Source organism: Antechinus flavipes, chromosome 4 (assembly GCF_016432865.1).
Source record: "Antechinus flavipes isolate AdamAnt ecotype Samford, QLD, Australia chromosome 4, AdamAnt_v2, whole genome shotgun sequence".
NCBI lineage: Eukaryota > Metazoa > Chordata > Mammalia > Dasyuromorphia > Dasyuridae > Antechinus > Antechinus flavipes.
Genome location: NC_067401.1, coordinates 481,369,271 through 481,506,920, shown reverse-complemented (window position 1 = coordinate 481,506,920; position 137,650 = coordinate 481,369,271). Strand labels below are relative to the sequence as shown.

The window sequence follows — 137,650 nt, the reverse complement described above, 5'->3', positions numbered from 1 at the left end:
GGGAATCAGAAGGGAATAAATCAATCTGAAAATTTCTTAAAGGGACCACAACCCATTTCACTAACACATTGTTGGTGGCGCTGTAAACAGATCCAACCATTCTGGAGAGCGATTTGGAACGATGCCCAAAAAGTTATCAAACTGTGTACACCCTTTGATCCTGCAGTCTTTCTACTGGGCTTATACCCCAAAGAGATACTAAAGAAGGGAAAGGGACCTGCATGTGCCAAAATGTTTGTGGCAGCCCTGTTTGTAGTGCCTAGAAACTGGAAACTGAGTGGATGCCCATCAATTGGAGAATGGTTGAGTAAATTGTGGTATATGAATGTTATGGAATATTATTGTTCTATAAGAAATGACCAGCAGGAGGATTTCAGAGAAGCTTGGAGAGACTGACAGGAACAGATGCTGAGTGAAATGAGCAGGACCAGGAGATCATTGTACACAACAACAAGATTATATGATGATCAATTCTGTGTATGTGGCTCTTCAACAATGAGATGATTGAAACCAGTTCCAATGATCTTGTGATAGAGAGAGCCATCTACCCCTAGAGAGAGGACTGTGGGAACTGAGTGTGGTTCACCACATAGCATTCTCACTCTTTTTTGTTGTTTGCTTGCATTTTCTTTTCTTTTTCTTTTTTTTCTTTTTTGATCTGTTTTTTTTTCTTGTGCAGCATGATAATTGTATAAATGTGTGTACATATATTGGATTGAACATATATTTTAACATGTTTAACATGTTGGATTACTTGCCATCTAGGGGAGAATGTGGTGGGAAGGAGGGGAAAATTTGGATGCAAGGTTTTGCAAGGGTTAATGTTGAAAAATTATCTATGCATATTGGAAATAAAAGGCTTTAAATAAAAAAAAGAAAGATGGTCATCTACCCGAGAGCCAGGGTAGTTTCAGAAAGGGCTGAGGAACAGTCAACATGTTCAGACAAAATATCAGGAACAAAACCAAGATCTGTATACAATGTTTGCCAATTCAACCAATTCCTCTACTGTCACTCGCGAGGGCCTGTGAAAGACCATGGCAAAAGTGGGGTCAGAATTCCTTGCATCATATGCCAGTTTCACGAGAGCATGCTCCCCTGAACCCTGGATGATGCTCTTGTGGTCGCCCAGGTACCAGCAGACTGACGCGAGGCTGGGTTCTTGCTCCCGTGCTCTTTAGCACGTGGTTTTCTTCAACGAGGACAAAAAACAGCACCAGAATGAAGCCTGCAGACAGTAAGTGATCTACCTGGAGAAGAGCGCAAGCCAAGACCGAAGTGGAAGGAGAGTCGGCGGTGGGGCCGAGGTGCGAGAAAGCGTGGACTGCTTCTCTGCTGCCTGGGCTCATTTTGGCCCGACGGTTAACGAGAAAGCAGAGGCTCCCCACCAGCCGGCACCGTGCCACGTGGAACCATCGTTTCCAGCAAATGGAAAAAGCGTGAGTGCCCTGGCTGAGTTCCCGTGCCTTGGCAGTCTGTGGTCCGGGGACGCCCACATAGATGATGAGGTGGACACACACAGTGCCAGAGCTCGCTCCGAAGGAAAGTGCGTGAGAAAAAGAAAAAAGGCCGACGACCAACCTGAGGGTCTGCAGAGCTGGGGCACTGACTGCGCCGTGCCAGGGTGGCGTCCCTTCCATCGGAGGAAAGTTCCGAGGATTACCCGGCAAGCTCAGACCCTGCACCCTGAAGTCCTTTCTCGAGCCGAACTGCCAGCATTGAAACCTGCTGCAGAGAGCCGACGCCGGGGGCTGGCCCCACTGCTCAGATGCCCGAGCTGTTCTCAGCCGCCATGCCCGTGTGGGCCCGGCGCCCTTGGGATTCCCCAGTGGGTGTGAGCCTGTCAGTGACCCTCAGCCGGGTGTGGAACACGGTGGGAGCAGAAGGCCGCCCCCTTCCCTTCTAAGCGAGAGCACGGCCACCGGAGCAAACACTGCAGAGCGCGGGGCTGCCGAGAGAAAGGAACGAGCCTGGAGCTGGGCCGGAAGGCGGGGCTGCAGCTGAGAGCAGGAGAGGGTCCGGGCAGAAGCAGCCAGAGGGCCCGGGGCTCATGGGAAGGCTTGAGGGCGGGCAGGCTTCCAGGGGCATTTGCAGAGTCCGGGGGAAGTCAGACTGCCGGCGGCGGCTCTCAGGAGTCCTGGGGAGGCAGGAGGCTCGGGGGGAGCTGACGAGGGCCATGCTGGGGGACATCCTGCCCGCTTGTGGCACAGGGCTGGGGCTCAAAAGAGAGATGGATGGATTTGAACTTCATCTGCTTAGATAAGGGGAAGATTGAATCCAGGGAAGCTGATGAGGTCACCAAGTGAGAGACAGAGAATAGAAAAGAGGGCTCAGGATGGGCTGACCCCCCTCCCAGTTAGTCCCTCTGAGGAGATTGAGGAGCCATCTGCGGGGGGGGGGGGGGCACAGGAGAGTTGCTGTGTTCTCCCTTTGCACCTCCTTCCTCTGCTGCGGACAGAGGCACTGCAAGCGTTTATCACACACCTGCAGCATACAGAGGGCTGGCGTCGGGAGGAGGGAGCCGAGTCAGCCAGCTGGCAGGTGCCCTCCAGACTTGGCTGTCCCACGCTGACCACTCCTCGCTGACTCCATCAGCAAGGGTGGCGGGGGTCCGGCTCTGCCCAAGAGGCTCGGGCTCAGCCCCTGATCAGAGCTCTCCGTGTCCCAGGTGCTCAGGGAGGTGTCTGCCTTTGACGTTGTCTACACGTCGCTGGTCATCTCCCACTCCGGGCGCATGGTGTTTGTGGGCACCTCGACGGGCACCGTCCGATCCATGAAGTACCCCCTGCCCGTGAACAAGGAGTTCAACGAGTACCAGGCACATGCTGGGCCTGTCACCAAGGTGAGAAGGGCCCTCGGCCTCCCCTTTCCTCCACTCTCCTGGGCATCTCCTGCCCCCTCCCTCCTTGGCCAACTTCCCATGAAAAAAGCTCCAGGGAGTTGGGATTTAGACAGTTGTTCCAGAGTTTTTTAATGACAAATGTTGAGAGGTTTCAAGGCTCCCCAAAGGGCTGGCACCTGCTCCCTGGCGACAGAGACTCCCTCCTGGGGCAGCCCTGCCTCTGCCAGTGGGCTTGGAGAGGCCTGGGTGGGAAGGCAGGGCAGAGTCAGCACTCCCAGGGGCACAGCCGGGGGACGGGCACAGTCGGGGATGGGCACAGCCGGGGGACGGGCACAGCCAGGGGAAGGGGCACAGCCAGGGGACAGGCACAGCGGGGGAAGGGGCACAGCCGGGGGACGGACACAGCCGGGGGAAGGGGCACAGCCGGGGGACAGGCACAGTCGGGGATGGGCACAGCCAGGGGATGGGGCACAGCCGGGGGATGGGGCACAGCCAGGGGATGGACACAGCCTTTCATGGCACTGGGCCAATGGCCTGGGCAGCTGTGGGCCGGGAGTCATCCCCCTCCGGATGCTGGTCCTTAGAGCTTCTCGGCCTAAGTGAAGCCTACAGCCAGTCGGGAGGGCCCCATGAGCGCCTTTGTGCAGAAGCCGACAGAGGCACGGAGAGCCCCGTCTGCCCTGTCCGTGACTGGGCTCTGGACAGCCCCCACTGTAGCCCTCACGGCCCCTTCGTTCCCACTCCTTCCCTCCGTAGATGACCATTACGTTCGACGACCAGTTTCTGCTGACGAGCTCTGACGATGGCTGCCTCATCACCTGGAAGGTCTTCGACAAGGACGGCCGGGGCGTCAAGAGGGAGCGGGAAGTGGGCTTTGCTGAGGAGGTGCTGGTCACCAAGACAGACATGGAAGAGAAGGTGAGGGCTGGCCCTGAGCCTGTCCGTGGTGCCCCATCCCCGGGAGCTGGGCCCCCGCCGCAGCCTCCACGTTGGGGGGCACAGAGCCAACGCAGCCGCTCTGTGGGCACCGGGCTCAGGCGGGCATCCTGGAGCCAGAGAGGCTGGCTTGGGAGAGCCAGCGGCCCAGGGGGAGTGGAACATTTACCCCAAGCCCACAAATCCGGGCAAGTTCACTGGTTGGTGGTTTGTTTAGATTTATGAACATGACGTTATATATGTGAGTGTGTGTGAGTGTGTATGTGAGTGTGAGTGTGAGAGAGTGTGTGAGTGGGTATGTGTGTGAGTGTGAGAGTATGTGTGTGAGTATATGTGTGTGTAAGTGTGTATGTGTGTGTGAGTGTGAGATAGAGATATGTGTGTATGTATGTGTGTGAGTGAGTGTGAGAGTATGTGTGTGAGTATATGTGTGTGTAAGTGTGTATGTGTGTGTGAGTGTGAGATAGAGATATGTGTGTATGTATGTGTGTGAGTGAGTGTGAGAGTATGTGTGAGTGGGTGGGTGTGAGAGAGTGTGTGAATGTGTATGTGAGTGTGTGTGTGTGTGTGTGTGTGTGAGAGAGAGAGTGTGTGTGAGTGGGTGTGTGAGTGTGAGTGGGTGGGTGTGAGAGTGTGTGAGTGTATGTGTGTGTAAGTGTGTATGTGTGTGTGAGTGGGTGTGTGAGTGTGAGATAGAGATATGTGTGTGAGTATGTATGTGTGTGTGTGAGTGTGAGAGTATGTGTGAGTGGGTGTGTGAGTGTCAGAGAGTGTGTGAGTGGGTATGTGAGTGTGTATGTGTGAGTGTGTGTGTGTGGAGTGTCTTTGGAAGAGCCTGAGCGCCTCTTCTGAAAGTTCCAAGATCCTCAGGGGCCAGAGAGAAGTGAAAATGGAGGAGGCTGAACGTGGCCTGTGAAGGTCAGGGACATTAAAATAAAGCGAATGGGCGCTCTGAGGCAGACAAGAGGGGAGGGGGGGGCTGCCCCCACAGACAGGCCTCAGGCCCGGCCCAAGCCTGCGCTCCTCCCCCACAGGCCCAGATCATGCTGGAGCTGAAGACTCGCGTGGAAGAGCTCAAGATGGAGAACGAGTACCAGCTCCGGCTGAAGGACATGAATTACACAGAGAAGATCAAGGAGCTGACGGACAAGTTCATCCAGGAGATGGAGTCCCTGAAGACAAAGAACCAGGTCTGTCTGCGCTTGGGGCAGTCATGGCGGCCATCCAGCCTCCCTGGGCAGGGAAAGCCTCTGTCCTCGAGCCGGGTGGGGACGGAGGAGGGGCTGGAACATGAGGGCATCGAGAGCCGCCCTGTACGCTGACTCTGCAGCAGGCTGGGTGCTGATTAATCACTTACTCTGTGCCAGGCGGGGGGCCGGAGGGCGGGGGCCGGGCTCTCGGGAGCAGCACCTTGCCGCCTGCGCCCCCACACTGCGGAGCCCTTTCCAGCAACCGCAGGGTCCTCACAAGCAGCCTGGGGGGGGGACCAGCCCCCTAACACAAGCCGCGGAGCAGACACGGGCCATGGAGAGCAGAGTGAAGATGCTGCCGGTCGGGCTCTGGATCCTGGCCACAGGCCATCGAGTGGCGGATTATGAGGGGCCTGGGAGGGCCGGCTCCCGGCAAAAGTTCCATGATCCTGCAGAGAAGGGCTGCGAACTAGCCTCCCTGATGACCAGAGAGGAACAGAAAAGGAGGCTTTCAAATACAAGACTCAAGAAGCAGGGAAGAAAAATCAGGCCAAAGGCTGACAGTGAGACTTAAGGAAAGGTGCTCCCTGTAACCTGTGAGAAGGTTCTCACTATGGGGGCAGCGAGGGGTAGACACAGAGGGCACAGGTGTGAGTCAGATGTGGTGGAATGAGATCTAAAAAAATAAAATTAAGGGGGGAAAACCAAGAATGCTCTGAGAGGAGTGGGAGGGAAAGTTCAGATGGATAAATTGTCTATGTAAAAGAAACGTAAAAGCTTTTATGTGGAGGGGAAGATGAGGGAGTTGGGAGAACCTTTTTCTCATCAGAATTGGCTCAAAAAAAGGAATAAACCCAACCAGTTAAGCATAGAAATCTATCTTTTTGTTGGAGTTCAGTCATTTTCAGTCACGCCCAACTCTTTGTGACCCTCTCTGGGGTTTTCTTAGCAAAAATCCTGGAGTGGTTTGCTGTAATGTCCGGGCTGGCTTTCTGGAGGTCCTCCAACTGGGCCTTGGTCTCAGCAGGACAGACACCATGAGAAGGGATAAGAATAGAGTGCAAAGTCTCTCTTGTCTCTTACACAGTCTGAGCCAGTCTCCTTCAGCAGTCTCCCAGTCTGCCCGTCTCCACCAGTCTCCCCCTTAGGCAGGAGAGCCGCCATGAGGATGGTCAAAGATAGACTGTCTCTCTTCCAGTCCTTCTCAGCTCTTCTGTACCTTATTGTAATTACATCATTACAGCACACTGAGCATGTGTGAACTAGAGAACCATCATCTCATCAATTCCCGACTTAACACCTTGTTTCACGTATGCTCCTCCAGAGCTCCAGCCCTCTACAGTTTGCCATTTCCAATTCCAGGTCATTTTACAGATAAGGAAATTGAGGCAGATGTGATTAAGTGACTTGGCCGGCATCATAGTCAGGGTCTGAGTCTATATGTGAACTCAGAAAGAGGGGTCTTCCTGACTCCAGGCACAGCGCTCTACCCACGCTCTGCCCAAAATCTATCTTACCCTTCAGGAAAGTAGAAGGAAAAGAGGATTGGGCAGCAAGGAGATTAAGGAAGGTGGTAGTCAGAAGCAAAATACATTTAAAAATGGACGTAGTGAAAGGAAAGGGAAATGGGGTGGCGGGGAAAGTGGGAGGGAAAGAGAGAAAAAGAAAGAGGGAGGGAAAGAAAAAGAAGAAAAGAGGGAGAGGAGGAGAAAAAGGGAGAGAGGTGAAAGAGAAGGAAAGAAGGAGAGAGACAAGAGGGGGAAAGAGAGGAAAGGAGGAGAGAGAGAGGAAAAGAGAGAAAGCAGGATAAACCGGGGGAAATAGGACAAAAGGAAATTGAGAACATTTTCTCAATTGAGAACAATTATAGCAAGTTTCTCTGATAAAGGCTTCATTTCTCAAATGTTTAGGAAACTGAGTCAAATTTATAAGAATACGAGACATTCTCTAGTTGATAAATGGTAAAAGGATATGAACAAGCAGTTTTTGAACAAAGTAATCAAAGCTCTTTATACTCATATAAAAAAGTGCTCTGAATCACTTGATTAGAGAAATACAAATTAAAACAATACCAAGATACCAAATGAAAAGGAAAAAGACAAATGTTGGAGGGGATGTGGGAAAATTGACCCTAATGCATTGTTGCTGGAGTTGTGCACTAATGCAACCATTCTGTAAAATAATTTGGATCTATGCCCAAAGGGTTATAAAACTCTGCATATCTTTTGACCCAATTGCTACTAGGGCTGTATCCCAAAGTGATTAAAAGAAAAAGAAAAAAGAAAAAGGGGGCCCGTTATGTACAGAAATAGTTATAGAAGCAAAGAATTGGAAATGGAGGGGATGTTCATCAGTGGGAGAAGGGGTAGCTGAACAAGTTTGCTACATTGCGACGGAGTACTATTCTGTTATAATAAATGATGATCAGGATGCTCTTGGAAAAACCCATAAAGACTTGTATGAGCTGATGTAGAGTGAAGTGAGCAGAACCAGAAGATCATTGTAGATGGGTGTGAGATAATGCCGGTACCTTGGGTGTGATAAACAGCTGGGAATGACTTGGTTATTCTCAGCTTTACAGTGATCCAAGGCAGTTCCGAAGGACTCGCCTCCAGTGAAAGAACTGATGGAGTCAGAATGCAGATCCAAGCAGACGCTTTGTACTTTCTTAATTTTCTTGTTAGGTTTTGGGGGTTTGGGGCTTTGGTTTGGTTTGTAGTTTTTTGATCTGTGTTTTCTTTTACAACATGACTAATACGGAAATATATTTTGCATGACTTCACACGTATAATCTATATCAAATTGCTTGCCCTCCCAAAGTTTTGGGGGGAGCAGAAGGGAGGAAGAGAGCAGATGGGACTCAAATTTTAAAAGCAAGTGTTTAAAATTTTGTCACATGCAATTGAGAAAAGAAAAAAAGAATAAAACAACAATAATAATAATGGTACCCACATCTCAGGCTTGCTGGACCAGTGTGCTCTAGAAAAGTGAGCCTTGTTACTGCCCAGAGCCGGCAGAGCCTTCTCTCCATGATTGTCCCCAGGGAAGGCTGGGTGGTCTTCAAGAGAAATTGACCTCCAAATTGACCAGCCCTTGGGGACTGGGGGAAGTTCCAGAGAAATAGGTAAAAACAGGAAGGAGATCCCCAAACTTTGCTTGGGTTTCAGGTTCTGAGAACGGAGAAGGAGAAGCAAGAGGCCTCCCACAATACCTATGTAGAGGATCTCTTGGAGAAGCAGAGCCGGGAACTACAGGACATTGGTGAGGGGGTGGCACCTTGGGGTCACGAGGAGGGCCTCCCCCTGCGCTGGGACAGAGGGTTTACCCGGGCTCTGTGGGGAGGGTCCCCAGCAGCCTCGACTCCCCCTCCCTCCCACCACCCCCTCCCCATAGCCCAGGCTCACAGAGTCACCCTGGTGGCGTGACCTTTGCTCCTAGCAGCCTCCTCTCAGACTCTGGCCCCTCGCTTAGCTGTCGGTTTGGGTCTGGGTCTCACTGCCTCCCCATCTCCCCGCCACTCTCTCTCTCTGTCTCCCTGTCTCTCTCTGTGTGTCTCTCTGTTTCACACACACACACACACACACACACACACACACTCACACATACTCTCTCTCACACACTCACACTCACACACACTCACACACACACACACATACTCTCTCTCACACTCACACACACACACACTCACACACACACACACTCACACACACACTCTCACACACACACACACTCACACACACACATCCCTCATCAGTTGCCTCCAGGGGCTAACAGTTTAGAAGTAGAAGTGAACAGAGAGGGCAGACACTAAAACTTGCCCCGAGAGGATGGGAGTCCCCTTTCCTCACCTGCCTCTGGGGGGGGGAGGGAGGGGAGGGAGAGCCTGTGGGTCTCTTGGGGCTGCCCCTTGCACAGAGGTGCCCATCAGGCTCTCCCCCCAGCTTGTGCCAGCTCAGCCCCTGGCAGCCTTCCCCGGGGATGCCTCTCGTGCCCTTCACTTCAGCTCAGAAGGGCTTCCTGCTTCCCTCCACAAACTCCCTGAAGTTCAGGTCGGGGGCAGGATTAGACCTGACAGCCTGGCTCCTGCACAGGGGGCCACAGCCAGGGCCTCGTGCTTCATTTCTTAGAAACTTTGGACTCAGAAAGGCGTGGGCTCAGCGGGTATACAGCCGATTCTGGTGTGGGAAGTGTGGCTGGGGGAGCAGGCAGCTGCCTCCTTTAGGAGGTAGGGGGGACTCTCAAACGAGGCAGTTCCCCGAGGAACCTTGTATGAGACGTGGCTGACAGAGCTCCTGAGCCTGCTTGTGGCTGTTGCCCTGGGAGACCCCGGGGTGGGAGGGAGTCCCTTCAGCTCTGGTCAGGTCAGCTGAGGGCCCCGCCAGCCCGCGTCCTGCCCGTCCCACCGGCTTAGGTATCTGTTGTCTCCTTGAGGACAGACCCTCTCCATGTTTCCTCGGGCCTTAGCCCAGCGTGTACGCATACAGCAGGTGCTTCATAAATGCTTGTTGACTAACTCCATCTCAGTCCCCTTGTTTCTTTGAAATATCCAGAGGCCTTGATCAGTTCAGCAAGCATTAAACACTATGTGTCGAGGGCTGTGCTAATGCTGGGGATGGAAAGCTAAATATGAAGCGATTTCCATTTTGTCCCATCGAGAGACCTGTGAGGTCTACCTTGCCTCCCTGCATTGGGGTCCCCGGGTCCCCACTTTGGGATCTGAGGTTGTGACTTCTGACCGCGGCCTTTGTAGGTTCTAGCTCCTGTGACCTTTGAGGTGCCTCAGCTCCTCTTCCTCTTGTTCCACTGGTGCAGGAAGACCCAGTGTGGTGCCGTATTCAGTGTTGCTCCTCCTCCATCCTTCCTATGCAAGCTTTTTGGATTCCATTTGCAAGACAGCATAGAGATGTCCCTGCTGTCCTCGTTGGGGGCACTCCATGGCTCGGCAGTGTCCGGCGTGTTTGTACCTGGTGCTGGAGTAAGGGCCGTTGTCAGCTCTTGCCTTGCCTGGGACGGGCAGCTATGAAGGGAACCGTGCCATGGAGTCACCCATCCCTTGCACATCAGCTCTGGTGACACGTCCTAGGTTCCTCTCAGCAGGGACAGCACAATGGTAGGAGTCATTGGCTTTGACAGGAGACTCGGAACTGCCACATCCCCGTTCACTGGCCAGGTGGTCCTTACTGTGAACTCAGTCAGCTCTGCTCCCTTGCATGAGATGCGTGGACAAGTCCAAGCCGGGAGGTCTCCCGGGAGGCCGTCTGTCCTCATGGGGCTGCCAGCCTTGTCTCACCCTGTTCTCTTGCCCCTTTGCTCATGCATGGCACCTGAGGTGCTGACCCAGATCCAGCTGCATCTAGGGAACAAAGATTCATTTTTATTTTATTTGCTTTTCTTTTTTAATAATAACTTTTAATTTTCAAAATAAATGCAAAGATAGTTTTCAACATTTACCCCTGAAAAGCCTTGTGTTCCAAATTTTTCTCCCTTCCTTCGCCCGCTCCTAGACAGCAAGTACCAATATATGTTAAACATTTAATCATCCATCTGTATCTCCACATTTATCTTGCTTTATTAAATCAAGTCAAAAAGGAAAAAAATGAGAAAGAAAAAAAAAGCAAGCAAACAAGAGAAAAGATGAAAATACTACTTGTGATCCCCACTCAGTCTCTACATTCCTCTTTCTGACTCGCTCCATCACAAGTCTATTGGAATTGGCCACATTGATGAAAAGAGCCGAGTCCATCAGAATCAATCATCATATCATCTTGTTGCCGTGTACAATGTTCTCGTGGTTCTGCTCACTTCACTCGGCATCAGTTCCTGTCAGTCTCTCCAGGCCTCTCTGAAATCCTCCTGCTGGTCATTTCTTATAGAATAATAATATTCCATTACATTCATAACTTATTCAGCCATTCTCCCACTGATGGGCATCCACTCAGTTTCCACTTCTTTGCCACTGCAAAAAGGGCTGCTACAAACATTTTTGCCCATGTGGGTCCCTTTCCCTTCTTTATGATCTCTTTGGGATACAGACCAAGTAGAAACACTGCTGGATTAAAGGATGTGCACAGTTTGATAACTCTTTGGGCATCGTTCCAAATCGCCTCCAGAATGGCTGGAGCAGTTCACAACTCCACCAGTAATATTTTCGTGCCCAGATTTCCCACATCCCCTCCAACGTTTATCTTTTCCCGTTAACCAATCTGAAAAGCGTGAAGGTGGTACCTCAGAGTCGTCTTAATTTGCATTGCTCTAATAGTGATTTAGAACATTTTTTCATATTACTAGAAATGGCTTTAATTTCTTTGTCTGAAAATTGTCAGTTCATATCCTTTGCCCATTTATTAATTAGAGAATGGCTGGTATTCTTATAAATTTGCATCCCATTCTCTATACATTTTAGAAATAAGGCCTTGATTAGAAAGATCCAGTTTTCTGCTTCTCTATTAATCTTGGCTGCATTGGTTTTGTTTGTGAAAAAGGTTTTTAATATAATTTACTCTAATCAAAATTATCCATTTTTCCTTTCATAATGTTCTCTAGTTCTTTGGCCATAAATTCCTTCCTTCTCCACAGATCCGAGGCAGACTATCCCAGATTCATTTTTTCAAAATCTTCTTGTGGAGCCTTCTTCCTCTTCCTCTCCCCTGAGGGTCCACTTGATGACCCTCTTCCAGACACGCCCCAACCCTGGAATTCTAAGTTCCCACTTATTTCCAACCTCTCTCTCCTCCCTAATCTCCAGCTAAAGGCAGTTGGCGGGTCCTGGGCTCCTCGCCACCCTTTCTCCTTGGACGTTCTGCTGTCCCTTAGACACCTGTGGATGTGCCTTCTCCCTGGGGAGGGCACGGCACCCCTCGGTTCAGCCTGGAGCCGGTGCTTTGCATCAGTGCATGTGGCGGCCAGCGGTGGCCCCCCTCCCTCGCTCTCGGGCTCCCCTTGGGGAGGAGGCGGGCTGGGGGGCAGCGAGCCCAGGCCTGCAGAAGCTCACTTCTCAGAGGCTCCCATCCTCCTTCCTAGAGTGTTGTAACAATCAGAAGCTGCTGCTGGAGTACGAGAAGTACCAGGAGCTGCAGCTCAAGTCCCAGCGGATGCAGGAGGAGTACGAGAAACAGCTCCGCGACAACGAGGAGACCAAGAGCCAGGCCCTGGAGGAGCTCACCGAGTACTACGAGGCCAAGCTCCACGAGAAAGCCAGCCTGCTGGAAGAGGTGCCCGCCCAGCCTGTCCACCCCGGGGCCAGCGGGGGCGGGGACTCTAGGGACCCCACGTGGGGCCAGCGGGGGCGGGGACTCTAGGGACCCCACGCGGGGCCAGCGGGGGCGGGGACTCTAGGGACCCCACGCGGGGCCAGCGGGGGCGGGGACTCTAGGGACCCCACGCGGGGCCAGCGGGGGCGGGGACTCTAGGGACCCCACGCGGGGCCAGCGGGGGCGGGAACTCTAGGGACCCCACGTGGGGCCAGCGGGGGCGGGGACTGTAGGGACCCCACAAGGGGCCAGCGGGGGCGGGGACTCTAGGGATCCCACGCGGGGCCAGCGGGGGCGGGGACTCTAGGGACCCCACGCGGGGCCAGCGGGGGCGGGAACTCTAGGGACCCCACGCGGGACGAGCCGAGGCAGGGGGTGGGGAATCCTGGTGGCCCCCTTCCCCTTCAGATCAGCCCAGTAGGCTTTGTGTCAGGTCTCTATGAACCTGAAGAACTCAGTGGGCCTTAGGGAGCAGAGGGCCTGAGCCCCCATTCCACAGCATCTCTGGTAACACGCTGGCACCGCTGAAGCTCCCCGCCTCCCCCACGGGTCCTTAGCCCGTCCCGAGGCGCACACGGAGGGAGGAGGCCCTCAGCCTGGACACGCGCACACGGAGGGAGCCGGGCCCGGGAGCTGACCCCTGCGCCCTCCCCCGCCGTCCCTGAGCCAGGCCCAAGATGACGCCCGGCAGCAAATGCGAGAGTTTGAAGAGACCAAGAAGCAGATCGAGGAAGATGAAGATCGGGAGATTCAGGACATCAAAACTAAGTACGAGAAAAGACTCCGAGAGGAAAAGGAAGCTAACTTACGCCTCAAAGGAGAAACGGGCATCATGCGCAAGAAGGTGAGGGCCCCCTGCGGGCGGAGGGGGAACGGCGAGAGGAAGGGGGAGAGGACGGCGGGAGGGCGGAGAGCTGCTCCGGGCATGAGCGGGGCGAGGACGGCCGGCCGCGGGGGGACGAGAGGGGACGAGAGCTTTGGGAGGACCACCCCCTCTGCCCCCACCCCTGGGAGGACCCCGGAAGGCTTCCCCACCCGCTCCTTCAACAAACGTGACCCGGGGGTCTGTGCGTGGAAGCACCAAGCAAAGGCAAACCTAAATTTCCCCACCGCGAGGTTCCGCCCCCGAGCGGGGCACACGCACAGGCATATACACACGCGCGCGCACAGCCCTCTCTCGTGCTCCCTGCCCAGCTCACCAAGCCTCTCTCCTCCCCCGCCCCTCTTTGGCCTGGATTTCCAGGCCCTTTGTTTTGCCCTTCCCCCTCCAGCTTGTCCCTGTCCCTCCTGAAAGCCGGGGCCCAGCGCCAAAATCCAGGGCCTCGAGGTGGTCTGGCCCTGGCTGCGCTCGGTCTAGATCCGCCCCCTGCCCGGGGCCAGCCTGACTGATGGGTCCCTCAGTGCCACTGAGGCAGGCCACAGTCCTCTGGGCCTCGGGAGTGGTCCCCGATTGCTGCTCCACAGCTTGGTAATGAGCGTGGCGGGACTGGTCCTGGAGCAGCAGGCCCCTCGTCCCCAGCCTCTGGGAGGTCAGCTCCTCCGGGGACCCTGTCTTTCCTCAAACTCCCCTCGTGCTCCTGTCAGAGTTCGCCCCAGGGAGCATGAGGCTCCGGGATCATCCCTCTGGAGGGAGGCACCAGGGAGGCCGGCTGCTGGCCGCCAAGGGGCGCGGGTCACCCACTCTGCGCGGGGGGCGGGTTCCAGTTCAGCAGCCTGCAGAAGGAGATCGAGGAGCGGAGCACGGACATCGAGGCCCTGAAGGGGGAGCAGACGAAACTCCAAGGGGTCATCAAGGCTCTGGAGAAGGATATTCAAGGCCTCAAGCGGGAGATCCAGGAGAGAGACGAGACCATTCAGGACAAGGTGACAGGCTGACCCCCAGGACATGGCCCCAGATACAGCCTGGCAAAGGGGGCTGAGTGGGAGCTGCCTCTGCCGGGAGTCATTGTGGCCATGGCGTCACTGCTGCAGGCAGGAGCAGCTCCCCCGATGTCCACACCGCCTGCCTCGCTCAGGGCGGCTCCCCCCAGCGTCCACACCGCCTGCCCCATCAGAGCGGCCCCCGCCCCCCGCCGGCCTTCTCCGCTCAGGGTGTCCCCCAGTTTCATGGGTCCAGCCAGCTTGGGGAGGGGGTTGGTCTCTCCCCTCTGCCATCTCCCCAAATCCTGAAGTGTGTCCCTGTGACCCCCTTGCCTCTTCTTAGGAGAAGAGAATCTATGACCTGAAGAAAAAGAACCAGGAGCTGGAAAAATTCAAGTTTGTGCTGGACTACAAGATTAAGGAACTGAAGAAGCAGATCGAGCCTCGGGAGAACGAGATCAAAGCCATGAAGGAGCAGATCCAGGAGGTGGGCAGCTCTTCCCCCTCGCCAGCCCCCGCCCCGCCCTCTCAGCAGCCCCGCCCCTCTCCGCTCCACTCGCTCCTCTCCTGCCCCTCCCCCGCTCCCTTCTCCACCCCCTCCCTCGGCCAGGGCCAGGTGCAGGCAGGCAGGAGCTGGGAACAGGGAGATGGGAGAGGGAAGGGGAAGGGGAAGGGGAAGGGGAAGGCGCTCTGCCCTCAGCAAAGCGGCCCCTCACACTGGGGAGAGCAGGGGCGGCACTGTGGCTGGAGGGTCCCCGGGATTTCCTTCAGGTACAGCCGGGGCCCATGGGTGACCAGACAGTCTGGGAGAAGGGGCTTTGTTCCAGATTGGAACCCTGGACATCCAGAGCCTTTGTAGGAAGGGCCTGGAGAGGTTAAGTCCGAAGCAGTGACTGGGGGTCCCGTCTGAGGGGCCACGTGGGACACGCCTCCCTCCTCTCCACACAGCCCCCAGACCCACCGGGCTGGTCAGTGCAATGAGTCTTTCAGGAAAGGTTTTCAGCCCCGGTGGTGGCCACGTGATGGTTCCAGACCCACTGCGATGCCCCAGCATTCCCACTCCTGCCCAACCATGGCCTGAGTGACCTTGGACACAGTCACTCACTCCCTGGCCCAGACTCTGGCCTCTGCCATTTAAGGAGGGCCATCTGCCATCTCCCCACAGCCCAGCAGGTCCCCACATGTTCCTGGGGGCCCTTCTCTTCTGCAGGGCGGCTGCAAGCCCCCTCTGCACTCTCTCCAGACTGAAGACAAGGTTCCAGAGGCCAGAACTTTCGCAGAATGGTCCTCTGAGCTTGCAGGCCACTCAGACCCTTACATCTTTCTCAAGACACTAGGCATCCAACCAAGCTTCCCCCATCCTGCAGTTGGGGAACTAATGTTTTATTCCCAGGACTTTGGTTCTTATTTTATAAAACTTTGGACTTGCCGCTTCCTGAGGGCCAGCCCAAGGCTTAAGCCTCTGGGGATCCTTTGGGAGCCAGCCCACCCTGTTTGGGTACAGTCCCGAGAGCCCCCGGCCCTGTCTGGATCCCAGGCACAGACACAAACGTAAGCAGCCCTGGCCGAGCCCGGACTCCCGGGTTTGCTGGAATGCTCTGGAAGCAGCATGGTGCTTTCCCTGCTGCAGGCCCCTTCTGGAGGCCAGGCGTGTAGGAGGACCCCCTGGGGAGGGGCGCTGCTGCCCAGAGTCCTGCATGTGCTGCCCGAGAGCCATCCCTGCCATCCTAGGCTTGTAGACTTCCAAGGGAGGCGAGCTCGGCCCTTCTGAGGCAGCCCCTCCTCCTGCTGCCCCGACCCTGGAGGTCTTTTTCTCTGGTCCTGGTTCTGTCCTGGGACCAAATAGAACAAGTCCTGTTTGTTGCCTGAGTGACAGTCCTTGTGGTCGCATGGATCCTACTTTGTAAGGATGGCAGAGCACCTTACAGACAGGACTGCATTTGGTCCCCCCAGCAGCCCTGGGGGCAGGGACTGTTCTCATGCTCTTCCCAGACAAGGATGAAGAAACAGAGGCCGACAAGGGAAGCGTCTGGCCTAAGATCACCTAGATAGTAAACGTCTGAAGCTAGACTTGAACTCAGGTCTTCTGCCTCCAGATGTTCCCCGCTGCCGCTTGGACTCCAGAGGAGCGGTGACCGGGACAGAGTGCAGAGGGCTGCAGCCATACCCAAACGCAAGATGCATTTTCTCCTGTCGCATTTTGTGGTCTTAGATTGGGCCAGGCCCTGCCACCAGCCTGTGCCGTTCCTCCTGATCATTTCCAGCTGATCCTGCGAGTCGTTGGCTTGGGCCCGGTTATTCCTGTGGTTTCCTGCCCCAGGACTGTGGGGAGGGGGCCACCTGGGCCTCAGTGATCCAGTGATAAAGAGCCGCCCTGGCGGCCGAGTCCTGGAGCCTCCACAGCCCACCCGCTCTCCATCCGGCTCAGTGCATCTGCCCCATCCCCACCCACAGCTTTGTGCCAGCCATGCCCCCAGCATCGTCCTCATCTGCTGGCCTGGCACTGCCATAAAATGGGAAATGAGGCCGAAGGCAGCCAGCCCTCAGTAATCAGCCCTTTCTGGGTGCTTAACCAACTGGCTCTAGAGGAAACTTCTAGAATGTTTTGAGGAATCAAAGTTAAATTCACTGGCTTAGAGCTTACACATTCTGGTATTGACTGGACTTGCAGTCAAGAAGGCCCAAGTTCAAATTCTGCCTTAGACACTTAGTAGCCGTGTGACTCAAGCAAATTGCTACCCCAGCCTCAGTTTCCTCATCTGCAAAATGGAGACAATAGGAGCACCAATCTCGAAGACTGATGAAATAGGATGTATAAAGTGCTTTGCAAATTTATGATTAGTATTTTCCTTTTTAAAAAAATCCAAACAGATTTTGTGATTCCCATTTTCACAATCCCTCCCATAGCATAGTCAATAATGGGCCAGTTCTTTTGGCATCCAGTAAGTCTTTCGCTGGTCCAGGGGTCTTAGATTGAGCCAGCGCAGCTGAGCTGGGCTCACTCAGCTTGGGAACCTGTCCTGTTATTTGGCGTGCCGAGGTCCTTGTTCTTGTCCCCTTGTCCTGGGGGGGAAGGCTCCCTCCAGCAACCCCAGAGCTCATCCTGCCTGCTTTTGAAGGCCTTGTCCAGGCCCACTCTGCCCTCCTCCACAACCACGGGCTGAAGCTCTTCCAGACCTGGGTGCGGATTGTGCCTCTCTGACTCCTGCTGCTCTGGTCTTCTGGGGCCACGAAAAGCAAATATAACCTGTCTTCTCAGAGCCCTCTGGATACTTGAAGAGACTATAGCCACAGTGTCCGACCAGATGATTCTCTTTTTCTAACCCTGGTTCTTTGAGATGATCATCCTTTGGCCAGGGAGCTCCTGGGGGATTCTTTCCTATGCCCCCCCCTCCACCTCAGGTAAAGGGAGCAGAGCCAGGAGGATTTATACTGAGAGAACACCACCAGAAAACAACTTGGGAAGACTTAGGAACCTGGTGAAGATAATCAACAAATAGCCCTATTTCTGCAGGACCTGTGATGAAGCATTTTACTTAGCTCTGGGCAGAGGGGCAAAAAGAGACAGACCTGTTTGGACATGGCTTCCCTGGAAATGTGTTTGGTTTGACTATGCAAATTTGTTATAAGGGATTTTTTTTCTGGTTTTTATGAGGGAGAGAAGAAAGTTCAGAAAAAATACACAAGCAGGACAGCTTTGGAAATTCATCAAGCATTTATTAAACACTTATTGTGTACCAGACACTGTGCTAAGCACTGAAGTTAAAAACACCGTCCCTGCCCTCACAGAGCTCACCACCTAGTAGGAAGGACAACATGCAAACAGTTGGGAGCTATGGGATGGATCTATACCATCACTTTTATTTCTCATAGCTAGAACAGTGCCGGGCACACAGTAGGGGCTTGATAAATGTTTCCTAATTTGCACTGTTTGTAACTGGATAGTTCCAGTGGTGACAAGCAATGGAGGAGCATCTGAGGGCAGTGGGTTCCACACGTGCATCTGGCTTTCTCCTTCCTTCCTCCTCTGCAGATGGAGGCAGAGCTAGAGCGATTCCACAAACAGAACACACAACTGGAACTGAACATCACGGAGCTGTGGCAGAAGCTCAAAGCTACGGACCAGGAGATGCGCCGGGAGCGGCAGAAGGTAAATCTGCTTGGCTCCCGTGGGCCGGAGCCCTGGGAGTGTCCAGGAGAACCTTCTGGAGCAGCAGAGCTGTCCTGGTGTGGGCAGGTGCAGGGAGGGGTGGGGAGCTGGGGGAGAGGGAAGGGATCATGGCCTGGGCGTCTGACAGAGTCTGGTGCTGTTTGCTTTGGAGCAGGGCAGTCCGAGCCAGCGGGGCAGGGGCTCCATCCACGGGTTCTGATGAGGAGGGGGCACCCAAGCGCTTCTCTGTCCCAGAAGATCAAACAGGCTGCTGGGCTCCCTCTCGGGGCCTGCCGGGATGCCTTGTTGGCATCAGACTGTGGCTGGGAGACGGCCTCTCAGCTGGCAACTTGGCACTCTGGGAGGTCTCCCCGTGTCAGGCTCCAAGCCAGCAGAGGCAGAGGATCCTTAGCCCTTGGTCTCTGCCCTTTGGCCCCTGCCCCTTGGCCCTGGCCCCCTGCTAAGCAGGAGCTCTGTGCATTCAGGAGCGGGACATGGAGGCCCTGGTCAAGCGGTTTAAGATCGACCTGCACAACTGTGTGGGCTTCATCCAGGAGCCTCGGCAGCTGAAGGAAAAGATCCGCGCGCTCTTCGACAAGTACGTCCAGCAGGCTGACATGGTGAGTGGGAGCCCTCCCCGCCTGCCCCGCGCCCCGCGGCGCAGCCCCGCCCACCCGGCCTGCTCCTCCCGCCCCCCCAGGTGGAGATCGTGGGCGTGGACACAGACCTGCAGCTGGAGTACATCCGGCAGAGGGAGCACCTGGAGAGGAACCTGGCCACGCTCAAGAAGAAGGTGGTCAAGGAGAACGAGCTGCACCGCTCCGACAATGTGCGCATCATGCAGGTAGCCCCGCCCTCGGACCCGGGCCGGCGCTCGGGACGCCTCCGGGGGCGGGGAGGGGCCGGCCGAAAGTCTGAGTCCCCCAGCCTGCATCCACCCCCCGCCCCCGGGCCGGACAGATGCCCGCCGGCTGCTCCGGCCTCAGCCCCTGGGCCCCCCGCGCCCCGACCCCCTGCCCCCAGGCTCACCCATCGCCTCTCCGGCCCTTCCACTTCTGCCGAGGGAAAAGCCCGCCAGATGTTCCGTCACGCTCCGCCTTGGGAATGCCTCCGGTCCCAGCTGGAGGCCCGGGGAGGCCCCGCTGCAGGGGCTGGGGGAGGGCACCCCCCACCTGGGCGCACGGCCTGGGGCCTGGGCGCGTGCGCCGCCCGACGGGGGCTCACGCCGCGCTCACTGTCCCTTTTTTCTGCAGGAAAATGTGAGTTTGATCAAGGAGATTAACGAGCTTCGAAGGGAGTTGAAGATCACGCGCGCTCAGGTGCACGACCTCGAGTCGGCTCTGAGGCTCACCAAGAAGCTTCGGCACTCGGAGGTCCCCCTGCCAGGTACCGGGCTGACTGAGCAGCGCCCCCTGCCGGCGACCCGAGCCGGCGGCGCGCGGACACGTGGCTTCCCCACGTGCACACACTGTCCGAGCTTTATTGCTGCATCTCGGCTTGTAGGCTCCCCGCACCCCGGTCTCATTCCGCTCCCGCCCGGCCCCGCTGCCCGATGAGAAATGCACAACTGGGTCTCACGTTCTAGGCCGCCTCCCGCCCCAGGCCCATTCCCGGCGCCCCCTCCGCCAGCCCCGCCCTTTGTCTGATATTCCCGGCCTGTGGCCCCTGTAACCCGATTCCTGCTCTGGGTCCCCGGGCTCATTTCTGGGTCTGAGGGCTCGGAACTGTCCCAGATCCCGTCCCCAGAACGTGGGGGGCCGTGGCTGCCAGAGCCAGATCTTCTCTTTGCCTTCTCATAGCCCCCAGTGTGGAGAAGCCCTCCACTTCTGGGATCATGAGACTGAATGAGGAAGAAGAAACCGAGCGGATCATAGAGATGCAGCGGCTGGAGATCCGGCGCCTGCGGGACCATATCCAAGAGAAGGAGCAGACTCCGGGCTTTCACCCCCCGGGGAGGCTCCCCTCCTTAGATGACAGGAGTATTGAGACCGGGAGCAACTGAGCCTCCTGCGCGGGAAGCAGATTCAAGCTCGCCCCCTGGAGGCCTGGAGGAGGAGGCCTCTGTGCTCGGTCCCTGGCTGGTCTGAAGCCCCGCTCACGCCGGGCCCTGTTTCCTGAGCCCCCTGGGAGAAGGCAAGGGGGAGAATAAAGGAAGTGCCTGCCTTCAGCCATTGACGGTTCAGTTGCGGGGCCAGGGGCCAGAGGGCGGCAGAGTGGGGCTGCAGGACCTTGCCCACCCTCCTTGCCCCCTGCAGAGATGGGCACCATCTGCTTCCCCGCTTCCCCTCCTGGTCTGGCCGCTGGCAAATTCAGGCAAGCAAGGAAAGGAGACAGATGGAGAAAGTGACCAGTTTCCTCCCGTTCCCAGGAACTCAATGATGCCGGCCTCCTCAGCCAGGGCTGGGCTCCCGTGAGGCTCCGGCCCTCCTGGGCTTTGCGGCGGAGCCCCAGAGCTCTCCCTCTTCCCCTCCTGGATTCCCTCCAACCGCCCCAGCCCCCACCATTCCCCCTTCCGCCGAAATTCCCAGCCTATGCTCGCTCTGAGGACCGGAGCCCTTTCCACCCCAACCCTCTGTATTCAAAATCCCACCCTCATGCTTCGCGGGGCAGAACTGAAGTGTCCTCTCAGACTCCGCCCCCCCCCCCCCCCCCCCCAATGAGGCTCTCCATCCTGGCTTCCCGACCAGGGTGATTGACTGGAGCCCTCCCTCAGCCCACACTGTCTCCCTTCCCAGGGAGAGTCCAGCCCACATCCTCCACCTGAAATGCTTTCCTATGAGATTCAGCTCAAGTTCCACCTTTAAGAGGCCTCTCCGGCCCCCCCCCACTCCCCTCTCAGCACCTTGTCCCCTCCCATTGGCCTTGTCTGCACCTTGTTTGTGCGGGGTGGCTCACATATTGCCCCCCCCCCATTAGACTGTGAGTTCAGAAGGCAGGAACTGGTTTCTCTCTCTTTTTTTGTCTGTCTTGTGTCTCCGGTATTTTGCGCAGGGCCTGCTTCGTGGTAAATGCCCGTTGCTTGGTGATGACCACCCTGGCCACCCTGCCTAGGCCAGCCCCTCCCGATCCCCTGTACCCCTGCCGGTGGGGGGGTCCCCGCTACAACTACAGACTTGTGGTCATTGTCTACTCTGAGCCCCAGAGTTAGGTACGACAAACACCACAGCTCCATATGAGGAAGAGGTTAATTGTTAGAGGTCCCACGGGGGGGATTGCTGCTGTGGGACAGTGATCTCCCTGTCACTGGGGGGTCTTTCAGGAGAATCGGGATGGCTGAGTGCTCAGAATCCCTCAGAGAAGTAGCAACTGCAGCAAGGTCACTCCTCTAGTAATGGATGGGAAGGGACCAAGACGGAAGCCGGGTGTCCTGATCCTGGGTCACCTCTAGATCACACCCCATACAGCAGTCCGGGCAGAGGCAGGATCACAGAATCTTGGGTGTAAAAAGGCCCTTGGAGACATGGAGTCCAAACCACCTCCAAATACCAACCCCTCTATCACCTCTGACCAATGTGGTAGGCCCCTCCTGGTGCAGTAGCACTTGCCCTGCACTGGAGGCCAGAATCTCTGCTCTGCCGCTGACTGCCCACCACTTGGATCTGCCTGGGCTTCCATTGTGACACAGGATTAGGGAAAGGGGGAGAGGGTCTCAATGGTCCCTCCCCATGTCATCCTGCTTCTGCTGGAAAACCATCATCTCCCTAGGCAGCTTTTTAAATTTTCATTGAAGCTTTTCATTTTCAAAATATGTGCTAGGATCATTTTTCACCATCGACCTTGAAAAACTCTGTTCCTATTCCCCCTTTTCCCTCCACCCTCTCTCCTAGATGGCAGGTAGTCCAATGCATGTTAAACATGGAAAAAAAATATGTAAATGCAATATAGGCATACATATACAATTAGCTTGCTGCACAGGAAAAAATGATCAAAAAGGAAGAAAAATAAAATTCAAGCAAATAGAAGTAAAAATGATAGATTGAAATTCACGCTCAGTTCCCATGGTTCTTTCTCTCTGGTGTAGATGACTGTCATCATCATAAAATCATTGGAACTGGCCTAAATCATCTCATTGTTGAGAAGAGCCGCGTCCATCAGAGTTGATTGTCACATGATCTTGTTTAGGCAGCTCATTCTTAAGGGTGGCTTTCACTGGCAGAAAGACACGCACTAAAATTTGCCTCTTTACAACTTTTGCAACAAGGATTTTGTATTTAGCAGGTGCCAACTTTGTGTTGGAGCACAAAGAATCCCTGTCCCCAAGGAGCTTACATTCTCCTTGGGAAAAGAGGGTGCAACCTGTACGATAAGCACAGGACAATGCCAGGGAGAAGCGACCACTGCTGGGGACTTCAGGCACTTAAGTGAGGGGGCACCGGGCAAAGCCACCAGCCTCACTTTCTCCTCCAGAAACACCTGGGGCCGGTGGCCAGATGGAGATGGGGAGGACTGGAGATGGCTCCTGGAAATGAGGGGAGGGAAAGGTGTCGCTGTCCAGCAGGTCGGGTGCTGCTGAGGTGCACACAGCAGGACGTGGCCACCCCCAGCATCTGGGGCAGACTGAGGCTCTCCCCATGCTGCTGCTCCCACCTCTCGCTCTCTGTAGCACTGAGTATTCCCTTCAAGCCCTGGATCAGAAGGAGGGGGCAGATTTCCTTTTCTCAGTCACTCCCAGACGGTCCCTTTTCGCTTATAAGCTACAACATCAACAATAGCAATAGCATTCAATAGCATATGTAAGCTTTTCAAGCACTTTATTTGATTGTCAAAATATCCCCTCGAAGTAGAGGTAGAGCCCCTAGAGTTTGCTTTTTAATACAAGTAAAACAAGTCATCAAACGTTAAGACTTGCCCAACATCACAAGGCTAAGAAACTTCTGAGATTGGTTTTCAACTCATCTTCCTAACTCCGAGTCCAAGTCTACACAGCCACTGTGGCACACAACTGACTCCAGAATGCTCCCCGCCCCACCCACACAAGCTAACCTTTGTTTCCGTCTCCTCTCCCAATCCCTGCCAGTTCATCTTTTATCATATTCTTTATTTTGTTGGTTTTTCAAGTCTTCTTCCTCACTCTGTACCTCTCTGCCCATTCCCTTCACTTCTGTCTGCCTATTTAACTTTCCCCTGTCAGCATCCCTTGAATCCCTCAGTCCCTGATCCTCCTGCCAAGCTCAGGCCTTAATTACTCCCACTTACCATCTTCTCCTACCACACACTCCTAGAGAAAGCCATGTGACCTTGATGACTGACTTGATGATGTGGGATAGATAAAAAAATTGAATCTCAGCTGAGCTCTCACCACTACCCAGAAGCCTTTCCTTCTCCCATGATTGACTTTTTTCCTTATCAATAGTATTTTATTTTATATTTAGAAGAATTTCACATTTAACCTATATCAGGTTATTTGCTATTTTGGGAAGGACAGAGAGAGAACAATTTGGAACACAAGCTTTTGCAAAAGGTGAATGTTGAAAACTATCTTTGCATGTATTTGGAAAAAATAAATACTATTAAGAAAATGTTAAAAATGCTAAGAATAGTATTTTATTTTTTCCAAACACATGCAAAGATAGTTTTCAACATTCATTTTTGTAAGACAATGTTCCACGTTATGGAATATTATTGTTCTGTAAGGAACGACCAGCAGGATGAATACAGAGAGGACTGGCGAGACTTACATGAACTAATGCTGAGTGAAATGAGCAGAACCAGGAGATCATTATATACCTCGACAACAATACTGTTTGAGGATGTATTCTGATGGAAGTGGACCTCTTTGATAAAGAGAGCCTTAATTGATCAAAGATGGACAGAAGCAGCTACACCCAGAGAAAGAACACTGGAAATGAATATAAACTGCTTGCATTTTTGTTTTTCTTCCCGGGTTATTTATACCTTCTGAATTCAATTCTCCCTGTGCAACAAGAGAACTGTTCGATTCTGCACACATATATTGTATCTAGGATATACTGTAACCCATTCAACATGTAAAGGACTGCTTGCCATCTGGGGGAAGGGGTGGAGGGAGGAAGGGGAAAAATCGGAACAGAAGTGAATGCAAGGGATAATGCTGTAAAAAATTACCCTGGCATGCGTTCTATCAATAAAAAATTATTTAAAAATTAAAAAAAAATTAGATAATTTAGATTTTCCATTGGCCCAATCAGGCCTTTCTTCCAGTCAGAAGCATTCTGAAGTTTTTCCAATGACAGCTTTTGCCATCAATAAATGAACTATTCCTGTAAAAAAAAAAAAAAAAAAGACTTAATGTTCCAATTGAGGGAATGCCCATCAACTGGGGAATGGCTAAATAAATTGTGGCATGTGATTGTCATGGAATATCATTGTTCTGTAGAAAATGATGAGCAGGATGCTCTCAGAAAAAACCCAGAAAGTCCTCCATGAACTAAAGGAAAGTGAAATGTGCTGTATACAAAATAATAGCAATGTTCTGAGATGACTAACTATAAATGACTTTGCTATTCCCAGCAATTACAATGATTCACAACTTTGAAGAACTTATGATGAAAAATCCTATCCATACCCAGAGAAGAAATTGTGTCTGAATCCAGATTGAAGCACATTCTCTCTCTCTCTCTCTCTGTCTTTCTCTTTGTCTGTCTCTCTCTCTCTTTGTCTCTCTCTCTCTCTCTCTTTCTCTCTCTCTCTCTCTCTCTCTCTCTCTATCTCTCTATCTCTCTATTTTTCTTGGGAGGGATTTTTGTTAGGGTGGGAGATCTATGGTTTTTTTACATGACTTATGAAAATATTTTGTATAACTTCACATGTGATTTCTTAATGGGGTTGGGATAAGGTAGAAAATCTGGAACTCAAAAATTTTAAAAATGTAAAAATATTGTTTTAAATGTAACTGGGGAAAAATATTAAGAAAACAAATTTAAATGAAATGTTCCAGTCTTTTGCTCCCTCCTTACCTTCCCCCCAGACAATAATCTGATATAGGTTATGTACATATACACTCTTTTAAACATATTTCCACATTTGTCATGTTGTGCAAGAAAAAATCAGTACAAAAGCAAAAAACCACCAAAAATGAAAAGCAAACTAAAAAAGATAAAAATACTATGCTTTGAGTCACATTCAGTCTCCATAGTTTTACAGAGAAAGATTGTCCCTTTCATCCAAACTCCTAGGAAGCTTTGCCTAGCCTCCATTTCCTTCCCTCAAACTCATTTCTCACGTTCCTCCAATTGAGCTTCCAGCTCTACCACTGCATGGGAGGACTCACTTCTGGGTCACCACGAGCTCAACCACCCCAATCAACAGCATTTCTTCAGTCACCATTCTGTTTGACCTTCAGCTTTTCAGATGGCTGTCTATACTCCTCTCATTCCCTCAACTTCCATGATGTTGCTCTTCCTGGTTCTTTACCCTACAAGTTTGTCTTTTTTCCTAGCTCATCCTCTGCCTTGCTGTACTCTTTCACTTGGCGTCTCCTTCACCCACGAGCTCTCTGAGATGCCCCCAGATCTATATTCCCGGCCCTCTTCTCTTTGGAGCTCTAGGCTCACACTTTCTACTGGACATCTACATTATGATTAGACTGTAAGCTCCTTGAGGTCAGGGAATGTGTTTTTGCCTTTCTTTATATCCCTAGAGCTTAGGATAGTATCTGAACCTAAAGTCTTCCTCACACACCTGTCAGCTCAGCTAATTTGGCCCTGCTTGTTCCCTGGACACGATTCCTTCATGGACAGATCGACACTGTGCTTTTGCCTGCCCTGGCCCCCTCGTGTCTGGCTTCTTTGAATCCCTGCCTCGTCTCGGGGGCTCCCACCTAAATCTCCGGGGAAGGATTTGTCTGGGTACAAGTTGCATCCATGCAGGCAAAGACTGTTTTCGGGCTCAAACAAAGGCTCAATGGATGGAAGTGAATGGACAGAAACCTCAAAGCTTGGCAGAATTCAAACCTTTCTCTTCCAACAGGATCTTTCGGCCCAGAGCGAAATCCCAAACCAAACCATTGCACTGGGCGCCCCATGAGACCTGAGATGCTCCCCAACAGTCAGATTTAAACGGCCCAAAGGGACACAGCCCAGAGAAGAGCAGGGGCCTGATGGGGGATCTGGGGGCTCATGCTGGAAGCCAGGAGGTCTGGCTCAAAGGCACTAGAGCAGGGGAGGAATGCGGGTAAGCAGTGAGAGGCCTGGGGTGGGCATTTGAGGACGGTTAGAACACCTGGGAGGGACGGAACAGGGGTACATTGTTCGGGGGCTGTTAGAGAGCCACAGGGATATCCGGAGGTCTCTGCAGGGTGAGTGAGTGTGGGGATTGGGTAGAGGCTTGTGATGGGGGCAGTTAAAACACTGGGGCTGTACTGGGAGGGCCCTGCTGGCTCAGGGGGGCATTAGACTGGGGACAGTTAGAGAGCCGCAGGTCCCTGCAGTCAGTGTGTGGGGAGTTAGAGAGAGGCTGTGTGATGAGGGCAGTGAAGGGCTGTTTCCAAGGCTCCGTGGGCATGGGGCCTCAGGAGGAGCAGGTGGCCAGGCAGCATTCCTTCTGCTCCACTTGCATCCTGTACCACCTGTACCACATCCTCCTCCTCCTCCTTCTCCCCCCCCCCCCCACCTCCTCCTTCCAGGGCAGGTTGGCCCTGACTAGGAGGGATCCAGTTTCCAGTAAGCCCTACCCAGCCGGGGAATGTCCCTGCCCAGGTCCTACTGGGAGGGCAGGAGGCGGGCAGGCAGAGCAGCTGCAGCCAATCCCGGGCAAGGCCCAGGGACAGGAAGGGCTAACCTGCTGCTTGCCCTGCCTCCTTCCCAGCTCACCTGGGGCCGGCAAACAGGTAATCTCCCGGCTGAATTTTCCTCCAGGTTTTGGCTCCCTTCTTCTCCGCTGCCGTCCTTAGATCCCATGGATCCGCACCTCTGCCCGCAGGTCAGTTCTCAGCCTGTGTCCCCTTGGGCTCCCAGACCTGGGGCGGGGGGAGGCAAGCAGGAAGCCAGCCTACGCCCTGCCCCCACCTCTGCCCTGAGTTGGCCCTGTTGGGCCCGCCAAATAACGAAGTCAGCGGCTGCCCTGCGCTGGCCACCTTCCAGGCCCCGGAGGGGTGACGTGTGTGGGCTGCCTAGGGACAAAAGGTCTGAGGTGGGCCTCTAAAGGACGCACCTCCCCGGCCCCAGCACCCAAGGGCTCAGTCCTGGGGCTCCGGCCACCCCTTCTCAGATGAAGGGCCCCTCCAGTCTGGGACAGCTGTCACTGTGGAGTTTTTTTCTGACATTTAACCTCATCTAGCCTCCTGGAGCACTCCCCCAAGATTCAATTCTGCCCGCTTCCCTCCTCCCCTGGGGACTCCTCCATGTTCCTAAAGACGGCACTCGTGTCCCCCCCAAACCTTCTCCAGCCTAAACACTCCCAGGTCTTTCTACCCAGCCTCTGCCAGGGCTCCAAGCCCGTCCCCATTCAGCGGCCATCCCTTGGACAGCAAGTCAGTCAGTACTCGTTGATTTAGCACCTACTATATACAGGGAGCTGTGCGAAGGGCCGGAGATGCAAAGAAAGGAAGAGACGGCTGCGGCTTCACAGACCCCCCTGTTTAATGGCACTCTTGGCTTATCCAGGCCCCGCCTAAGTCACGCCACCCTGACCTGAGCATGGGGTCTGAGGAGGGAGAAATGGTGGGATCTGCTCCCTCTTCAACCACCCAAGCAACAAAGATTCCCTCCCAGACGATCCAAAACCATCCCTTAATAAGCAAGTCCAGATTTCTGCCAAGGACCCAAAGGAGGAGGGTACAGAACTGGAGCACTTCCCACTTTCCCATGGCCCCCCCGCCCTGTTGCCATGAGACACGTCAGGCCAGGAGTCTTGGCCACTTAGTGGCCACTTAGGCTTTCTCTTCCTCTTACTGCAGACAGGGCTCCCTTCCTTACTCACCAATCAACAAGCATTTATTAGGCGCCAACCAGACTCCATTCTCTAGCAGCCTATCAGGTGAACAGCTTGTGCGGCTTTGCGCAAAGTCTAAGACAGCAAAGTAGAGAGTAATTGTGTCAGGCAAGACGGGAGACCCGGACTGGGAGCTCGGGAAAGGCTTCCCCCGGGAGCCCGTCTGGATTTGTCCTGGGAGAGCCATTCCCACGTGGGGGAAAGGGCCGGTTCATAAGCACAGATACTGGAGACGGAGGAACAGCGAGGGAGCCGGCATGGTCTGGGGTCTGCGATGTCGTCCGTGCGGCTTTAAATGCCAAACATCGTGTTGTGTATGTTTGATTGATGACTGGGGGGCTACAAGCAGCAACAAGCAAAAAGGGGATTGTCCAACCCCCCGCCCCCACCTCCCCCAGGGAGGGGATGCTCTCGTCTACTCTGCCCCGGACAGCCAGATCTCATTATTAGGCCTCTGCCCTCCTCGCCTTCCGCCCCCACCAGGTTCCTGGCTCTCAGAGGCAAATAGAACAGGACTGAAGTCTCCCTCCCTCCCGGGCCTTTGGGGACAATTCGCACCTTCCTTACCAAGTCAGTCTGTCTGTCTCTCAATCCTGGGTCTCCTGTAAACTGGCTGAGCGTGCTCTCTCTGCTTTTATCCAAATCACTGATTAAAACCACAGCGCGGGGCCAAGCAGAGAGCCCTGGCGTGGTCCGCTGGAGATCGCTGCCTTGGTCAATGGGCCCGTTAACAATTCCCTTCTCTTTGAACCTGGCCGGCCAACAAAGTCCATGTCCATCTGACTGCGTTATCAGTTAATCCGTATCTCTCCATCTTCCCCACAAGGGTAGCAGAGGACAACATCTATTCTAACATGCTTAACTTAGAGTGGATTGCCGGCCATCTAGGGGAGGAGAGGAGAGGAAGGAGAGGAAACACAAGGTTTTGCAGGGATCAATATTGACAATTTTTCCATGCAAATGTTTTGAAAATAAAAAGCTTTAATTAAAAAAAAAAAAAAGAATAGCATCTGACATTTCATCAAAAGCTTTGCTAATAACTGAATCAATTGCAGAGCAGTCCCTTCTACTAGTACTGAAGTTACCGGGTCAGAGAAGGCAAGGAGATGAGTGTGGCCCAATGATTTTTTAAATTCAAGTCAAGCTCACTGGCCTATAGTTTGCAGACTGCTCGCTTTTTCTTTTCTTGAAAAGCAGGACATTTCCATATCCTCTGATCTAGCAATTTTACTAAACCTTCATTCAAAAGAGGAAAAAGACTCAGAGGCACAAAAAAATTATAACCTAAAGAACTGGAAGCTAAAGGGGACACCCATCTCTCATAGTGTGACGATGTCATGAGGTATAATTTGGCCTTAAGAAATGATGAAACGGGGGCAGCTGGGTGGTGCAGTGGGAGGAGCATCAGCCTTGAAGTCAGGAGGGCTTGACTTAGACCTCAGACACTTAACACTTCCTGGCTGTGTGACCCTGGGCAAGTCACTTAAACCCAATCGCCTCAGAAAAAGAGAGAGAGAGAGAGAGAGAGAGAGAGAGAGAGAGAGAGACAGAGAGAGAGAGACAGAGAGAGAGAGAGAGAGAGAGAGAGAGAGAGAGAGAGAGAGAGAGATGACCAAATGGACAATTTCAGAAGAAACTGAAGACTTTTATAAACTCATGCAGAGTAAAGTTATCAGAAGTAGGAGGATAATTTATGCAACAAAAGCAGTCCTATAAGGAAGAAGTTTGGTTTCGCTTAAATGACTTTAGGATTCTAATCAGCATAATGATAAACCATTATGCCGGAGGACCGAAGCTGATACATGCTACCGCGTCATGAGGTGATGCACTCAAAATGAGACTCACGTGTTAGGACATGACCAATGTAGAGACTTGTTTTGCTGAACCGTGCATTTTTGTTCTGATTGGGTTTTTTTCTTTGTTCATTTGTGGAGAAGGGAAGTGGGAAGGACGAATAATAATTGCGTATAAAATTTTTAAAAGAGCAGAACATTTACCTGTTTCCAATCTTGTCACCTCCATTCCATTTCCCATGATTTTTCAAAGATAACTGACAGTGGCTTAAACGTCCCCTCTTCCAGCTCTTTGGGGATCCAAGGATGTAGCTCTGAACCTAACTTTCATCCAGCGTAGCTGAGAGTTCTCTCACTATCTCCTTAATTATCTCAGGCATCAATTATATTTGTTCTTTCCCATCCAGTATATGTGAAGTTAACGAGAGAGGAACCAAAATGACCCTGAGGTCATGAGCCGGGGAACGGGGAAGATGGTGGGAAATTTTCCAACAGAAAAGAGAATTTCATTGGAAGAAAATTCCAGAAAGATCACTAAAGAGATGGCTGCACAAATTGGGCCACACTCATCTCTGTCCTTTTTCCGACACGGCTACTGCAATACTAGATGAAGGGAGGGCTGTGGAGTTTATTTACATGTTAGCAAAGTTTTTAATAAAATGTCACATAATATTCTTGTGGAGAAGATGGAGAGTTTTGGGCTAGATCCCAGCTTGTGAAACTGTAGGTCACGACTCCATCTGGGATCTTATAACTGAATATGGGGATCACAAAATTATGACATTATCAGCAAATGGTTGAATTTATACCTATTTTATATACCCATAAACCCAGGATCACATAAGAATTTCTCAGGGGGGAAAAGGGGCTGAGTGAAAAAACTTTAAGAAGCCCTGGACAAAATGATAGAACAATCAAATGGATACAGACCTTGTTGGTTGACAAGGGTTAAAGACTAAATCATTGTTAATGGCTCCGTGTTACCATGGCGTGAGGTCTCCAGTGGACTGTCTCCATTACAAGAACCATGGCAGGGGCAATGATGAGTTCTGGTTTGGGACATATTGAATTTGATGAGTATATGGGACATCCAGTTCAAGATGTTGAAAATGGCCAGTCAGTGACAAGGAACTGATGCTCGGAAGAGCCTAGGGCCAGATATCTAGATCTGGGGTCTACTTCCTAGAGATGATTATTGGTAATCGTCCAGAAAAGTGTAGCGAGAAGCAAGGGCTCTATTCAGAGCTTTGGGGGACATCCCCAGGGAAGGAGTGTGATGTAAATAAGATCCGGCTAAGGAGACCGAGGAATGGTCAGTCTGGTTGAAAGCAAGCAAGGAGAGGGCAGGGTTCCAAGAATCCAGATAGGAGAGGAAAAGGTTATCATGTGTCAAAGGCTGCAGAGAGGACAAGAAGGATGAAGATTGAGAAAAGGCCACTCAGTTTGTCGATTAAGAAAAACCACAGGGGCAGTGGATAGAACTCTGGCCCTAAAGTCACAAGCTCCTGAGTTCAAATCTGGCCTCAGTCACTTAGTGCTTATTAATGTGTGACTCTGGCCAAGTCACTTAATCCAAAATGCCTTGCTGCTCCTTCCATCCCTTACTGGTAATTCTGGAGAGAGCAATTTTGGTTGAATGTTGAGATTGTAAGCCAGGTTGGAAAAGTCTGAGAAACGAGTAGAGGAAAGGAAGTAACAAGTATAGACAGCTTTTTCTGAGATTTTGTGAAGGGAAGAAGAAATATAGCTTGAGGGAATGGTAGGGTCAAATATGTTTTTGATTTTTTTTCTAATTTAAGGGAGAGATAAATATGTAGGAAGCAAAGAAATAGCCGAGAGACATGGGAGATTGAAGATTAGATTGAATGGAACAGGATTAATTATGCTTGTAGAGGGGTCTGCCTTGACAAAGAGAAAAGTTGCTTCTTTTTTTTATGTTACAACTTGCTCAACCATTCCCCAATCGACGAGTATCCCCTCAGTTTCCAATTTTTTGCCACCACAAAATAATTTTGTACATATGGGTCCTTTTCTCTCTCCTTAGTATCTCTGGGATACAGACCTAGCATTGATATTGCTAGGTCAAAAGATATGCATAGTTTTATATTCAAAAAGGACCATTTCTCAGATACTGGAGTGAAGGAAGAGCTGGTAAGGAGAATATGTCAGGGAGGTGGAAGATGAGGAAAGAGGAAGAAGATACCTTAAGGTGAATGGTCTCCATTTTCTCAATAAAGAGATGAAGTACCGTTTTCAGTTGAGAAGTGGAAAGCTGGAAGAGAGAAGAGAAAGTCAGAAACAGCCATTGTGGAGAGAGGACAAAGCAAAGAACACAGCAAGAATCAAAGGACACAGTTAAGATTAGCTAACAAATTTATAGTGGACTCAATCATTACAGTCGGATGACTTCTTTATATCTCGTGGAAACTGAAAGAACAAGGCACGTGAGGATAGAGAGCTGTATGAAGGTGAACCAGGCAGCTCCAAGATCAAGACTGGAGGAGAGGAAAGGGAAGCAATAGCAAGGGAGATGCCTAGGGAAGGGAGGCCAGAGTGAGCAGACGGGATGTCAAAGTCATTCACCACAGGAGAAATGGAATGCTGGGAGGTTAGGATCATATAGAGGCTTTCCAGATTTTGTGAGCACTTGTGGGGGACAGTAAGATGGAAGAGGTAATTATCCCCGGGTTTGTATAGGGTAGAGGCCTGGAGGTAGGGTAGAGAATCATGGTAACTGATGAGATTGGGGAACTGGGAAGTGAAGGCATTGGTAATTTTTATTTATTTATTTGAAAAATCCCCCCATCCATTACATTCAAAACAAAAAAATTTACGTTTTTTTCTAAAAATTTTGAGGTCTAGGTTCTCTCCCTTATCCTCATCCACAATTAAGAAGCCACTTGTGACGTTATGCAAAACATTTACATGAAAGTTAAGTTGTGGGAAAAAAACCATAGATCCCCTACCCTAATGAAAATAAAAATGAGAGAAAGGGGTGGGGGAAGGAGGGAGAGAGAGAGGGAGGAAGGGCAGGAAGAAGGGGGAGAGGGAGAGGAGAGAGAGAGAGAGAGAGAGAGAGAGAGAGAGAGAGAGAGAGAGAGAGGGAGAGGGAGAGAGAGAGAGAGGAGAGAGAGAGAGAGAGAGAGAGAGAGAGAGAGAGAAGAGGAGAGAGAGAGAGAGAGAAAGAGAGAGAGAGACAAAGAGAGAGAACGAGAGAGGGAGAGGGAGGGAGAGAGAGGGAAAGGGAGAGAGACAGAGACAGAGACAGAAATGGGAGAGGGAGGGAGACAGAGACACAGAGAGAATATGCTTTTCAGTCTATATTCAGATACAATCAGTTCCTTCTCTGGGTATGGAGAGGATTTTTCATTAAAAGTCCTTCAGAGTAGTCACGGATGATCACACTATGGAAAATAAAACTGATCATCGTAGAACATTGCTATTACTTTGTATACTGTACACTTCACTTTGCTTGAGATCGAGGAGGTTTGTTTTTTTCCTGAGAGCATCCTGCTCATCATTTCCCATAGAATAATAATATTTCCTCATAAATACACGCCTCAGCTTATTGAGCCATTCCCCAAATGTGCATATTGACGTCTCCTGGTATAATGGTAGAGGGCAGGGGGGTCGGGAACCAAATTCCTCATGCAAGAGGAGAATGTGATTTGGGGCTGCTAGATACATAGTAGGGTATGGAGTGAGTGGCAGTTCTGGCTGGCATGAACCTCAGTGGAGGGGCGGTTTCTGAATCATGGCGACAGAAGTGAGGCTCTGGAAGCGGCCGTGGGCAAAGACAATTTCGGTTTCCCCACCAACGTGGAAAGGGTGAGAAAAGATGCAGCCGGTGCTAGAGCGGGTGGCCAGCGAGGCCGTGTCTTGGTGAGGAACAAGATCTCGGTGAATGACAGAAAAGAAGAAGTTGTTCTCAAAGTGTGGTTGGGGGTCCCTGGAAATCCTCAAACCCTTTCAACGTCTATGAAATCAAAACCCTTTTTGTAATAATGGCAAGATTTTCATGTTGAATATAACAAACAGCAATAGCTGTAACTCACATAGATAAAAGCCCTCGGGGTGGGGATATCAGATTTTTACGAGTGTACAGAGAGACCCCAAAGTTTGCGAACCCCGGGTTAGAGGAAGGAGCCTGACACGAAGCCAGGTTTGTCCGTGTATCGGTGCTTCCCTCCCAGGGCAGGGCCTCTCAGGGGTTTGGGCGCCTGCTCCGTCCCTTACTGATCCGAAGCTGTAACCCCCCTGGGGGGGCACAAGGGGCCCAGGCGAGCGCCTGCCATTAGCCAGGATGGTGACGCTCAGGGCCGGGCCCTTCCTTTGGGAGAGGGAGCGCCGGGAGCAGCTCCAGGTTCCGGCTCCTTGGGTGCTGAAGGGTTACACGCAGCCCCACGGAGCTGGTGGTGACAAGAGGCAGCTGAGGTCATGGGAGTGGCCTGAGGCTCAATGGGCCTTTGTTCCAGGCGCTGCTGGGGACACCGCTGGGAGCCTAGCTTTGGAGCTGTCCAGAGAGGAGCCCGCCAGCTTACCATGAAGCAGCCAGAACGCCGGAATCTCCGAAGGTGGGAAGGGGCTCCCGGAGGAGGGAGGGGAAGGGGGCAGGGGCGTTGTTGGGGGAGGGGGCCTCCAAGGGCCACAGGGAGGGGCTGGCGAGCAGAGGGGCAGAGAGCTTCCCAGGAGCGAGAATCTGGGGGACGTGGGCACCTCTCAGGAGCCTCCGGCCCGGATCTCACCTACGTCTCTGTCTTCCTAGGGGACGATGGCTCTGCTACAGACTGCGCAGGGACTCAAGCCTCAGGGCCTAGGCCCGCTGTGGACAGCCATGAGCTAAGGCCCTGCACCCCCCAAGTCTCCCTGGACTCTCCGGTCCTTTCTAGCTCCGAGGCGGCCGCGGCTGCGGGGGGCACATGGCCCAGCTGGAAGCGGCCCCCGGCCTGCCCCTGCCCGGGAGCGTGGCGGGGGCCCCGGACGCGCTGGAGGAGTATGTGGAGCTGTGGTGGTCGCAGGAGCCCCGGCGCGCGGCCCTGTGCTTCTCTGTGGCCGTGGGGCTGGTGGCCGGCTGCGGGGCCGGCGGCGTGGCCCTGCTCTACTCCACCAGCAGCCGCTCCGGCGAGTGGCGGCTGGCCATGGGCACCGTGCTCTGCTTGCTGGCCCTGATGGTGCTGGTGAAGCAGCTCCTGGGCTCGGCCGTGCAGGACATGAACTGCATCCGGCAGCCCCAGCACGTGGCCCTGCTGCGCAGCGGGGGAGGAACAGACAGCCTCGTGGTGCTGGTCAGCGGCCTGGTGCTGCTGGTCAGCGGCCTAGTGCTGGTCAGCCTGGCGGCCTCCCCCACCGCCAGCCCGGGCCCCAGCCCCAGCCCGGCCCGGCCCCTGGCCGCCATGCTGACTGCGGGCATCGTCCTGGGCGTCGTGGGGGCCCTCCTGCTGCTGGGAGTGCTGCTGTACCAGGCGGGCATCGGAGGCCGCTGTCTCCTGCCCACCGCAGCCGCGGGCTCGGGGCGGGGCCGAGGACTGAGGGGAAGCAGCATCTTCAGCATCTCCGGACGGCTGCCCACCACCCCCAGCGTCGCCAACCTCCTCTGACCGAGCCCCGGCAGTGGCCGAAACCCCTTTGACTTTCACTGTGGCCGGCCTCTGCCCTCTGCACTTCCCTCCCTGGCGAGCTGAGCCAAGAACCACCTTCCAGCTGCCACTCACTTGTCTCTGCCCTCCAGCCTCCACCACCCGCCGCCGTCCTTCTCCGACCTCCAGTGACCACCTCCACACCCGAACTGCCACCTCTAGGATCCTCCTTCGGCCCCTCCCCTGTGCTCCCACCTTCTGTCATCACTAACAGGTCGGGCTTCGCGTGGTTTTGGCGACTGTGGTCCTGCTCGGACATGGCTGTTATTTGGGATCAGAACCCCCTGTCTGGCTGGCTCCATCCTCCTTGGCCATCACTAAATCCTCCTCCTTCCTCCGGTCCCCTCGAAGCAGCCAGGCAGAAACCCTCCACGCCAAAAGAGATATTTGTAAAGCATTCAGCAGAGTACCTGGCACAGAATAAGTGCTTAATAAATGCTTGTTAACCCCCCCCCCCCAGAGCTCAGAGACCCCTCCCCATGGCCCCCATCCCAGCTCAAGGATTTCCTTTCTCCTTCCCAGCCCAGCTCAGGGATCCTTCTCCTAGGACCCTTTAACCCCTCTCACCTTGGATCAGGTTCCTAGTAAAGGTGCTGGCCAGCACCATGCAGTGTAGCCCACCAGTGAAGGACACCCCTGCACTTTAAATCGGACCCAGATCTGGCCCTGGGGGGCTCAGGAGGGCACCAGGCGGATTTGTAAAGCTAATAGCCGGGTCCTCTGGGACCGAGCAGCATCATATAAATTAATGCCATGAAAACGTTTCCCATGCTTGAAGACGTGGATAGCTTTCCCTTCTGCGGGAGAGACTCCACCTCTGACACAAACGGTGTGACTTCAGTGCCTCCGGGTCTTTATCTCTCAGGTGTCTGTCCCACTCATCCCACAGGATTATGAAATTGTGAAGATCAAAGGAGGCGACGAGTAGGTATCCAGCAGCATCATCCACAGATGTAGGACTTAGTGCGTGGCAGGCTAAGCATCCTCTGGTTCTCCATCCAAGCCTGGGCAGAGACGGGCCTGGCTGGCTCCCCTGCAGGGGCTTAGCAAAGCCCCTCCTGACCTACCACCCAGAGCTGACCGCAGAGCTCAGTCACGGGTCTCACCAAGGTGCCCCAGTTAGGTCCATAGATGCTAATATTGATGGCACACCTATGGAGTAGCAAAGAATTGTAAAGTCGATTCCCATCTACTGGACAATGGCTAAACAAATTAGGGCACATGAACATAATGGAATCTCGCTGGACTGTAAGAAATTATGAGCATGAAGAATTCAAAGATGCATGGGAAACCACGTAGGGATTTCTCTAGATTATTTTGCTTGGGGATCTCATTCGCTCTCACCGTCTCAATCTATATAGATGCTTCTCATATCTCTTTGTATAACCCTAACTTTTCTTTTCACCTCCAGTCTCACATTTCCCCAATTCCCAGGTTCAAGACCTCAATGTAATCCTTGACTCTTCTCCTTGCCCATAAGTCTGTTGCCCAGTCCTGTCATTTCTGCCTTTGCGACATCTCTCTGCGCTGTCACCATTCTGGTGCAAGCCCTTGTCGCCTCATCCCTAGACTATTGTAATGGCTGTAGGTGGGTCTCCCTGACTCATCCCCCCAGTGTTAATACTTTCTCCAGTCCATTGTCAAAGTTATCTTCCTAAAGCATAGTTCTGACCCCCATCACTCCCTAAACTAGTGGCTTCCTATCACCCTCAAGAAATCCCTTCATAACCATTCTCCTTCCTATCCTTCCAGTCTCCCAAAGCCTCATTTTCCTACACAAATCCTTTGCTCCAGGTACACTGGCCTCCTTGCTGTGGCTTAACTACAACATTCTTATCTCCTTACTTCGGTGGTTTTCACTGTCTCCCACTCCTGAAATGCTCGTCCTCTGCATCTCCATCTCCTGGTTTCCCCCATTTCCATCAACTCCCAAATAAAATCCTGCCTTCCACAATACTAGAATCTTTCCTCTGTGGATGACCAGCAGTTTATCCTATCTGTATCTCCTTTGCACAGATGTTTGCGTTTTGTCTCTTCCTTTAGACTGTAAGCCCCTTGAGGGCAGGGACTGTTTTTGTTGTTTTGTATCCCCTGTTCTTAGAATATAACCGATATTTAATAAATGCACATTTTAACTGACTGACTGATGGAATCAGAACCAGGAAATAATATATGCAGTGCCTACAACAATATAAATGAAAAGAACAATCGCAATAGAAATTTAGAAAAGTGAGAGGTTGCAATTCATGACTGGTTGGTCCTGTAGAAGAAATGCAAAAACACAACTGATGCTTGTCTGTGCATAAATCGGGGTGATGAGTATGGGACACTGCGTGACTCAGTATGCTCAGTCACTTTTACTAAACAATTTTTTGACCTTTATTCTTTGTTACTTGAGATTGTACTCTGGGGAGAGAAGGGAGAAGGGCTGGATTTGCGAATGAAGGTGATAAAAGATCAATAAAATCAAATAATTAATTTAGAAGGAAATAGGACAATAAGTGTAGTTGTAGTCAACTGGGCGTTGACTTGTTGCTGCTCAGGGTGATGATTACCTGAATAAACACAGTAATCATCCAGTCTCTTTGCTACAGGCTTTTTTCATCTCTCCAGAGGTCAACTCCAGTCTGCAGCACGGGGATCTTAGGTATCATTAGCTGCAATAATTAACTCTCTAGTTGGCTCTGCCCCCTTCTCAGCCTGAGCTAAGTAAAAATCTGTCCCTTGTGGGTTACTGCCACCACCTCAATCTCCAACCATGTATTTATTGGCTGAGATCAAAGTTCTTGTAAATGGTGAACATTTTAGTAGCTGTCTCAAGTAAAATGGGAGTATGAATGAGCAGTTAAAGGAACAACCTCCCACTTCAGGCCCTTGTGGCTATGAAGGGTGCCCCACCCCCCGCCTTCCGTCAGTTGGAGGAGAAATAAAGGTTAGTGCTTTTCCAGGACAACATTCAGGGAAACGGGGTGGGCAGGTGATGGGGACTGGATTGCGTAGCCACCCCAGGTCTGGTCTGCTTCCCTCTCCTGTCCCCTGCCCCTGATTCCCCATCTCCAGGCAGGCTCCCCCACTGCAAAAACGAGGGATCCATTCTACTCTGCCTGTCCCATTTCTGGGTTCCCACATGTTCTCTTCATCTGGACCATGGGGTTTCATGGGGGAAGAACACATCTTTCAAAGCCAAGAGAAGCTCCGAGATGGGGGAGCTCTATATGATGACTCAGTCTCCATGGCAATGTTCCTGGAGAAGGGAGGAGGATGACAGAAGAAACTGGGGGTTTGGTGGACCAGACAGGAGGCAGCTGAACAAAAACAGAGGCAGGCTGGATAAAGGCAGAGACTTTGGGACTAAGCAGGTGAAGGGCCCTCTGCCCCAGTCAGACCCCATCAGGAGAACTGTGCTCAGCCCTGAGCAGCTCTCATTACGAAGTATCCAGAGGGGAACCAGAATGGTGGGAATCTTTCAGATTTTCTGTCTGGGAATTGGTTCAAGGAACTGAGGCTGTGCAGCCTGAGAATACTAGGAGAACCAGGTTGTCTTCCCATATTTGAAGAGCTCTGCTGAAGAGGAATCAACCTCCCAGGAAGCAAATCCAGTCACAATTAGGTCACGTTTTTGGAGGTCAGTTTAAGTTTGATGTCAGGAAAAACTTTCTAAAAATTGGAGTTATCCAAAAATAAAGGGTCTGTCTTGAATGGCATCTTTCTAATTGAGGGTAGCATAATAATTAAAAATAATTACTTCGAGAGTATATGTACATATATATGTATGTGCGTGTGTATATATAAATGAACACATAATATATTATATAATTATATTATATAATGTAATTATATAATAATAATAATTATTATTATATATGATAATATATAAATATATACACATAGCTATTTACTTTTTCTTTTTTCTTTTTATTTTTTTGGTTGAGGCAATTGGGGTTAAGCGACTTGCCCAAGGTCGCACAAATGGGAAGTGTTAAGTGTCTAAGATCAGATTTGAACTCAGGTCCTCCTGACTTCAGGGCTGGGGCTCTATCCACTGTGCCACCTAGCTGCCCTATACATAGCTATTTAAGATTTACAAAACCAAATATTCTCCTCACAAAAGCCCTGAGGAATAAGAAGCTATTATTATCTCCAATTTATAGATGAGGAAACTAAGGCTGAGAAAGAGATTTAGTGACTTGGCCAAGATTATAGAGCTACTGAGGGACTGAGACGAATTTGAACTCAGATCTTTCTGCTCCAAGGCTGGTGATGCTCTGTCTGCTACACCACTTAGCTATGTGACAAAGAAGCCAGGAAATCCCTGGTTTCAGATCCTTCCCTGGCACTTAGCAGACATATGATCATGAGCAATCCACTAGACCTTTTTCTGCCTCAGTTTCCTCATTAGTAAAGAAAGGAGAATAATCTTTGCTTGCCAACCTAAAAGTATGGTATATTGAAGACTTATTATAAACTAGAGGCCTTTGAGTGAAAGCTGAATAGAATCCAATCCAATAAGTGTTTATTAATGGAACCCCTGAATCAAAGCCCATTGAGACGGGATTCTCCTTATTGATGGAGGTGGATTCCCTAACCTGTGTGAGAGCAGGTGGGAAGTTGTCCAGAGGAAAAAGCTTCGGGTCTCAGACAGTCCCCCTCTGGGATTCTCTAAGCAAGAGTCTTCTCTGGGGATCCAACTAGTTGACTTCCAGCTTCAGGTTGCTGAAGGAAAAGACTCAGAAGACCAAGAGGATCCAGTGGTCTCCATCATGTCCCTATTCCCAATTTGCTCACTAGAGGTTCCAGAGGAGCTTTTTCTGAGTGAGATCTAGACCCCTTTCCCTTGGTTGAACTGAACTAACTTAGTCTAACTCAAAGCAGAACATCTTCTTTCTATATTGTCTTGTATATACCTTCTCTAATTTCTGTCTGCTATTATTTTGACAAATGGGTTCTCTTGGCTAATTAGTTCTCATGGAACTAATATTTGGTTGGAAAGGCATCAAATTATGGATATAGAGCTTGGGGTTCTCCTTCCCCCCAAAACAAGGCAATCCAAAGTCAGTTTGAATTTGATCATATCTCCTAGTCTAATAATATTTACAGGAGCAGATATTCTCTCTCTCCTTCTCTCTTTCCTCCTCCTCCTCCTCCTCCTCCTCCTCCTCCTTCTTCTTCTTCTTCTCTCTTTCTCTCTCTCTCTCTCTCTCCTCTCTCTCTCTCTCTCTCTCTCTCTCTCCCTCTCTCTGTCTCTGTCTCTCTCTCTCTCTCTCTCTCTCTCTCTCCCTCTCTCTGTCTCTGTCTTTCTCTCTCTGTCTCTCTGTCTCTCTCTCTCTCCCTGTCTGTCTGTCTCTCTCTCTCTCTCTTTCTCTCTCTCTCTCTCTCTCTCTCTCTCTCTCTCTCTCTCTCTCTCTCTCTCTCTCTCCAGCAGAGGGATATCCTCCAGCCCCAATTTCCTGTTGCCTTTCCTAGCTGGAATAAAAGTCTCTTTTGGAAAAGAAGAAGATGTTTATTGTGCCTCCCTCCAATCCCCTCACAGTTCCTGTGTGCCCAGCGTTGTGCTGAAACCTGGGGACACCAGTGCAAGAGAGTCTCGTGCTCAGATGGGAGAGGGGAGAACACCATGTCCACATATCCAGCCAGTTTTGAGGGGTTGGCACTTTTAGTGGAGAGCAGGGAAAGGTGAGGTTTGAACTGGTTCTTGATGGAAATTGGAGGCAATGTGAGCAAGGAGAGAGCATTCTGCAGTATAAGTGTTTTCTTCCAGGAACAGCAAGGAGGCTTATGTTTCTGGAGGCCGGGATACAGGCAGAGGAGCCTAATGAATCCGGAAAGGTGAGAAGAAGCTGGCTTATGAAGGACTTTAAATGCTAGCACTGATGGTATTTTCTCCTGGAGGTAATAGGGAGCCACTGGAGTTTATTCTATAGGGAGATAACATGCTCAGAACTGTTTTAGGAAAGTCACTTTTGTGAATGAATGGATGTGGACTGGAGTGGGGAGAGGGCCGCCAGAGGCTATTCCAGTGGGCCAGGACAGTGGGTCTGAGCGACTGTGCAAAGATCTGACTGTTGGGAGAGCCGAAGAGAGAGGGCTATGGGTTAAAGAAGGGGTGGAAAGGTTAAGGTTTCCTGTAGGAATTGCATCTGAGTAAGTCTTCAAGGAACTAAATTTCCAGGAGTAAGAAATGCCATCCAGCTTTGAGGCAGCGAATGCAAAGGAGTGGAAGTGGGCTCAGTCAGTGGAACTAGAATGGCTAGCGAGGTGGGCTCCCTCCGGGAAAGGTGAGCTCTCGCCAGGCTGAGAAGGGCTTCCTCAATCAAGGGGTTTGGATTCTGGCCTCCAGGCAAAGGGGGGATCATTGGGAGGGTGCTCCATGCCCTCTCAGACTGAATGTCTGAGATCCTATCAGGCCCCCCGAGACCGGGACTGGGGAGCTTTGTAAGTTTCCTGTGCTTGGGGGATGTCTGGGATTTAGCTCCAGCTCCAGGCCCAGGCAGGCCCAGGCCTGAGCGGAGGGGCCAGGCCCCGTCCCTTCCCCCACAGCTGTCTCTATCCTCCAGGAAAGTCAGAGAGCCCAAGCTGCGGAAGGTGCCGCCCAGCCAGCGTGGGGTCAATGTCCACAGCCTTCCCTTTCCCCCTCTGTTTCCTGGGCCTCTCGGCCGGCCCGCTCCGGCCGGCCCGGCCCTGCCCCCAATTACCTGTGCTCACTTCCCTCCAAGGGCACGGAGCCCTTCCAGGCCCGTTTGGGCCTTCTCCTGGGCTCTGAGAGAACCAGTGGAATTTCCCCAAAAGCAATTTTCCTTCGGAGCTCAAGGAACAAAGAAAGGGCAGAGACCCAGTGGCCCAAAGCTGAGAAGTCTGGGATGTTAACTCTGTGTCTGACCAAGCGCCCAGGGCTGACAGGAGCCTCCCTGCCTCTCCCACGGGGCCCAGCGTGTGAAGATCTGAGTGCGAATTCGACCCCAACTGCTTCCATCTCATCACTGAATTCCCCATCTTTAGAATGGGCTCAATGACCTCTACAATACTTCCTTTGCTGGTTGTGAGGGTCAGATACAATCCTGACTAGATTCTCAGCGCTGGTCCTGATTGCCCTGCATCCTCCCGGGGGCTGCCCCCTCTCCCTCTTTCTTACCTGCCCCTTCTGGCTTTGCAGGAGCCTCCCCACCCCCTCAGCCAAAGTTCACACACACTCACACACACATGGAGTCACAGACCCACGCTATGAAGTCTTCCCCTCCAATCCCTGCCTCCTGGCCACATCCATGCAGCCTATAAACACACACAAGCCTCCCCCATCTTAAACCCCCCCTTTGTAGTGGACCCTAACCTGAGCCCTGGACGAGCCTCTAAAAATGACTGACATGAACGTTTTCTGAAGTCAGGAACGTGAGCACGCTCAGACTTGCTGAGCTTGCCCGTAAGCCGCTCCTTGAATCGGGCAACGAAATTGCTCTTTGGGCAAAGTGGGTTTTTCCCAGACCCTCTGGCTCAGCTACTGGATTAAAAAAAAAAAAGTTCTGTTTGTGGCAGCCTTGGCATTCCTGCCGTGGCTTGGAGCCAGAATGACGCATATCAGCTTTATCCCCCTTGACTCTGCTTGTCAGCAGCATCCCACGCTATTTAGCCGGCTCGATTTGACAAGATAAAGCTTTGGCTTAAAGGCAGTCCTTAAAGCTTAAAGGCTGGACTAACCCCTCTCCGACTCCGAACCAGAACGCCCTTCCTCAGCACCGCCATCCACCCAGAGCTGGTAGCCAGCATCCCACCGCTCGCCTGCCTGGGGGGCTGACTCCTTCAGAAGCTGCTCCAGGAAGCACCTCCATTCCCCTTCCTGTCACTGCCCTCCTAACCTTCCCTAATCAAGCATCTCTTAATTGCTCAGTCTAATGGCGCTTTCAAAACCCTGTCCTGTTAATTCGTAGAGTTGTGAACTGATCCAGCCATTCTGGAGAGCAATTTGGAGCAATGACCAAAGGGCTGTTAAACTGTGTATATATTGATCCAGCAGTGTCTCTACTGGGCCTGTATCCCAAAGAGGTCATAAAGGAGGGAAAGGACCCACATGGGCAAAATGTTTGTGGCAGCCCTTTCTGTAGTGGCCAGAAACTGGAAACTGAGTGGATGCCCATCAGTGGGGGAATGGCTGAGTAAATTGTAGTATATGAATGTTATGGAATATTATTGTTCTGTAAGAAATGGCCAGCAGGAGGATTTCAGAGAGGCCTGGGGAGACTTACAGGAACTGATGCTGAGTGAAATGATCAGGGCCAAGAAATTATTGTATATTTCAACAATAATACTATATGAGGATCAATTCTGAAAGATGTGGCTCTTCAGCAATGAGATGATTCCAGCCAGTTCCAATGATCTTGTGATGATGAGAGCCATCTACACTCAGAGAAACTGTGGGAACTAAGTATGGGCCGCAACCTAGCATTTTCACTCTTTTTTTGTCATTGTTTGCTTGCTTTTCATTTTCTTTCCCATTTTTTTCCCTTTTTGATGGGCCCTTCATGACAATTCTCATCGATTCTGCAATGCAATGACTTTGGTCTCCTTATTGTTCTTGGCACAAAGCACTCCATCCCTAGTTCTAGGAATTTTTACCAGCTTTCCTCCATACCTGGAATGTCCTCCCTTTTCACCCCCATCTATTCCTAGCTTTCCTGGCTTCCTTGGTGTCCCAGATAAAATACCACCTTACAAGAACCCATTTCCTATCTCCCACTATAGGTGCTTTCCCTCTGAAATAATCCCCAGCTTGCCTACCTAAATCCTGCTTTTTCAATTATTTGCATGTTGTCTCCCCCACCGGACTGTGAGCATCTTGAGGGAAAAGACTTTTTTCCCCTTTCCTTGTCTCCCTAGCACACAGCACAGTGGGTCCAGCGGGCAGCCATCAGTTCTTGTTGACTTGACTCAGCCCTGGATCAGCCTGGATCAAAGTTGGCTGCTTGAAGCCATCAGGCTTCCAGGTGAGCCCCTTTCACTCTAGGCCAGTTCTCATTGTGGGAAAGTTGTCCTTAACCAGGTTCGATCCCTCCTCTTTCCCCATCCTTTCATTGCTCATTTGGCCTTCCAAGGTCAAACAATGGCCCGTCCCTCTTCCACAGGACAGCCCGTCAAATACTTGGAGCCAGATCTAATGTCCCATCTGAGTTTTCTTTTCTCTAGACCAAACAGACCCAATCGCTCCACCTCCCTTTTCCGACCACTTTCAGTGTTTCTTTCAGTTGGCCAATAGCCTTCTGAAAACATGGGGGCCAAAATTGAACTGATCCCCCCTGAGGGGAGGGGGATGATTTTATTCCCCTCTGTGGACACTGTTTCCAAAATATTAGAGTCTGCTCCTTCCCTCCCCCTGCAGCAGAGCATAAGCTCCTTGAGGGGAGGAGCTATTTAACCCACTAAATTAAGGATAGGAGCTATTGTACCATTTAGGCCCGATCCAAGCCGATTCACTTGCATGTCATGGAATCTACTCCTTGATGTCATGGTCCTCTTCAAGACCTTCAAGAAGTTTGAATGAAACTGGATGCATCCCTAACTCCCACGTGCCCTATCGGCTGCCACAGGACCCTGCCGACTCATTCTGAGCTTGTAGGCCATGGGAAGCCCCCAGACCGGTTTCACGTGTACTGTTTAATCCCTTGCCTTGTACAAAGGTAGTTAATGTTTTTAACACGGAGAGGCTTCTTCTCTACTAAGTTTCATCTGATTAGATCTGGCCTAGATTTGGAAGAACTTACAAGTGTTTGAAGGGCATATCACATTAGTTATCACAGGCTAATCACATGGATTTGCAACAGGGGGCAACAAGGATGGACATGAGGGGGCGGAGAGAGAGAATTACAGGAGACAGATTCTGACTTCACATGAGCCTTTAGGGTACAGTCTGGTGACTCACCTCCAGGCCGTGGAAGCTTAGAGAGAATCTGTGTTCATCCAGGGTGCTGGACAGAGGGGCCTTCATAAAGAGATGCTTCCAAGGAAACCCACGGCCTCCACTTCCTAGGATTGCATGGAGTCGGGTCAGTAAATGAACGGGAGAATCTGGCACTTGGAACATTAGCTTCCTGAGGCAAGGCTGAACCGTGGAATCCTAAACCTCCAAGCTGGATGGCAGCTCTGAGGCCACTGAGTCCAACCCAACCCTGAACAAGAATCCTCTCTGTCTATACCAGTGGCAGCAGCCTCAGTTAACAGACCTTCGGGGATGGGGAAGACCAGAACCATGCAGGCTGGGCCAGCTAGCCTCTCATTAGAAAATAGCTCGTAAGAGACCTGAGTTTCAATTGATAAATGATGGACAGAAGCAGTTACACCCAAAGAAAGAACACTGGGAAACGAATGTGAACTATCTGCATTTTTGTTTTTCTTCCCGCGTTGTTTTTACCTTCTGAATCCAATTCTCCCTGTGCAACAAGAGAACTGTTCGGTCCTGCATACATATACTGTGTCTAGGATATACTGCAACATATCTAACATATAAAGGACTGCTTGCCATCTAGGGGAGGGGGTGGAGGGAGGGAGGGAAAAAATCAGAACAGAAATGAGTGCAAGGGATAATGTTGTAAAAAAATTACCCTGGCATGGATTCTTTCAATATAAAGTTATTATTAAATAAAATAAAACAAAATATTAAAAAAAAAAAAAGAAAAGAAAAGAAAAGAAAAAGAAAAAAGAAAATAGCTCATGACATTGAGCTGAAATCTGCCTCTGCAGGTCTCTCCAGGTTTCCTAGTTCTGTTCTTGGGGATCAAACAAAAGCACTTTCGCAAGTGTCTTTGGGTCTTCGGTGCCCTGGTACATTTGCTGAGCTGAACTGGAGCTAAACAAAGGTAATGAGAAATCTTAACCCGAGAGCGACCAAGAGCACTTCCCAGGCGTCTTGACGGCTGGGAGAGATTATTTTCAAGATGAGACCAGCTCTGGGACAGTATGCTTTATCCAAAGGAAATAGGGCCTGGGTAAATGGATATGGACAGTTTTCAGATGATGAAATAAAAGTCTTCTGTAGTTATATGACAAAATGCTCCAAATCACTATTGATTTGAGAAATGCAAATTAAAACAACTCTGAGATGCCACCTCATACCTCTAGAAAGGCTAAAAAAAAGGATAAGGATAAATGTTGGAGGGAATGTGGGAAGGTTGGGACACTAACGCATTGTTGGTGGAGTTGTGAATGATCCAATCACTGTGGAGACCAATGCCCAAAGGGCGATCAAACTGTGCATATCCTTTGACCCAGCAGTACCATTACAGGGTCTGTATCCCAAGGAGATCAAAAAAAGGGAAAAGGACCCATGTGTCAAAAGTATAGCAGCTCTTTCTGTGGTAGCAAAGAATTGGAAAGTGAGTGGATGCCCATCTATTGGGGAATGGCTGGACAAATCATAGTATATGAAGGTAATGGAATATTATTGTTCTATAAAAAATGATGAACAAACTGATTTTTTAAAAGGCCCAGGAAACATTTACATGAACTGATGCTGAGCGAAACATGCAGAACCAGGAATACATTGTACACAATGAAAGCAAGAATGTGTAATGATCAACCATCATCGACTTGGTTCTTCTCAGCGGTTCAGTGATCCAAGGCAATCCCAATAGACTTTGGACAGAAAATGCCATCTGCAGCCAGAAAAAGAACTATGGAGAATGAAGGTAAATCAACACATTCTATGCTCACTTCTTTTTTCTGATTTTTTCTCTCTCCCATGGTATTTCTCTTTAGCTCTGATTTTTCTCTTCCGACATGATTCATAAAGCAATGTGTGTTAAAAATAAGTAAATTTACTGGAAATAGAACCTGGAATCTGGAAGACCAATTGAGATCCAGCTTTGGACATGTTATTAACTGTGTGACTTTGGGCAAGAAACTTAACCTCTGCCTCAGTTTCCTCAATTGTATGGCTATAATAATAGTACATTACACAACAGGATTGTGTGAGAATTAAATAATAACTTTAAAAGGCATCTAACATAATACCTGGCATATAGTGGGCACTGCATAAATGCTTATTCTCTTCCTTTTCTTTTTTTCCCTAGAAAGACATTCTCAATTAATCAGAAGATGTGAGAGGTAAATGGGATCTCAATCATCATTTAATCCAACCCCCACACAAAAGGAACCCCCATTATTTCACCAAAACCCTAACCCTAGGCAACAAGGATGGATTGTGCTAGGGGCTGCCCCCCAGGAGCACAAGCCACCCTGTAGCTTTCTCTCCAAGCAGAGCAGCCGGTAGGACTTGCCTCGAAGTCCACTTCATTCTTCAAAAAGTAGAAGAGATGATGAGGGCCCTGCTATTGTGGTCTTGGTGCTGATCTCTTGTGACTGGATGCTGAGGGAGAAGGGATGAGAAGACTGAGAGAAAGGAAGTCTAGTATCCTTAAGACTGCGGATAGAGAGGTATTGGAAAAACCCAGCTATCTGATGATAGTTTCCTAGGCTTAGGAAGGGTAAATTTAATGGCAGAGAGGAAGGATCCCCCAGTCTCAAATTCTACTGGGAGAGTTTGCTGACAGGAAGCTGTCAAGAAGGACATTCTGAGAGTTTCAGCACAAATGATTGTGATGAGGGAAGGCAGAGGAGCTCTCTAAAGAAGCATGAGGATGCACAGGGAGCTCTTAAGCTAACTCAGCTCATAAAAGCACATATTCAGAAGCTAGAGCCAATGCAGGCGCTTCAGCAGCCCGTGATGTCCCGGTACCGGCACTCCCTGCACCTGAAGCAGATCACCACGTTCCCCAGATCCAGCTGAGATGTTTCTCACAGCCTTCCTGGATTAGCAGGACTTCTGGGAGCTCACCTTCTGCCAGTGTAGCCTTCAGGAACACAGGCTGCCTCCATCCCATGGCAGAGCTTGCCATGTTTTAGAGGAGAAAGTGAGAAGGAGTGGAGGGTAAATCTCATAGCCTGGTCCAGTCCTATAAGAGTCATGTCAGACTGAGGCTGGCTGTGAAGGAACAGGTCGCACCACAGAAGGCCCAAGTCCCTTCTCCACTTCCTATGCCTTTGAAATCTTGTGTTACCCCTCATCTTTCAAAGTGGGGCTCCTTCCACAGGAGCCTGCGCCAGACTGGATCCAATCCCCCCTCCTCCATCCTGGAGGTGGGGAGGAATACTAGATTTTATTGGCACTCCTCAAATGTGGGATGGTTCATGACCTTCTGTACCCTTACATAGCCCCTACAGAGGCTGAGCCGGGTACTCAGAGTCCAAGGACAAGGTGTCCAGCAACTCTCCTCCTCATCTGTAGGCAGTGAGGACACCCTGAAAGCAGTGAGATGCCAGCTGCTTCTGCCCTGGGGCAGCCCTTAATTGCTTTTTCCCCCCACTTCTATAGGGGGATGGGGGAATGTCAACTAACAAAAGGGAAATTTTAGAGCTTCCCAGCCCTATTTTTGCTTCTGGTTTCTATGCTAATAAGTGATTTTGGGCCTGGAAAGTACAAAACAAAACAGAATAACTCGGTGCTTGGTCCTGGATTCTATCCTTGGGAGTTGAAACCACTGCCAGTACCTTTGAAAGCCCTTCAAGAAAAAAAAATAAATATAAAAAAAGTTTTCATTAAGAAGAAAATTTTTAAAGAAAAGAAAGCCCTTCAGGAATGGAAAAGGCATTAGAGCACTAGTCCCTATTCTTTTAAATAGGAAGAAAGAGGTTGGAGTTTCCCAAATCTGGGCCAGAGAGCTGCCCTTTGAGTCCTGGGGAAAATCTTGGACATCTCAAAGATGTGATTCATGAGTGCTGAGAGAAACTATGACCAGGAACACCCAGCAGGGCTTCATCCAGAAAAGGGAGGGCCAGACTCCTGAAGCTCCGAGCTAGAAGAGACCACAGCAGCCCCCAAGCCGTGCCAAAAGAGGATTCCCACTGCAACAATCAGGGCTCCCTGGATGGAGAGAAGTGGGCTGTTGACTAGTCTTAGCAGAGCCGAAGAGCAACAAGGTCTTCACAAGGATCTCACCTAACAAGCCAGGGACAGATTGGAGCCTGGGTTCCAGTTCTGCCTCTGATACTTAGTAGCCATGTAACTACTTCAGTTTCCTCAATTGTGAAATAAAAGGTTGGTTCTGACTCCCAGGGCCCTTCAGCACTAATTCAGTGGTCCTGTGATCGCTACCTACATTAGTAACTGACGTAACTAAAGTTACAAGTTACATTGTAAACTCATCATCCCAATGGATTCGAGACTTCACTTTCTCATGACAGAGATCCCTCCTCTTGTGGATGAGACCCAGGAATCCGGGCTGGGCGCAGTGAACAGGGACCCTTCTGTTCTCTGAGGTCTGAAGAGGAGTATTACCCTTCTGGCCAGGGCTAGGGTAGGGGGAAAGAGTGATGAAGGAGCGCTTTCAGAACTTCAGGGAGGCCATGATGAAGCCGAGTACCACCCAAAGGGGCCCCTGACCCTGTTCTATTCTGTTGTGCCTCCAACACACCTGCCTGTATTGTATTATCTTGGTATCCGCTGTGCCCTGCTTTCCCCTGCATACCCTTCCACCCCCCTCAACCACAACAGGGCAGAACAGTCTACACAGTCTTTAGGTCTGAGTTTATTGGGGAACTCTGGGAACGGTAAAGGGGAGAAAACCGGCAGTGAGAAAGGGGCCTGACTCAGAGGGAAAATGGAGCCTCGCCGACTCCTGGCCGTGACTCCTCAGCCTCTGGCTGGATGTAGTTGTCCTCAATGAAGCCGTCGTCATCCTTATCATCATCGGGTGGTAGCCCAAAAGTAACACTCTTCCCTGACCCAGAGAGCGGACGGTGTCCATAGCTGGCGCGGTGCTGGTGGCAGACGTGGCACTTGGCAGCCAGAGCGATAAGAAGAGAGAGCAGCACGGCTGCGAGGATCACCCCTACCAGAGCAGGCCAGGCAGTGGTCCCAGCCCCAGTCCCTGCCTCTGGTTCAGCAGAAGTCATTAAAGACTCTGGACTTGCTGCAGAGACAAAAACACAGACTGAAAAGCATCCCCCAGAAATGCAGCCAGCCCTGGACCTTGGGCAGTGGGGGAGATCTGCCGAAAGGAAAAGTCAAGGGCAGAGAGAAGAAAGGAAGAAGGGCATCAGAGAAAGGGCTATGGTCAAGACCAAGCTAAGGAGAATTAAGGGAGGCCAGCCCAGGAAAACCAGACAATATTAAGGCTCTGAAAAGGGATCTGCTTGCTCCCCGGCTCCTCTCAGATCCCTTGACCACTGCAGAGTAGGGGTGGTAACCTCAGGAAACAAGACAAATCTGCATAGTAGTACCCACAGCCTCTGCCACTCCCACAACTGCACTCACTGGTGTTTGCTTCTGTCATGGTCCTGAGGCTGCCTCCTTCCTTCACTGGATCTTAGGAGGCCACAGAACTCAGGTATCCCTTTGACCCACAGCCTGGAGGGGGTTACAAGAATTGTGGAGAAAACTGAATCTTCAGGTCTGAAGAATCTAGAGAGGAGAGAAGGAAGAGATCCAGATCAGAATCTGTTTGGAAAGAATAGGAACTTTTCCTTAAACTCCCTGTCTCTGTTCTTATCTCCCATATTTTCCACCTCATCCTCGATTGCTCACATCCTCAGCAGCACACAACACACACACACACACACACACACACACACACACTCACTTACACATAAGGGCACACATACACATCTAACTAGTCAATAAATCTGTTTCTACCTCCACAGGTTCTCATCTGTTCCCTCTTTTCTACTATTCAAATCTTCATCACATGATTAACCAGCTGCCCTGCTCTGAATCACATCTTCCCCATGCCAGTGATTCCAAACTCTCTGCTCTCACCATTCAAATACCATTCTCTGCCCTCCTCTGCCTAATCCCTTATTCCCACCCCAAAAAGCTTCACCTACAATTCCCACTCTAAGAGCAGTCTGTGCCTCCCACTGTGCCTTCTGAAATTCCTGTTTTATAAGTAACAAATTTGCTTTCATCTTAAGTCTTTTCCTTTCCCACTCTTTCATCTCTCATTGAGATCTATTTCCCTTTTGATGACACAGCCTCTCTGAATTCCCTTTCCGGCACTGATTATACTTTTACTCAATCCCCCAGTTCACATATTAGTGGAAAAATCAGAATATTCCTATTTATTACCACTTCCAGCTTCTCCCTCTGCCACCATGGCAGGTAGTCCTGTTGGAGGTTTATTCAGCCTGTAGCTATCTATCACCCTATCAAAATCCTGGCGATCGCTGCCTGTCGACCTCCAGACATATTCCTTTCTTCCTCAGAATTCAATCCTTAGCCCACAACCTTTCTTTCTTCCTTAGCACCTGCTTTCCTACTAGGAAACTTCAACATACATATTGAAACCGCTCAAAATCTTTCTCCCAACTTACTGATTTCACGTGGCTTTTTCCTCCACCCCATCTCGGCCACACGCAAAGGTCATAGCCACAATCTTGCCATCCCTTATAAATGCACCACCTCCGTGTAATGAGTTCTGAAATTCCTTTATTTGATCACAGTCTGTTGTTATTCCATCTCTCCCTAAAGCCTTGCAACCCCAAATCTTGTTCTTTGTTGTCCGTCTCCTCCAATCCAATCTGTTCCAGACCATCTCCTCCCCTCTAGCTACACTCTCCTTTCTTCCCCATATTGAGGCTCACCCCTCCACTCTCTTACCCTGTCACCAAACTTGCCTTGCCAAGCCTCAGTCTTTAATTATCCCCACCACCTACTACTAACCACCTCTACCCACATTCTGCTGAACCAAACTGAAGAAAAATCACAAAACTCTATGGATAGGATCCACTAGAAATTTGTGTCACATACCTCCCCTGGGCTCTCACTGGGGCAAAAGCAATCCTTTCACACCTCCCTAATCAATTTTCTATCCTATCCTCTACAGTTGCTCTTCCAAACCTTTTAATCCCTCTTCAAATCTCCCAGAAAGCTGCTCCTGCCCCCATCCTCCTCTCTCGGAATCTGACCTCATATTTCACTGAAAAAAATTTCAGATCATTCCATAAGACCTTTCTCTTTATCTCACATCACTCCTGAGGCAAACAGCTCAGTGGATAGAGTGTCAGGACTAGAGTTGGAAAGCCCTTGGTTCAAATCCAGCCTCAGACACTTATTAGCTATACGTTATGTAGGCACAGAGTAGGTGCCTTCTTCTCCTTCCTTTTCAAATGCCTTCTACCGTTATTTCTGCCTTCATCCATCTCGCACAAAGAGGTGGCCCTTCTCCTTGCCATGGCAAATTCTTCCATCCCATCTTCTTCAGCAGGTTGCCCTCTCTGTCATCCCCATTCTTTCACTTATCTTCAATCTCTCCCTGTCTCCTGCTTGTTTCCATCGTGCAGACATAAATGCCCATGACTCCCCCATACTCAAAAAACTCTCATTTGATCCAGCCATCCTTTCTAGTTATCCTTCTATGTTTCTTTTCCTTTTTGTGGTTAAATTACTTGAAAAGGCCATCTACAATCAATGCCTCCACTTCTCGTCTCATTCTCTTCTTACCACTCTACAGTTTGTTTTTGGACCTCATCCTTCAACTATAAATGCTCCCTCCAAAGTTAGCAATGATCTCCTAAAAACCTTTGCTCAATCCTCATCCTTTTTGACCTTGCTTGTAGCCTTTGGTGCCAATGGTGGCCATCTTCTCCTTGATACCCTCTTCTCTCTTTTATGATATTGTTCTCTCTGGGTTCTTCCTCGACCTGGCTGACTGTTCTTTTTGCTGGAACTTAATCCAGGATCAAGACCATTAACTGTCTGTGTTCTTCAAGATGATGCCCTGGAACAGATTCTGTCTTCTCCCAATAAATTCCATCATCTCTATGTAGATGATTTTCAGACTTATTTGTCCAGTCCTATCCTCTCTCCTGACCTCCAGGCTCACATCTCCAATGGCCTACTGGACATTTGAAACGTCATTATCTCAGATACCTTAAACTTACCATGTTCAATAGTGAACTCTTTGCCTTCCTCTTAACCAAATGCTCACTTCTTAAATTCCCTATTCCCATCAAGGGTACCACAATCTTTCCACTCACCCAGGTTTAAAACCTAGGAGTCGTCCTAGACCCTTCCCTCTTGTCTCATCCCCTATATCTTATTAGCGGGAAAAAAACTATCGTTTTTACTTTTGTAACCTGTTTGTTTCACCCCTCTGGAGTGGTGCAGTCCTTCATCACCTCCCTCCAGACCACCGGAATAGCCTCCTGGAGGTTCTCCCTGCTCCCTGCCTCTCTCTTTATTCCATTCCATCCTACACTCAGCTATCAAGAAGATCTCCTAAAGTGAAAGTCTGACTATCTCACACACACTCACACTCCATTCAATCAGTTCCAGTGGCTTCCTATTACCTCCAGGATCAAGTATAAAATCCTGTTTAGCTAGTAGAGTCCTGTGAATCCCAATTTCTTTCCACCTTCTCACTCCTTATCTCCACCCCCTCCTCATCATGTTCTTTTTGATCCAGTGATTCTGGCTTGCTTGCTCCTCCTCCTCCTCCTCCCCATTTTCATGTTGCATCCCAGAACTGAAACTCTTTTCCTCCTCAACTGTGCCTCGTGGCTTTCTTCAAGTCTCAGCTAAAACTCCACCCTCTACAGGAGCTTCTCCTATTTCCCTTAATGCTGGTGCCTTCCCTTAGCTGATTTATCTCCAATTTATCCTGCATGTAGTTAAGTTTTTGCCTGTCTTCTCCTTCATTAGGAGAGCTAGAACTGTGTTTAACCTTCCTTTGTATCCTGCTTAGCAGTGTCTGGCACACAAAAGGTACTTAATAAATGTTTATTGACTATTACAGTAAACCTACTGGATTCTTGTGAGGATCAAATGAGTTAAAAGAGGCAAAGCACTTGACAACATCAAAGTCTTACGTTAAATGCTAGCTATTATTATAACTTCAATCACTCTCCTTGTTTCCACAACTCTCCCTCTCCAATTCATCCTTCACACGGCTGACAAAATCATCTTCCTAAGGCACAGATATAACTCTGCTACTCATGAAACTTCAGTGGCTCCCTATTGCCTCCAAGGAGGAAAAATGTCATTTAAAGCCCTTTGCAGTCCAGCCGGTTTTTCCATGGTTATCACACATCATCACATCTTACAACCATAATGGTCTACTTTTTTCCTTGTCTCAGTTTTCCACTTCCTACCTCTGTACTTTTATGTACACTAGCTGTTCCTCATGCCTGGCATGCCCTCCCTCCTCACCTCTGTCTCTTAGGAACCCTTCCTTCAATGCTTATCTCAGGTGCCACCTTCTACAGGAAGTCCTTCTTGATCCCCACCCCTTCATTAGCACTCCCTTCCTCCTCGAGCCATCTGCTAGTTCCCTATTTATACCCCAAATGGAATATAAGCTCCTCAGGGGAAAGACTGCTTGTTCTTGTCATTGTAACCCCACACCTGGTATGGAAGAAAGCCCATAAAGGATTTTTTGGGTAGTACAGAGCAGAGGTGCTGGGAAGAATTGGGGAAAAGATGAAGGGAGGGATGGTAGGGCCCCCTTTGCCCCTACAGACATCCCATCTGAAACACAGTCGTCCTTCCACTAAATTCTGAATCTGAGAGCCTTTGGTGGGGGCTCAGCCCCCCCTACACACACACACACAGCAACAAGCTCTGGGTCCTTTCCTGTGCCACAGCATGCTGTGCACAGCCCGACCACACTGAAGACACACCGAGGTACAAGCAGAAAGGTGGCCGTCTGGGGGATGACGGGAGAGAGCCGGGAGTCCGCAGGTGCCGGGGGAAGAACTCAGAAGCGTCTGATTTCTAACTATACGAGTCCCAAAGCTGTCAGTGCCGAGGGAGCCCCACCCCCAGCGGAGTCACTGGGTACAGTGCCCCCCTCCAACCCGCCCGGGCCCCGCCGCCCACACGCTTGCACCACCCACCGCACACCTGCAGCGAGGGACCCACAAGGACACACGCCGACGCCCCCCGAGTCCGTACGCCCACAGACACACTCCCTAACCCAGTGAGCCACCCCCGGCACACACTGACAGCCCCTCCCCGCCGGGGCGAAGCCCGCGTGCACACACAAACACGAGCGCCCAGCCCCCGAGGACCCACTCACTCCCGGGTGCTCACTCAGGCTCCTCACCCTCCCCGGAGCCAGAGAGCACCGGCTCTCCTTCCCTCCGCCGGGCGGCCGTACCTGCGGCTCCTGAACTGGGCTTCCGGGCCAACGGGCAGGGGCAGGGGCCCTGGCGGACTTGGTCTGAAGGGGCGGGATGTACCTGGCCCAGAGGGGCGGGGCGCACCTGGCTCAGGGGCGGGGCCTACCCGGCTCGGGGAGGGGCACAAATAAGTGGGCGGGGCCAAAATCCCCTGTCTCCCCTAGCCGCAGCCAGCGGGGCGCAAGCTGCCCGGGGCAGTGAGCCGGCCCATATACGACGGGCACGCCAGCAGGGTTTCTAGAAGGAGGCTGACGGTTTCTCTTTATTGGACCCATGTTTAGTGACCACCTCCCGTGTTCCAGGCGTGTCTGTGTCCGTGGGCGTGCAGGGGAAGGGGCCTGAGAGAGGATTCTCCTGGGGTCCCTCGCGGGAATACCCCAAGTGCGTCCCCCTTAGGCGCGGGAGGCGGGCTTTCATATAACTGCCCGCCCTCTCCGGGTCCAGAACAATGGCCCTCCTCCCCCCCTGCCCTAGCCCCTGCCCCTTTCCCTCCCCCTGAATGGTCGGAAGCCCAGCCTGTTTCCTCCTTTTCCTGCCTGAGGGCTGGGAGGGGGCAGGGTGGCCAGCCAGGGGGGGGGTCACGATGGTGCCCCCTGTCTTAGGGGTTCCCCCCAGTTGTCCTAACCAGCCCGGGAAATAAGCCCCTTCCTTCAAGCTATGGGGGACACAGAGGGATCCTGAGAAAGGAGGAGAACCCCAGGTTCTGAGCTTCGCGACCCTCCCTTCCCAGCTTCCTTTCCCCGCCCCCTCACACACACAGTGTCATCACCACTACCACCCCCAGCCCCAGCTGGCTCATTTCCTCCTGGGGCCCCGCGGACACACCAAGCCAGACACCAGCGTCAGGACACGCACACGGAGCCACAAACACCCATGGACACACACTCAGTGCCAGGCAGAGACGCTCACTGACACAGAACACACACTCTCCTCACACGGTGGACCGGTTCACACTAATGGGCAGAAACCTGGACCAACTGTGACCACGGGGAGCCGGCCAGAGGCCCAGCAAGAATCCAGAAGCAAATTGGGGGCGGCCCAGAGAGGACCTGGCCCCAGCGTCCCTGGGCCATGGGCCAAGGCGGCCCCCTTCTCCTCCTCCTCTTCCTTCTCAGCTCCCAAGTAGGTAAGTTGTGCCTCCTGAACCAAACTTCAAGGCTATTTTCTGTCCCTCCGGGGCTCAGATGTGGCTGGGTTGTACCCAGAAGCTGAGGATGGCACGGGGACAGTGGGGATCATGGGGTCCTGCTCCATCGAATAACCAGGGCCAATGGGGGCCCGAGGCCCAGAGAGTCTGAGGTTAGGGTTAGATGTGGCCAGGAAGGGCCCTGGATCAGGGGGTCAGTCTCCTCTCTTGAACCCCAGGGGCAGCTATGGACCTCACACTGCTGGCAGACCTTCGCCTCACAGACCCCCAACGCTTTTTTCTGACCTGTGTATCTGGAGAATCCGGGGCAGGCAGGGGCCCAGATGTCTGGGACCCTCCCCTGCTTCTGGAAAAGGATGACCGCATCGTTCGGGCCTTCCCACCTCGCCAGCCCCTCCATTCTACAAGAAATGGCTCTCGCCACATCACCCTTCGGGGCTTCTCCCAGCCCTCTGACCTGGTCGGCGTATTTTCCTGCATCGGTGGAACTGGGTCCCGCCACACACGTGTGGTCTACGTACACAATAGTCCTGGGGGTAAGCTGGGACGGGAAGCGGAGAGGGACGAAATGGGGGCCTGGGGCCGACACTGGCCCTACCCGCCCCCTGACCTCCCTCTGGGCTCCCAGCCCACCTGCTCCCAGACAAGGTGACTCACACCGTGAATGTGGGTGACACAGCTGTGCTGTCCGCTCAAATCCGCACGGAAAAACAAGTCGATGTGATCTGGAAGAGTAATGGTGAGTCTGAGCCCTCCCTGCCCGCATGTGCACCCCAGGACCCTCCAGGCGGACTTCCAGAGTGCTCGCCGTCTCAGGAGCTCCCGCGTGGGGCTAATTCTGGATTCCTTGGCCGGGCCCCCTTTGCCCTGTCCAGCTGTGTTCCCTTCCAGCCAAGCCAGAGATGGCTCCCCGAGGACAGGGCTCCCCACACTTAGGCGCTTGCTTGGGTACAGTCGGAGAGCAGGCAGTTACCCTTCCTTCTGCCCCCGCAGATTCTCCTGACCCTTGCCATCTGCGGGTTCCTGCTGGGCACTGAGGTGGGATGGGAAGGTGGGTGGGGACACATCAGTCAGCTCAGCATTTAACAGGAACTGGATTCAGGTCACCGGCCTCCAGAAAAGGGTTGGAGGAGAGCCCAGCGGCAGTCCCAGGCTCGTGGGGCTGAGAGGAGGGGAAGGGAAGGAGTCCCAGTGGGACAATGGGGAACGGCTTCACCGGGGAGGTGGCGCTGGGGCTGGCCGCTGCTGAGTGCGGGGGGCTGCAAAGGAAAAGGGCTCCGAGCCTGGTGCCGAGGAGGAGATTTGTCGGGCAGGCGGGAGAGCTGTTCTAGGAGCCCGACCCGGCCTCAGCGGGGCTGGGGCAGGAGGGAGACCAGGGAACGCCGCCTCGGCCTGCCTTTTCCCCTCCCAAAGTTTCCCTTCGAGCTCTTCACTCCTTCGCTTACCAGCCCCTCCCTCCTTTTTCCTCTTCCTCTTAGCTCTAAGACCCCTGGTCTCTGTAGCCCCAGAGAGACAGCCCTGTTCGGACTCCAGCGGGCTCGCTCCGGTCCTGGGGCTTCTGTTCTCCTGGAGTCACCTCTGGGCTCGTCCTCCACTTCTCCTAGCCTGCAGCGGGGCTGCTCTTCTTCCTCCTGACGGATTCTCTGTTCTCTGTCACACACATACTCACACACAGACACACACACAATTATATACCATGATATACACACTCACAAAGAAACAATCACACACACTCACTGTCACACACAGACTCACACAATCACACACAGACACACTCACACATAGACACACTCACACATAGACACACACACAATCACATACCATGATATACACACTCACAAAGAAACAATCACACACACTCACTGTCACACAGACTCACACAATCACACACAGACACACACACACATAGACACACTGTCACACACAGACACACTCACACATAGACACACACACAATCACATACCATGATATACACACTCACAAAGAAACAATCACACACACTCACACACAAACACTGTCACACAATCACACACAGACTCACACAATCACACACAGACACACACTCACACATACACACACTGTCACACACACAATCACACACAGACACATTCACACACACAATCAAACATACACAATAACACACACAGTCACTCACACACACACGGCACATGGCCAAGAGGAAGGGCAGGAAGCCTTCTTGCCCCTTTGCCACTTTGAGTCGCCCTCTCTGCCCCCATAGAAACCGGTCTTTCTTTCCAACGCCCCCCCCCCACCTGCGCCTCAGCCTTGCCTCGGGCCGAGCTCCCAGAGGGGCCGGACTCAGGCCCTAGCGCGCCGCCTCCTCGGCGGGGCCGCCGTAGCGGGGACCCAGCCCACCAGCCTGTGCCCCGGTCGCCCACGGCCGTCGTCCTTGCTTTGGCCTCATGCTTGGGCCCCCCTCCCCCCGGCCACCCCCCTGCTTCCCTCCGGCTCCGCCAGTCCCGGGGCTTTGGCCCGGCTCCACCTCCCAGCCGCCGGGCACCTGCCCGAGCCTCACGGTCCTGCCCACAAGCAGGGCCCGTGGGGGGGCTGGCATCTGCTCCAGGAGCCGGCGGGGGCCGCGAGACGGCCGTCGGCTCTTGTCCCAGGCAGCGGAGGGCGGTGCTCAGAGAGCTGGGGCCCGGCCCAACCCACCCTGATGCTCAGTGTGCCATTGCCCCCCCCCCAGGGCCCCAGGACACGGCCCCGCGTCAGCCAGAGCCGCTTCTTGGGTGTGCACACGCAAAACACATGCATGTAATATGCACACACGTACACACACGATGCGCCTGCATGTGCCCCGTGCATGTGCAGCCTCATGCATGTGTGCGTGCGTACAATGCACACGCAGCCACGCACAGTGTGCCCCACGCCCGCACAACTACACACACGCACAAACTGCACCCCGGGCACGCACACGCCACATACACACGCTCCACGCGTGCACTGCCCAGCACATACATGGCACGTGTGCACGCCCGGCCACGCCTCCTACATGCACACGCGCCAAACATGTGCCCACTGCTGGTCACCGAGCTGCCCCCGTCACAGAGCGCGCCTGGCACAGGCACACAGGCACACACACTCGCGGGCACGCGCCCTGAGGGCCGCTAGGTGGCGCCATGGTTCGCAGAGCTCCAGGCCTGGATTCAGGGCATCTTCCCAAGTTCGAATCTGGCTCCGACTCGCTGGGAGCCCCAGGACCAGCCCCGCACCTGTTTGCCTTAATCTCCTCGCCTGTAAAAGAAGCTGGAGAGACAAATGGCGAGCCGGCCAGTGTCGTTGCCAGGGAAACCCAATGGGTCCTGGAAGTTGGACACAGCCGAAATAACTGAGCAACAACACGCACACGGGCACACACGTTCACAGCTCTTACACACATGTACACACTCGCACACCCCTCATTCTGTTCTCGCTTCTCCGCCTGAGTCAAAGCCCACGTGCAGCCCTTTCTCCCGCCTTTTCTCCCGCCTTTTCTCCCACCTTTTCTCCCATGTGCGGCCCTTTCCCCCTCGTGCAGCCCTTTCCCCCACGTGCGGCCCTTTCCCCCTCATGCAGCCCTTTCCCCCTCGTGCAGCCCTTTCCCCCACGTGCGGCCCTTTCCCCCTCGTGCAGCCTTTCCCCCACGTGCGGCCCTTTCTCCCACCTTTTCTCCCGCCTTTTCTCCCACCTTTTCTCCTATGTGCGGCCCTTTCCCCCTCGTGCGGCCCTTTCCCCCTCGTGCGGCCCTTTCCCCCACGTGCGGCCCTTTCTCCCACCTTTTCTCCCATGTGCGGCCCTTTCCCCCTCGTGCAGCCCTTTCCCCCACGTGCGGCCCTTTCTCCCACCTTTTCTCCCATGTGCGCCCTTTCCCCCTCGTGCAGCCCTTTCCCCCACGTGCGGCCCTTTCCCCCTCGTGCAGCCCTTTCCCCCACGTGCGGCCCTTTCCCCCTCGTGCGGCCCTTTCCCCCACGTGCGGCCCTTTCTCCCACCTTTTCTCCCATGTGCGGCCCTTTCCCCCTCGTGCAGCCCTTTCCCCCACGTGCAGCCTTTTCTCCCACCTTTTCTCCCATGTGCGGCCCTTTCCCCCTCGTGCAGCTCTTTCCCCCACGTGCGGCCCTTTCTCCCACCTTTTCTCCCATGTGCGGCCCTTCTCTCCACCCCCCCCCGCCCTCTAGCGCACCCTCGCCCCAGAATCGCAGCTCCCCAGGACCCGCCCCCCTAACGTTCAGCCCTGAATGGCCCCTCCCTCCCCAGACCCTCCGCTCCTCCCAGGGATCTGGGCAGACGCAGGCAGAGGGAGCGGGCCTCTGGGATCCAGGCTCTGTGGGCCGGGTCGCTCCTTCCTAGTCTCATGCTATGCAGACTGGACAAGGGAGCACTATTCGAGTCTCTTCAAGCACACTAAGTAGCCCAGGACAACCCCCCTCCCCCCAGGGCTCCCACTCACTCCCCCAACAGTGCTGCCTTCCGGCTCCACCTGCCCGGCTTGTCCACAAGGAGGCCCTGGGCCGGCCTCGCTGAGACCCAGATGTACGGTGCCCACGCCATCTCCTGCCCATCCTCCCCCCCCCCCCGCCCTCTAGCGCACCCTCGCCCCAGAATCGCAGCTCCCCAGGACCCGCCCCCCTAACGTTCAGCCCTGAATGGCCCCTCCCTCCCCAGACCCTCCGCTCCTCCCAGGGATCTGGGCAGACGCAGGCAGAGGGAGCGGGCCTCTGGGATCCAGGCTCTGTGGGCCGGGTCGCTCCTTCCCAGTCTCATGCTCTGCAGACTGGACAAGGGAGCACTATTCGAGTCCCTTCGAGCACACTAAGTAGCCCAGGACAACCCCCCTCCCCCCAGGGCTCCCACTCACTCCCCCAACAGTGCTGCCTTCCGGGCTCCACCTGCCCGGCTTGTCCACAAGGAGGCCCTGGGCCGGCCTCGCTGAGACCCAGATGTACGGTGCCCACGCCATCTCCTGCCCATCCTCCCCCCCCCCGGAAGCAGGTCACTCCTCAGTAACTTAGGGACCAGCTTCTCTCGAACATCAGCATCAAAGGGTGGTAGAAAGGGGTCCTGTGGCCTGGGGCACATTTCTAGGCACAGGAGGAGGGAGCTGGAGCGGTAGAAAATCAGCGGGCCGAGAGCCGGGCCGAGGTCCTGGGGGCCCCAGAAGGGGGAGGTGGAGGTAATCTGCAGATTCGGCGGGCCAGGCTGCCCGCTGACGGAACGGGAACCACCGGCAGAGACAACAGCAGCTTAGGGCAATAGTCCAGAGGTGAGGTGATAAGGGCCTGGACCCGAATGGCGGCTTTGGTGGAGAAGGGGCCTGGGCCAGAAACGGAACAAGGACAGAAACACAGGAAATACAGAAAAACGGGGGCCGACACCTGATTGGCTATGGAGACGCTCCCTAGTTTGGGGCCTGGGAACGCTGGCCGTCCACAGTAACAGGGAGCTTAGGGAGAAGGAAGAGCTCGAGGAAGGGGACGGTCACTCCTGTTCGGGCCCAGTTTGAGATGTCTGCAGAGTATCCGGCTCAGGATGTCCAAGGGGCAGTTGGAGACACAGGAGAGGATACTGGGAGTTTAAGCTGGACAAATGAAGCTGGAGTCATCTGCAAAGAGAGACTGATGAGACTGACAAGTGAAGCAAAGTGGGAGGCAGCAGGAGGGCCTGGGGAAGAGAAGGCAGGAGCGGGAGGGGGAGGAGAACAATCCGGAAAGGTTACGGGGATGGCTGAGAATTACAGACCTGCACAGAGGGGAGTCAGCAAAGCTCAGCGGCCCAGGAGGAGGGAGAGGGAGAGCAGAAGGGGCCCCAGGGCTTTTTTTAATGCTGAGGCAGTTGGGGTTAAGTGACTTGCCCAGGGTCACACAGCTAACAAGGGTTAAGTGTCTGAGGTCAGATTTGAACTCAGGTCCTCCTGACTTCAGGGCTGCTGCTCTACCCACTGCGCCACCTAGCGGCCCCTCCGTGGCTTTTTTTTTTTTTTTATCACTCTCTCCTACATATTAGCCTTTCCTTCCTTCCTGCTAATAACAATTTACATTGAATATTACCCACATTCTCTCATTTCATCCTCACAGCATTCTTGGAAGATAGGGGGTATTATCTCTTTCTCTTTTCTTACAAAGAAGGAAACTGAGGCAAACAGGGAAAGGTGACCTGCCAGAGTCCCAGGTGTCCGAGGGCAGATTGGAACTCGGGAAGCCGAGCCCCCCTGATGCCAGGCCCGGTACTCCGCGCACTCTGGCGCCCCCTGCTCCCCCTTGTTAGCTGAGTGCGGATGCCCCCCGACGTACGCCCCTCCCTCCGAGCCGGCCGCTCCTCCCTGGTCCTGGAGGTGGGAGCTTCCTCTGGGGCCCGAAGCTGGGCACTGCCCTCTCAGCTTCCCCTGCTGGCCGTGGCGAGCAGCCCCCGCTCAGGGCCCTTCCTCCCGGCCCCCGCGCCTCGGAGGTCTTGGGCCCCGTCGCTCAGCTCTGGGGGGCTCGGTGAGGGGGAGCAAGAAAGCAGAAGGGAAGACCCGTGTGTTACTAAAGAAGGCGGCAGCACAGGCGGCAGGAGCCCCCGAGGCCGGGGCTGGAAAAGGAAGCGGGGAAGCGGCCAGAGGACGGTTTCCTTTTTCCGGGAGCAGCGGCCATCTGGGAGAGGGCCCCTCTGGCCCGTGGCGGCTTCCCAGTGACCCAAGAGGCCAGGGCTGAAGGAGGCAGGAGCGGGGCAAAGCGGCCCCAAACGCTGGGGGAGGGGGCGGTCTGCCGGAGGCGCTGCCAGAGGGACGCACAGCCGCCAGCCAGGGAAGCAGGCCCAAGTGGGCCACCCTCCTCCTGTGGGCCCAGGCTGGTTCTCAGCTACTGTGCGGCCTGCGGAGACTGTCCCGGCATCGTCCGCCACTTTTTCCTGCCATCTTGGGGAGGAGGGAGGGAGGGAAAAATTGGAGATCAAAATCTCCTAAAAGTGAATGTTGAGGGGCCGCTGGGTGGCGCAGTGGGTAGAGCCCCAGCCCTGAAGTCAGGAGGACCTGAGTGCAAATCTGGCCTCAGACACTTAACATTTCCTTCCTAGGCAAGTCACTTAATTGCCTCAGGGAGGAAAAAGTAAAGTTGAAAACTAAGAGAGAGAAACTGTGAGAAAGAGAGAGGGGGAGACAGGAGAGAGGGAAAGAGACAGAGAGAGACACACAGAGAAATAGAGAAGTGGGGGGAGAGAGGGACACAAAGACAAAGAAATAGGGACAGAGACAGAGACGGAGAGAGAAGGGGGAAGAAAGAGAGACAGAGACAGAGACAGAGAAAGCATCTCCTGACTTGGCTGTAGAACAGCTGAGCCTCAGAGAACCAGAGAGGGCCAGTTCCCTTCCGCTGGCCCAGCCTCATGAGTGCTTCCGGTGTGTTGAGCCCTGGTTGGGACAGTTCAGACGGGCGCAGTCACGGCCTTTCCCATCTACCTCCAGGGTGCCCCTTCCCAGCTCACATTCATCTGGATGGGGCCGCCCCTTCCCCCATGTCCACACGACCCAGCCCCCCTTGATCCCCTCAGTTCCATAGGTCTGCGTTCTGCTGGATAATCCTGGGGCCTACAATTCCGAAGGTCCCTCCATGCTTGCGCTCCTGCTGTGGGATGCTGGGAGCAGCTCCCCCCCCCTCGCCTCCCACTGCTGATGGGAAGCTCCCTCTTATTCTTGCTCCCTGAGGCAGAGCCTCTGGCCCAGGCTGCCTTCTACCCTCTGCTCTTGGGGGGAGGGCCTGCCCCCCACCATCTACACACCCTGAATATCTCCCCACCAAACACCTTTGCTCCTCCCCACCAACCCTGACAGCCAGTCTTAAGAGGGGGACTTCCCTCCCTCCAGAGGCAGCCCTAGCCTCAGTGTCCCCCCCTTTCCCTTCCCTCCATGGCTCCAGGCTTTGCTCTCTGCCAGACTAACTCCTCCTGGGGGAGGCTGCCCAAGGATATCAGAATAAACTTTTTCTTCCTCCCTTGGCCGGTGGGTTAGACCAACCTGTCCCGAAGGCCTAGAGTGCCAAGGCCCCGCATGAGCCCCCCTGCCCCAGGGTTCCCCAGGCCAGGCAGCTCCTTCCATGGGCAGGGCTCCCGTGTGTCTAGAGATGGTCCGGGGGCCCCTCCGGCGTCCTCCAGCTCGGGAACCCCCCCAGTCCTTTCAGAAGCCCCCCAGAGTCCCCCTGCTCCTCGGGCTGAGGAAACTGGCCAGAGCGAAGGACTCAGACGTGGGCCCGACCCCAGCCCCATCACCGCGGCCGTCCTCCTCTTCCCCCCCGCCCCAGGCTCCTACTTCCACACCCTGGACTGGCGCGAGGCCCGCGATGGGCGATTCAGGATCTCGCTCCCCAACCTGAAGGCCTCGGACGGCGGCATCTACAGCGCCACCTACCTGCAGGGCAACCCCCTGGCCAGCGCCTTCTTCAGGGTCATTGTGCGAGGTCAGAGCTGCAGGAAGGGGGCAGCGGGGGGAGGGCTGGGGGGGGCAGCGGTGGGCCAGGCCTGGGGGGCGAGGCAGGGCCTGCTGTGACTTCTCTCCCTCAGGCTGCAGTGCGGGGCGATGGGGGCCGGGCTGCACCAAGGACTGCCCCAGCTGCCTGCATGGAGGCGTCTGCCACGACCAAAATGGCGAGTGTGTGTGCCCCCCCGGCTTCACGGGCACCCGCTGTGAGCAGGGTAAGGGCCCCGCAGGGAGCAGGGTGACAGGGATCCTGGGGCTGCACTCGGGCTCCTGTCACGGGAGCCCGGGCCGGAGCAGGAGATCCCGGGAGGTTCTGGGAGCGCTTCCGGGGCGCAGGATCTGGGGGGCGGCGGGCCCACCCGTGCTCTTGCCTCTCCCAGCCTGCAGGGAGGGCCGATTCGGGCAAGGCTGCCAGCAGCAGTGTCCGGGCACGTCCGGCTGCCGCGGACTCACCTTCTGCCTCCCGGACCCCTACGGCTGCTCCTGCGGGGCTGGCTGGGGCGGCGACCAGTGCCAAGAAGGTAGGTGCCCCCTGGCGATGCCCATGCTGCCGACCGATGGCCTTTCCCTGCCCCTCACCCACCCCGTCCTCACAGGCCACCGGGGGCCACAGCTAGAAGAGCGGGACTAAGGCAGAGAAGCCTCTCTGTGCCACAAAGTGACATGCAGATAAAAAGGCTGGAGAGGATGTATTAGCAGGGAGGAAGGGACTCACCTCAGAGGGCAGGCTCCCTTAGCCAGAGGAAGAGCAAGAAATCCTCCAGCACAGGTGGGCCGTGTGCCCTCCGCTGGGACCCCCTCTCCCTCCCTCTGCCCCCCCAGCTGGGACCCCCTCTCCCTCCCTCTGCCCCCCCAGCTGGGACCCCCTCTCCCTCCCTCCATGCCCCCAGCTGGGACCCCCTCTCCCTCCCTCCATGCCCCCAGCTGGTCTCTCTGTTCCCCACCCCGCGCCCTCTCTGTCCCCTTAGCCTGTGCCCCTGGCCGGTTTGGGGCCTCCTGTTACCTGCAGTGTCGATGCCAGAACGGAGGTACCTGTGACCGCTTTAGTGGCTGTGTCTGTCCCTCAGGATGGCACGGGGATCACTGCGAAAAATCAGGTTTGGGGCAGTTATGTTGCAGGAGCGGGGGGCTGGGGGGGAGGACGGAGGGACGGGGGCAGGGAGGGCAGAGCGGGGAAGGGCCCTTGGGGGGTGTGGCTGCCAGGCTGGTTCCAGGCATGACTTCGGGGCAGGGACCTGACCCGGCTCAGGACGGGCATTTGCCACCTCCCGGCACATTTGCCCGTCCACGTGTCCTTGAGCGGCCACATCCACGAGCGTGTGCGCACATACCCAAGTACCTCCACTGCCCCCAGACCGAAACCCAGAAATCGTGAACATGGCCTCAGAGCTGGACTTCAACGTGGGAGCCATGCCCGTGGTCAGCTGTGCAGCCACGGGGAATCCGCCCCCGGTACGGGGCAGCATGGAGCTACGAAGGCCCGATGGCACCGTCTTCATGGTCAGCACCCCCAGTGACCTCTAACCTTACCCACTTGACCCCGTCCACTGACCTTCTGAACCACCGGCGAGGGGGAACCGGGAGGTTCCGGGGGCAGGGGACCCAGCTTCACTTGGGACGTCCACTGCCCACGGGAGCTTGGGTCAGTCATTTCTTTTTCCCGGGCCTCAGTTCCTCATCCATAAAAGGGGGAGTCAGGGCCAGTCCCTGCTTACGCAGTAACCAAACTCCCACCGACCGCCCACAGCCGTCCAAGGCCATCATGGAGGTGGACAAGACTACATCCGAGTTCCAGGTGCCGCCCGTGAGCCTCACAGACAGGGGCCTGTGGGAGTGTCGAGTGTCTACATCCGGGGGTCAGGACAGCAGGCACTTCAAGGTCAACATCAAAGGTGAAGAGATCCGGGAGTGTCTGGGGGTGAGAAGGGAGAATGAGATGGAGAAGAGGGGTGGAGGATGGAGCCGGGAGCGGACGGGAGAAGGTCACGGCCACTGTGTGGGCTCTTCCTCCCACGGCAAAGCAGCTTCCCTGCATCCCCAAGCTCTCCCCCATCGTTCCTGGAGAGGGGGCTCCGCTGTCCTTGAGACAAAGCAGAGCAAGGGTCTTCCCTCCCCACCCCCACCCCCCAGACCGCCCTTAGCAGAAGTGAAGAGAGTTCTTACATCCGCTGGAGTAAGTGTTCTCTAGTCAGAGCCCAGCTCCTCCAGCCCCATTGTCCTCTGGCCAATAACCGGCTTATCAACATCTCTTTAAATGGTGGTATCCAGGGGAGCTGGTGGCGCAGTGGAGAGAGCCCCAGCCCTGAAGTCAGGAGGACCCGAGTTCAAATCTGGTCCCAGTCACTTAACTCTTCCTGGCTGTGTGACCCTGGGCGAGTCACTTAACCCCAATTGCCTCAGCAGACTAATAATTATTATTATTATTACTCTTTAAACCCAGCCTTTCAGCTATGAATCTGTATTACAGTACTATACTGTACCGGTTGTATCATAGTCTTGTCGTCATGAGATCTAGAGCTGGAAGGAGCTTTGTTGGGCGACCCTGGCAAAGATACTGCCGTGGTCTGCCATTTCCTTCTCCAGAGCATTTTGCAAATGAGGAAACTGAGGCAAACAGGGTTAAGTGACTTGCCCAAGGTCACACAGTTAGTAACTGAGGCTGGACTTGCACTCAGGTTTCCTGATTCTAGGCCAGACACTGTATGCACTATGGCACACCTAACTGCCCAGCCCTCCGGTCCAGCCCCTCCTTTTCTCTCTTTTCCCCTTCTCGCCATCTTTTCCACAAGGACGGTATATTTAGTCCATCCCTCCTGATCTGCCACTTTAGTGACTGTGACCAAAAAAAGCAAATGGGGTGATTTGAGTACAACCGGCCCTTGCTGAAGCCAGGCTGGCTTTTTGGGACCGCGCCTCCTTTTCTAGATACATATTAACCTCTTTAACGAGCCATTCTAAAATGTCTCCCAGAATCAGAGCAGTACAATTCAGCCCCCCTTTCCTGAAAATCCGGACCTTTGCCCTTCCCCAGTGCTGTGGTCCCTCTCGTGTTCTCAGATGTCCCGGAGAGGGGCTCTTCAACCCCACCCAACCCTCCGGCCACTTCCAGACCCACGGGTGTCGTTCCTCTGGGCCGGGGAGCCTTACATCATCAAGCCGGCCAGGCGCTCTCTCCTCCTCCTCCTCTTCCTCCTCCTCCTCCTCCTCCTCCTCCTCATCATCATCCTTTCTTATCTTTTTAATCACTTTTGCTCAGCTCTTGCAATCTAAAACTCCTTTTGCTTTGCAGAGAAAAGAGAAAGGAGATTAGAGTTGAGCAATCCTTCTTTTCCCTTTTGTCAGCGATTATCCCATCCGCCTCCTGCTTATATCCTCTCCTTCTGGGTTATTTTCTCCATAAAACAAACCCCGTAATGAGTCTGTGACCTCCTCAGTTCCAGAATGAGTCACTGTCCCAATGTCCTTTCCTCCGTTCCACAGGATTCTTGGTTCTGTCACAGAATCTGCTTGTCAGAACTCCAGCATCCTTCAGCGCAGCTCTGTCCTGCCCCGCAGGTTCCCAATGTTTCCCAGATTCCTCCTCCATTTCCTTTTTCAGTCCAGATAATCAGGGGGCATGTTTCTCCCCCCAGTGACCTTTATCCAAATGTTCTTAACCATCTTCCCCCTCTACTCTATCTTAGCTTGTAATTAATTCCCTGCAGCCTTTGCCCTATCCTGTGTCTTTTGAATACGGCACACCCGCCGTCCAGCCAAGGATTTCATCCAAACTTCAGTGATATCAATAAGGTCCATTTTGATTCCTTGCGCTGACCTATATTTTTCTCATGTTTTGAGTTTTGATCCCACTCTACAGAAAGTTGTTTTAGAAATCATTAATTACCTAGAGGGGCCACTAGGTGGCACAGCGGATAGAGTGCTGAGTCTAGAGTCGAGAAATCCTGAGTTCAAATATGACATTTACTAGTTGTGGGACTGGGCAAGTCACTTAACCCTGTTTGCCTCAGTTTCCTCATCTGTAAAATGCTCTGGAGAAGGAAATGGCACTCCAGTATCTCTGCCAAGAAAATCTACAAGGGATACAAAGAATCAGATATGACTGAAAAACAACTCGGCAACAAAATAACCCAGAAGGCAACAAAGCCAGTGGCCTTCAAGTCTCATCTCTGCTAAGATGCCTATTTCCTCCTCAATACTTTCTGTCTCTGGCTCTCTGGCTCTCCATTTCTTTCTCTCTGTCTCTCCCACTCTACTTTCTTTCCGTCCCTCTCTCTTATTCCTCTTCTCTGCCTCCTCCTCCTCTTCCTCTTCCTCTTCTTCTCCTCCTCCTTCTTTTTTCCTTCTCCTCCTCTTTTTCCTTTTCTCCTCCTCCTCTTCCTCTTCCTCTTCTCCTCCTCCTTTTCTCCTCCTCCTCTTCCTCTTTTCCTCCTCTTCCTCCTTTTCTCCTCCTCCTCTTCCTCTTGTCCTCTTCCTCCTTTTCTCCTCCTCCTCTTCCTCTTTTCCTCCTCCTCCTTCTCTCTTTCTCTTGCTGTCTTCCCCTGATTTCTCTTTCCAGTTCTTCTTCTCCCAATCCTCCTACACACTTCACTTCCTCCTACCCCTCAAGGCTTTCTCCTTAACTCTTATCTCTCCCTTAGCAATCTCATCTGCCGCAGGCCTTCCATCTTTCTCTCTCTGATAGAGACTCCCAGGTCCTGCCCTCCTCCCTTTGAAGGATCACTCTCAAATTTCTCCCAGAGTTTTCCCATATCTAGCAGAGGGAAGGAGCACTTATTAAGCGCTCATTGTATATTTTCTAATAATCACCTTCTCATTTTGCTACTATCATTATGCTAAAACTTTGCATCTTCACATCTCTGGGAGCTGGGGATTGTTTTCGTAGTGGGGGAAACCGAGACAGGAAAGATATTAAGTGATTTGCCCAGGATCCCACAACCACCATATCTGGTCCCTCAGACTCATCCAACCCTAAACAACTAACCATCTGCTCCCCAAACTTCTCCTTTGCCCAGGTTCCTTCTCTCTATTTCAGGGCACACAGACTCAAAAGCAGAGTTGTTCCTGTCCTTCACATTTTCCCTCCGTCTCTTCAGTGACCAGCTATTCTGGGTTCTGGGTTCAAAGCATCTTTTAGAATCTATCATGTGCTTTTTTAATTGGGGCGGGGGGGATTGTCCCACACACCTCCTCTTTCTCCATTCAGATAGCTCAGAGGTGCAGCGGATAGAGTGCCAAGCTCTTCAGCTCCAGCCTTAGACACTAGATAAGTAAACCTGGAAAAGTCACTGAAATTTGTGCACCTCAGTTTCCTCAATTATAAAATGAGAATAGCAATAGTATCTACCTCCTAGAGTTGAAATAATGATTGTAGAGTCCTAAGCACAGTGCCAGGCACCTAGAAGGAGCTATATAAATGCTAGTTAAATAGCATCATTATTAGCTCTATGACCTTAGACAATCATTTAACTTCTTGCCCTCCATTCATCTGTAAAATGGGGATAATAATAGCACTTGCCTATTTCTGTGAGAGGCAAATGAGATAATGTTTGTAAAATGCATCATAGATCTTAAAGTGCTACAAAACTGCTGTTATTTCCTTCAGCTACCATCCTGTGTTCCACGGGGACAGTGGCATTTGCCGCCTCATTGTTCTTCCCCTCCAAGCTTTAGATGAGAGCTCTGAAGGCTTGCTTCTCAAATGTGCAGAATGGGGATGGGTGGAGAGCAATCATTTTGAAGAAAATCTGAGGGTCTCATTAGTCTGCAGTTCAACAGTCATCATCAGTGTGTTAAGGGAGCCAGAGAAGCTCTTGTGATGTGGAGCATCTGGAAGCAGAAATCCTCTGCCCTGGGCTGTCTGGAAGCCGGCATTCAGGCCTTAAGCGCCTCCTTTGTGCCATTCCTACAAGGTCACAGGGAAAGGGTCCTGCCCCAGGGAGCTCCTGTTCTCCCAAAGGGGCAATTTCCCCATAGATAAGCCAAAAGATCCTGAGATCTACAAAGACTTAACCAGGTTGGAGTTTGTGAGTTGAGCTTTGTAGGAAACTAAGGATTCTGGGAAGTGATGGTGAGGAAAGAACATGGTCCAGACTTGGATATCTCAAGTCATAGAGATGAGAGACCTGGACAGGAAATAGCTTGCAAGCAAGTTTGATAGGAATATAGATTAACAAAATTATGGCAAACTGGGTATTGGAGGGCTCTGAATGCCAAGATGTGATACTTGTATTTTATTTTATTTGGAGGCAATTGGGGTTAAGTTACTTGCCCGGGGTCTGAGGCTAGATTTGGACTCAGATCTTCATGACTTCCGAGCTGCTAGCCTATTCACCTTGCCATCCAGCTGCCCCTCTATTTTTTATTTAAGGCAGTAGGGAGCTACTAAGATTTTTGATCAGACATGTGGCCTGCTCAAGCCTGTAACTCTAGCCACAGGGAAGCATGGAGGAGGATTCAGCTTGAGGGCAATATGAGTTTCATTTTGAGCCCGATGAGTTTGAGGAGGACATCTGGGTAGAGACTGTCCCCAAGTGCTCGGCAGCAGAACGACAGGGCGAGGTAGTTGAGACCTAGGAGTCCTTGGGAGAGAGATGATTGAGCCATGGAAAAGCATGAGAAAGGATGGAGAGAGAAAAGGGGACCTAGAGCAGGGCCTGGGGAGACAGGAGGAAGCGGGCTGCTGACTGCAGAAGAGTTGGGATGATCTGACAAAGAGAGGAGGGCAAGAAGAGAGGGCCAGTGTGTGAGGGAGAGGCAGTTCAGTGTGGAGTCTTAGAGCAAGACCAGGAAGAGGCTATTGAACTTGGCAGTGACCTTGGAGTGAGCGGTTTCCTTCTGGTGGGAAGTAAGGAAGCCAGAAAGTCAAGGTGGGCAGGGAGGAAGTGGAGACATTGACTGGCAGCGCCCCATTCTGAGAGTCTGTCCATGCAAGGGTGGAGAGGTAGAGGACGATACCTTGGGGAGATGTCAGAGTCCCATCATGGGTGTTTAAGGTTTATTGGTGGGCAGCAGAAAAGGAACCAGTCGGACATGGGGGGGTGGACCATGAAGAGAGCCACCCTCTGGAGGAGAACGCAGGGCCTGGACCCAGACACTGGGGAAGGGCTGACTTTGACCCCCTATTTCTCAAAGTTTGGAGTAGGGAAGAAATGGGTCGGGACAAGGCCAATGAAGAGAGACTTGTAGAAGGGAAGAGAGGAGGAAGCTGGGCAGAGACCTGGGCTGAGTGCCAAGTAGAAAGAGGGCGGCCTCCAGGCTACTGCTCCCTACTGAGGGGACTCGAGGGAGGAGGAGGAGGCTTGGACCAGCAATGGAGAGTCCCTCTAACAACATCCAAAGGATTGCTGCTGAAATTAGAAATTGCACATTTGTAGTGAACCCAGAAGGCAGCTCCTTGGCTCCCTCCCCTGTCAGCTACAGAACTTCCACGGAGCCCCAACAGCCGGGTCAGAGGCCTGGAGCCCATGGCACGGCAAGAGCCCTTCGGGAACCTGCGGAGTGGACCCGACGCAGTGATGGGCACATGCTAATTTTTGCTCTGCGTGGTCCCAGAGACAGAACGCAGAATAATGGGTGGAAGTTCAAGAGAGAGATTGAAGTCTGATCTTAGAGGACAAAACCTTAATGATGGGAGGGGACACCTTCCCAGGATACTGAGTGCCCAGCTACCCAAGGCCTGGGTAAGGGCTGGAAGGTCATTGAAGGATTCATGCTTCAGGAAGGCCAGATAAAATAACATTGAAGGCTGATTTCCAATTATAGAATCCTGCAATCTGTGAGAACTTGAAGGTCATTCCACCCACTGGCACTGTGCTATTTGGGAATTCCACAGCTCCCTTGGATGTGGTCTCAGGAGTTTAACAGAACTGGGGGCCCAGAGCTGGAGGAGATCCGGGCATCTGGCCCACCTGGGGCCCAGGGGATGTGGGGTGTGGAAGAGAGCTTGCCCAGCACCACCCCAGAGGGAAGGACCTGAGTCCTCAGCCCTGAGCGTGGGGTCCTGAGCTTTTCCCACAGCCCGGGTACCACTCCATGCATTCGATGGGCAGTCAGCAGGGAGGCGGGCTCGGGCCTGTGCGCCTGGGCACATGATCCCTGAGGGCCTCAGATCTTCATTACGTGTCCTCTGCTTTCCAGTTCCCCCAGTGCCCCTGGCCCCTCCAAAGCTCCTGGCCCGCCTCAGTCGCCAACTCGTGGTCTCCCCGCTGGTGCCGTTCGCAGGGGACGGGCCCATCTCGTCGGTGCGCCTTCGCTACCGGCCTCAGGACAGCTCCGCGGCCTGGTCCACCATTGTGGGTGAGCGAGCGAAGGGGAGGGGAGAGAGGATGAGAAGTCTGGGGGGGGACTCTGGGGGTGGGTAAAGGCCGCTTCTCCCTCATCCACACTGTGCCCCACGGAGCTCCCTCTTCTCCCTCTTCTCCCTGTACTCCCTTCTCTGCTCGTCTGCGCTTCCTGACCCCCGCGCCTTCCCTCCCCGGCAGTGGACCCCAGCGAGAATGTGACCCTCATGAACCTGCGGCCTCAGACGGGGTACAGTGTTCTGGTGCAGTTGAGTCGCCCAGGAGAGGGGGGCGAGGGAGCCTGGGGGTCACCCTCCATCATGGCCACTGACTGCCTCGGTGAGATTCCTGCCCATTCCTGGGGGCGGGAGAGGACTTGGGCTGGCAGACCCCAACCCATCGAGGCCAGAGCCAGGAATGGTTTGTGACTTTGGCCCTTGGCCTCTGGCTGCAGAGCCTAAGTTGCGACCCCAGCTGGACGACTGGCACGTGGAGACCCCAGACTGGATCCGAGTGACCTGGTCCTTGCCTGCCGCGCCCGGTCCCCTGGTGGGAGACGGTTTCCTCTTACTCCTGCGGGACCCGGAACGGGGCCACGAGCTGCGCAAGAACGTCAGCTCTGCCCAGGCTCGCTCCACCACTCTGAGCGGCCTTGTGCCCGGCACCTTCTACCTCCTGGAAGTGCGGCTCTACCACTGCACGCGCCTGGGCCCCGCTTCCCCCCCAACGCGCGTGCTCCTGCCCCACTCTGGTACAGGAGGTGGGGGAAGGGAGGCTCGGGGGAGCTGAGGGGGGGCGGGGGGGAGGGCGGAGGGCACCAGTCCCTTATGCCCTTTCCCCCGACTCCCCCAGGCCCCCCAGCTCCAAGGCTGCTCCAGGCTGAGGCCCTGTCAGACTCGGCGATCCGGCTGACCTGGCAACGCCCAGAGGACGTTGGAGCCATTGCCAAGTACATCGTGGAGCTGCAGGCGGTCGGAGGGTCTGGGGAGCCCCTGTGGGTGGACACAGAAGGCGCCGAGGAGAGCACCATCATCCAGAGCCTCAACGCCAGCACCTCCTACCACTTCCGGGTGCGAGCCAGCGCTCAGGGCCCAGGAGCCTGGAGCGAAGTAGTAGAGGAAACGACGCTGGGTAATGGTGAGGGGACTTCTCTGGGGGGGCCGTGCTGGGGAGGGTCACCTTCCCCAGAACCCCCCGGATAGCCTCGGGTCACCCCCCTCCTTGCCTCCTTCCCAGGCCTGGAGAGCGAGGGCCCGGCCCAGCAGAGCCGGACAGCGAGCCCCAGCCTGGACCAGCAGCTGGTGCTGGCCATCGTGGGCTCCGTGTCAGCTACGTGCCTCACCATCCTGGCTGCGCTGCTGGCCCTGGTCTGCATCCGCAAAAGCTGCCTCCATCGAAGACGGACCTTCACCTACCAGTCGGGCTCGGTCAGTGGCCCGGCCCCGCGACTCCGGGATGGGGCTCCCTGCAGCGGGGAGGGGCGTCTGTGCGTGTGGGTCCCCCTTCCGCCTGGCTCCTTGTTACCCTCGGGGTCAGGGCCCACACGCCTTCCCTTGGGGCTCCCTGCAGCCGAGAAGGGCATCTGTGCATGTGGGTCCCTTCTTCCACCTGGCTCCTTCCACCTGCCCTCAGGGTCGGGGGGTCCTACATGAGCACACCCTTTCCCCCGGGGCTCCCTGCAGCGGGGAGGGGGCATCTATGCGTGTGGGTCCCCCCTTCGGCCTGGCTCCTTGCTGCCCTCAGGGTCGGGGGGTCCTACATGAGCACATGCCTTCCCCCAGGGCTCCCTGCAGTGGGGAGGGGCGTCTGTGCGTGTGGGTCCCCGCTTCTGTCTGCTCCTTGTTACCCTCGGGGTCGGGGCCCATGCGCCTTCCCCCGGAGCTCCCTGCAGTGGGGAGGGGTGTCTGTGCGGGTGGGTCCCCCCTTCGGCCTGGCTCCTTGTTACCCTCAGGGTCGGGGGTCCTACATGAGCACATGCCTTCCCCCCGGGCTCCCTGCAGTGGGGAGGGGTGTCTGTGCATGTGGGTCCCCCTTCTACCTGGCTCCTTGTTACCCTCAGGGTCGGGGCCCACACGCCTTCCCCTGGGGCTCTGTTCCTCTGGCGGGGGCATCAGGAGGGGCCTGGTCCCAGGCTGGGCCAGACTCGTTTTAGCCCTCGAGGTCCCCTCTCCCCACAGGCTCCTCTTGCGTCCCTTCGGCCTTCTGACGGGAGGGGAAGGGGAGCCCCGCAGATTGTGGGAGGTCCCAATGCCGGCGCCGGGGTTTGGGGGCCCTCAGGGGCAGCTTCAGGGGACCCTTCAGAGCTCACATGTGAGGTGCAGAAGGGCCAACTGGGCCGGACTGTGGCGCGGGGGGAGGGGAGGAAAGCGTAGAACCGGAAAAGCAGGAAGGGGCCCGGCTGTAAAGAACGTTAAATGCCAAACAGAGAAGTTTGCGTTTGATGCTGGAGATGGGAGGGCTGTGAGCCAAGAAGGGCCGATGCACAGAAGCCCGGCTTCCACTCTTTACCAGCCGTGGCTGGGCCGTGTCCCTGGGACCGGGGGCTCTGACGCAGGGCCGCCACAGTAGGAGAAGGGGGGACCGGGAAGAGCAGCCCCGCAGCGAGCCCCCAGCTGGTCCCCCCGCCTGTCCCTTCCCGGCAGCAGCCCCGGGCTGATAGATGGAGAGCCCGGCCCAGATAGGATCTCACCTGCGCTCCGAGAGATACGGGCGGCCAGGCAGGTCCCAGAGCGGGGGCCAGTGGGACTTAGAGGCTGAGCCATCAGTAAACACGGCAGCCGGGAGACCTGCCTCGGGTCGCCTCGTCTGCTCCAGGGAGCGTTTTGGCCCCCGTGTAAATCCATGTAAACGACTTGGGGGGAAGAGCATCAGTCTCGCTGGTGACACAAAGCTGATCATTCCCCGGCGGGGGAGAGAGCTTAAACTCAGTATGAGGGGAGGCGGTGGCCAAGGCCGCGGAGGGAGCGGCGGCCGCACGGGGAGTCCCCGGCTCAGGAACAAAGAGGGCGCAGGTCGGCCCTGCCCTGGCTAAGCGCGGGCTCGAGGCAGGGGCGCCGGACTCCGTCCTGGGAGCTGCAGGCCGGAGGAAGACCCTCGCTGACCGGGGGCCCGGATGGCCGGTGGAAGGCTCAGAGCCCGCCCCCTGAGGGTCATCTGTAGGGACGGCGCGTCTGCCTCCCTCGGAGTGGGCGTCGATGAGAGCGTCTTCGGGGCCTCGGGGGCTGTCACAGGGAAGGGGGAGCAGCGTGATGGGGGGTGGGGACTCTGACAGGCCAGGCCGGATGTCAGGAAGGAGGCCCTGGCCCAGAGAATCGCCCGGCTGCCCCGGAGCTGGCGGCTTTGCCCCTCTCGGGCAGGCTTTCCCCCTCCCTCCGGGAGGACCACGAGCCAGCAGGAGGTCTGACTGATCTCTGCCCTTATTTGCCGCCGTTCCCAGCGGCTCCGGGCGTGGGCTGATGGCTGCCCATCCCCTTCTCCTGCCTGTGAGTGACCGTCCGTTCTGTCCCCCAAAGGGAGAAGAGACGGTGCTTCAGTTCAGCTCCGGGACGCTGACCCTGACCCGCCGTCCGAAGCCGCAGCTGGAGCCTTTGAGTTACCCCGTGCTGGAGTGGGAAGACATCACCTTCGAGGACCTCATCGGGGAGGGCAACTTCGGCCAGGTCCTTCGAGCCATGATCAAGAAGGATGGGCTCCAGATGAATGCGGCCGTCAAGATGCTCAAAGGTCCCAGCCCTCAGGCCCCGGTGCCCCTCTGTCCCTGAATTCAGCGAGCCTCACCTCCAACCCTTGACACCCTGACCTCTGACCTCCCGGCTGCAGCAGACCTGTGACTGCCCTAGTGTCTGACCCCCACCCCCCCTCCTTAATCAAGCCCACTGCAGGCCCAAGCTACACCCCCCAAACCCGCACTGAATCCCAGCCCTGGGCCCCGTGGTCACCTCGATTCTGATACCGCTTCCCGCTGGGTCCAGAGTTCGCCTCCGAGAACGACCACCGTGACTTTGCCGGAGAACTGGAGGTTCTGTGCAAGCTCGGACACCACCCGAACATCATCAACCTGCTGGGAGCCTGCGAGAACCGAGGTGAGTCCCCTTCCCGCCGCGGGCCCCGAGCCGGAGCCCCCGCCCGGCCTGAGCTCCCCGTCCTCCCCAGGGTACCTGTACATCGCCATAGAGTACGCCCCCTACGGGAACCTGCTGGACTTCCTTCGAAAGAGCCGAGTGCTGGAGACGGACCCGGCCTTCGCCCACGAGCACGGCACGGCCTCCACGCTCACGTCCCAGCAGCTGCTGCGCTTCGCCAGCGACGTGTCCAAGGGCATGCAGTACCTGAGCGAGAAGCAGGTGCCGCCCGTGGGGCTGGGAAAGGGGGAGATGAAACGGGGAGCCCAAGTGCATTTATTAAGTACCTGCTGTGTTCAGGCCCAGGAAGCGCTTCCTCCCTTTAAGATCCAGTTCCTTGAGTTCCCCAGGGGTCCCTCCTGCCTAACTCTTGTCTCCAGCGACTCAGTTTCCCTCCTTCCTTTCCTCCTCCACTGGCCACATCCCTGCTTCTCCCCTCCCTCCTTAGTTCCCCCGGGCATGTTTCTCTCCTCCATCGGGGAAGCCCAGGAGTAGTCGCTGCGGCGGCAGCCCAACTTCTCCTTAATACCAGAGCCGAAGGAGCCCAAGCGCCCAGCGGTCTCGCAGGGTTCTGTGCTCGGGCTTCCCTCAGCCTCCCTAGTGGCCGCTCCCTTCACTAACTTCCGCCATCAGCTTCCCGGGAACGCCCCGGGAGCTCAGGACACCGCCGCCGGTGAGCCCCTGCCCAGCCTTTGAGCTTGCCTGGCACGGGTGAGCCAGCAGGGGTCAAAATCCCTAAGCTCCAGCCAGGCGGCCGTTCCCAGCTCCCTGAGTCTCGTCCGGCCCGCCACCCAGCCCCGGCTTGTTCCTCCCCGGCCCGCCACCCGGCCCCGGCTTGTTCTGCCCCGGCCTGCTCCGCCCCGGCCCGCCACCCGGCCCCGGCTTGTTCTGTCCTGGCCCCCCAGGAGCTTAGACCCGGGTGGGGTTGGGGGTGGGAAGGCTTGGCCACCGTTAGCAGGACAAACACCGGGTCAGGGCCTGAGTCTTAGGCGGGGGCAAGGACTGGGGTGAGGGAAGTGTCACTGACAGAGCCTCTGAGCTGAGCCCATAAAGGAAGGTGAGGATTGTGGGGAGAAGCTAAGGTCGGATGTCCTTGAAGCTTTTGAAAAACATGGAGGAAAGGAGGGGTGCAAGGCCAAGTAGTGGAGATTTCCCCTTTTGGAGAACACTCGGTAAGCTTTGCATCTCTACTAGAGCTGAGAGTAGTGAAAGGGAATAAGGGGAAATAGAATTTGAAGGGAAGGGGGGAGAGATTGTGGAGAAGGATCTTAAAGACCAGGTTGGCAATTTATTCTAGAAGCAATAGGGAGCCATTGAAATTTCTTGAGCAGAGGAGCAACATGGTCCAATAAACCTGTGCTTTAACAGTTTTGGCCACTGGGCAAAGAATAAAAAAATCAAGTCAGATTAATAGTCAACGATTCAATAAATTAACTGGCTCCTATGTGTCAAGCACTGAGCTAAGTGGACCGTGACATGGAGAAGTGATATGCAAGTGAATTAGATTGGAGGGAGGGCGGGCTGTGTAAGGGCACCTGCCTCAGGTTCCCCTCCAGAGCCATTTGGGTCCAGTGGCCTGATAGACTGGAGCTGGCCCTGGATGCAGCAGGAGCTCTTGAGCTATTTAAGTTAAGATCTTTAAAAGGCCTGTTTGTCTGAGGCAACACCAGGCAGTGAGATATGCTGGGAGATTTCAGCTGGGACAATTTATATTCCTTTGGACAGCACACCAGTAGGTAAGGGGAAGGAAGGAAGGAAGAGAGCAAGGGAGGAAGCAAGGAGGGAGAGAAGAAGGAAGGAAGGAAGGAGGGAGATGAAGGAGGGAAGGAGGGAGAGAGGAAGAAAGGAAGGAGGGAAGGAGGGAGAGAAGAAGGAAGAGAAGAAGGAACGAAGAAAAGAAGGGAGAGAGGGAGGGAGGAAGGAAAGAAGGAGGAAAGAAAGGAAGGAAAGAAGAAGGGAAGTGTGGTGTTGTTCTTCTCTAAAATATAATCGTTCTCTGGGAGCAGGTTTCTTGGGGAGGTTCTCTAGAGACAGCCTTAGTTTCAGTTCAAAGTAATAATCACCTCAAATGCGGCCCTGGATTAAAAGTTCAGATCTTTTATTGTCTCTTCCACAATAGCCCAGTTAGTTTTCCTTGGTTCCGAGAGCTTTTGTTGCTAGTCCTTTGCCTCTGCCAGCTTCAGCCTCCAGCTCTCTCTGAATCCTGGCTCTGAATCTCCCGACTGAATTCTGGCTCTCAGTCTCTTCAACTGACTCCTGCTTTCTCAGTCTCTTCAAGTCTCTTGCCTGAAGCTCTAAGAGCTCCTTATATATGATCTCTTAAAGGTGTGAACCCACAGGTTGACTCCTCTGAGAGTGGGATTGTGGGAGGTGTAAACTTGTGAATCTCATACTGAATCCTGAAATCTCCCAAACTTGTGAATTAATGTGTGAACTCTCAAAGGTGTTAACTTAAGCATTGTTTCTACCAATTCTAGTGACTTAACACCTTGTAAGGATTCTAACAGGAAAGGAAGGAAGGAGGGAAAGGAAGGAAGAAAAAAGGGAAGGAAAGAAGGAAAGGAGGGAAGGAAGGAAGGAGGGAAAGTTAAGGTCTCTCCCAGGCCTGTTTGTCTGAGGCAATGCCCATTCAGTGATTAAGGCCAGGGAAAAATGAGACAAAAAATGGCCTCTTTTACGAAGTTTCTGGCCGAAACAGGAACGCTTGCTGTTTACACTCATTCTGAGCCACCAGAATCCAAACAAGGCCCCGTAACCATTCCCAGATGGGCAGTGAGCCCATGCCCTGTGCCCCTCTGCTCTCGCACCTGGCACAATGCCCCATGCCCTGTGCCTCTGACTAACATGCCCTGTGCCCCTCGGCTCTCACTTCAGGACCCACGGTGCTCCCCGTGACTCATGCAATCTGCTTTGATCCCATTTCTCACACCGGCACTTTTTCTCTTCTCACTCCTAGTCTCCCGGGTGGCCTCTATCCCCAGTATAAACATCAAGCCCTGTGTCCCTTGACCCCCGGGGCCCCTCTGCCCCGGACCCACAGTGTTCTCTTCCCTAAAGTTCATCCACAGGGATCTGGCCGCCCGGAACGTGCTCGTGGGGGAGAATCTGGCCTCCAAGATTGCAGACTTCGGCCTGTCCCGGGGGGAGGAGGTCTACGTGAAGAAGACCATGGTGAGTCTGGGGTCCCGTGGCTCAGTCCTCAGGGACCGCCCCAATGCTCCCCCCTCCCGCCTCGGGGGCCCTGACGCTCTCCTTTGGTCCCTCCTGGGTCCCAGGGCCGGCTCCCTGTGCGCTGGATGGCCATCGAGTCTCTGAACTACAGTGTCTACACCACCAAGAGTGACGTGTGAGTGAGAAAGGGCCCGGGGAGGTCCAGGACGTGGCTCTGGGGAGAGAGGGGATGATGGGAGTGGGGAGGGAGGAAAAGGCAACAGGAGCGCAAGGAGAGAAGGGGGCCGGCTGATGGGGACGGACTAAAGGACGGGCCCCTGTCTGGGGAGAGGGAGCCGGGGGCCCAGGGAGCCCCAAGTCCCTGAGGACAGATCCGGCCCCTTCTCCTTGGTTCCTCAGCAGAGGGCAGCCCGGCATCCTGGGTCAAAGGCAGGAGGCCATTTGGGGCTAGCGTGGGGGCCCGGCCGGGGCTGGGGAACGCTGCTGCCCCCCTGGGGCCTGCGTGCTGAGCTGCGGCTCAGGAGGTGGGGAGGGGGACGCGCGCCCCTGCCCCCTCCCCCGCCCAGAGGCCGAGAGGAGAGAAGGCCTCATTGTGACATCACCCAGCCCATTGTTCTCTGGGGACACTGTGACATTGTTGTCCCTCGGTGGCTCCAGCTGCTGCCCTGGGAAGGGCGGGACCGGGCTTGTGTGGCCACCTTGCGTCACCCGGGCTTAACGAGGCTGCTGTCTGTCCTTGCAGTTGGTCCTTCGGGGTTTTGCTCTGGGAGATCGTGAGCCTCGGTAACACCCCCCCCCCGTTAATGTGCCCCCCCGGCCCAGCCCTCCCACCCAGCCCCAAAGCCCGTGGTGGATCCCCGCCCCAGCCCCCGCGCTCCGGCCCAGACCAAACCCTTTGCCTTGGGGATCCGTTCCCAGCCCCTCCATCGCCCCCAGCCCGGGAGCCCCAACACCTCAGTGGGCCCCTGCTTGGATCTCCCCCAAGCCCCCGCCCTGGGGGAGCTGCAGGGCCCGGCCTCTCCTTGCAGGGGGCACGCCGTACTGCGGGATGACGTGCGCCGAGCTCTACGAGAAGCTGCCCCAGGGTTACCGCATGGAGCAACCCCGAAATTGTGATGACGAAGTGTATGTGAAGCCCCACCCCTTCTCGCCGCGCCCTCGAGGCCCCGGGCCTTGGTCTGGGTGCTGGCGGTGTCTGAGTCAGGGCCGGGCCGCTCCCGAGCCTAAAAACGGGCCGGGACTGGAGGGTCCGGGACCTTCTGGTGCCTCGGACTGAGCCAGGGCCCCCCACCCCAGGCCCGGGGCCGAGGCCTCCCTCTTTCTCAGGGCCATCTCAGGGCCGGCGACGGCTCCCACTCACACACTGTTCGCTCTGGGCTTGGGATTAGTGATTCCCTCTTCACAGAACTGAGGGTCTGGGACCTCCCGCCTGCCGGGGCCCAAGGACCTATAACCTCCCATCTCCTGGGTCCGGGAGTTAGTGAAGCCCCCCGAGGTACCCCCCCAGATTCCCATCCGCTGCTCAGAGATGCCCCTCACACTGCACGGTCCTGGGGGGGCCGTGTCCCACGTCCCCAGTCTGAGGGCCGGTGACTTCACCCCGCAGGTATGAGCTGATGCGCCAGTGCTGGAGGGACCGTCCCTACGAAAGGCCACCCTTTGCGCAGATCTCCGTGCAGCTGGGCCGGATGCTAGAGGCCAGGAAGGTGAGAGCCCCAGGAGGAGGGCCGGCCCCCGGCCCCAGGAGGGGAGGGCAGTTCCTGGAACCCCCTTGTCTCCTTCAACCCCACCCCTTGCCCCAGCCTGCTCCCTATCCCTGCTGCCAGGTCCTAGGATGCCATAACACACTTCCAGTCTTTCCTGGGCTCCCTCTCTCCTGGAGAACAGGTCACAAACCCCAGGCTCTGGATGCAGGTTCCAGGCTCTGGCTGCAGGTTCCAGACTCTGGATTCCAGGCTCTGGCTGCAGGTTCCAGGTTCCAGACTCTAGCTGCAGGTTCCAGGCTCTGGCTTCTAGGTTCCAGACTCTGAGCTCTGGGCTCTTCCTTTCCCCTTCCATCCCATCCTTAATGAGCCCACAGCCCTCTGGGGAGCTCTGAGGGTCTTAACTCAGGATAGAAACCAGTGAACAGAGTGGGTTAAAACACAAGAAGAGAAGGGAAAGTCAGGAGAGCTCCAAACCTGGCACCATGGCGGCCGGGGCTGCCGGGCTCTCCTCGGCCCCTCTGGGCTCTCCAGCTCCTCTCAGAAGTTGGGCCCTTTGCTCCAGTTGAGAGACCCCGATGACTTAGGGAGAGGGGGAGCGGATGGAGCAGGGAGGGAGGAGGAGGGTGGGGGCGCCTCCTGAGTGGGAAGCCGCTCTAGGCGGAGATGGGGGTGCCCCGGGGGTGCAGGTGGGAGAAAAAAGCCCAAGAGCAGCAGCCGGAGACAAAGGGTGTCACGGGAAGAGTGCGGGTCTGGCCCGGAAGGGCGGCACAGAGGGGGCCGCTGGGGCTGCTGGGGAAGGGACTGCCGCCTCCCGGGACTTTCCTAGGTCTCTTCCAACTCTGTGATTCTGTAGTTCAGCAAGAGCTGGGCCCCCACTGTGGGAAAAGGGAGAGACAAGGGCGCTGGGAAGCCCACGGGGGCTGCTGACAGGACTCTGGCGTTGGGAGGGGAGGCAGGCTTGGGGCGGGGCGGGGAAGAATCCCACTTGGTACCAAAAGAAGCATGGAATGTGGCAGGACAATGGAGGCCTGACTCGTGAGGTCAGGGGCCGAAGGAGAGAAGAGGCAGACAGGGCTTAAATGGGGCAGAGTGCTGACTTGGAACCAGGAAAATCTGAGTTCAAATCATGCCTCAGGGCACTGAGCGAGACGCACGCGCTGCCTGCCTCAGTTTCTTCCTCTGTAAAATGGGAATTTTCCCAGCGCTGTAGTGAGCATCACAGCAGCTACCACTGGAAAAGGCTCTGCAGATTTTGAAGAGCTATAGGAATGGGGAAGGTGTCTAGAGAAACAGAGAAGGACCAGTCAGAGAAGTAGCCAAAGAGCCACGGGGGCCTTGCCCACAATGCTCTGGGGCCTCTGCTCGCCGGCAGTCCCAGCAGCAGTTCCAAGCCGGCCTTAGCTGTTCTCCCTGCTGCCCCGCTGCACTGCCACCTCCATGGAATTCTGGCCCCTGGGGGTCTTAGAGCCCCCCTGCCTCCCCCTCCTTGACCAGCTCCAGGACCTTCTCGGAAGCAATGTCTGTCCCACTCCCCTCCACTGATGTGTATGCTGGGGATGACAGCAGGAGGCAGACGGGCCCTTAAGACTGCCTGGCTCTCCACCCACTTCCCATCCCATTCGATACCAGCGGGCACTCAGAGCAGCACCCACCTCCCTGTTCCCTAAGCTGCCCAGCCTCAGGAACCTTCCCTGTCCCTGTGGCAGCTTCGAGGGGGAAGCCAGGCAGCCCCCAGTCCTCCATCCCTCTCACAGGACCATCTCCTGAGAAGGGTCACATGATCACCTCAGCAACTTCTTCATCCTAAAGGGCCTGGGGGGGGGGGGGGAAGGGGGGTGACGTCCAAGGTCATCTGCTAGTAGTGGTACAGCCAGGATCCGGACCAGGGCACTGGGCAGTAAATCCACAGGGGTGGAAGGAAGGAAGGAAAGAAAGAAAGGAAGGGAAGGAGGAAGAAAAGGAGGGAGGAGAACAGATGGAGGGGCAGGGGAGGAAGAAGAGAAGGAAGGAAGGAGAGGTAGAAGCTGGAGAGGAAAAAGAGGAGGAAGAGGAAGGAAAGAAGGCAGGCCTGTTAAAGGATGAAGAAGAGAAAGGCAGGGAAGAAGAAAGGCGGCAGAGAGGGAAGGAAGGAAGGCCTATCATTAAAAGGTGAAGGAGAGGACAGAAGGAAAGAAAAGAATGCAGGGAGAGAGGGAGGGAACAAAGGAGGAAGGAGGGAAGGGAGGAAGAAAGAAGGAATCCACTTAGTCAGTGTCAGGAAAGACACCCTAATTTTGAGAGCCATCCCAGCGTGGAAGGGGCTACCATAAAAGTGGTGACTGCTCCTTGACGTCCTCGAGGCCTGTAGTTGGTGCAGAGCTCCCTCTGAGGTCCAAGTTGCATCAAGTGCTGCTACCCTCCCTCCCAGCTCCCAGATGCTAAAATTCTGCGGGTGTCTGCATCAAAATGGGAAATCCTGCACGCCCCTCCCCCAGATCTCTGGTCTCGGCTGGGAGTCCTTCAGAGTTCCCAGGCAGTGTTCTGGGCTGCTCAATCCTTTGTCCCAGCTGGAGGAGTCCCTTTTCCCGCTTCCTCTCCTCAATCAGCTCGGTTCTGACTCTGCCAGTATTTTTGGATCCCGGTTCTGACTCTGTCAGTGCCTTTGGATCCCGGCGCCAATCCTGCCGGTGCCTTTGGATCCCGGTTCTGATTCTGCTGGTGCCTTTGGATCCCGGTTCTGACTCTGTCAGTGCCTTTGGATCCCGGCTCCGACCCTGCCGGTGCCTTTGGATCCCGGTTCTGATTCTGCTGGTGCCTTTGGATCCCGGCGCCGATCCTGCCCGTGCCTTTGGATCGTGCTCAGACTCTGGAGCTCTCTCCCCAGCTCAAGCCCTTCTATGAGTCCGAGGAGCCTTCCAGGCTTGCAGCCCAGGCACTGATAAAAGTTGGCTAGCACTGGGGCGGAGCGCGGAGCCCAGAAACCCTCTGCCGGCCACCTCGCCCTGGGCCGTTCCCAAGCCAGTCCCCCAGTCACAGCAGCTTCCTCAGTTCCCTCTCACTGTCTTCTCCAGCGCCCCCCCCTCCCCTCCCCTCCCGCCATTGTTACCATCTTGTCCCCAAGGACTTGGTGAGAAACTGGTGAATTCTATGTTGAGGCCGGGCAGGTGTTTAATTATATTATTAATTATATTAATAGTGACCGCAATATTATCAGTAAGGGTTCTCCATGATGCTGATCCTTCTCCAGGTCTCTCTCCTTAGACTGTCCCCACCCCCAGACACTGGGCTTCGTTGGCAGAACCAGGGAATCTGGGCCCGAAGGGGCCGAGCCTTTGAGCGGACGCAGCCCGCGGCCCGGGAGCCTTCCCGGGGGCCGGCGGGAGTCCTCCCGGAGGACGGCGTCTCATGCCCTCCCTCCTTCTCTCCCTCCCTCTCTCTCAGGCCTATGTGAACATGGCGCTGTTTGAAAACTTCACCTACGCAGGTATTGATGCTACTGCAGAGGAGGCCTGAAAGTCTGATGGCTCCGGGCTCCCTGCCAGTCCGTGAGCCCCCCGGGACGGACGCACACAGGCCGACCCCCGGGGACAAGGGGGGTCCCTGCTGGGATCCCGGAGCAGCCCGGCCTCAGGAACTCCTATTTTTAGTGCGGTGTATAGATGGGGTGCAGGGACTGGTGGGAGGATCCTTGCGCCAGCCTTCTCCCCAGTACGGCCACTTCTCCTCCTTTGAGTTATTACCTGCCCCCACCCCCAAATCCTCCCTCACTGTAGCTACTCCTCCCCCCAATGCAGATTCCTGCCCCCTCCTCTGCCCTCCTTGGGGCAAATAAGGACAATAAAACATTTGTTATGTCGGAGTCTTGTCGCGGTGGATCTCTTCTGTGTCAGGCGGACTGGGGGTGAGGAGGGCAGGTTAAATGTCAGACATGATCCCAGATCATCTGGGGCCTGAATTCGGGCCCCGTTTCACACCATCCCCCTCCCGAGTAATGATTCTCCTCGACATGAGATTGGAAAAGTTAGTTTAGCCGCCACACGGAGGATGGATGGGAGAGGAGAGGAAATCTGGGGGCCACTGGGACATGGTCACTGCGCTCCAGGCAGAGGGCGTGAGGGTCTGGACCAGGGAGGAAGCTAAGCGTGGAGACCAGCGTTATGAGGCAGAACGGTCGCGATCTCCCGGCTGATTGGGTGAGGAGGAGGCAGGGAGGAGCCAAGAGTCAAAGGTGACTCCAAAATAGCAAACCTGAGGGAGGGTGGCGAAGAGGGCGGGGCGGGGACTTGGAAGAGGGCTGGGTATTTCCTCTTAGTAGACTTTTGGGGCTGAGCCTCCAGTTGGGGACATCCAGGCCGTCATTAACGGTGCAGCAAACTCAGGAGCAGGGTTGGGAGTCCCAGCCCACGGAAGGGAACTGGCTCAGTGAGGAGTGCAGGAGAGAGCCCCACAGGGAGGACGGACAGAGGTCATTCGCAGCCAGGATCCAGCAAAGGAGCCCGAGGGTGATAAGTACCCAGTGGGCAGAGGAGCCAGGGAGAAGACCAAGTGGAAGCAGTTCCTGGAGAAAGGGGGAGAGGGAGGAAGGAGAGAGAAAAGGAAGGAAAGATGGAAGGAAGGAAGGCCTATCACTAAAGGATGAAGGAGAGGACAGAAGGGAAGGAGGGAGGGAAGGGAGAGAAGGAAGGAGAGAGGGAACGGACAAAGGAGGAAGGAGCAAAAGCCACAGAGTCCAGAAGGATGAGGACCGAGAGAAAAACCCGGATTTTGCCACTGTTGGCCAATGGGGAGAGCGGTTTCCATTCTGAAGCAGAGACATAGTAGAGCCCAATCCAACAGCCTCAAGTAGCTGTCTCCTCTGGGCCAGACCTGTCCTGCCTGAGGGCTCACAAAGACAAGGAAAACAATCATGTCTGCCCTCGAGAGCTGCACACACCAGATCATATAGGGGTGTGATGTAGACACGTAGGTTTACATATGGATGGATGGATATATGTGTATATACATAAATGTCTTTGTTTATATGTCATATTGATATTTAATATAAAATTAATATGCTTCCTATATATTACATTTATATAATATGAAATTATTTAATATAAAAATATGTGTGTATGTATTTTACATTACATTACATTTTGCACGCGCACACACATACATACACGTACATATACTAATTAAGGGGGAAAGGAAAGAACATCGACAGCTAAAAGAATCCAGGAAGGCTTCTAGTAGGAGAGGGCATAGGAGATGTGTCTTGAAGGATGCTGGGAATTCTGAGCTGTAAAATCAATTAATCAGTAAACATTTATTAAGCACCTACTATGTGCCAAGCAGAGGAAAGACTACCTGTGCCAATGCAGAGAGATGGCAGATGGAGTCCCAGTTTGGGGAGTGAACAAGTTGGCCATTTGGGCTGAAAGAAAAAAGTCTGATCCCCGTCACACTTTGGAGGAGGAGGAAGATGATGTGGCTAAGCCTAGGAAGTCAGACAGGTGTGTACAGGATCCTAGGGGTAAGAGGGAGTCACTGAAGTGTCAGACAGGTGAGCAGGTCAGAGACATGCTTTAGGAAAATCCCTTTGGCAAGTATGGGAAGGAGACGGGAAGGAGGAGGTGCTGAAGCTGGGAGACCCCTCAGAAGGCTATTACAATAATGCCAGTGTGAGGGATGTAGAAGACCCTTACCCAAAATGACTACTCAGAGATCATTCAGTAGAAGGCAGAAAAGATGTTTATTGGAAACCTCCGGAGGATGAGCCGACCCATCGCGAGATAAGAAAGAGAAAGCTCAGTTAGGAGGGCTAAAGAAGTAGTAAAGATACAAAGCTTTTATACAAGAGATTACATCACAAGGAAGAGAGCATTGAGAAGGGGAGGGGGAGGCATCTAATTGGTTGTTGCTATTTGGGGAGATTGGAATGGAAGGTTTCTATTTCCCTGAAATCGCCTGATTTCTAGGAAACATAAAATCAGGCCTTCGGGCTTAATCAAGCAGACAGTGGTCCAGCTAATAGACTAAATATCAATAAATGTCAAATACCAATAAACGTCATCAGCTCAGGTTAAGTAAATTTGTTTCTAGCTGGCCAAGGCTCAAGTAAATATGGGCCTGCACATATTATACAGGTCATAGGGGAAACACAGAAATAATAAAATACAGAAAAAGAATTCACACATTCCTGTAAGTTCTTCACCTTCTCTCTCTCTATTCCATGCACCAGGTAGAGATGAGGAAGGTGGTAGCCCAGGGAGAGAATCGAGGCAAAGTCAGGAACTATATAAGCAAAACTACAAAACGCTTTTCACACAAATAAAATCAGATCTAATCAATTGGAAAAATACCAAGTGCTCATGGGTAAGCCAAGCAAATATAATAAAAATGACAATACTATCTAAACTAATCTACTTATTCGTTGCCATACCAATCAAACTCCCAAGAAATTATTTTACAGAACTAGAAAAAATAATAACAGAGTTCATTTGGAGGAACAAAAAGTCAAGAATTTCAAGGGAATTAATGGAAAAAAATGCCAGGGAAGGGGGCCTATCTGTGCCAGACCTAAAACTATATTATAAAGCAGTGGTCATCAAAACTATTTGGTATTGGCTAAGAAATAAGAGTAGTCAATCAGTGGAATAGGTTAAGTTCACAGGACAAAATAGTCGATGACTATAGTAATCTAGTTTTTGACAAAGCCAAAGACCCCAGCTTTAGGGATAAAAACTCACTATTCAACAAAAACTGCTGGGAAAATTGGAAACTAGCATGGCAGAAATGAGGCATTGACCCACATCTAATATGGTATACCAAGATAAGGTCAAAATGAGTTCATGATTTAAATATAAAGACTGATATTATAAGCAAATTAGAAGAACAAAGGATAATTTACCTTTCAGATCTCTGGAGAAGGAAGGAATTTGTAGCCAAAGAAGAACTGGAGTTTATTATTGATCACAAAATAGATAATTGTAATTATATTAAATTTAAAAAGTTTTGTACAAACAAAACTAATGCAGACAAGATTAGAAGGGAAGCAATAAATTGGGAAAAAATTTTACATTCAAGGATTCTGATAAGGCTTCATTTCTAAAAACATATAGAGAATTGACTCAAATCTCTAAGAATTCAAACCATTCTTCAATAAATGATCAAAGAATATGAACAGACAATTTTCAGATGAAGAAACTGAAACCATTTCTAGTCATATAGGTGCTCTAAATCACTATTGATCAGAGAAACGCAAATTAAGACAACTATGAGGTACTATTACACAACTCTCAGATTGGCTCAGATAACAGGAAAAGATAAAGATGAATAGGGGACTATATAAGGGATGTGGAAAAACTGGGACATTAATACATTATAGGTGGAACTGTGAACAGATCCAACCATTCTGGAGAGCAATTTGGAACTATGGTCAAAAAGTTATCAAACTGTGCATACCCTTTGACCCAGCAGTGCTACTACTTGGGCTTATACCCCAAAGAGATACTAAAGAAGGGAAAAGGACTTCTACATGCAAGAATGTTTGTGACAGCCCTATTTGTAGTGGCCAGAAACTGGAAACTGAGTGGATGCTCATCAGATGGCTGAATAAATTGTAGTATATGAATATTATGGAATATTATTGTTCTATAAGAAGTGATCAGGAGGATAATTTTAGAGAGGCCTGGAGAGACTTAAATGAACTGAAGCTGAGTGAAGTGAGCAGAACCAAGAGAATATTGTACACAGCAACAACAAGAGTATACAACGATCAATTCTGATGGACGTGGCCCTTTTCAACGAGATGAACCAAATCAGTTCCATTTGTTCAATAATGAATAGAACCAGCTACACCCAGAGAAAAAACTCTGGGAAATGAGTGTGAACCACTCTATAGCATTTCCAATCCCTCTGGTTTTGTCCGCTTGCATTTTTGTTTTCCTTCCCAGGTTTTTTCTTTCTTTCTAGATCCATTTTTCTTGTACAGCAAAATAACTGTTTGGACATGTATATTTATATTGTATTTAACATATACTTTAACATATTTAACATGTATTGGTCTATCTGCCATCTGGGGGAGGGGGAGGAGGGAAGGAGGGGAAAAGTTGGAAGAGAAGATTTTGCAATTGTCAATGCTGGAAAATTACCCATGCATATGTCTTGTAAATAAAAAGCTATGATAAAAATAAAAAAAGATTAAATCTATCATACTGAACTAGAGAACTATTAATCACCATGCTAAACTAGGGGAAAAAAGAAAAAGAAAAATTATCCATGCATATGTTTTGAAAATAAAAAGCTTTAATAAAAAATTAATAAATTGATTCATCATCACCCCCCCCCAAAAAAAAAGAGAGGGGGGGAGGCAGATGCAGGAGACGTTTTAGAGAAACAAGGTTTGCAAATGATTTCACCAAAATGACCCATTTGGATCTCCCAGTAACCCTTCAAGATAGACATCATCGTTATGCCCATTTCATTTGGGTCAGTACTTCTGAGTGGGAAGTAACTTGCCAAGAGCCAGAGAAGGGATTCCCAAGCTGTCATGCAAAAGACTGACTAAGAGAGACCCAGGCAACAACCTGAAGACCTCCAAGGGCAGTCACAGGTGACCAGAAGAGGGCACGTAGGTAGTCAACATCTCCATTTGGGTCGGCAGCATTAGGGAAATCTGGGAAGAGGGTTTGGGATCCCCTCAGCAGATGGCAAAGTAGGAAGAGGGCTGGACTTGAAGTCATGAAGATCTGAGTTCAAATGTGGCCTGAGATAATTGCTAAGGCCCTTAACCTCTGTCTACCTAAGGTTCCTCAGCTACAAAATGATAATAATGCATCCCTCTATGGGTTATTGTGAGGATCAGATGATCAAATAGTTGTAAAGGTGCTTAGCACACTGCCTGGCGCATAGTAGGCTCTATATAAATATTAGCTATTATTATTTACCCCCGGAGAATGGGGCAGAAGAGCAGGGCGAGAGGCTAACCCAGACCTCCCTGGATAGCTACTGTGGGTGGGGGGTGGACTCTGCAGTACTTATAGAGTTGGGGATGAAGGGGGGGGACAACCAGCTATCCCAGTGCCCACCCCCTTCCTCTCCAAGTCTACACCACCTTCCCTCACAGGTCCCCAGACTTCCTCCTCCCAGACCCCGAGCCTGGGGCCCCAGTGTGGTCAGGGATCAGTTCCTCTCCGGCCCCTGGGCTGCCCAGAGCTGGGGCTGGGGCTGGGAAAGGGAAAGGGACAGGACGTAGGGCCATATCTGACAGGAACCTGTGGGCCTGGGGTAGAGAGAGAGCTGGGGCCCAGCTTCCTGAGGGGAGGACCAGGGTCGCACAGCCCACATGCCCAAAGGGATGCCAGCCTGGGTGTTCATCCTGGTCACCTGCCGCCTCCTCCACTTGCCCAGCCAGGCCACCACCTATGTCAGCAATGAAGGTAAGGGGACAGAGCCTGAAACCCCCCTCCCAAAGGCCCGGCATCATAAGGTAAGGGGGGGAAAGAAAGGGAGAAGATGAGGGGGACATTGGAAAGGCAGAAGGACACAAGGGGAAAGGGAGAAGGGAAAAAGAGGAGGGGAGAGGGGGAGAGGGAGAATAAGAAGGTGGTGGGGGAGAATGAGGGAAGGAAAGGGAAAGATGAGGAAGGAGGGAAGGGTGAAGGGGAGAGGAAGCCTAGAGAGAGGGAGAGAGAGCAGAAAACTCCTCAGGGTGGGGGCCTCGGTGAGGGGGTGAGGAATATTCAGCCCGGAATTCAGCCGTGATAAAGTGCCTACTGTGTGCAGAACACTGGGGGAGATTTATAGTCATAAAATACACACGTTCCTATCCATTTCATCAGAGAAGGGCTAATATAGGAACAAGAGCTCTGGGAAGCTGGGACCGAGCAGGGCATCCTGGGAGGGGGGCATCTGGCAGGAGCTGAGCTTTGAATGGGTTTGGAATTCAGCAGAGGAAAGGGAAGGGAGGACAGCATCCCAGGCCCAGAGAGACAAGAGGGCAGGACAGTGAGGAGAGGATGAGTCAGATCTCTAAGTCCCCACGTGTGGCGACCTCCCCCTACCAATGTGGGCTAGCCCCTTCTCCGAATCACACAGCTGCCTTGGATCACACAGTCAGTAGGCACCAGATGGGAGACTTGAACCCAGGTCTCTCCAGTCCTGCTGCTATACCAGGCTGCCCCTCAAATGCCCAGGGCATCACAGACGAGGAGCTGGCTTTAGAGACAAGATTTAGGGTAAGAAGGGACCTCAAAGTTCATCTAGTTTCATTTCCACAGGAGGAAACAGAGGCCCCCAGTCTGGGTCATCCAGCCAAATAGCAAAGCTGAGCTCCTTCCCCTCTGCCTCCCAAACCCCTTCCTCAAACCTCAGTTTCCTTAACTGTAAAATAAGACAATAATGTTTACACTCCCTGCCTTTCAGGGTGAACCTTAAGGGTTAAAGGGTAAGCTAGGAGAGGCAACCGTGGGGCCTGGGGGCTGGAGAGCCAGCCCTGGCACCAACAAAGCCTGAGTTTGTCTCTGACACTTATTGAGAGGATGGCTTTGGACAAGTCCCCTAACACTGGGGGCAGGGAAAGTACCGTGCTCTGTTGGCAGAGGGAATCTCTTCATCTGGGAGCACCCGAGACCATGAGATCACTATCTCTATTATTATTATTATTGTTATTATTTTTACTTTTTTGTATCCCTATTATTATTAATAATAAGTTAAAGGACAAAGTTTCATAGGAATGTCTTATTCAGGGGCAGAGAGACAAAGCCAGGAAATTAAACTGACTCCAGGACGAAGGCCTTGAATGCCAGGCAGAAGGATTGAATTATAGGGAGCCTGCTTTAAGTCAGTCGTTTCTTTGACATCTTAGTAGTTCTCTGCTCTTACACCATCTTGTTGGGGGTTGAATCCTGGGACGATCCATGACCTGCAGGCATTTCCTGGCCTTCTTGAGGCAGCGAGGTGGCTCCTGGCCAGAGCCCTGGGCTGGAGTCAGGAAAACCCGAGTCCAACTCGGGCGGTGTGACCCTGGACGAGTCACTTAACCCATGTGCCTTGATCCATCGGAGAAGGCAATGACAATCCAGTGCAGTGCCCTGGCCAAGAGAACTCCGTGGGCAGCATCCGGTGTGCTGTAGTCCGCGGGGTGGCAGAGTTCCATCCGGCTGAACAATAGGGAGCCACTGAGGGGTTCTGTTTGTTAACGGAGGAGTGACCTGATTCAATCTCTGGACAAGATCTATTATTCTAGGAAGGTCAGTGCTGCCATCCTCCAGAAAGCTGGCTGGCGCTGGTGCCCCCTCCCCTTAGCCTTTTGCATTCTGGGCTACAACACTGCAGAAAGCTTGTCTAGAATTGTTATCCTCGCCTCAGGGCCAGCTCTGCTCCAGACTGAATTTCTGGGTATACTTAAAAAACATTTATTAAGCGCCAACTGTGTGCAGGCACTGTTCTAAGTTATGGGATACAAAGAAAGGAAAAAGACAACTCCTACCCAGCTCTCAAGGAGTTCACAATCTCCTGGCAGAGAACACCAACCCAACTGCTTAGGGGCAAGTTAGAAAGGGCATAAGCTGCCAGTGGGAGGAGCCAGGGCAGAGCCCCCAGTTCTTCCCCTTGGTCCAGCTCTGGCTCCCTCTGCCATCCTGGAGTATCCTAGTCCCTCTTTAAAAAGGGACTTTTCCCAGGAGTCAGGGGCCCTCCCCACCTGACTCGGGGCCAGTGAGATCTACATTGATGAAAGAGTCCTGGCAGCTTAGAGGCCCACAAGCCGCCCCTAGACTACACAGAAGCCGCCAAAGGGCCCTCCGGGGAGCTGCCTGGGGAGCGGGCTCCAGAACCATCAGCCCGGGGCCCTCCAGGGCCTGCAGAGTGCGGATAGCCTTCCCCACCTCAAGCCCCTTCCTCGGAAGCTTGGAGCTCAGCACCTGGCTAACGCTGGTGTGTCACCTGTAGAGAGCTCCCCGTGCGGCCGCTCAGCCCCTGGCAGCGGCCGCCCCCTCGGGAATGACCCGGGTCCCGCTCGGAATCCGGCCGGGAGCCCTTGGGGCCCTCGCCAGGCCAGACCGGGGTGGGGGTGGGGGGAAGAGGGTGGGCAGGCCCCGCAGGAGCGGGCCACCCGCTGACGGCCCGGCCTTTGGCTCCTTCCCAGACGCCTCGCTCCTGGCGGCAGAGCCAGAGCCCCTGCGCTGCTTCTCCAGGCAGTTCGAGGACCTCACGTGCTTCTGGGACGAGGTAGAGGAGGAGGACTGGGCTGAGCAAGAAGAGGAGGGTGGCCAGGAAGACGGAGGGCCCTACCAACTTTTCTTCTCCTACCCCGGGTGCGTGCGTCCCACGCAGAGATATAGTCCCAGACAACCCCCACCGCCAGGGAATGTTGGGGGGTGGGGGAATAGGGGGAGAAGACGGAGGGGAGGGAGGGGGCAGGGCGGCGCGCATTCTCTCCCTCAGGTAGAGCCCCCTCCATTCCCCACCCCCTCCTCCCGCCCCCAGTGGAGGCCGGAAGGAGGGAGGAGGAGAGGGGGGACGGGGAGCCAGGCAACCGGAGAAAGGGTGGGCGCGGGATGGCAGCACCCTCTCCTCTGGCAGTTCCCACGCCGGGAGAGCACAGGGGCCTCCGGAGTCCCTTAGATCCGTGCCCGGCCTGCAGGGAGGAGCCCCAAGTGTGCCCGCTGAGCTCCCAGAGGCTGCCCAACGGAGGGCTTCGCCACGTCTGTCAAATCCAGCCCGCGGAAGGCATGCGCCTGTTTGCCAAGCTGACGCTCTGGGTGTGGGACCCTGCCAACCGCCGAAACCGGACCCAGAGAGTGCTCAGCCTGGAAAACGTGGGTGAGGCCCTCTCTGCACAGCCCGGCCCCTCCTCCCTCCCCCCAGTGCAGATGCTCCTTTCTCCCCACAATCCGGTCCTCCCTTCCCACAGATCTGTCCCTCCTCCCTCCACACAGCCCTGTCCCTCCTCCCTCCACACAGCTCTGACCCTTCTCCCTTCACACAGTCCTGACTGTCCTCCCTCCACACAGCCCTGTCCCTCCTCCCTCCACACAACTCTGACCCTTCTCCCTTCACACAGTCCTGACTGTCCTCCTCCACACAGCCCTGTCCCTCCTCCCTCCACACAACTCTGACCCTTCTCCCTTCACACAGTCCTGACTGTCCTCCCTCCACACAGCCCTGTCCCTCCTCCCTCCACACAGCTCTGACCCTTCTCCCTTCACACAGTCCTGACCCTCCTCCCTCCCTACAGTCCTGCCTTCTTTTCTCAGATCCTGTTCTCTCTCCTCCCAGCCCTCTCCCTTCTCACGCAGAATCACACATTTAAAAGCTGGAAGGGATCTCAAGGGCATAGTCCAAAAAGCACCCTGGCTCCAACATACCAAGCAGTGGCCAGCCAACCTTTGCTTAATGACCTCCAAGAAAGGGGAGCCCATCATCTCCTGGGAAGGCCCTTTTCCATTGGGGGACTGTTCTGATAGGAAGTTGTTATTCTTTTCTGACATTCAGCCTAAACTTATCTCTCTGCAACTCTCCCCTTTCTCCACCACTGATGATTCAAGCAGAACAAATCTCTTCCATGGAAGTCCTTCAGATACTTGAAGGTCATTCTCTAGAACCTTATTTTCTCTAAACAACCATCTGAGGTTCCTTCAACTATTTGTCAACATGCTCCTTAAAACAGGTCACCCAGAACTGAACCCTACTAAGTGGCGTCTGAGCAAGACAGGGTGAGGGACTGTTAGCTGAGCAGACCTACTCCTCTGAATGCAGCCCAGCAGTTTTTCTGGCTTCCACGCTGCAGAGGAGGTGTTCAGTGGGGCTCTCAGTAGCCGGCATGTTTAGGTCTGGGTCCGACCAAGTGTGTACGGCCATCCCACCCCAACCCTTTGCCTCTGGACTCATCTTATACCTGGGAAGTTTCACCCAAGTATTGCAAGAACACATTTGTGCCATTCGAATTTCATCTTATTAGATGTGACTAAAAAGAATAGCATTGCCTGCTTGTTTATAGTGCTTTAAGGTTTGCTAAGTGCTTTAAAAAATATTCTCTCATTTTATACTTACAACAACCCGAGGAGGTAGATGTTACCATCACCTAATTTTATAGATGAGAAAATTAAGGCAGACAAAGACTTATCAAGAACACTTGGGGTGAAGATGGGAGAAGAGGGAGCCAGACAGCTAGCAAGTATCTGAGGTAGAATTTGAACTCAGGGCTTCCTGAGCTCCAGGTGTAGTTCTTTATCCATCACATCACCTAGCTGACCCTTCTAGTCTCTTCAGGTTTTTTGGGCTCTTGACTCTGTATTATTAATAATAATCTGACATTTTAGGTAACAAATTTAAATTCTACAAAACAGTTTATACAATCATCCCATAGGATGCCACAAAAATCCTATAAAGAAGATATTGCTGAAGCCCAGATAAATTAAGCAACTTATTTATCAAGCTTATATCTAGTAAGAACCTGTCCAGATCTTTTGGGTCCCTGGTATCGTTCTTTCCTTCTTTCTCTTTTTTTTCTTTCTTTCTCTTTTTCTTTCTCTCTCTTTCTTTCTTTCTTCCTTCCTTTATTTTTCTTCTTTCTCTTCCTTTTCCTCATCCTCCTCACTCACATTTAGATAGATCTTGCAGATCTTCAGAACACTTCACATCCATCATATCCCATGGAACCTGTTGGATCCTGAACCAGGAAGACCTATGTTCGACTCATACATCAGACATTTAATAGCTATGTCATACTGGGCAAGTCATTTAAATTTCTGCTGCCCCAGTTTCCTCATCTGGCACCATTCTGGCAAGGTACTTATGAAGGTCAAATGAAATCTTTATAAATTGCTTTGCAATCTTTAAGACATTAGTTATTAATTATCGTTAAATATCAGTTATAATGATATGCTAGCTAACATCACCATCACCATTCCCTTGTTAGGAAGATATTACTGTGGCTGGGAGGAATTCAGCAATTTGCTCAGCATCACACTTCTCATAAGTGGTGGAAGCTGGATTTGAACCCAAATGTTCCTGATTGCAATCTAAAATTCTTTCAAGTACACGTTGCTGCTCCCCATGCCGCAATTCTCACTCTCCCAGTTTTCCATCCACTGCAAAATTAATGAGCCTGCCATCTGTGCCTTTAGAAGCTATTGCTAAAAAAATTTTTAGCAGCCCATTGTCAAGGACGTATCTTTGGGCCACTCCACAGGAGACTGTTTGCCAAGGTGGCATTGAACCATCGGTGACAGCTCTTGGAGTCTAGTCATTCAACTAATTCCTAGTCCAGTTAATTGCACTCTCCTCTATTTCCACATCTCATTTTTTTTTTTCAAAGAATAGCATGGAATGCTCTATCAAATACAAATCTAGATAAATTACATGTATGCCATTCCCTGGGCCTAATAGTCAAGTAACCCTATCAAGAGAGACTGGCAGGACCTGTTCTTTAGGAAGCTAGGCAGGTTATTTGTAATTAATGCTTCCTTTTCTAGTGGTCACCTCATTAATAATTCATGAAAAATTTTTGCCAAGAACTGAAATCAGATGTACTGACCTCAATCTTGTACGGAGTTTGTTCTCTCTTTTTTTTTTTCTTTTAAAAATAGATATCTGATTAATTTCATATTTTGTATACATTTTATTATATGCACATTTTATATTTATTTTATTAAGTTTTATTAATTGGTACCTAATTAATTAATCAGCAATCATTAAATATTTCCTACTTACATTTAAGAAAAAATTTTATATTCTTTTTTTTAAATCTTGTTTGAAATGATCACCTTTTCTGCCCTTTGAGAAGGCAAGCAATATGATATAGATTCTAATATATATGAACTCATGTAAAACATATATCCTTATCACCCATGTTGCAAAAAAAAAAAAAAATCTCTTTTCTTTTCCAAAAATTTGCCCTTTTCCAATCATACAGAATTTCTCCCATTCAGCATCTTTCAAGTATCACTCCCAGAGAATTGGTAATCCTATCCAATTCAATTCAATAAACATTCATTAACACTTATTCATGTTGCAGCCATCAGGGATGCAAAGACAAACACCCAAAGTCCCTGCTTTCCAAAAGCTTATGTTCTGTCGGGACAGCATCCAGACCACGCCTTAAATCTCAGAGCATTACAATAATCTCTAGTTATCTCCTTAATTTTCTTCCATTTCAACGTGACTACTTTAGTTCTATCCCTTACAATGCAAAAGTCATCATCCTTGGCAGAGAGAAAACAAGTAAAACAAGACTTGAGCTCCTCAGTTTTCTCTTGATTGTCTTTTATCATCAGCCCTTCTATCCCTTCTCTGATTATTTTCTCTTTCTCAACAGAGCAAGACTCAATTAAAACCAAAACCTGACACCTCCAATTCTTCCCTTGTCTTTAGCTTTCACTCTTCTAATATGATTCTTATAGGGTCACTTCAATCTTTTTTTCTTCATTTTCCTTCTTTTGTTAACATTTTCTGTATGTATCTTTTCAAAATGGAGTTGGTTGATAAATTCCCCATATAGCCACATTGGTCTTTTCAAGCACTTTCACTTTTCTTCTTTACTAGAATTATTTCTGCCTCTCTGGAGTTATTTTTTTTTTTTTTTTTTTTGCTTTTTTTGCTGAGGCAATCGGGGTTAAGTGACTTGCCCAGGGTCACACAACTAGGAAGTGTTAAGTGTCTAGGATCATATTTGAACTCAGGTCCTCCTGACTTCAGGGCTGGTGCTCTATCCACTGTGCCACTCAGATGTCCCTATTAATGAATTCTTTACACTTGCCGACTAGTAGTGGACTGATTTCCTCTGTAGAATTTTATTTCTCTGAACCCTTTCACTATGAACCCTATGCTTTCCCCAAATCTGTGGTATACCCAGATGTTCTCTCCTTCTCTTTCACAAACTCAAAGAGGCAGTGATGACTTTTCTTCACATTTCCCATTATTTCTACCCCAAGAGTAAGCTCCTCTCCACTGACATCAGTGCCTTCACATTTTGAAAGATGACATTGCCATCAATCCATCAAGAAGTTATTAGCTTCTCTAGCTGTGTGACCTTGGGCAATTGCCTCCCCTCCCAAAGTTATTAGCTTCTATGTTTTTGGAAGAGAGAGCTCTCCCGCATACATTGAAATCTCCCACTGTATCATCATTATATCATGCTTCTGTTCCAGTCCTATGAACTCTTTTCTGAATCCTCCATCTCTCTCCTGCTTCTATCCAAGTAGTCTGCTGTCTGGTGAAAATCTCCCTTCAGTTTCTGCCTCCATTCATCTTCCCTCATACATTCCCCTTCTGGTTCCTGGATTTCCAACCATGAACTTTTCATCTTTCTGCTCAAGCTCATCCCGCCTCTTCCCCCCCATGTCTTTCTAATAAAGCATATCCTTCCTGAGCTATATTCCTATCGTGGATTTCATCCCACCGAGTTTCACGATTACGGGTTCATCCCATCTGTTACCTGACCTTTGTGCCTTTTTGTGCATGGACATTTAAGGTCACGTGTATTCCTACCAGCATCCTTCCTGGATGTTGTCTCTCACGAATATCTGAGTGACTAAACTGCTTTTCTCTTTCCTACATTGTGGCTACTCACTCTGATATCTGGCTTGTTGGAGACACTGGGTTAATTCTTTCTGTTCCCCTCCCTTTTCAATTAAAGCTCTAGATTTACAAGACTCAAGGCCATTTCCCAATCCTGTCATTCTTCACAGTCTTGGGTATTTTATTCTTCAGCCTTCTACTTACAGTTCTGTCTCCTATGCTTTGGAAGGATCCTTTAAGGTGGTTTGGGGAGCGCTCACGGTGGTCTGGGGTGGGGAGGAAGCCCTGAGATGCTGGGTCCTCTCCCCTAGGCCTGCCGGCGCCACCTAAGAGCATCACGGCAGTGACTTCTGGTCAGTCTGGGGAGCTGCAAGTCACATGGGAGGCACAGACCTCAGATATTAGTGACTTCATGCAGCATGAACTTCAATATGGCCCTTTGGATCCCAGCAACCCTGCTCAGCCCACAGTCACAGCGCTGCTCCAAGCACCCATGTGCTGCCCATTCAGAAAGTGGCCACACACCCAGCCACCCCAGGCCACGGCAACCCCCAGACCCGACCAGGCTCCAACTCGGCTTCCAGGGAGTCAGTCTATACAGCGGTACCCCGCCACCGAGGGACCCTCCAGAAAAGGATACGTGAGCCAGGGACCTGCTGTGGGGGGACCCACAATACCGCAGTGGGCTGGGCCAGAGCAGCTAGGGGCCACCAGAGAAGTAAGTATCCAGCTTTCTCTGTCCCCATCTTCTCGCACCCTAGACCCGGAGCATTTCCTTTGGTTACGAACAGAAATGGCTATGAAGCTTCCTAGTGCCCCATCCTCAAGGCTTTCTTTCCCTACTCCATTCCCAAGATGACATGTTCAGAGTTTAGAGGTTGAGGTCTCACAAAGCCCAGGCTTTCTCAGGGGCTACTTTGGGGCTAAATTCATTATGGATGAGTCACAAATCTTTCACTGAATAAATTCCTGAGCCGCCAATGGACCAGAAGGATAAAGAAACCTAGTTTACGAGCTCTTCCACCAATGAGAGATGATATACCCAAGAGGCCGGTCTTGGGATAAGAATCATTCACAAAGCCCCCTTCAGTAAGGTAGTAAGCTCCCCATTATCATAGTTATCCAAGCCAAGGTTATAATAAGGATATGGTGGGTGGGACATTATATGGAGGAGAAGGAGAAGATAGACTAAAGGAACTCTAAAATCCCATCTGTCTCTGAGTCTCTGATTCAATAAGCCCCCCTCTTCAGTCCCTAGGTCTAATAGGTGAAAGTTGTATCATCTCAGGATTTCAACCTGGGACCTCATATTGGCTCCAGCTCCGGAGCAAGCCTGATGGAATCTCTCTCAAGGGTTTCTGGGGACCGTGGTCATCGCCTGTGAACGTTACCCTGCCACGGGACGCAAGTGAGTCACCGGGGGAGGGCAGGTTGATTTTGTAGAGGAACAGGAATGGGGAGAAGAGCAGAATCTTCCCCCCATTCATTCACACACACACACAAAATGCAGTAGAAGTTACTGGGGGGAGGGGGGGCAGGGATAGGGAGAAGGGAGGGAGAGAGGTTCAGGTGGGACCCAGCACAGTCTTCCTCTCCTGGTCCAGGGGAGATTGGGCTTCAGTGTTTTACTCAGGACCTGGAGCGTATCACATGCCAGTGGCGAGGACCAGCCCAGCCCATCACCTCCCATGGCTACTTCTACCACTGGGCAACTGGCAGCTGTCCTAGAGACAGGTGAGTAGGCCGGAGGTGAGCCAGCAGGGCTGGCGGTCTGGATTAAGGAGAGCTCCGGGTCTAGGGCCACAGAATTACTCTAGTGACATGGATGACACCATCCTTATCCAAACCATCATCAGATTAAAGCTGCCATTCCTTGGCAGGAATAATCAATCAATTACCAAGCTCTGATTAAGCATTTGTAGTGTGCCAGGCACTGGGCTGAGAGCCGGGGATACCAAGAACATGTTCCCTGCCTTCAGGGAGTTCACAGTCTGATGGGACAGAGGAATAAGTCACACAAAAAGACACAGTAGAAAGTAAATACAAAGTAACCTCAGAGGAAATGGCCCAGGACCAGGAAAAACCTCACCTGGAGAAGACAGAGCTTGGGTTGGGTCTTAAGGAAAGACCAAGATTCTAAGAAACAGATGAGGGGAAACTGCATTCTAGGTGGTGGTGGTGGGGGGCGCCCAATCCAAAGGCACAGAGACCCATGTGAGGAACCCCAAAGCAGGCAGGTGGAGCTGGAGCATCAGTGCATGGAGAGGAGCTGTATGCTCAAAGGCTGGTAAGGTATTATGATGCTGCCATGGTCACATTTTAGGGAAATCACTTTGGCAGTGGAGGATAGATTACAGAGAGAAGGTCTTAAGCCACAGAATGCTACATTTATTCTTCAGTTAGAGTTGGTGTAGTAGGGAGGGACGGACCCTTCTCCACTAATGTCATAGGTGATGGAAGAGACACTGCTAGCCTGGCACTTTGGATTTATTTGTTTATTCATTTATCCATTTATTTGTCCATTTGTTTATTTGTTTGTTTGAGGTTCAGTGACTTGCCCAGGGTCACACAGCTAGGGAAGTGTTAAGTGTCTGAGATCAGATTTGAACTCAGGTCCTCTTGACTTCAGAGCTGACGCTCTATCCGCGACACCACCTAGCTGCTCCCGGACTTTGAATTTATTAAGAAAGATTTTAGAGAAGGAAATTCTTGAAATTCCTTGTGATAATTGTACCTGAGTATTGACTTACCCCAAGGGAAATGAAGAGTTTTCTCTGGCCTTGGATCATTAACTAGCTCTTATTCAGTGTGCCAGGGATACACTTGGGAAAAGGCCATCTCTGCCCTCAGGAAGTTCACATCCTGCTGGAGGAGACAACATGCAAACAATGATGTGCCAGCAAAATGGGCAGGCAGGTAGAGAGCTGGGAGAGACCCGTGTCATGAAAATCCACAGAGAAGGAGATGAGGGGGATCTAGTGTCAAAAGCTGCATAGAAGGAGGAGATTTGGCAATCTGGAGATCACTGGTGTGAAGCTCCGCCAACTGCATTTGCCCCCATTCCCTAAGGAGAGAGAGAGGGGGGCTCTAGAGCCCTCTCTACAGGCACCTAAGCCTGTAAGTCAAGCTACGATAACTTGGGTGGTGCATCCTGGCACCCATCATCTCCCGTCAGAGGGCTCACCTGCAAACAGCTGTGGCAGCACAAAGAGTCACAGAGGAGATGGCAGGTCATCCGAGAGGGGAAGGCCCCACAGCTGACAACCCCAGGACACACTTCCTGAGTATGAGAGCTGAGCCTGGAGATGGAGATGAGGGGGTAGACCATCCCTGGAGTGGGGCAGACCAAGCCAGGACAGGGCATAGAGATGGGGGCTGGAGTGTCAAGTTAAGGAGACCAGAGTCCCTGTATCCCAGGGTACATGGAAGAGAGGAAAATGTAAGACTGGAAAGGGTTAGAGTTTACAGAGGACTTTAAAAGACAAACAGAGGATATATTTGATCCTAGAAGTGATAGGAGGCACTCAGTGTGAGTGAGAAAGGGGGATGACCCAATTAGGACACTTGCAATCATCCAGGTAGGAGTCCATGGTTGTGTGAATGGAGAGGAAATAGATGGATAGACAGATAGCTCCTCTCCATTTACATAATATATACATTTATATCTCTATATGGGTATGTGTGTATTATATATGCATATGTGTATATGATATATGAAGGTGGTGACAACCTGTCCCAAGTGCCAGGGATAGGGTGAGGGCTGGGAAAATCGGACAATGGTCCTGGAGCCCGGGAACCTTGTCAGCCTAGCCTGGCTCATGGGCCGCGGTGGGAGGTGGGGGTTTCTCCACAGGGGCCCAGTCTGGGAGAAATGTGAGAAGACGGACTCCAGGGCCGAGGAAACCCCAATCTCCCTCTGCCATTTCCAGTCTCAAAATGACAGTGCCATTCACATCCTGGTGGAGATCACCACTGAACAGGGCACCGTCCAGCAGTACCTTGCCACTCCCTTCTGGATGCATCAGATTGGTGAGATTCCATCCTGCCGCCGCAGGCCCCTCTCCCAGGCTCCACCGCGGCATCGTCCTCCTCCCCAAACTCGGCACCCCAGTCCCCACTCCCCGTGGCCCCAGCGGCTCTGAGGACTGCTTCTCCTGCCTCTCCAGTTCTCCTCGAAGCTCCAGAGCTGCACTGGGCAGCCGGGCCCCGGGGGCAGCTCAAGCTCACCTGGAGGGCCCCCGCGCCCTGGCTGCCGGGGAAGACGCACTACCAGATCCGCTACTCGGTTCAGAGCCACGAGAATTGGAAGGTGAGGGCTTCCAGCGCCCCCCGCCCCCCCCCCCCAGCTTGGGCACAGCCCCCGGGCAAGCTGGAGTGTGAGCCTCGGGGGTCCCCGCGTGCGGGGCATCCTGGGTGGCTATGGCAGGATCAGGATGCGTCAGTGTTGGGCGTTAATTGGGGAAGGGCATTAGGGTGCATTCACGCGAGGGAGGGTGTGTGAGTGCGCCTGAGCTGCTGGTGCGTGGGAGTGCGTGTGGCAATGTCATTGTCTCAGGGAAGGCACCAGGGTAAAGCCACGTACCGGGCAGGGGAGTGTAAGGAGTAAGTTCGCAGTTCAGGACAAAGGTGTGTCAAACTCCTCCCCCCGCCACGGACGAGCGTACACGCAGGCCAATCAGAGGCCGCAGAAGGCCTCCGGCCCCGCCCCCTCCATTTGGGTCTATACAGGTGCTGGAGCCTCCGCGGGATGCGCTGGGAGAAACCCTGGAGCTCCGCCCCGGGGCCCAGTACCGACTACAACTGCGCGCGCGGCCGGATGGCCCCACTTATCACGGACCTTGGAGCGCCTGGTCTGCGCCTGCGCTCGTGGAGATGGCGCCCGAGAGTGGTGAGAGGCTGGGGTGGGAGCTGGAGCCAGGGAATGCGGCTGCGCAATGAGGGAGGGGGCGGGGCTCTAGGCCCAGCCTTTTTGACCTCCGCGACCCCCTGACAGGCTGGGTATCCATGGTGACGAGTGCGGTGCTGACGCTGGGCTTCGGCGGTCTCGTGGGCCTCGTGTTGCGGCGCCTCTTCCCCGCGCGGTTCAGGTATAGGCCCCACCCTCAGGCGCGTGCGCGTGCGCGTGCGCGTGCTTGGCCACTCTCTTCTCCCACCCTTTCCCCGCCCCACCGGGATACTGTTGAATACAAATGGATACAAAGTAGCCGCGGCGGGAGCCCTTCTGGGGAGGCAGATCCCTGTGTGCTGGAGGCGGAGGCCCACGGAGCCGAGCCTCGGAGGCTTGAAGGGCCCAGGGGAGGCGGAGAGCATTCCAGGCACGTGGGGCAGAAAGGGCAGAGGCTGCAACTGAAAGGAGGGCAGGGCCATATTCCCCGGGAGTAAAAAAGACGGGAAAAAGCAGGTGCTGAAAGGCTTATCCTGGAGGTAATAGGGAGTCGGTGATGTTTGTGGAGTCGAGAACGTCATGGTCAGATAAACCTGGATACCTCGGAGTCTGTGAACTTGTTTTCTTTTTTAATATCTTGATAATTATTTTAAAAGGGGCTTCCTTTGTAGTCTTATTTTTTGCTCTTAAGTTCATGATTCAGGGAAGGTTTGTGACACGCTCATTAGACAACCCTGTTAATGGTCCCAGAGCAGGACCTGTTCTAGAGGGTTAGGCTGGCTCTTTGGAGTCCTCAATTCTCATTCTAGCCAATTACAAATCACTTCGATGATCCAAATCCACCTACCCAGTCCTAACCTCTCTCCTGTCCCCAATCTCCATTACAAGCCCCCTAGGATCCAGCCACTTGGGCTTTCTTGTTGTTTTCTCAGGCCTCTAATGCCTCACCGGGGCTGGACAGCTCCAACCGGAAGTCCCATGGGCATGGGGACTCATTAGCTTCCCCCAGACCCTCCTCCCTTCCCGATTCCCTCTCAGTCATTCAAGTGCTCCGTCTTGTTTGGGCATCTTGGAACTCTCATTCTCTCCTACCCATCTCTCCTACCCAATCTGTTGCCAGGTCTTGATTTGATCTCTATAAGGGCTCTCTCCCCTCTCTCTGACACTGCTCCCAACTCATCACCTCAGGTCTACTTGTTGTTCTCACTCCCCATTCTGTTCCTTCTAATCAGCCTCCAAAATGATCCTCCACAAGTCCAGGTCTAACCAAGACACCCCACCCCCAGCTCCAGAAGTTCAGAGGATCCAACACCAACCTTTTGTTGAGCATTCAAAGACCTCTCCACTCCACCCAACTTGGCTTACTGTTTCTCACATGCTTGCTAACTGCACCTGGCCCAGGTTGTACCCCACACTTACACTCTTTTCCCTCTTCACCTGTACCTTTCCTCTTTCAGGATTCAGCTCAAAGCTCAGTTTCAGAAGGCTTTTCCAAGCCTCCTACCTGCTGCTTGTGCTTTCTCCTGGTATCTGAGTATCACGTGTATAGGACTTTGTATAGACATTTATTTGGCACCCGCTATGTGTCTGGCATTGTGCTAAGTGCTGAGGAAATATCATGTCTTCTGGGAGTTAACACTCTATGGAACACTCTAAAGAAGCTGGGGGTGGAGAGAAGGTATCCCCTGGGCAAGATGGAGTAAAGTTGCATGAGAAATGAAAGGGAGGCTGGCCTGTGTTGCTTCTTAACTAGAGGACTGGCCTGTGATGTCATTGTACTGAATAGCTAACTACTTGGTAAAAAAAAAAAATAAATCTCAGCTTTTCAGCAATTCACCACCTGCGTGTAGGGCCGCGGGGAGGAGGAAAAAGGGGGATCAGTGCTCTCCCTTAGTGAGAGCCTATCCTACCCTAGCCAGGGGATAGCCAAGGCAAGATTTGAATGCAGCTCTGTCTTCTTTGCTCTGAGGTCCAATTTTTATGCCATGGGCCACAAAGATTTTTCGCCTCTATTAAAATGGGCCAGTGATGGCTTTTTCTTTAGATTCCTAGGGTAAGCACTATGGTTGGTATATAGTAAGTGCTTAATCAATGCTTGTTGCTTTCGCCAGGAATCAGCCTGGTTTCCCAAGGTAAGCGCTATGCTTGGTATACAGTAGGTGCTTAATCAACGCTTGTTGATTTTTCCAGGAATCAGTCCAGCTCACTTGCCTTTGGTCTGCAGACAGTAGTCCTTTTGATCTCTCTCCTGGGTCACTGACAGACACTCCATGATTCTATTTGCTAATTGTCTCGAGACCTGGCCAATTGCTTTCTTGCCCACTCGGGGCCTAGGTCCTGGAAAGAATCTAGAGCAGTCTTAGCTGCCAGATGCTCCGTCCTTCTCATTGCTCTCAGCATCGAGGCCAAGGGCTAAGGACCGTGCAGACAAAAGCCAACCTGTACCTTCAATCCACAGAGAATGTCACTGTGGTAAATAAATACTGAGAGATCCAGGGAGGCCACTTTGCTGAAGTTGGGTATTGAGGAGGAGCCGCCTTATTTTGCCAAACAGGGACAATGGACAGAGAGCAATGTGAAATAGAGACAGAAAGGTAGGTGGGAACCAGCTGGATGGTAGAATTCTCTCTGTAGAGAGGGCTTTGAGGGCTTCCCAGGCCTCTTGGGCCATCATCTCCCAGCAGTCACCACTGAACTTACTCTTTGCCTGGTCTATTGTCACAACCTCCTAATTGGCTCCCCCAGATTCCAGGCTCCTCTCCTCTCCAGTCATGCCCCAAATTAGCTGGCTGAAGCTTAGGTCTGAACACGCCCATTCTCTGTCTGAGAAGCTTCCGGGCTTCCCAGGGCCTCCAGGATCCACTACTCAGTCTGGCTGCCCCTATCCTTCCAGCCTGGGCACGTTCCTCCCCCTCAGCCCATTGACTGCTGGTAACTTCCCCCCTTTTTTGTGCCCACATGTCTCCTGTTCCTGGAAGGAGCTGCCTCCTCCCCTTTGCTTCTTAACATCTTTCGGTCCCTGTTCCTGGCTCTGCTCCTGCTGCCCAAGCTGCCTTCTCCAAGTATCCTGTACGTATTAAGTCTGCTCCCTGCTCTCCCTGCCCTGGACTGAACACCAGAGGGCAGGGCCTGCTGCTTGGTTCTTTGTACCCCTGTGCTGGCCCCAGGGGTGCCCTGTAAACCAGGTTGTGCCCCATTGTTTGGGAGAGGCTTCCTGTGATCTTGAAACCCGGCCTTCCTCTCTTTGGCTGATTTGGGCTTTGCTATCCTTTGCCCAGCCAGACCTCCTCATCCCAGCTGGACCTCTCAGAGGAAGGGCCGGCCTGTGATAGGACAGGCGAGGCCATGTGGCTTCCTCCTCACCTCTGCCATCTCTGCCAAGATGAGCCATCAATCAGACAGCCTCCAAGTTTATTGCTTTTAGCAGAGAGAAATCACAGGCCCCATCAAGCTGTCATTTATTAGATACCTGCTGTGTACCTGGCAGTGTGCAAAGCAAAAAAACAAACAAAGCAGGCACAAAATATTTTTGGAGAAAAACATTATAGGGCAAGGATTCTCAGTTAATGGTAGGGAGATTAAGTACTTGTTTGTGTTTTGTTTTGTATTTCAATAGCATTTGTTTCCTTTGTGATCCTATGTACTTCATTTTAAAAATAGTTCTGCATTCTTGAAAGAGGCCAGAGGCTTCACCACATTGTCAAAAGGATCAGTTACAAAAATGGCAAACAGACACAAAAAACTGCACTGGGAGCTGGGGGCTCAGATCTGGGAAGGATAAGGTGCTTGAGCTGAGTTTTCAAGGAAAGTAGGGATTCTAAGAGGTGGAGATGAGAAGGGAAGGCATACCAGGCAACGAGTACAGCCTGGGCAAAAGCTTGGAGATGGAAAATGGAGTGTCGTGTGTGAGGAAAGCCAAGGTAGCTAGACTAGAGTGTGTGGAGGGAAATAATAGAAGGTTAGGTTGGGAAAGATTTTCAAAACCAACTAGAGAGAGGAGTTTGTTCTTTACCCTAGAGATATGAGATATTAGTTTTAGTAAGGGGTGATGGGGTCAGAGCTGAATTTTAGAATATCAATTTAGCTACGGGTAGTATATGGGCAAGAAAGGAGAAATAGGAGGTGGGCAGGGAGGCCACTGGGAAAGTAAGTGGCAGCTGTATCACTGGAACAGAGGCTTTGGATCCAAAAGATGCTCCATGGTTACTGGGGAAGGAGAGAAGCTAAGGAGTCATTAAGGAACACACGTGAACATGGAGTCTGGGAGGATAGTGGAGAGGGGCACAGAAGGGAGCAGGATTTGGGGAAAGAGAAGTTCTCTTTGAGGCATGCTGAGTTTGAGGAGCCTGCAGGGAATCTAGCATTGATGGCCAGGAGCCACTGTACCACCCTGCCTCTGCCCTATCAGACCAGCTTGTTTCCTCTTTCTGGGCCTCTGTGCAAAATCCTACCGGCTAGGACTCTGGGGCTTCCTCCCACTGTGGGACTGTGCTTTCCCCCCATGCTCTTCCTTTGAGCTGTCTCAATTTCCTCACCTGAATAGATCTTACCGGTCCAGGGCCTCTCTCCATCCTTGCAGAGTTCATCCCAAGTCACAGGGACCCCCTCAGGATACTGGAGTTGTTTGCCATTTCCTTCTTCATTCATTTTACAGATGAGGAACCTGAGGCAAATAGGGTGCTCAGGGTCACCCAGCAAGTAAGGTAACCTCGGGTCTTCCTGAAGCTAGGCCTGGCACGCCATCTCGGGTACCGCCGAGCAGCCCCCAAATATGGTAGCCTGATGAAAAATAGAGTCCAGTGAAAATTTGTTTAAAAATAAATGTATTAATGTGATATAATAGCAAAGAATTAGAAAAATATATTTCTCATTCAGGTTTATTACAAAGTAAAAAAAAATAGTTATAGGAAGCAATATTTTAAGAAACTTTTAATTGCTGAATTTAGCTATATAGGTAATACCACATATATTTTGAGATAAGTTTACAATGATAAGTTGAATATGTTATTGCCTTTTAAAATATTTTAGCAGCATGAATTGCCTGGTCTTCTCTTTCTTTAAATTTTCCTAGGGATGCTAGTGAGTGCACAGAATTTTAGCTACATCTCATGAATTTGCATGCTCACATTCTCACGTAATAAACAATGTAGCAGAAAATCCAGAAGCATTTTCTAAAATCAATAATGCTTTTACTGTCCTTGCAATATTTTTCAACAGCAACATTCAAATAAACTTGAAAAGCAGACTTTGGAAATAACTTCAGCCACTCGTGCTTGAAGCAATCAATGATTGTCGCCTCTCTGAGTGAAAGGGTTTCAGTACTGATAAACGAAAGTGCTAGGCAGTTCTTAGACACTTCAAATCCAGGTGGAGTGGTTTTTATGTCTTAAAAATGGAAGTTCTGAAAGGCATCCTTTCTTAGAATAAGCCTGTTTCATTCACCTGAAAATTTTGTTGAAAAGTATATCCACAGGGGCATCTGGGTGGCACAGTGAATAGAACAGCAGCTCTGAATTCAGAAGAACCTGAGTTCAAATCTGAACTCAGACACTTAACACTTCCTGGTTGTGTGACCCTTGGCAAGTCATTTAACCTCAATTGCCTCAGCCAAAAAAAAAAAAAAAAAGTATATCCACACTCATTTTATTCTTCAAAACATCAAGATATTTTGCTACCACATGCAAGTGGGCTCAATTTTTTAAAAATAACATTTTATTTCCCCAGTTACATGTAAAGAGAATTTTTAATTTTGAGTTCCAAATTTTCTCTCTCCCACCGTGATTTGATATAGGTTATACATTTGAACTCAGTTTTCAAAGCAATCAGCCAAGCACGATAAAAGTTCCTTCGGTATCGATTTCATTTCCATTTTCTCTCCCTGCCTTAAATATATTTGAAGCTTTTGTCTGCAGAATGGCTGCTGTGCTAAAAGGAATGCATTGATGATTGTAATCCTAAATTCAGATTGCTAAAAGATACTCCATTTGATCATTGTAACACTTTTGTTCTTTGTAGTTGTTTGCAAACCACAAAAGGCTACTGCAACTTAGTCTTTTCCATCTGTTTCATCTGCACGTTTTATAAGATTCAGCCCCTCTGATATCATGGCCCTATTTTAGAACCGTTCATATCATTCAATTACATCATCATTTAACGCTTTAGCAAGCTGTTTCTTTTTTGTGCCTGCAGTGTTTCCACCTCACATATTCTTCCTTTTGTCCATTTTGGTAAGAGCTCTTGTTCCCCTTATTTATTTAGGTTATGTACATTCAATTTTTATATAGTTCCATATGAATCATGTTTGGAGAGAAAAATCGGAACAAAAGGGAAGAACCATGAAAAAAGAAAAAGAAAAAAAGGTGAAAGGCGTTGATCCATGTTCAGTGGCTACAATTCTTTCTCTAGAGGCAGATGGTATTTTCCATCCCAAGTCCATTGGAATTGCTTTGAATCATTTCACTGCTGAGAAGAGCCACGTCTGTCACAGTTGATCATCACTTAGTCTTGTTGCTACTGTGTACGATCTTCTCCGGGTTCTGCTCACCTCGTTCAGTATCAGTTGATGTAGGTTTTCCAGGCTTTTCTGAAATCAGCCTCTCATCATTTCTTTCTTTCTTTTTTTATGATATCATCCTTTATTTTATTTTATTTTTATAATAACTTTTTATTGACAGAACCCATGCCAGGGTAATTTTTTACAACATTATCCCTTGCACTCACTTCTGTTCCGATTTTTCCCCTCTCCCTCCACCCCCTCCCCTAGATGGCAAGCAGTCCTATATATGTTAAATATGTTGCAGTATATCCTAGATACAATATATGTATGCAGAACTGAACAGTTCTCTTGTTGCACAGGGAGAATTGGATTCAGAAGGTAAAAATAACCCAGGAAGAAAAACAGAAATGCAAGCAGTTTATATTCATTTCCCAGTGTTCTTTTTTTGGGTGTAGCTGCTTCTGTCCATCCTTGATCAATTGAAACGGAGTTAGGTCTTTTTGTCAAAGAAATACACTTCCATCAGAATACATCCTCAAACAGTATCATTGTTGAAGTATATAATGATCTCCTGGTCCTGCTTACTTCATTCAGCATCAGTTCATGTAAGTCTCTCCAAGCCTCTCTGTCTTCATCCTGCTGGTCATTTCTTACAGAACAATAATATTCCATAACATTCATATACCACAATTTACTCAGCCATTCTCCAATTGATGGGCATCCATTCATTTTCCAGTTTTTTGCCACTACAAACAGAGCTGCCACAAACATTTTGGCACATACAGATCCCATGAAAGTAACTTTAAAGGGCAATTAGTCCAACCCTATTTTTTTTTTAATAGCTTTATTTGCAAGTTATATGCATGGGTAATTTTTCAGCATTGACAATTGGAAAACCTTTTGTTGCAACTTTTCCCCTCCTCCCCACCCTCTCCCCCAGATGGGAGGTTGACCAATACATGTTACATATGTATATATAAGTATAAATTAAATACAACATATGTATATTATATATATTATGTATAAACATGTCCATTCAGTTATTTTGCTGCACAAGAAGAATCGAACTTTGAACTAGTGTACAATTAACCTGTGAAGGAAATCAAAAGTGCAGGTGGACAAAAACAGAGGGATTGGGAATTCTATGTTATGGTTCATAGTCATCTCCCAGAATTCTTTCGCTGGGCGTAGCTGGTTCAGCTCATTACTGCTCTATTGGAACTGATTTGGTTTATCTCATTGTTGAGAGCCACGTCCATCAGAATTGATCATCATATAGTATTGTTGTTGAAGTATATAATGATCTCCTGGTCCTGCTCATTTCACTAAGCATCACTTCATTTTAGTCTCTCCAGGTCTTTCTGAAATCATCCTGCTGGTCATTTCTTACCAAACAATAATATTCCATAACATTCATATACCACAATTTATTCAGCCATTCTCCAGCTGATGGGCATCTCTGTTTCCAGTTTCTCGCCACTACAAAGAGGGCTGCCACAGACATTCTTGCACATACAGGCCCCTTTACCTTCTTTAGTATCTCTTTGGGATATAAGCCAGTAGTAACACTGCTGAATCAAGGCGGTATGCACAGTTTGATAACTTTTGAGCATAGCTCCAAATTGTTCTCCAGAATGGCTGGATGTGTTCACAATTCCACCAACAATGTATTAGTGTCCTAGTTTTCCCACTCTTTCCCTGTCATTCTAGCCAATCTGACAGGTGTATAGTGGTATCTCAGAGTTGTCTTAATTTACATTTCTCTGATTAATAATGACTTGGAGCATCTTTTCATGTGGCTAGAAATAGTTTCAATTTCTTTGAGAATTGTCTGTTCATATCCTTTGACCATTTATCAATTGGAGAATGGCTTGATTTCTTATAAATTAGAGTCAATTCTCTATATATTTTGGAAATAAGGCCTTTATCAGAAACTTTGACTGTAAAAATGTTTTCCCAGTTTATTGCTTACCTTCTAATCTTGTCTGCATTAGTTTTGTTTGTACAAAAACTTTTCAATTTGATATAATCAAAAATTTTCTATTTTGTGATCAGTAATGATCTCTAGTTCTTCTTTGGTCATAAATTCCTTCCTCTTCCACAGGTCTGAGAGGTAAACTATCCTGTGTTCTTCAAATTTATTTATCATCTCATTCTTTATGCCTAGGTTATGAACCCATTTTGACCTTATCTTGGTGTACGGTGTTAAGCATGGGTCAATGCCTAGTTTCTACCACACTAATTTCCAATTTTTCCAGCAATTTTTGTCAAACTGTGAATTCTTATCCCAAAAGCTGGGGTCTTTGCCAACCTGTTATCTTAAAGGTAGAGCAACTGAAGGTCAGAAGGAGGGCATAACTAATTCAAGATTACCCAGATATCACATGGAGTCAGAGGTGGGACTAGATTTCAGAGGTAGGTCCTCTTGTTTTGGAGCTGCATGTCCCATGTGCAGGACACAGCTTGTCTGAGCTGCAGGGCAGCTCTCCCCCTTTAATTTATTAGGTTCATAGATCTCCAGGGTGCTGGTCTTCCTTTGTTGCTTTCCACCCATGAATAGGGAAGCTTAAATTAGAACCAGTGAATCCAAAACTCATCCTTAAAGCGCCTTCTTAACCTGCTTTTTCCCTTTCCTGACTCCTTTTCTCTTCTGAATCTTCTCCTTGGAATCAGCACTAGGTCCACTTCTCGCCATCTGTGCTTTCCAGGCTTGGTGGGCAGTACTCAGCAGGTTCTCGAGGTGTCCCCGGACCAGTGGACATGGGGATGCTGTGGGGTAGCATTTACCTAGATTCTAGAAAGGCTTCCAAGCAGGGTCTTTGAACATTGTTGTGGAGAAGATGGAGAAATGTAATCTTGATAAAAGGGAGAAGAGTTTAATAATAGACCCCCAAAGGATTCATCAGTTAGAAGGATTCAGAACCATTTGTGTAGCCAGACACCCTCAGAAAGCAGTTGTCTTCGTGGTTGACAGTTGGAGGAATAAATGCTCTGTGCCTGGTCCTGGGTGGGACTCCTTTTTTTCATCCATGACTTGAATCAAGGGTATCATCAGTCAACAAATACTTATCATGTGTGAACTGGGCCAGGCCCCGCTTTTTTCTGGGATTCTAAGGAGGGCACAGGCGGGATGCTTGCCAGTAAGGAACTGCTATCTAAGGAAGGTGACATGTGTGTAAGTAAGCAGAGAGTAGCCTGGGCAGCAGGTGATGGCAGTGATTCCATGGGGAGGGGAGGGGGGTGGGCAGGGGGGAGGCTACCCAGGACAGGGATGTCAGGATCCACATTGGCTCATTGGACTGGCTCACCAAGATGAGACTCAGTAGGGATAAATACAACATCTGCTTTGGGGTCAAAAATCGGCCTCCCAAGTACAAGGTGAGGAAGGCCCAGTTAGACGGGGCTTTGTCTGACAAAGCTCGAGCAGCTTGGAGGCGCCACCAAGGCACTGGCTCAGAGCGCCAAAAACCCCAGACCCTTCCCAGATGTGGCTTCATAGGGGGCACTTCAAACTCTGCCTCAGTTGTCTACTGTAAAGTGGGCCAATAATAGCATCCACCTAGGTCGTTTTGAGGGTTAAATAAAATAACTTAGATAAAGCACTTTGTTGTAAGACCCCCATTACCACCACCACCACCACCATCACTATTTTAGCCTACTGCAAGGTTAACCTGAGTCAACAGTCTCAAGTCCATAAGCATTTATTAAGTGCCTGCTGTATGCCAGGCACTGTACTAAGGCCCAGGAATATAAAGGCAAAACCAATTTCAGGTTTTAATGGGGGAGACCACATGCAGACAAGAATGAAGCAACAAGATTTCGACAGGATAAATTGGAGATGATGTCAGAGGGCAAGCATGAGCATTAGTGGGGATGTGGCAGCCAATTAAGTGAATGGGCCCACATCAAGGAGCTCAGAACTTTTAAGAAAGCTTTTGAGAAAGAAGAGGGTCTACAGGAAGGGCTAAGCAAAGGGCCTGGAATCCAGGGATTCGAGGATCCCTCCAAGAAACTGGGAAAAGATACCAGGAATGAAGTCCCTGAGCAACTATGGAAAGAGCTTTTGTGGGAGGGAGAATGAAGCAAACTTGGCCCCAGAGGATAGAAGCAGCAGCAGTGGGAGCCAAGGCCGGGAGGGGGTTAGGCCTGAGTGTCAGGGAAAATGGCAGGCTGGTTCCTGTTTTTGAGAAGGAAAGGTAAGCTGCCCCTTCGTTTCCTTTGCTCTCTGGAAGCTTCCCTTGATGCTTCCACTTGGGAGACAGCATTTGGTGGCCAGACGCAGAGAAGGCGAGGATCTGAGATACAGTGTGATTCCCCAGGGGATCTGCCGCCTGGCCCCTGTCTTGGATGCTGGGCGGGCTTGGTCGAGGACTTGGGACATCTTGGGCTAGATCAGAAGGGCTTGCCTGAAATCTGGAAGAGCTTGCTATCTTGGTTTGAGGGAGCCCCAAGGAAGCCCTTCCTTTCTGGGGGCAATTCCATGTTGGCGAGGGTCTAAGAGACTGCTTAGCCCTGGTCCCACGAGGCCACGACTCTCTAAGATGGGGCCGTTTCCTTCTGCCATCGGCCCAGGCAGCCCTGCCCTGACTTGCCCTACTTCTGACTGTGGAAGTGCTTGAGAGAGGACTGTGGGCTCCAGGCCAGCTAACAGGGGAGGGACAGGACACCCTGTTCTTAGAACACACCAAAGGGGCAACTTCTGAAGCTTTTAATGAAGTACACCAGGCCACATCATGTGCAGGCCCCAGCGGGGCCTGGTGAGAGGTTGTTTGCCCAGGTGGGTGTCGGTAGGAGGGCCTTGGATACTCACTGCAGCCCCCTCCTCACTGCTCCTTTCACTTACCCTCACAGAGTCCTGGCACTGACTTGTGTCACCCCTCTCTCTTTCCCTGCGCAGGGCCCTGCGGCAGACCCTATGGCCTCCACTTCCTGACCTGCATCGGGTCCTTGGGAGTTTCCTCACTGAGCCTCCCACCTCCACGAGCCAGGTGAGTGAAGCCCTTGTCTCCTGGGCTTCCTGATCAGGTCTACATCCCCCCTCACGGTCCCTGACCTCATCTCTCCTAGCCCAAGGCCCCAGCCATAACCGAAGAGGAGGAACCGAGCGTCTTGGAGGTTCTTTCTGAGTCTGTGGATGGTCAGTCCCAACTGGACTACCCCGTGTTACTGCAGGCTGGCTGCCCGGGCTCCTCCTGGTCCCCACCTTTAGCCCCAGCCCCTTCACATTCTGAGCTTGACCCCACCACCCACATTGACAACTACTCCTATCTGCCTCACTTGTCCCAGCCTCCCCCCCACTCAAATCCCTGCCACCAGCCCTTGGACAAAGTACTGTTCCCTAGAGCCCCCAGGCCCGAGTGCCTGCCGGTGACCCCCCTCACCCCACTGCTTTCCCAAGTGAGCCCAAGCTCAGCCTACTGACCTCCTGAGTGGGGCCCTCGCCCTGCCCACCTCCCTGCCTCCTGAGCAACCCTTAAGGCCTCTGTTTCCCCTCCCAAATTAAGCCCTATGGAGCACAGTTGGGGCCAAGCTGCCCCCCCGCCCAGCACCCAGCCCTAACACTCCTTCCTAGTCGTGGAGGCCCGAGCAAGCCTGGGCCTGAGCTTTATCTGGGCAGCCATTGGTCCCCAGAGTGACCAACCCTAGGGACAAAGCACTCGAGGTCTCTCCCAACACCCGGGGATCGAGTCTTTCCCAAAGCCTCTGCCACCTTCATTGTACGCAATTGGAAACAGCCGTAGATCCTCGGCCTGTGGCGTGGCTCCTTCGCCATCTGCCCGGAGCCTGGCGTCAGTGACTCACCTGGCTCCTTAGCTATCGCACACAGCCGCTCAATAAAGGTTTCCTGGAACGACCACTTGGGCTTCCTACACTGGGGACAGAGAGGGACGCAGCTGAAGGAATGGCCAGGCCCCTGGGCACCGTCCCAAACTCTGCCAGGCGGCAGAGAGGCGGCCACGGCTTTGCCAAATGACCGTGGGGGAGGCCCTCAAGGGCAGGTAAGAGAGGCGCTTGCCCCCAGATCTTGGTGGGAGCTCCAGGCCTCTTGTTGGAGCGGGCCACCAGACTGGGAATGAGGAAGAGCCAGCTAGCTTTCAGTTCTGACCTCCAGGCGGGTGACCTTGGGGAAGCCAGACCCTTTCTGTGGCCTGAGCGCCTGCTGGGGTCCCAGCACTGGGCTAGGCACGGAGGGACAGCCTGAGACAGGGGGCTGCGCACATGCGCAGGGCCCTGAAGGCTGACAGGGACGCTCCAGCTTGCTCATGTCTCATTTAAGCCCCCCATGAGCCATGATGAGAAAACCACTAGCAGCATCTCAGCCCCTTCCACCCCACTCCCCCGAGGGCGCCTCAGGGATGGCTAGCAAGGGTCGAAGGGAGAATTCAGGGGGGGTGGGGAGGAGAGCAGACTTTCCAGGCTAACCCAGGGCAGAGTTGCCCTCAACACATGCTCATGGACTAATGGGGGGAAACCAGATGATGGAGAGCCTGAAAGGTGGAGGAACAGGGAGAATTAGAAGAATCCTTGAATTTCTGAGATCCATGGGCAGGGAAACTCCTCAAAAGAACACTGTATCTGCACCTTTCATTGTGCATTTGAGCCATAGTGCATTCAGTAGGCTGCCATTCAGTCTCTGGTGGAAGACCTTCACAAGGAAGGGGAGCCCACCTTCCCCCAGGGCACCCGTGCCTCTTGGAGGTAGCTGTTGGCAAGCTTCCTCAGTGTCTTTGCAGCTTACTACTTTGGATTCTGCCCCGTGAGGCTAAGGAGAAAGAACCGAGCCCCTCATCGGCGTGGCAGCTCTTTCTGTCCCCGAAGATGGCTGGCATGGTTCCCCCCGGTCTCCTGGGCAGTTGGGATGGCCAAGAAGTTTTTCATCTCCTGCCAATGTTGAAGGGTGCCAGAGCCCCATGTGGTTGGCTCTGACAACAGAGAGCTGGCCATTCCCTCTGTTCACTGTGGGCCAGTGACTCCTTCCTCCAAGCCCCACCCTGCCTCCCATCCGGAGGCCTTTCAGAGCTGGGGCAGGTGCCGAAGGGAGGTCTCGGGCTACGTGGCCAGTGTGCTCACACCTCTTTCTGTGCTTGCTTCCAGCCCATCTCTCAGGCCTTGTTCACTGTTCTCAGTCCCCTCCAGCACCTCACTCTGTATTCAGCCCTCGCCTCTCAGCACCCCTCCAACCTCATACCACCCATCATCCTCCTGGTCACCCAGTCACTGCAGACTGCTGTCCTCACCTTTCATATCCAGTGAATCAGTTGCCACGGCCTAGCCATTCTTCCCTTGACATGTTCTCCACAAGGCTAGGTGACATTCATTCCTCAAAAAGGTCCCTTCTCTTTGTGGACTTCTTGTCTTTGTACTAGCCATCCCCCCCACTTCCCCAAGCCTAGAATGTTCTCCCTCCTCATCTCCACCTTTCAAACCCTCTGATTTCCTTCAGATCTCAGTCCAGATGCCTCCCCCGCAGTGCAGGCCCTGGCTGATTATCTCATTCATGGCGTCCTTGGGCTTCCCAGGCTGGTCCCCTGCTAGCTTAGACCAAAAGGAGCATGAAGTAAAATTCTTGTACTCCATCCAGCAGCTAACAAAAGAACCTTCCTTAGCCATGACCGGAGAAAGATGTTTACCCAGGATAAAAACTGATTCAGGAGATCAGCTCCTCAGGGACTGGTCTGCCATCTGAAGCCCACCAGTGACCACGAGTTCGTCTCCCTCCAGAATGGTTTTAAGATCTTTTAAGGGAGAACAGATCTAATTTGCTTGGAGTTGGGGAGGAGGGGAAGGTGAGTCAATTGTTCTCTCTCCCCTAGAATGTAAGCTCCTTGAGGTCAGGGTCTCTTTTCTTTGTTTCTCTACTACTTAGCTCAGTTCCTGGCACACAGCAGGTACTTAATAAATGCTTTTTGATTGACTTCTGACTCTGTTGTGATTCTCCACTTCCTTCTAAGATCTAGGATCGCTAGCTCAGTCAAGGGGCCTGGGGATCATACCCAATAGGTCCAAACAAAGCTGTGGATGCTAACAGGTTAATCTTGGATCATGTTATGCCCTGACTCAGAAATCTTATGTTATCCCCCTAACCCCTTCACCCACAAAACCGAGTTCAGACCTGCTCTCAGGGCCTGGCATGAGCCCTGTCCCCAGCTTTTCTGTTGCCTCCTCACACAGCCCCCAAATGGGGCCAAGTTGGGAGCCTTGACTTCTGAGCACTCCCAGCTTCTGTTCATTGCTAGGCAGAGTTCCAGAATCTCCATGGCTCTCTGCAGAGCGTCACCAAGCCCCCTCCCTGGAAGACCAGCAGTGACAAGATACTCACTACCTACTTAGGCCACCCTTGGGCAGCTCTCTCATGGGAAGATGCCCTTTACTTAGAAGAGAGGCTGTGTGACATGGTACTCAAGGCTAGTCTGTGGTGACGACTGTAGGACCTGGGCCAACGATCATCCCCTTCCTAGTATATTATTGCCTCACCCATGCTTCCTATCCCTGCCTGCTCTCCTCCCCGTCTCCAGTCCCATCAGTCACTTCTCTCCACCCTCCAGTTCTGGAGCCAAGATCCAATCAGCCCCACCAGTGGGTCAATCTCCCAATAACTTTCTGGACCAAAGACCCTTGCCTCCGCCATTCATGTGCCTTGTCTTCTCCACCAGAATTGGAGCTTATTGGGGGGAAAGACTCTTCTTTTTTTTTTTTCATTTTTCATTCTTTTTATCCATTAATTAATTATTTCATCCACTCCCTCAGCTTCTTCAGGCCCCAGGCAATTCTCTAGGATTGTACATTTCTGAGTAGCTGACTACCTGCCCTGGGAGTTTCCTGCCATGAAATCCCCAGGCCCATCGAAAAAAAATCGGAATCTCCCACTGCCCCACTTCCCTTTCTCCTCAAAGGAGGACAAGCCCCTCCCTTCCCAGGGACCTTGTCAGTTGCAGTTCAGGGACTCTCCCCGCTCGGAGACTTTCCCCTAACTCTCCATCGCTTAGAGCCGCAGCTCTTCCCTATTTGGGGGGAGAGGGGCTGAGGCTCCCTAGAATTCAGACCGGGAAGGGACCCCGTGGGAGCCTCGGTTTAGAACGGGCAGAGACCCCGGAGGCCTCAGGGTCCAACTCCTTCCTTTTATAGTTGGGGAAAACGAGGTCTGCGGAGGCTTATACGGGTATTATCAACATCAGAAGTAGGCCTGAAGCCCCGGTCCTCTAGAGGTTTAGCGTTCTCCTTCCTCCCTTAGAGAGGACTCTTCTGATGCGCCCCCACAGGGAGGGGGCAAAGAATGGCGGCGATCCGCAGTGGGCGGGGCTGCGTCGGACCCAACCGGGCTTCTCCGAGGCGTCTGGACCTCAACGCCCTAAGGGTTTGAAGGGGCTGGATGGGACCGTGCGGCGGGGAAATCCAGGCAGCCTGAAGGTCGTGAGAGGAACGGCTGGACGCCGAGAGCCTGAAGGAACGAGCTGAAACGAGAGGGGATGAGCTCCCTCTCCTCGGTGTATTCAAGCTGGGACTGGGGATGTACCTGGCAGCAGGATCCGAGCCATTGCACCCCAATGCCTAGAGAGACAAGGGCTGCAGAAAGTTAAAGGGGGACCCTGCGTCCCAGGATCCTCTGTTGGCCCCGCACTGCCTAGGCTCCGCCCCTTGGGGTACCCTGGTCCTTCTTTGGGCGCACATATAGAGACATACACAACACACACATATACATGTACACACCCAGCCCATGCTCCGCCTCTGCCTCAGATCCGGCTCTTCATTGGCCTCATCCCTGTGACCCCGCCCCCTATCCACGCCTTAGCCTCAACCTTAGCCTCTCATTGGTTCTGTCTCGTAAGACCCCGCCCTCATTTCAGCTCCCTTCCCTCACGGGCCTTAGTTTCTGATCAGGCCCCGCCCTTGTCGGCGCCTCAGCCTCTAGCTCTCTTCATCATGCTCCCGATCGAGCTGGGGTTGGCCTCTCGCGAGGAAGGCGGGTCTCGGAGGAAGTCCCGCCCCGAGTGCTGGAGCCAATGGAGGAAGGCGATTGCAGCCGTTGGATTTGAAGCGGCCAATGGGAGCGCGGCGGGAGCCTTCAAATGGCGGCGGCCGGAAACGCCCAGCCTGCGAGGCCAGTGGAGGAGGTGGCGGCGGTGCTGGTCCGGTACGAAGTGAGACCGGGCAGAGGTATGAGCAGGCCGGGAACCGGGGAGCAGAAGCTGGGGAGCGGAGTGGGGGCCCGAGCATGGATTAAGGATCGATTATGTGCCGTCCGGCGGGCCGCGGCGGGCGCCAGGGTTAGAAAGAGGTCAGGGCTTGCTGGGCAACGAGGATGATCCTGGGAGGATGGTGGAGCCCGTGGGAACCGTTGAGGTATCAGCAGGAGAGAGGAAGGAAGGCGACGCTCGGAGGGGGGGGGGCAGGGCAGGGAAGGCTGAGGGGCTTCTCGGGGCCACGCGGAGGACCCTGCTGGGAAATGGGGGCCAAGTCCCGGATGGCCCAGCCTGGGGGGATGGCCGTGGCGCGGGGGAGAAAGTGCAAATGGAGGCGTGGGGGGCGGGGCCCGAGCAAAAAACCCAGGAAGGGGGGTCTGGGAAGCGGGGGAGCAGCTGGGGGGAGCCCGCAGACATGGAGGGGCAGACCCGAAGAGAGGCTCCTCCCTCCGCATCTTCTTGCCTTGGTTACCGCTTTCCCGGTTGCCTGGTTCCGGCCAGGGCGTGGTGGGCAGCGGGCTGGACATCTGGACTTCTCTGCCCCTGGGCTCCAGGAAAGGCAGGGAAAGTGGGGCTGAGGTAGAAGTGGACAAGGGGGAGCTTGGGTTAGGAAAGGACTTGAGGATATTCGGAATAAACATGAAGCAAAGCCCGGGAGACAGCCCTGGCCTGACCCGGGGACTGGGGCACGAAGGGGGAGAATGGAGAGGGGCCCGCGTCCCTGGCAGGGGCCAGGAGGTGCCCGGTATGGCTGGACAGGGCAGCCGGGGCGTTTGTCTGGGGGCCTAACTCCAGCCGGGTGTGTCTGTCACCTTTGTTAGTTTAGGAAAATCTTTGGGGTGACCAGGGGAGAAGGTGCAGAGAGCCTGGATGAGTCAGGGCTGGAGCCCTTAGCAGGAGGCGGAGAGTGAATTCTGTCTGGGACAAGCACACTCTGAGATGCTGCTGGGACGGCCCAGGACAGCTGACTTTGGAAGGCCTGGAGTTGATGGGTCCCCCAAGACAGGAGTGAAAAGTGGCAGATGAAGTGCTGCCTTGCTTAGGTTTTAGTAGGCCCTGGCTAAACGTTTCTCAAGGTCAGAAGGCCGGATCCCACCGGTCAGAGCGCTGAGGAGTGGGCCCAGGCTTCCAGCCCCTGCCTCTGCTCAGGCCCAGCCTCCTCATGGCCTCCCACAGCGCCAGACTGTCCTTGCCCCTCCGCTCAGGAGGCTCCTGAAACTGCCCGTTCCTCACTTTGCGAAAGCACAGGGTCCTCGCTGACATCTATTTATTGGGGGTCCTTCACCATCCGCCTTCAACTGAATTTTCCAAGCCTGGACGTTCTCTGTTATTGCTCCTACACGCCCTTTGGTCTCTAAGTCAGTCTTTGCTCTGGCTGTTCTCCCCGCCCCCATCCAGCCCCCTTGGAGAAAAGCCCCGCCCCAGCAGGGTTCTCGGAGGGCCCAGATGCCCAGGCCCTGCCAGGCTGCCCTGCCTGGGTTCTGCACCAGCTTTGTTTCTTTGCCACTGTTCATTACTTGTCTTTGTAGCCTGAGTCTTGCCCTTGATCCAGAGCTCCCTCTGGACTTTCTGGCCTGATCTTCCTATCCTTGACTGGGGGCTCCTTCAGGGAAAATTCAGTCAGTCAGATCTTGACCCTTTGGGGAGTTTTCTTGGCAGTGTAGGCAGCCATTCCCTTCCGCATTTTACAGAGGAGAAAACTGAGGCAAACAGGCCAAAGTCCCCCAGCTAGGAAGGTCTGAGGCTTCCTGACCGCAGGCCCCATGCCGTCCACTGCTCCTTGTTCATGCACCTGCCCGGAGCTCTGCTTGGGCTTTAGCTTCACTTCCTGGCCTTCTCTGGGGGAGCCCCTGCCCCGCGGTGGTTGTGAGGGTTACGTGGGATGCCGTGTTGCCCTCTGTAATCTTCCAGTGCTCTGTCCGTGCTGCTACCATGTTCTCTGAGGCAGGCGTTTTCAGTGTGTGTGTGTGATATGGGCTCCTGTGGCATTCTCTCTGGAGAGAGGCCTCCATCCTTTTAACTGTACACACTGGCTAGCCTTACAAAGGAAACAAACTATTGAAATAGTTATTGTAGTTTTCAGAACAAGTTGGAAGAAGCCTGAAGTCTTCCCTTCCCGTAGACAAGTCCTCCAGCCTTATCTTTACGGGGTAAAATCCATACTTGTACCTTCTCCTTGCTCTGCTGTCTCCCACGATGGGCTGCTCTCTCTGAGCTGATTTTGGCCCGTTTCTCTTGCTTCCTGTCCCTGTGCTGTTTGTTGGTTTTTTGAACCCAATTCTAGGACTTGATATTTATCCCTTTAATCTTGGTGGTTTTCAGCCTTTTGGTTGCCATCCCATCATCCTTGACTCCTCTTTCAATACCATATTCACTCTGCCCCTTTTCCGTCCCTTTGTGGTCACTCTAATCCAGGCCCTCCTTCTTCCCACTGCCGTACAGCTTCTCGGAGCCAACAGCCCAGGTCTTCCTGAAGTGTGTCCCTCTTGACGGCTGATGGCTTCTCTCTTCCAGGTCCAGTACCATGGCTCAGTTTGTGTTTGAGAATGACCTGCACTCCCTGCTCCAGCTGGACACATCTATTGTCAACGCGCCTCCTGCCCGATGGCAACGCAAAGCCAAGGAGACCCCCGGGCCCCCCCCTTCCCCAATGCGCACAGCCAACCGGTCACACAGTTCTGGGAGAACGCCAGGCCGGACTCCTGGTGAGTGAGGACAGCCGGGGACCTGGGCCTGGGGCAAGGCCGGGTGGGAAGGGGATGTGCCCCTAGGGAACCTGGTCTGGGGGTCAGAGGGGCAGGAGTCAACCCTTCTAGCCTCTCTCTGTCTTTTCAGGCAAATCGGGTTCTAAGACACAAAGCACCCCCAGTAAGGCAGGTGGGGATCGCTACATCCCCCATCGAAGCACATCCCAGATGGAGGTGGCGAGTTTCCTGCTGAGCAAAGAGAATCAGCCAAGCAACCACACACCCACCAGGAAGGTAGGTGGTGGGCATGGGGGGACCGAGGGGGAAAGGGGGGCCCCGGTTTGTGTAAAGAGCCAGTCTGGCACCTTCCTGACTTTTGAGTCCTGCCCTCCTTAGGAGCAGCAGAAAGCCTGGTCCTTGAATCTGAATGGTTTTGATGTGGAGGAAGCCAAGATCCTCCGGCTCAGCGGAAAGCCCCAGAATGCCCCTGAGGGCTATCAGAACAGCCTCCGGGTGCTATACAGTCAGAAGGCCACCCCGGGGTCCAGCAGGAAGAAGACCTGCCGCTATATCCCCTCCCTTCCTGACCGCATCCTAGACGCCCCTGAGATTCGCAATGACTATTGTGAGTGGTGTCGAGGAGCTTTGGGGGTGGGGGGCCAGGAGGGCTGGGTAACCCTGGATACAGCTGCCCTCTGCTCTCTGCCTCAGACCTGAACCTCATGGACTGGAGCTGCGGCAATGTCCTGGCTGTGGCTCTGGACACCTCTGTGTACCTGTGGAGCGCGGGCTCTGGGGAGATCCTGCAGCTGCTGCAGACAGAGCGGCCAGGGGACTACGTGTCCTCTGTGGCCTGGATTAAGGAGGGAAACTACCTGGCCGTGGGGACCAGCAGTGCAGAGGTTCAGGTGAGGGCTCCCCTGCGAGACGGCACCTCCAAAATACCGCCCCCACATACACACATCCCTCAAGCAAGGGCCCAGAGGGACCACCGCCCCGAGGCAGGCAGACTCTGACTCCCCAACCTTCTTTCCCTCCCTCCCCAGCTGTGGGATGTGCAGCAGCAGAAACGGCTTCGAAACATGAGCAGCCATTCAGCCCGGGTGGGCGCCTTGGCCTGGAACAGCTACATCCTCTCCAGGTCTGAACTGGGCCCTGTCTCTGACATCTTGTCATGGTTCTGCAGGGAGGGAGGGGAGGGTCGTTGGGAAGTGAAGGGTCTCAGAGCCCCACTCTTAGCCATCTTCTCTTCCCAGCGGGTCGCGCTCTGGCCACGTCCACCACCATGACGTTCGAGTGGCCGAACACCACGTGGCCACGCTGAGCGGACACAGCCAGGAAGTGTGCGGCCTTCGCTGGTCCCCTGATGGCCGATATCTGGCCAGCGGCGGCAACGACAACTTGGTGAATGTGTGGCCCAGTGCCCCCAGTGACGGAGGCTGGGGTCCCCTGCAGACCTTCACCCAGCATGTGGGCGCAGTCAAGGTGAGAGGCTGAGACAGCCCGAGGTGGGGACGGCCTGACCCTAAGGGGGCTGGCGCGCTCCTGACTCTGTTTTCCCCCTCGCCCTCCCCACTAGGCTGTGGCCTGGTGTCCGTGGCAGTCCAACGTGCTGGCCACCGGAGGCGGCACCAGCGACCGGCACATCCGGATCTGGAACGTCTGCTCGGGAGCGTGTCTCAGTGCCGTGGATGCCCAGTCCCAGGTGTGTGCCATCCTCTGGTCCCCACACTATAAAGAACTCATCTCTGGCCACGGCTTTGCCCAGAACCAGCTGGTCATCTGGAAGTACCCGAGCATGGCCAAGGTGGCCGAGCTCAAAGGTCACACGGCCCGAGTCCTGAGCCTGACCATGAGCCCCGATGGCTGCACCGTGGCCTCGGCTGCTGCGGACGAGACCCTGCGCCTGTGGCGCTGCTTCGAGCTGGACCCTGCGCAGCGGCGGGAGCGGGAGAAGGCAAGTGCAGCCAAGAGCAGCCTCATCCACCAGGGCATCCGCTGAGGCTGGCCCCAGCTCCCTCACCCACTGGGTTTTATTTTTCTAATAAAGACATCTGTCCCCCTGCCTCGGTCTGTCCTCTCACACCTGCTACAGGCCCTACCCGAGAGGGCCCAGGGGCCTTAGGGAGGGTCCTCGCGTACACTGAGACATACTCGGTGGATCACTGGTGGCCCGCCCATCCCCCTGAGCACCCGCTCACCAGAACAGAACGTACCACCAAGCCACTGATGTTTCCTGTCACTTTAATTAAGACACGTGTGAGTGAGCAGCCCCTGTGGGCCGTGTTCTCCCTACCCCACGCCCCTCCAGCAGCAGGGCAGATGTGGGGTGAGAACCAAGTCCCCGCTGACCAGGGGAAGATTATTGCTGACCTCTTCAGTGTGAGAAAAGTTAAAAGGCCGCAGGCCTGTGGTTGGGGCCAGCCCTGAGTATTCCCTTTCCCCAGACAGGCTGGCCCAGGGTGGGGGGGAAGGGGGCATGTCCAGCTCAAGCTGCACCCCCACCCCCAGGGCTGTGCTGTGGCAGAGGGCAAGGGAGCCCCTGTGGTTAGGGGTAAGGTACAGGGAAGGGGGTGGTCGTGGTCCCTGTGTGCCAGCTCGTAAGAAGAGGGGAGGGTCCGGGTCCGTCCCCCTGCTCTAGCCAGGTCCTGTGACCCACCAGCAGAGACGTGATCCGCAGACCCCCTGCCCAAATGGAATGGCTGCCCTCAGTGCAGCCCCGAGGCACTTCGGTGGTGGGCGAGGGCCGGGGTCAGGCCAGCCTGGCTCAGTTCGCCTTGACTTTGGGCATCCCGTTCTGCTGGGCAGCCCTTGGCAGCCTCTTGCCTTTGGTGTACGACTGGTACCAGAAGTTGGAGAAGAGCACAAAGAAGATGGTCCCGTACATCCAGATGAGGTGGATGATCACAGGGTACTGGTAGTCACAGCTGGGCAGGAAGTAATACTGAGAGATGTGCAGTGAGACCAGCACAAACTGGATCTGGGGGGAGAGAAGGCAGGCTCAGCACAAGACGGGGAGGGGGGATGGGGAGGGCACAGAGCCGGGGGAAAGGGGCTTCTCACCAGCTGGATGGCCGTCATGTGCTTCTTCCACCAGAGATAGGGCTGGGCGGCTGGGCCCAAAGCGGACAGCCCGTAATAAAGGTACATGATCACATGCACGGAGGAGTTCACCATGGCGTGGAAGGAACCCATTCCTCCTGGGAAGCGGGAAGCAGGAAGCAGATCAGAGTAGAGAGAGCTGAATGCAATGCGGGCTCCAAGGGAGCCAGCAGCCTCCCAGCCCCAACGCCCCGTCCCATCCCCTCCTCACCTGGGGCCACCCTAACGCCCCACCACCAGCTCCAGGGCAGCACAGAGTGATGGAAGACATGCAAGAAAGTCACCTGGCCGTCTTTCTTTCGAAGAATAAAGATTACCTGGAGGGGAAAGGCTAAGGGTCAGGGCTGGAGCCCTGCTGCCCCCAGATGCCCCCAGCCCTGCCCCGGCCACCCCAAGCCCACTCACTCACCGTGTCCATCAACTCAATGAACTTGGAGAAGAGAAAGAGCCAAGCCACACGAACCATCTGCAGGGGAAGGAAGGAGGTCCCCAGTGAGGTCCTGGCCAGTTCTAGCTCCCCAAATCAAGGCTCCCCGGCTCCATCCCTACCCATCAACTCACCCGGAGGGCCTCTGGGTTCTGGGAATAGTCCACAGGGTCACAACGCCATGTGTAGGTGCTCAGCCAGCCAGACATCAGGAACTGGGGGGGTGGAGGGGGAGAAGCTGGTCAGAGCCCATTTCCCCCAGACAACACCAGGCCCTTGGGGGACCCTGCCCTGCCCACCCCTCTTAGAGCCACTGTGGGCAGGGGACCATTGGGGGCAGCGGGCCAACTGCCATCCCAAGGTTGGGTTAATCCTACTTCCACTGAAGACCCTCCGGACCCAGGGGCCCTCTCCTCACCTCATAGACTATGTAGAGGGAGAGAGCCACCAGGGAGAAATTGTATATGACCATGAAGCCGCGAAGCTGGAATGGCTTCCGATTGGCCATCAGCCGGGGCCCCAGGGACAGCACGAAATAGACATAGCCGATGAGGATGGAGGTCATGAGCAGTGGGGAGTCCATCAGAGGGTAGCCCTGGAGCCGGGGGTCTGGGGAGACACAAGCACAAGGTCAGGACCTAGGAAAGCTTGGGGACAGGAGACAGGTCAAAGGGGCTCAAGTCTCACCTGCTCTCTTCATCACCTCATGGTAAAAGTTCATTAAGGACTCCATCCTGGCTGGATTGGCTTCTGGGAAGGAAAGTTAGGAGGGTCAGATGGGATTCACAGACATCTCACTACCCTATAGAGGTGGAGGGTTGTGAACAAGCTGCCCATGGACACCCAGGTCCTCTGGGTAATCAAGTTCAAAAGGAAAGGAAGGGGGAAGAGATGGGAAAAGAAGCAGAGGCAAGGGAGCTTGGGAAGAGGGAAGGAGAGCAGATGCAAATCTGAGCAACACTGGAGAAGGGTGACCAGAGAAGGGAGAGTGCACAAGAGCCCAAGCAGGGCACAGACCGCAGGGGGGCCGCTCCTGGGGTTCCTTTCCAGGGCACTCTTCCCACTCTCCTGCCAAGATTAGGGTGTTGCTGTCCCCCATCCTCCCCCTGCAAGGTTCCCGGTGCTCTTCTTTAATCACCTCTCCCCCAGACTCCCTCTTCCCTTCCCCCATGCTTCCTCCTCTCCTCTCCTTCCCTCTGGTTCTCTCCTTGCCTCACTCTGGCTCCTTCCTCTCCTTTCCCTTGGCTTCCTCCTCTCCTTTCCCCTGGCTCCCTCCTCTCATTTCCCCTGGCTCCATCCTCACCTCCCTCTGGTTCCCTCCTCTCCTTTCCCCTGGCTCCCTCCTCTCATTTCCCCTGGCTCCATCCTCACCTCCCTCTGGTTCCCTCCTCTCCTTTCCCTTGGCTTCCTCCTCTCATTTCCCCTGGCTCCATCCTCACCTCCCTCTGGTTCCCTCCTCTATCCCCGGCTCCCTCCTCTCCTTTCCCCTGGCTCCCTCCTTGCCTCCCTCTAGCTCCCCCCTTCCTCCTCCCCTATCCCCGGCTCCCTCCTTTCTTTTCCCCGGCTCCCTCCGGTTCTCAGCTGGCCTCCCAAGCCTCCTTCCTCCCCTGGCTCCCGGGCCGGAGCTCTGCTCCCTGCGCCTCCCAGGTGCGTGGTCCCCTCTCCTCCCCGGGGCCCGGCGGCCGGCCCCCAGCCCCAGTCCCGCGGGCCGGGGGGCCGGACTCCCGGGCTCTCCCGCACCTTCTGGCTGTCCCGGCCGTTCTGAGGTGCCGGCGGCCGGCAGCTGCACCTGTCTGACTAGATCAGGCGGCGGCCCCGCCCTCCACCCTCGCAGGGCGGGTCCTGGGAGGATCCGGGCCACAGGTCAGCCGCCTGTGGGCGGGGTGCAGGGGAGCAGGTGGGCGTGGCCGGGATTGGGAAAGGCCTCCGGGCCCCCTCCCCATCCACATTCCCAACTGGCCAGACAGGCTCTCACCTGAAGGGGGCCCGGCAGGCCGGAAGGGCTGGGAGCCCCGACAGACTCCGAGGCCTCAGCCCACCGAGAGACCTGCCAGCAGCCAGGGGGAACCCAGGGCACCCTGCCCCGCGCGCGGTCCGGGCGGGGAGCGCCCACACCCTCCCGATGCCCCCTGAACCGGCCCCAGCCCCGAGCAGCTCCCTCTTCCGAGTGGGTGGCAGGAGTCCTTGGCATGTAAGGGGGAGGGGAGCGGCCGCCCCCAAATCACCCCTGCCTGGAGGGAGGGGTCCAACGAGCCGGCAGGAATGTCAGAGGAGGGGCTGTCACCCTGGGCCGGCCATTAGCCAGGCCCAGATGCCCAGAACAAAAACAAATTGAGTCACGAGTGGGCTGGAGAGCCACGAGTGGGCTGCAGATACATGCAGGGAACCCATAAACGATGCAGAAAACTAGATAACAACGTCACCCCCTTTCTGCCCTCCCTCCCACCAAACACACACAGGCAGGGATATATGCTCTGCACTGGCTCCCTATTGCCTTAGACAAATCCTCATTCAGCTGTTTCAAAAGGTCTTTCACAATGTGGCTCCAGCCTCCCTCTCTCCATATTTACCGTGTTTCTCTCTAGTTCTAACACACTGGCCTTGGGCTTCCTCATCCAAGCCACCGCACCACCCCCTCCAGCCACACCATTGTTAGCAGGCTGTCCCCTCCTCCAGGAGCACCTCTCACTTCATCTCTTACTGTGAGCTGCCTTCAAGGCTCAGCTGGGTCATGGGATGACCCATGATCTCCAGCTGGACCCAGCTGCTGGGTCTCTCCTCCCACTGCACCCCCTTGTCTGTACTCAGCCACAAAGGTGGGGACTCTGGTTTTGTCTGTGCGGACCCTGTGCCCGGCACAGTGCCTGGCACAGAACTCGGGACATGCTAAAGGAAGCCATGCTCGCATTCATGAATGAACAGATGAATGAATGAAGCCCAGAGGAAGGGACTGGAGTCTTTGCACGGGCCTGCACACCCCAGCACTGGTGCCCACTACATGGGAGAGCAGGGCGGGCCCCAAACATCTCAACTGCCCGCCTCACCCTTGACTCCCATAAGGGGAGAGGGGGGAGACTCCCAGCCTGATGGGTGGGCTCCGGCCCCTTCTGGGTCCTCCGAAGGCAGCGGCTGCAGGTACTTAACTAAAACTTGTGGGCAGTCAGCTGATAGTCAGAGGCTGGGTGCCTCGGTTGGGCTCCCTGGCAGTCTGCCAGACCACCCCCCTTCAGCAGCCAGCCTCTGCCTCCTCCCTCATCCCCCGGTATGAAGAGGGAGGAAGCAAGGCTGGCCCAGCGAGGCCCTGCGGGGAGTCCCGGAGGCCTAGAATGCCGACACAGGGTTTGCCTCGGCGGTGGGGGCGGGTGCCACTTTCCAAGGGGAAGTTGGTGTCCCCAGCGGCCTCGGGGCGGGTCCCGGTCCGCTTCCACATGCCCGCGGCGCGGGCCCCGTGCCGGGCCCCGGCGGGCTCCCTCCCGCTCTGGCACTGCCAGTCACGGCCAGGGTCACACTCACACGCACACGTGCTCCTCCCCACCTGAGTTCGGAGAAGGCCGAGGGCCGCTCCCAGGGGGGAACCAGGCTGCCCGACCCCACCCCCCATGGCGCTGCGAGCTTCGGGCCCCCTCCCCCTGCTCCCCTCCGCTCTCCCCTTCCGGCCCGGGCCAGCCGGGGAGAGGGGACACGGGACGGAAAGAATGGGGAAGGGAGGGAAGGAGGGCCCCAGGGAAGGGGGGGGGTCACCAGATCGGAGGTGGGGGGGAGAAGGAAAGGGGACCCGAGCCCGGTCCAGACGGAAAACCCCGCCCTCCCGGCGAGCCGCGCCCGGAGCCGGAGCCCCGCCTGCCCCGCCCGGGCCCAGGAACTCACCGGGCCAAGCGAGCGCGCGCAGAACTCCGCGGGGCGGGCGGTGGGACGGCCGGACTGGCAGGGACCGGGGGCGGGGAGGGGGGGGCGGAGGCGGACCAGCTACCGGAGGGCCAGGCCGGAGAGAGCGGGAGGAGGGCGCGCCCAGAACCAGGGCGAGAGCGAGGGGAGTCCGTCGGTCGGTCGGTCAGGACGTCCGTCGGTCAGTCCCAGGGCCAACCCGGCCGCCACTTCCTCCTCCGCCTCCTCCAGCTCCCGGAGCTGCCGCCGACTTTCTGTCACCCCAGGGGGAGGGCGCCGAGGCCGGGCCCGAGGGGCGGGGGCGCCGCTGATTGGGCCGGCCCGGGCCTGGAGGCCTGGCAGGCCAGGGAAGACTGGGAGGGCTAGGAGGGCGGGCCTCAGCTCAGCTCAGCTCAGCTCAGCTCAGCTCAGCTCAGCTCAGCTCAGCTCAGCTCAGCTCGGCCAGCCCGGCCCAGCCCAGCCCGGCTCGGCCCAGCCCTCCCCGGCCCCGGGGGAGGGGCCTAAGAGGGAAGGGGGTACGAGCGGGAGCGCCCTCCCGGAAGCTTTAGCCGAGCACCCTTCGCCCCCCCTCCCCTCTCCCCCGAAATGGCCCTGCCCCGACGGTTCGGTCCAGCCTACTGCGCTCCACCCACCCCACCGCCGCCAAGCTCCTGGCTCTGGCCCACCCGACTGGGACCTTCTATGGGCCTGTTTCTTCATCCGTACTACGAGAGCCGTGGACTCCGCGGCCTTCAAGGCCCCTTCCAGTTCTAAGGCCGTGATGCCTGTAATCTTAAACATCTCCAAGGTCAAGGCCAATCCCAAACAATCGGAGCTATTCGCATCAGACTCGGATGTCTGACACCGTCCCGACACTCACGGTTGGGGAGGAGTGGGGGAGTCTTTCGGAGGAGCTGCACTTGTTTAGCTTGGAGCACACTCAGGAGAACAAACAGCTAACCCTAAGTCTGAGCTGGCCTTAAGCGGGCAAAGAGCTCTCCTGTGCTTCTCTGGGCCCAGGGACAGGAGCAGGAGCTGGGGAGAGGCTTCAGTCTATTAAGAACTTCCCGACATCCCCGGGGTTCCTGAGGGCTGCCTCGAGAGGCGGTGAGTTCCCAGTCCTTGGAGCCTTCGAAGCAGAAGAACCACTCGTAGCCCGGAGCTGGGATTTCTTCTGCCAAGTGGGTTAAACTAGATACCTCCGAGGTCCCTTCCAACCCTCGAACCCAAGGACTCTCGGCCTCCCGGCCAACTTCTCGGGCAGCCAGAGTGCCTCCTAAAATAAGGCGCCGGCATCGGGACGTGTGCCGAACGGGCGGCCTGAGCAGGGCTGTGGGAGGCCGTTAGCACCCTGGCTAGGGACATGAGGCATTAGACTAACCCAGAGGAAGGATCGGCCTCCCTTGGTCTCTTGACCCGTAGAGCCTACTGACTCATATTAAGCCAGCAGTCAGCCACAACCCTTAAGTTTCCTTCTTTGTTTTGGGCCCGACCTATAATTTCACTGGTGTAAACCTGTAATTTCCACTCCCTGTGTGAAAACTCCCTCTACCAAAGCCGATAGGCAACCACTCTGTCCCAAAGATCGTTTGGTCCCAGCAAGAACCCTGTGAGTAGGTATATCGTTATCCAAGTTTTACAAAAGAGGGAACTGAGGCTGATATTCCCAGTAACATATAAAACACAAGAATCCACCTTCCTAAAACAAGGACCTGCTCTTTAGCCACCATTTCACATCGTGTCTCTGCCGATTTTTTTTTTTTTTGGCATGAATTATTCTCTTGATACAGTCACATCTTCCCAATGGTTTTGTTTTAACCAATTACAAGAGTCTTACTAGTGTAAGAGCTACCATTTATATAGAACCTTAAGGTTTGAATAGCACTTAACAACACATATCATTTGATCCTTGCAATCACCCTGTGAGATAGGTGTTATTATTAAATACTCATTCTGTAGCTCAGAAAACTGACACTTAAAGAGGTTTAGGGAATTGCCCAGAGTCATGTAGCTAGTAAGTGTCCGATTCAGATTTTGAAATCACATCTTCCTGACTCAAAGCTCGGTGTTTCTAAAATGTCACCTATTAAACTGCATCTTACCAAACACAGGAGAACAAAGGGAATTCAAAAGCCCAGGGTTTTAAACACCCCAAAACACAAACTCCTGGGAAAGGACTCTTTATTTGACAAGAACCACTAGAAGGCACTTTGGCAGAAAGTAGGTTTATACCAAATATTAATTACAACATACGCCATAATAAATTTCAAAAGAATTTTGGTCCAGACCCAGGATTTGAGTTCCTAATGAGGAGACTCCTTCTGCAATCGTAGGAGACTCCTTCTGCAATCGTAGATAGACATCTACTCTTCAACTTGTAATCGTAGAGAGTTACCTGAGACACTGAGAGATTAAAGGTCTGCCCGGAGTCACTTAGCCAATTTGGGTCAGAAGTGACACTTGAATGCAGGCCTTCCTAATTCTGAGGGCAGCTCCCTATCCTCTATGCCTGCTGTCTCTCAACTCTACCAAATGGTAAAAAAGGGACTGAATATCAAAGCTCACAACATTTAAAAACAATAGCCACCTTAAGGGGAAATTAATTTCATTTATTCATTAATAGGGGGAGAAGGGGACAATTCATATTGGCACAAACAAAATCTGTGCAGCTGGGATAATTTTTAAAAGTGTTGCGAGGGGAATTTTTTAACAGATATTTTTGATAAAAGTCAGATTTCCACAGTTTATAGAGAACTGACAAAAATTGACGTGCTAGAACACAAGACAAAGGATAAGAAGGTCCAGTCATGTGAACAGTTTTCAAAAGAAGAAATTCCAACTATCAACAGCCATATGAAAAAATACTCCAAATCGCAATTAGGTAAAAGCAAGTAAGAACAACTTTGAGGACTGACCTCACAGCCATCCAAGTGGCAAAGACAGCAAGGAGTGGGAACAAGTCAGTGTTATTGGGGCTTGAAGGAAGATTAGCACACTAACATTAAAGTACTAGACCTGAAGGCTGGAACACCTGAGATCAAATCCTGCCTCAACTACTGACTAACATGGGCACGTCAAATAACTTCAGCCTCAGTTCCCTCTTTTATTAAATTTGGCTAATGATACACCTACTCACAGGGTTGTTGCTGGGACCAAATGATCAGATTTATAAAGCATTTTGCAGATCTTCAAGCAGCACACAAACGATATTAATGCCCTTGGGGAAATTGTAAATTGGTCTAGAATTTTTCTGGAATATTTTCCCTAGAAAACAATTTACAATTTACTATTATGTGAAAAAAGTTACCACACCCATTAATATCCTTTGATATTGCGATATCACTACTGAGTTTATGCCCTAAGGAAGTCAATCATAGACATAAAGGTGGTACAAATGCCAAAACATGGATAGCAATACTATTTATAATGCCAAAGTAACTGGAACAAACTATGCCCAGTGATTGGGGAACAGCGGAATGATTGTGAAATGTGAATGTGATAGAATATTATTTCACTCTAAGTAAGGGTGAATATGAAGAATTCTGAGAAATATGAGAAGAGTTATATGAATTGATGCAGAGGAAAGGAAATCCAGAGGAACATACAGTGACTATATGTATATAAACAGTGATTGTCAAATGAAAGTAACACTTTGTGAAAGTCATGCAAATGAAAGTAACTTGGTAGAAAGTAGGTTTATATCAACATATTAATTACAACATACACCTAGCTGCCCCTGTTTTTGTTTTTTAAAGGGAGAATTATGGGTCTGTAAGAACGAAATGAAAATGGGGAGCTCCATGAAAGCTAAATTAGTACTTTTCCTTTTCTAATTGTAGCTTATAACTCATTGGTCATTTTTCCAGTGTATTCCCTCTACAAGTCAGACTAGTTTCTTTGAGGAAACTTTTGTTTATTGAATGTTTAGATATTAATATCTGTTAAAATTGTGTATCCTTTTGTTCAATATCACCGGAACTCTTTGATCATGCATAGCTTGTAAATGATAGAGAAGACAGGGATGTTGGTTAAGCCTAGAAGGCTTTCCTTAATTTAATGAGATCCTTGTGGACTAACGGTCTTTAGGACAAGGTTTGCCTACTGGTCTAGGAAACCCCCTTCCCCCAGTAATTAACCCCAACTATGCAATCCCTATGGGATTTTCTACACCTGTTAGGGCTTATATGACTTTATTTTCTTCTTTGACACATGGAGCCTACCTAGTTTATTGTTCACTCTCGAAAGTTTGTTTGGATTGAATGAGGAAATTTCAAGTGCCTTTTGGTACCAGGCCCCAGTTAAAAACTGGTCCTCCAAAGGGTTCCCTATGGTATAGGGACTCCCAGAGAAATTCTAGTATGTTCTGTAAAGAGGACAATTAGAGATTTTCTGAGTGATCTTCAGGATTCCAGCCCATGGAAGGACTCACCTGGCAACCATGTCCCATCCCACGATAGGATCAGTGCTACTTAGGAACTGAGCTAAATCGGTAACCTTCTTCCCTAGAGACCAAAGTGGTATGGGGGAGGGGGGTTGCCCCAGAGGTATTGGGAGTAATTCTATTTTGTTCTTGCTCTATGAAATAAATATATTCCTATGTAAAAATTAGCTGGCAAGTGATTAAATGGAACTGAGATGTTAGTCCCTAAGTGTTGGGAAACACAAGTGATAGGGACCTGACCACCTGGCAATGGAGAAAAAGTCACTCACAAATCCCTCAGGGTGTCCTGAAATCTTGAGAGGGATGTAAATGAACTGGATCTGTTAAGAGAAGACAGAACTTATTTTAACTTATTTTTTTAAGGCTTTACTTTAAAGTCTCTCTCTTTGACCTCTTTTGCTGGTCTATTTTTTTTTTTTTAAATACCGAACACCTTAAATTATCTTCTATTTTTTAATTTTTTGATTTTGTTCTATTATTTCTCATTTCATGAAGTCATTGGTTTCCTTTTATTCTATTTTTGTTTTCAGGGGGTGAGTTAATTGAGTAAAGTTTACCACTTTTCTAAGCTATTCTTCTATTCCTATTTCTAGCGCTTTTATTTCATTTTTTCAGTTTCTTGTTTTATGTCTTCCAGGAAATAGAAGAAATGAAGCCTTCATAAAGTTCCTGAGGAAATCAATTTCTTTCTTATATTCTCTGCTTAGAGTCAATTCAGAGCTACTGGTATCTTTTCTTTAGGGATTTCTAAATCTACAGTATTCTTTGATACTGGGTCAGTGTCTTCTTTGATTTACTATTATTCTCTCCAGCTTCAGTTCCTGAAGAGGGGATTTGTACCATCTTGAGATTATGTTCCCTACTTGACTTTTTGGGGAGAGGAGTGGCCTTTCTTGATCTCACCGAGTCTCCTGGTGTCTTATCCTGATCGAAATCTCTTTTCTAGAGAGGTTCAGAAGGCTGTACCTAGAGAGGTACAGATACCATCTGGGAATAGAGTTCTAGAGATCCTGGAGTTCCTGGGCTTGGGCTGTCCTGGTCTGAGCACTATCATTCCTGAGCTGACTCCAGTGCTACTCACTGGAATTTCCAAAGTTGTCGAGTTTTCTAATCTCTCGATTTTTCTCAGAGATCCTTCCACTGTTGCTTATCGGGACAGTGATCTTTGCAGGCTACATGTGTCTCTGATCCATGAAGAAAACTAGAAGGCTGGGCTTATTTGCCTTATTTGCTGTCGCTCACTTTGAAGTTTAATACAAACAAGAGGTCCAATCTCTTCTATTTAAGGAGTCTTCCCATTTCAAAATCTCTAGCCCTTCCCTGTCCCCCGTCCCCCACTAAGGAATCCATGAAAGGAAAAAAAGTTGTCTTTTCTTTTTGTCCCTTGTACTAAGTTTGAGCCCACTCTCCTAGGGGACCTTGTATATGTAAGGATAGAATGTATATTCACTTTAGGGAGAGGTTTCCGTAAAAAAAAAAAAAAAAAAAAAAAAAAAAAA

The 137,650-nt window shown here is 52.8% G+C and overlaps 7 protein-coding genes across 20 annotated transcripts in view; 5 read left to right on the top strand and 2 right to left on the bottom strand.

Moving 5' to 3' along the window:
- CFAP57 (cilia and flagella associated protein 57) overlaps window positions 1-20,395 on the top strand; it is a 46,922-nt gene extending 26,527 nt beyond the window's left edge. The window contains exons 11-23 of one of the 7 annotated variants that reach the window (XM_051999977.1): window positions 2,669-2,842; window positions 3,599-3,760; window positions 4,813-4,968; window positions 8,136-8,229; window positions 11,989-12,179; window positions 12,889-13,062; window positions 13,923-14,081; window positions 14,422-14,565; window positions 18,112-18,228; window positions 18,714-18,848; window positions 18,929-19,057; window positions 19,482-19,614; window positions 20,028-20,395. In XM_051999977.1, the coding sequence (XP_051855937.1) occupies window positions 2,669-2,842; window positions 3,599-3,760; window positions 4,813-4,968; window positions 8,136-8,229; window positions 11,989-12,179; window positions 12,889-13,062; window positions 13,923-14,081; window positions 14,422-14,565; window positions 18,112-18,228; window positions 18,714-18,848; window positions 18,929-19,057; window positions 19,482-19,614; window positions 20,028-20,230 (1,971 nt within the window). In that variant the 3' untranslated portion in view covers window positions 20,231-20,395. The other 6 variants (XM_051999976.1, XM_051999980.1, XM_051999979.1 and 3 more) reach the window with 6 other exon arrangements.
- A 6,560-nt stretch (window positions 20,396-26,955) lies between these two features.
- On the top strand, window positions 26,956-37,706 carry TMEM125 (transmembrane protein 125). Its single transcript, XM_051999974.1, has 3 exons — window positions 26,956-27,126; window positions 34,406-34,504; window positions 34,696-37,706. The coding sequence occupies exon 3, from the start codon at window positions 34,850-34,852 to the stop codon at window positions 35,525-35,527; it is 678 nt and encodes a 225-aa protein (XP_051855934.1). The 5' UTR covers window positions 26,956-27,126; window positions 34,406-34,504; window positions 34,696-34,849; the 3' UTR covers window positions 35,528-37,706.
- Window positions 37,707-50,114: 12,408 nt separating this feature from the next.
- Window positions 50,115-57,408, bottom strand: C4H1orf210 (chromosome 4 C1orf210 homolog). Of its 4 annotated transcripts, none has more exons than XM_051999972.1 (3): window positions 57,325-57,408; window positions 50,859-51,005; window positions 50,115-50,514 (listed from the first exon to the last, which is right to left on the bottom strand). In XM_051999972.1, exons 2-3 carry the CDS (start codon window positions 50,875-50,877, stop codon window positions 50,192-50,194), a joined length of 342 nt encoding a protein of 113 aa, XP_051855932.1. In that variant the 5' UTR covers window positions 50,878-51,005; window positions 57,325-57,408; the 3' UTR covers window positions 50,115-50,191. The 4 variants fall into 4 exon arrangements, with proteins under 4 accessions (XP_051855932.1, XP_051855930.1, XP_051855931.1 ...); XM_051999970.1 differs by lacking the exon at window positions 57,325-57,408 and adding an exon at window positions 55,699-55,815; XM_051999971.1 differs by lacking the exon at window positions 57,325-57,408 and adding an exon at window positions 55,645-55,739.
- On the top strand, window positions 56,254-86,425 carry TIE1 (tyrosine kinase with immunoglobulin like and EGF like domains 1). 3 transcript variants are annotated; one of them, XM_051999969.1, is made up of 23 exons: window positions 56,254-56,846; window positions 57,086-57,403; window positions 57,496-57,606; window positions 65,135-65,290; window positions 65,394-65,525; window positions 65,691-65,831; window positions 66,279-66,407; window positions 66,665-66,810; window positions 67,058-67,202; window positions 73,447-73,605; window positions 73,791-73,928; window positions 74,044-74,340; window positions 74,442-74,726; window positions 74,826-75,016; window positions 77,102-77,312; window positions 77,561-77,671; window positions 77,742-77,932; window positions 80,768-80,881; window positions 80,986-81,056; window positions 81,624-81,664; window positions 81,910-82,006; window positions 82,488-82,587; window positions 86,008-86,425. In XM_051999969.1, the coding sequence occupies exons 1-23, from the start codon at window positions 56,792-56,794 to the stop codon at window positions 86,077-86,079; spliced, it is 3,411 nt and encodes a 1,136-aa protein (XP_051855929.1). In that variant the 5' UTR covers window positions 56,254-56,791; the 3' UTR covers window positions 86,080-86,425. The 3 variants fall into 3 exon arrangements, with proteins under 3 accessions (XP_051855929.1, XP_051855927.1, XP_051855928.1); XM_051999967.1 differs by having other exon boundaries at window positions 74,044-74,349; XM_051999968.1 differs by having other exon boundaries at window positions 56,255-56,846; window positions 74,044-74,349; window positions 74,442-74,720.
- A 5,413-nt stretch (window positions 86,426-91,838) lies between these two features.
- Window positions 91,839-119,364, top strand: MPL (MPL proto-oncogene, thrombopoietin receptor). Its single transcript, XM_051999962.1, has 12 exons — window positions 91,839-91,985; window positions 94,694-94,862; window positions 95,192-95,370; window positions 100,380-100,786; window positions 101,320-101,476; window positions 101,673-101,802; window positions 103,904-104,097; window positions 104,235-104,377; window positions 104,797-104,956; window positions 105,062-105,155; window positions 116,347-116,437; window positions 116,517-119,364. Exons 1-12 carry the CDS (start codon window positions 91,892-91,894, stop codon window positions 116,868-116,870), a joined length of 2,172 nt encoding a protein of 723 aa, XP_051855922.1. The 5' UTR covers window positions 91,839-91,891; the 3' UTR covers window positions 116,871-119,364.
- Window positions 119,365-121,491: 2,127 nt separating this feature from the next.
- CDC20 (cell division cycle 20) lies at window positions 121,492-126,383 on the top strand. 2 transcript variants are annotated; one of them, XM_051999963.1, is made up of 8 exons: window positions 121,492-121,604; window positions 124,145-124,335; window positions 124,466-124,611; window positions 124,714-124,942; window positions 125,029-125,225; window positions 125,364-125,458; window positions 125,574-125,802; window positions 125,897-126,383. In XM_051999963.1, the coding sequence occupies exons 1-8, from the start codon at window positions 121,492-121,494 to the stop codon at window positions 126,317-126,319; spliced, it is 1,623 nt and encodes a 540-aa protein (XP_051855923.1). In that variant the 3' UTR covers window positions 126,320-126,383. The 2 variants fall into 2 exon arrangements, with proteins under 2 accessions (XP_051855923.1, XP_051855924.1); XM_051999964.1 differs by lacking the exon at window positions 121,492-121,604 and adding an exon at window positions 123,757-123,780.
- A 161-nt stretch (window positions 126,384-126,544) lies between these two features.
- Window positions 126,545-131,806, bottom strand: ELOVL1 (ELOVL fatty acid elongase 1). 2 transcript variants are annotated; one of them, XM_051999965.1, is made up of 8 exons: window positions 131,714-131,806; window positions 128,534-128,596; window positions 128,265-128,455; window positions 127,981-128,061; window positions 127,829-127,885; window positions 127,631-127,736; window positions 127,381-127,517; window positions 126,545-127,297 (listed from the first exon to the last, which is right to left on the bottom strand). In XM_051999965.1, the coding sequence occupies exons 2-8, from the start codon at window positions 128,577-128,579 to the stop codon at window positions 127,085-127,087; spliced, it is 831 nt and encodes a 276-aa protein (XP_051855925.1). In that variant the 5' UTR covers window positions 128,580-128,596; window positions 131,714-131,806; the 3' UTR covers window positions 126,545-127,084. The 2 variants fall into 2 exon arrangements, with proteins under 2 accessions (XP_051855925.1, XP_051855926.1); XM_051999966.1 differs by lacking the exon at window positions 131,714-131,806 and adding an exon at window positions 129,587-129,694.
- Window positions 131,807-137,650: the final 5,844 nt, after the last annotated feature.

Bases quoted from the DNA above. Each gene is read 5' to 3' on its own strand.
- TMEM125 (XM_051999974.1), top strand. From the start codon at position 34,850: ATGGCCCAGCTGGAAGCGGCCCCCGGCCTGCCCCTGCCCGGGAGCGTG.
- TIE1 (XM_051999967.1), top strand. From the start codon at position 56,792: ATGGGCCAAGGCGGCCCCCTTCTCCTCCTCCTCTTCCTTCTCAGCTCC. The intron at 73,929-74,043 runs GTGAGATTCCTG...CTCTGGCTGCAG, and splicing joins CATGGCCACTGACTGCCTCG to AGCCTAAGTTGCGACCCCAG. The intron at 81,057-81,623 runs GTGAGTGAGAAA...CTGTCCTTGCAG, and splicing joins TACACCACCAAGAGTGACGT to TTGGTCCTTCGGGGTTTTGC.
- MPL (XM_051999962.1), top strand. From the start codon at position 91,892: ATGCCCAAAGGGATGCCAGCCTGGGTGTTCATCCTGGTCACCTGCCGC. The intron at 95,371-100,379 runs GTGAGGCCCTCT...CCTCTCCCCTAG, and splicing joins GCTCAGCCTGGAAAACGTGG to GCCTGCCGGCGCCACCTAAG. The intron at 105,156-116,346 runs GTATAGGCCCCA...TTCCCTGCGCAG, and splicing joins CTCTTCCCCGCGCGGTTCAG to GGCCCTGCGGCAGACCCTAT.
- ELOVL1 (XM_051999965.1), bottom strand. From the start codon at position 128,579: ATGGAGTCCTTAATGAACTTTTACCATGAGGTGATGAAGAGAGCAG. The intron at 128,062-128,264 runs GTGAGGAGAGGG...CCACCCCCCCAG, and splicing joins CCCTCTACATAGTCTATGAG to TTCCTGATGTCTGGCTGGCT. The intron at 127,737-127,828 runs GTGAGTGAGTGG...TTTCCCCTCCAG, and splicing joins TCATTGAGTTGATGGACACG to GTAATCTTTATTCTTCGAAA.
- CDC20 (XM_051999963.1), top strand. From the start codon at position 121,492: ATGGGAGCGCGGCGGGAGCCTTCAAATGGCGGCGGCCGGAAACGCCCA. The intron at 121,605-124,144 runs GTATGAGCAGGC...TCTCTCTTCCAG, and splicing joins CGAAGTGAGACCGGGCAGAG to GTCCAGTACCATGGCTCAGT. The intron at 124,336-124,465 runs GTGAGTGAGGAC...CTGTCTTTTCAG, and splicing joins AACGCCAGGCCGGACTCCTG to GCAAATCGGGTTCTAAGACA.